At 37.4% G+C, this 144179-nt stretch overlaps 1 protein-coding gene across 4 annotated transcripts; it reads right to left on the bottom strand.

Annotated features, from left to right (window-relative positions):
- Nucleotides 1–36708: 36708 nt before the first annotated feature.
- CALCRL (calcitonin receptor like receptor) lies at nt 36709–121713 on the bottom strand. Of its 4 annotated transcripts, none has more exons than XM_026696936.2 (13): nt 121167–121713; nt 69935–70023; nt 66827–66995; nt 64944–65054; nt 61524–61636; nt 58440–58531; nt 56427–56553; nt 55324–55477; nt 45879–45939; nt 45695–45761; nt 41829–42047; nt 41180–41221; nt 36709–39053 (listed from the first exon to the last, which is right to left on the bottom strand). In XM_026696936.2, exons 2-13 carry the CDS (start codon nt 69983–69985, stop codon nt 38829–38831), a joined length of 1431 nt encoding a protein of 476 aa, XP_026552721.1. In that variant the 5' UTR covers nt 69986–70023; nt 121167–121713; the 3' UTR covers nt 36709–38828. The 4 variants fall into 4 exon arrangements, with proteins under 4 accessions (XP_026552721.1, XP_026552719.1, XP_087775962.1 ...); XM_026696934.2 differs by having other exon boundaries at nt 69902–70023; nt 121167–121476; XM_087919836.1 differs by lacking the exon at nt 121167–121713 and adding an exon at nt 120684–120905 and having other exon boundaries at nt 69902–70023.
- Nucleotides 121714–144179: the final 22466 nt, after the last annotated feature.

Here is a 144179-nt window from a genome sequence, read left to right as displayed (position 1 = left end):
CGCTTCAATCGGCCGGTAGAAGCAGCCTCAGGGCAAGCGCCCACGCACACTCCCCTCACTTTGAGGCAGCTTCTATCAGCCAATGAAAGCTCCCCAAAAGCAGAGTCACCAGCCGCTTCGGGGTGAGGCATGGCTGCCCATGTCCCCTCGCCATGAGGCAGTGTCTTTTGGGTGATGGAAGCTCCCCAAGGGCAGTCACCAGCCACTTCGATCGGCCGGTAGAAGCAGCCTCAGGGCGAGTACCCACGCACACTCCCTTCGCCATGAGGCTATTTCTATCAGCTGATGAAAGCTCCCTGAAGGCAGAGTCACCAGCCACTTCCCAACTGCAAACTCAATGCAACTGCAAGCTCAATGCAATGTACATATGCTGTTGTCAGAATAAATATCAGAGGACCCCAAGATTCCTGCTGCATTTCTGTTTCCTGAGCCAGCCGCTCTTCTTCATCCCCTCAGATAGCCCTATTCCCCCCCACCCCGATTTCCCACTGCAACCATTTGGATCGCAGGAGGGTCACTAAATAAGCTTTTGTCTTCTCCTGTCCCACTCTTTTAAACTTCTCTCTCCAGCCTTGGAAATCCTCTCCTGGGGACTCCATCCCAGCTCCAACCCTGCTTAGTTTCCATCCTAGACAAGCCCCCTCCCAGGTGCACTCTGGGAATCCAAGGCTTGTTTCCTCCCCCCCCGCCATCTCTGACTTGAGCAGAGCAGGCACTGGGGTGGGCAGGGAGGGGGCGGAGTGGAGGGGCTCCTGGGTTTTTTGCCTGAGCTGGGTAAAGATCATCCTGGTGGCCCCAAAGGGTGGTCTTTCAGATTGCTTTAATGATTAACAGGACACTTCCCTGAACCCTCAACTCCCTCCAGTGGGGAGGAGGGCATCTTGCTGGGCCCGGGAGAGATGATGGCTGCATTGCAGGGGAGAAACCCCCCCAAAAAAGTCCCTTGGGGAAATGTAAATGAATGAATAAACTCAAAGGGTCTTTTGACACCCCCACCCCCGGGTAAATTGCACCAACAAAAGAGAGGTGGCGGAAGAGCAGGGACCTTCAGGTTCAGAAACTCGGTTAAGCACAAGCTGCTACTTCTTCCCTCCCTGCCCTCATTTCATGTTGCCTTTGATCACAAAGCAGATCTTAATGATGAACAACCCTTTTGTAACTTACCCCCGCCCCAGGTGGCTTAATGTGTTTGGGTTAATTGATTAATTGAGTTAATGATCTAAAGTGATTTTTATTTTGGTCTAGAGAGAAGATGAGTTTAAAAGGAAAGAGCTACTCAGGAATTCAAGAAAGCAATTGTGGAGGATTTTCGTGGTAAGAATCTGACCGCTTTCTGCAAAGAGAATACGTTGCATCTCCGTATGGTCCAAAAATGGAGGGCTGAGTATGATAACCTCAGTCAACAGGTGCAGAAGGGAAATGCCAAGAAGCACAGGTGTGGATCAGGTCGGCATCTATTATATCCTGAACTTGAAAACACCATCTCTCAATGGATTGCTGACAGGAGAGCAAAGGCTTTGGTTGTAAGCAGGGCTGATATTCAAGCATTTGTCCTTGCAATGGCACCACAGTTTGAAATTACCCAAGGAGAATTCAAAGCCTCTCATCGCTGGCTGGATGGCTTCCTTCAGCGATATGAATTGTCTCTGAGGAGATCCACCTCACTCTTCAAGCTAGAAGATGTTGAAATTGTCAAACGGGCACTTGCTTTTAAATCATTTGTTGATGCCATTGATATAATGTCTCTCACATGATTGCGATGGATGAGACTGCAGTTTTTTGGGGCCAAGAGGCTCAAAGAACAATTGATAAGAGGGGTGCCTTGTCAATATACATTCCATCAACTGGATATGAAAGCGCACGTATTATGTGCATCTTGGCCATTCGCCTGGAAGGGACCAAAGTAGCACCTCTTGTCATTGCCAAGGGCAAAAAAGAAAAAATTGAATGTGTTTCAGGGACTTATGTGCTTGAAACTGAAAAGGCTTGGTGCACATAGGGCGTTATGAGGAAGTGGGTCGAGTTAATACTGCCACTTGTTGTGGGAGGTGGCCAAAGAGGCATGCTGATAGGGGATGCAGCCAGCACTCACCGTGCCAAAGACATGAAGCGCTTCCTTGCACAAAGAAGAGTGGATCAAATAATGATCCCAGCAGGAATGACATCTCCAAACATTAGACACTGCAGTAAACAAACCATTCAAGGACAATCTGCAGGTACAAATCAATGACTATATTGAGAATCGCATGGAGAGAAACCAACGAGGAAACTTTGTGAAGCCTAGCCTGGCAGAGGTTGTGAGTTGGGTGAAGAAGGCATGGGAAACCATCACTGACACCTGTGTTGCCAATGCACTATGAGCAGGATACATGGACAAGACATACTCCTTTAAGTAGACCTCTATTGCTGAACATCAGCGATTGGGACCAATTCTTTTACAGGCAATGGAATCACAAGAGATGCCAGGAGGAATTCAGGCTTTGGAGTGTTATGACGATGTTCCAGAAGAAGATGACAACTGTTTTTGAATAAATTGTTCCTACGTATGTTTGCATAAATTGTTCCTGTGTTTGAATAAATTGTTCCTACGTATGTTTGCATAAATTGTTCCTGTATTTGAATAAATTGTTCCTGTATTTGAATAAATGGCTTGGTTTATTTATTTATATTAAAATGGTGGATTTTAAATAAATTGGGGTGTTGCTTTGTGGTTCCCCTGGGGGTGCTGGCTGGGATTTGGCATGCAGTTGGTAAGTTACAAAAGGGTTGTTTATCATTAAGATTTGCTTTGTGATCAAAGGCAACGTGAAATGAGGGCAGGGAGGGAAGAAGAAGTAGCAGCTTGTGCTTAACCGAGTTTCTGAACCTGAAGGTCCCTGCTCTTCTACCACCTCTCTCTTTTTACCTGGGGGGGGGTGTCCCAAGACCCTTTGAGTTTATTCATTCATTTACGTTTCCCCAAGGGGATTTTTTTTTGGGGGGGGGGGAAGTGTTTCTCCCCTGCAATGCAGCCATCATCTCTCCTGGGCCCAGCAAGATGCCATCCTCCCCACTGGAGGGAGTTGAGGGTTCAGGGAAGTGTCCTGTTAATCATTAAAGCAATCTGAAAGACCACCCTTTGGGGCCACCAGGATGATCTTCACCCAGCTCAGCCAAAAAACCCAGGAGACCTTCAACCTGCCCACTCCCTGCCCCCACCCCCCAGTGCCTGCTCTGCTCAAGTCATAGATGGAGGGCAGAACCAGTCCTTGGATTACCAGAGCACACCTGGGAGGGGGCTTGTCTAGGATGGAAACTAAGCAGGGTTGGAACTGGGATGGAGTCCCCAGAGAGGATTTCCAAGGCTGCAGAGAGAAGTTTAAAAGAGTGGGACAGGAGAAGGCAAAAGCTTCTTTAGCGACCCTCCTGCGATCCAAATGGTTGCAGTGGGAAATTGGGGAGGGGAGGAATAGGGCTATCTGAGGGGACAAAGAAGAGCGTCTGGCTCAGGAAGCAGAAATGCAGCGGGAATCTTGGGGTCATCTGGTATTTATTCTGACAACAGCATATGTACATTGCATTGAGCTTGCAGTTGCATTGAATTTGCAGTTGGGAATCTGATGTATAGCCATACTTTGCCCCGAAGTGGCTGGTGACTCTGCCTTTGGGGAGCTATCATCAGCCAATAGAAATGGCCTTGCGGCTAGGGGAGTGTACGTGGGCGCTTGCCCCGAGGCCGCTTCTACCGGCTGATCGAAGTGGCTGGTGACTGCCCTTGGGGAGCTTCCATCGCCCGAAAGACACTGCCTCATGGTGAGGGGAGTGTGTGTGGGTGCTTCTGTCAGGAGCACCCCACGGGCAGCCACACCTTGCCCGAAGCGGCTGGTGACTCTGCCTTTGGGGAGCTTTCATCGGCCAATAGAAGCGGCTTTGCGGTGAGGGGAGTGTGCGTGGGTGCTCGCCCCGAGGCCACTTCTACTGGCCAATCGAAGTGGATGGTGAGTGTCCTTGGGGAGCTTCCATCACCCCAAAGACACTGCCTCATGGCAAGGAGACGCAGGCAGCCACGCCTTGCCCAGAAGCAGCTGGTGACTCTGCCTTCGGGGAGCTTTCATTGGTCGATAGAAATGGCCTCATAGTGAGGTGAGTGCGCATGGGGCACTCTAGGTGGGGGAGGAAATTAAGTCATCCCAAAAAAGATGGCCTAGCTGTTTTTTCGGGGGTCAAACAAAAATAAGGCCCGGCCTTATTTTGTAAGAAACACAGTATTACTACTCCTAGTAGTTTTGTCTTTAGCTGAGTTTATGAAATATATATAAAAATAAATGAATACATTTATTTTCTGTTTTTTACCAATAAGTTCAGTGTAACTTTAAAAAAAAAAAACTTCTACTTTTTCTATGGCTCTGAGGAGGAATTTCCCTCCTCTGTTTCGTAATAAGTCTAGTGGGTTTTATATCTTGAATAGTGCTTCTTTTCAAGTATACGCATATTCAACCAGGTAATAATTAACACTCATTGCGATTGTGCAGCAAATAGAATTAATTGTATCTATCTAATGTGCACATATTCATAAATGCAATCAAAGAATATAATACCAAAAGTTCAAACATGTTCTGCATGTTGATGAAAATTACTAAACATCCCAATCCATTTCATCTCATTCATATTTTATATTCTCTTTCACACCTATTCTTTCTTTACAGACAGACAGTCTCCACATATATCCGTGTACATATCAAACCTCTATCTACCAGCTACTTTCAGTTTCTTATTTCTCATAGTTTCGTCCTTCTATGTCCACATATAATTATAAAACTACATGCTTTGCAAAATCATGTCTCACAATTAATAATGGCTCAGTCACCAGGATTACAAATAGTTCTGATACATTTTGAAATCATCCTATCTAAAACTTTGGTTCATGTCTCTTTATTCTAGGGTCTGCTATCATTTATTTATTTTTATTTTATTTATTTATTTGATTTGTCAATTGCTTACAAGATAATAGGTATAAGTAAAAACATAGTTATGAATACATGGATACATATAGGAAAAATAAAAAAATAAAAGAAACAATAGGACAGGGATGGTAGGCACGTTGGTGTGCTTATGCACGCCCCCCAGATCTGTTAGGAAAGGGGTGAGGTCAATAGTAGACAGTATAAGGTTAACATTTTTGGAGTTTGGGGAAGAAACCACAGAGTCAGGTAGAGTATTCCAGACATTGACCACTGTGTTGCTGAAGTCGTATTTCCTGCAATCAAGTTTGGTGCAATTAACTTTGAGTTTGTATCTATTGTGTGCTCTTGTGTTGTTATGGTTGAAGCTGAAGTATTCATTGACAGGTAGGACATTGCAATGTATGATTTTTCCTATACTTAGATCAGACCAAAAGCAGAATAGTTCTAGGTTTTCTAGGTCTAGAATTTCAAGTCTGGTGGCATAAGGTATTCTGCAATGGGTAGAGGAGTGGAGAACTCTTCTTGTGAAATATTTCTGGACTTTCTCAACTGTGTTAATATCAGATACATAATGTGGGTCCCAGACTGATGAGCTGTATTCAAGTATTGGTCTAGCAAATGTTTTGTATGCTCTAGTTATTAGTGTAATATTACCAGAGAAAAAGCTACATAAGATTAGGTTAACAATTCTTAATGCTTTTTTGGCTATGTAGTTACAGTGGGCTCTAGCACTTAGACCATTAGAGATGGATATTCCAAGGTCCTTTACAGAATTTGGATCATCAACAAGGTCTTGACTATTCAGCCTGTACTTTATTTTCTGATTTTTTTTTTGCCAATATGTAGGACAGAGCATTTATTTGTTGAGATTTGAAGTTGCCATTTGTTTGATCATTCTGATACATAGTCAAGATCTTTTTGAAGGGTAGCAGTATTGTCTGTGGTGTTGAACAGCTTTACATCATCAGCTAAGAGAATGCAGTTGCTCTTGATATGACCACAGAGGTCATTTATGTAGAATATGAAAAGAGTTGGTCCTAGAACACTGTCTTGGGGGACACCACTGTTGACAGGTACAGAATTTGATAGGACACTCCCAATTGTGACGATTTGTTGTCTGTTTGACAGGAATGCTTCTATTCAGTTATGCAGGTGTACAGAGATACCATAAAATTTTAGTTTTAGGAGTAGTTTGTCGTGTACCACTGAATCAAAGGCTTTACAGAAGTCTATGTAGATTGTGTCTATTGCTTTGCCCTGATCGAGTTGTGTAGTCCATATGTTTATGCAATGTAAGAGTTGCAAATTACATGATAGTTTTTTCCTGAAACCAAATTGTTTATTAGAGAGTAGGTTGTTTGTTTCTAAGTGGAGGATGACGGATTGGTTAATAACTGATTCCTTGACTTTACAGGTGACACAGCATAAAGAGATTGGTCTGTAATTTTCAATTAGGCTGGGGTCTCCCTTTTTGAAGATGGGGATGACCATGGCTTATGACCATAGTTTTGGCAAGGAGATGGTCCTGAAACATTTTTCGAAGATTATGCTTAGAGGTTCTGCTATGGCAGTGGATAGCTTTTTTAAGAAGTAGGCACATATTCCATCTGGTCCAATAGATAGAGATGGTTTTAAATTGCGTAGTGCTTTTTCAACATTGTCTTCTGTAAAATCAATATGTATTAGATCATTGTAGTTGTCTGTGGTTCGACTAGGAAATACAGGGCATAATCCATTGCTGTTTACAAATACTGAGCCAAAAAATGTCTTAAAGAGGTTTGCTTTAATAGTGTCATTGTTGCAGTCTTTACCATTAGCTCCTTTCAGGAGTGGGATGGACTCTGAGTCTTTTAGTTTGTTGTTTACAAAATTGTGGAAAGCGTGGGTGGAATTGGTGCATAGAAGGTTTTCTTCTTGTTTAATGTGATAATTGGTGCATTCAGTCTTTATCTGGTGGCATAAATTTTTGTATCAGCCTTTTGAAGTTGGCTACGTAACCAGATTTGTTTTTTCCACCAAAATGATTTCTTTTTGGATTGAAGCTTCCTTATTGTTATGAGTAATTTGTTTCTTCTGGTTTTGGGAGTTGTTACTGGTACATATAGGGTTTTTTTTGAACAAATTTTAGTAATTTTTTAAAAACAATACACAAACAAAACGTAGAATATAATAACATAAGACATCTTTTCTGCGAAACAAATAAAACATCTTATTTAAAGACAGAATGATTCCAAATTATCACATTTCCATACAAGCACAGATTAATATGTATATTTATCTTATCTGTTCAGTTTCATATCTTTTCCCACCTTCTCTTTATTTTTCCCCTTCCTTCTATTCAATTATATTTCTTTTGCCTTGGATTGTATATATTCATTATATCCATCTGTCTTATTTACAATTTTGTTATTCTCTTCCAGCGTTCTTCTAACGTTTTATTAATTCAAACATAGACAAACAAAACACAAAACATAAATACATAAAACTTCTTTTTGGAAAGCAGCTTACCCCAGGTTACATCTTTTTATACAGACATAAATCAAATTCATGCTCACTTGATATACTATTTCATATCTTATTTAACATTCTATATTTTCTATATATTTTCTCTCTTCATTCACTCTCTTAATTCTATTTTATTTATTTCATCTCAGTTTAAATAATTATACTTGCATCTTTTGTCCGTTCTCTTTCAATTATCTATTTATCTTTTCTTTCTAATACAATATTTCTCCTGTAATCACTGGTTGAAGTATGACAACTTTTTATCTTTCCCCTAAATTTAACACTTAAAATAATACATACTTTCCATACTGATTCTGCTTAGTACATTCTATACTACATTTTAGAATAATAAAACAAAAAAAGAGAGTTAAATTTATAATATAATAAAAACAATATTCCATAGGAAGTTAAACTCTATTGTTAAATCTTAAACATTTTTATACATTCCCTTTAATGCATTATTAACTCATATAATATTTCAGTTTTCTAACTCGATTTCAAATGCTAATATCTACAATACAATCTTATGTACGTTTGCAGAATCATTTTTAAAGTTATATTTTACCCTTTGTCTCTGAAAAAAACCTGTTTTTTAACATCTTGTTTTAAACCTTTATGACTTCTCTTTCCCTTTTCCCTTCTTTTCTTATCAATTCTAGCCTTTTTGCCCCCCATCTCTCAAACTCCACTTTCTTGATCTTCTCTCTCTGTTGTATTTCTCTTCTTTGCTTTCTGACATTGTATCGATTTTTCATCTTATTTTTCCCTTTCTTGGTTGCTTTTTTAGGTTCTAAATTCTCCATTTTATTTTCCCCCTTTCTCTTTTCTTCCTCAACTAAGATTATCTGTCCATTAAAGATGGCTTCTTCTTCTTCATCCCAGTCTTCTCGTTGTTGTATTTCTTGGTATGTAGAAATCGCCATTTCTAAAAAAAGAAAAATAGATCCAGAAGAGCCCTTGCCTTCTTGTTCCTCTTCTTTTAGCTTTTGAAATTCCATTTGTAATTCTTCAACTGATAATGCCATTTTTTTCCTTAAGAACAGCCCAAATGTTTTTAGTCTTTCAAGAAATAGTTCCCAAAAATTCCAAAGTCACAAAGCAATCCAAATCAGAATAAATTGTTTCATTTAGCACTTTCTTCTTTTTATATTTTTTCTTCTTGGGGTAGAATTCAGTTACACCATTCCAAAGTAATTTTTTAGAAGTCCAATTGCCACTTATTTCTGTTCTTATAAACTCCAAGCAGTCTCCTTCAATACAATCTTAAAATAAGTTCTTTACCTCTTCCCTCCCACTTATAGCAAAAAGATTTTAGTTTTTAATTCCAATGTTCAGAAATCTTTTATCCCCTTGGCTTTAAATTTTAGGATTAGTTACCTTCTATGCCCAAGCAGGTTTTTCCAATTTCCATCAGCTATTTCCATGGGGAGGGAGAGTGAGAGAGAAAAAAACTTTCCCTTTAAATCTTCTTCTGCCGCTTTCACAGTCTCCTTGGGAAACAATGTACCTTTCAAACGATTAAATTTCCAGGGTGTTTAAAGGTTGCTTATTGTCCCGGTTCAGCCAAAAAACTTTCACTTTCTCCGACTTCCTCCTGCACAATCTTACAGGGCTGCAGGCTTCTTTGTGGTGGCCATTACTGACCGCCGCTCCACTGCCTTGGGAAAAAGGAGTTTAGCCGGCTGAGGAGGGGGTTTGTGATACACCCAAGCCCCTGCCCGGATCTCCTCTCTCTTCGATTGCCTCTACGGGGAAACCATATCCTCCAGATCCAGCTGGATCGGAGGCACTTCGGCGGCGAGCGCAGCAGGAACTGCACGATCGCAGATTCCTGCTGCCGTTGAAGCCTTGCAAACCAGAAGTCAGTACATATAGTTTGATGACTCTTTTGACTTCAAGTAAAAATACGTTGTAATGGTCTTCTGCAGTATTGCATCCAGTGAATAGAAATTGCCAATCAAAGGATCATCCAAAGGCCTTGTTGAATCTGATAGATCAATAGCCTATATTTTTGTTTTCCACAATGAGAAAGAATATAATTCTCTGATTCAGTGAAGCGGTAGAGTAGAGACAGACTGTGCACATGCTCCATAGGCTGTGAGATAGAAACGAAGAGCTAGGTTTGCAATACACCTCAGCTAATCCAGAAATAAATTAGCCCAGTTTGAGCCCATGTTTGGATGTCTGGCAATGCTTTCAAATTACTGCAGAATCCTCATATAGCATTGCCTTAAGTTGACATGTGAGGGGGATAGGCCTATTAGCTGCTGAGAAGTACAGAAACCTGGAACTCTGGTAATCACAAATAGTCAACATCAACCTGAACATTTCATTGGGTATGACAACTGGAGTATCTAAGGAGGACTTTCCCTTTGGTGAACATTCAAAGACTTGCACAAACCTAGTTCAGCTGCATTGTACTTCCTTTTGATGATTCAGAAAATCAGTGTGGGTAGCAGAGAATTTAATGTACTCATATAATAATAAAGAAAACAAGAGATCACAGCAATTTAAAGCCCCTCATGATAGCAATGTGTCACTAGTACAGACCAATTTTACATCACCATAAAGATGATATTTTAAATTGCTAGGGCAGAGAAGCTGGTGCAGAGAGCTATATGACTAAAGCCTATAAATGCTTAATCAGACGCAGGCCTTCTTGTTCTTCAGTTGCTCTTATTCTTAGTCATTATATTGAGGAATGCAGCAGGAATAATTGTGGAATGTAGCTGACAATTCTGGAAGCTGTAGCCCTAACATCTCAAGAGGAGACCAGCTGGAGAAGACTTTTGTAAAGAAGATCTGGCTGGATTAAGCTCCCAGCCACATCTCCACTTTGCACCCATTCTGCATTTCTTTGTTTCAACTAAATGTGTATTAGGTTTACCCCTATTTGCTGGTGCTTCATCTAGCACCTTGCAGACTGTGGTACTGTTTACTCTGGAGCTTATATTGCATTAACAACATTGCAGTGTTTTATTAACACTTTAAATCCTGCTAATCTCTCTTGTTGAGATGTAGTGATGTACTAGAGTTAGGGGGACTCCATTATCTGCAAAACTGAACTACTACTTTTCCAAAGGAATTTATTTGCTGTTAAAAATATGTAAACAGAAAGGAAGGGATTGTAGGCATCATGCCAGCAGGTGGGATACCACTGCTGTTTGTGAACTGTGATTGTTAAAAATAAATAAAATAATTGGAATGTATTAGTTCATAAAGTTTTTTTAAAAAATATTGCTTTGCATGCGTGCATGAATGTGTAGGTAAATATTTAAGTATTATTAATTTACTGGCCATAGCTAAGAAATAAAAATATACATTTATACATTACAATTTGGGAGTGTGGGGAAAGAGGCAAGGGACAAGTATATGCTTTGCCAATAATATAAGACTGAAAGAGAAACTAGTTAAGGAGTTGTAAGAAACTGTAACACATTTTTATGGAGTGCCCCATGCCGCTAAAATTTAAATGTAAAGAATATATCTACTTAGCCCTGAGAAAATTTCCTAGAATATAGAGCAGAACAGACATTGGAGACCAAAAACAGATGACCTGGCTGTGACAAATCACTGCAGATTTGAATACTTCAGTTTCTGGGTTATTGTAATATTAGGGTTAGGGTTAGATATTAGGGATAAATATTACTGTATTGCAAAGAAGCAACTTGAATTGAGAATTGGAATTAGACCAATATGTTTTGCTGACTGAAATGGAGAAACCAGATGTGCTTTCCCTCGTCCCAATTCAAATCCATTAAAGTAAATCCAGACAAAGTCTGATGTACTTTGAAACACTCAACAGATCATTTCCTGTACCCTGTACAGAATATTTAAGACAACTGTTTATTTACTTTTTGTACAAGCTACTGAAAAACTACTTTTTGAAGCAGCTGCTCCATCCTACTTAATGACTGAGCTGGCCTTTAGTCAGGCTTCAATGTACTGCAGTCAACTTGACACACAATCTTGGAGGAAGCCAAGACAAAGTCAAAACACTCCACCCATGTAGTACAGGGAGTATCCATAATTCCTAAATGATTCTGGAGGTCAGAGAATGTTATCAGAAATTATCTTTTTTTCAAAAGATAATGTGCTACAAGGTTATCGTAATTCATTTTTTAATGGAAAAAATAACCTATAATTCAATAAAGGCCCATTGTCATAAACAATTCTGAGGACCAGGAAAGGGATGTCTGTGGTTCAGCAACATCTTCTAATCATTAAGCAACGAAAACTACCCATCATGGAAACATCCTCATTAGGCTCCACTGATGTCATTGAGATGCATCCTGCTCTTTAGGATATCCACACATTTGTGTTGCAGATGTTAACACAAAGAATTTATACATATCATGATAAACTTATATGATAGACACCCCAAAGAGTCAGGTAACATGGGAATGATGTGGATAGTTAGGGTTTATAGAAATAAGACATACTCCTTTTTGAATAAGACTATAGAAGTGCAATAGCCCTTTATGTCATTTGTGCCAATGGGAATTTAAGCTTTTCCAAGTTGAAACATGTATTAAGGAAGCCTTGCCAGATTTGGGATTAACCATTCCACACATATGGGACTAAATTAGCAAGCAGAGAATTCTCAGCTTTAAATTTAGCTTATGGTACAATCCAACGTGCCAGCCTCAGACAAATCTCCCTTCTCAGCCTTGTTGAGAATTGAAATAAGGATTTTAATTGATCTGTAATTGCTTTGGTACATGCCATACTATTACTTATTTGCCTGTGGTTATATTTTATATGGTATAATAATTTTTTTATCTTATGTCTCTTATGCTTATGTATGACATTTTATAACTGTGCTAATATGCAGTCAACAATTTAAATGTCTAGAATATTTATGCCTTTAGCAGAGGATGCAGATTTAAAGATGTGTAATTTTTCCCCACCTTCTTCTGTAGCTTATTAGAATAATAGTTATAGCCTTGACATATGCCCTACATCAGAGCTGGTATATTATATTTCAAGGAATGTATCTGCAGGATGTTTCTAATTTGAATAATAACAGATCTTGTAGCCTTATCAGTTGTAAAGCAATTATTTCTGTATTTAACATCTTCTGCTAATGTATAACCGTCTTTGACCAACATTCTATATAAGACCTAAATGAGTTAAAGTCTGTTGTTTTGGCTTATCTGGGTGCAAAAAACCAAGCACTGTATGTACCTACAAGCTTTAGAAAATAAGACTGTTGATCTCTCCAGCTATTGATGCTTAACTCGGTGAGTTTTAAAGGAAATTTTTACTTCAGGGTTGAAATGAAAGGTCCTTCACACTCTCTGAGCTTCTTCTTTTCTTGCAGATGTTTCATTACCCAAACTAGGTAACATCAACAGTACTGTTGATGTTACCTACTTTGGGTAATGAAACATGTGCAAGAAAACAACCAAGCTCAGAGACGGCCAAGTACCCCTCATGGATGAGTTTTCCATGACAGTCTCTGTTTCACATCTATAACATGAATACTGCTAGGAATATAAACAGTTGCTTTATTGTTAGGCCAGTAATCTAGTTTATACCTCTTTTCAGTCTAATTCAGTATTAACTGTACTGGCTAGTAACTTCACTACAAGGTTTCAGATAAAAGATTTTCCTAGTCCTCCCAGTTTCCCAATACCAAAACTGAATCTGAGATGTTTGGCAAACAAGTGCCTGTTCTATTCTGCGCAATAATAACAGTACAACTCACAAGGTTGTTGTGAAGTTTTCTGAGAAATACTGTGCACATGGGCCCTGTAGAAGTGCTAAATAAAAATTACCTTACTGATTTGCAGTATTTGCTTTCTCCTATAAAACAGGCCACTGAGATTATATATCAATTTGATTTCATAAAAAGGAAATTAATTTATTAGCATCAAATACATTCCAAATTGCCTTGCTCCACTTTTTTTAAAAAAACTACTAATTCTTCCAAAAAGTAATCATACAACATATATCTTAATGTCTTACTAGCTCATACAATTTTTCAGAATAGTGTGACTCAGAATGAGCAAAGACACATTAGTCAGGCTATGTGCAAATGCCAAAACTACTAACAGCTTCTTGTTTGTTTTTTTCTTTTTAAATAGAGAGAGGAAAACTAGAATCTCAGTTGAAGTTCACAATTTTATTTTTTCTGGCATTGTCAAACACTGTCCTGGGGATATGACAAGTCAAAGAGTGGAGTTTCTTTCAAAATACACTTCAATAACAAAAGGTTAAAGTAGCTCTCTAGCAAGAAAACAAATGTCACAATCATTTAAAAATAAACTGTTTTTAAAAAATGATTTTGTATGTAACTCAGATAAGTATGCACTTAAAATGTATATTTATTGTTATTTAATAAACTCGTTTAAGTAGTTTTCTTTTTTTTTTATTTCAATGTTAGGTCCGATACTACAAGCTAGTATTTTGGGGGCATGGGGAGGGTTTGGCTGTTAAATATGATGAATTTCTTAAAGGACTACAAGCTTATGCAGCTGCCTTACTTCTCTCTGTGTGTTCTCCCTTTCATTTTAGAATAAGCTTTCTGCTGCAGGTATCTCAATTATCTGTCAAAGGAAGGTGCCCTGAAATAACTCTTCCATGCAACATTTAAAATAAAAATAAAAATTGGAAAACTGAAGGAGGGTATACAGACAAACTACAGCAGCAGCCTAGGCCAGCTCATGATACCAAAGTAAGTTCACAAACTATCATTTCTGAAGAATAGGAAAAGAAATTCAAAATAAACTGAAAAACTGAAAAATCTGTAAAACTAAATACATTTTGTAGGAGAAGAAAACTGAAACAAACATAAATCATACGTACACCCATAAATATACAAACCTGAAGATTTTGGCACAATATGTAACACAAGAGAAAAGCTCGGAGGTAAAGTATTTCTTAAGGAAACTGAATAAGATTATTGTGTGAATTGTCTGATTTAGCCCAGGAGAAAATGGCACGCTCACTTGGCGATATCTGAAAGTTTCATTTCTGCTGGACCTCCTAGGTTTTCTGTGAAGTTGACATGGCTGCAGCTGGTGCTCTTTCAGATTTCAGCTAAAGCAGTAATTATAATCTGATTTATTTCAATGTGGTTTTTTCTTCCACTGTAGAAATATGATCTTCATCCACCATGAATGTATTAGCTATTTCAGACAATGATTTGATTCATATTATTCCCATAGTCTCTAATTATTATGTTTCTTTCCAGTTTTATGAGGATGATCTTGCCCTCCAACACATTTAAAAACATTTCTTTTTCTTTTTGTTGCAAATACAAGAATAAGCAGATTTTTTAAATTATCACTGAATCACATTATCCCGTGAACAGCAAATAAATCAAATCTAAGGACTTTGGCTTATACAGATGCTATCAGATTAATCACAAAGGAGTAGGTATTTGATATTTTGACATTTTATTGGCACCAAAACATGAGCACAAACGTTTATTGATCTTGCCATAAAGAAGTATCAGCATTATAATTTTATGGACCAGCCAGAGCAGTTTTGTCTAGTTAATAGTTTTAGGTGCCTCAGAGAATAGAAGACATTTCTGCTCTGTCAAATTTTTCCCACATTTCCCACCAGAACTTTTGCCAGTACCTGGAACAAAAATCATACAATTGTTTCCAACATATTCAAAGAACAATAGTAGCAATAAGGAAAGATGCTACAGATTTGTCTTCCTATGAGGCTTAGAATAAAGTAGCCTGACTACCAGAAAGAACAATGCCTAGGAAATGTAAAGTGTGTACCTAAAGCTTTGAGTAAAACTAACTTAGCAATTTCCTCTCTGCAAGGAAGCTTAGGAGAGGTAATTATACTGGGAAAACTGAACAGAATTTCCAACAGAGAAATTACACAGTTTTATTTCCATGGATCCTTTGCCAGAAGCCAAGTTCAAGGAATTCAATAGTGTGTGTGTGTGTGCGTGTCTGTATCTATCTATCTATCTATCTATCTATCTATCTATCTATCTATCTATCTATCTATCTATCTATCTATCTATCTATCTCTCATCTCTATCTATCTCAGGGTTAAACAGGGGAGCAACCAAGCCACAGAGAGCACTAAGGACTCCACTGTTCAAAATATCTAGAACATTTATTTTGGTGATGTTCTTCAGTTCTATCAGCTTTAAATTTCTAGAAAGCATGCCATTTGCTCTTCAAATTAATTCTGTGTTATCCCTCTTCTGTGTGTTTAAAGCTCAATTGTGACCTTCTGCAAATGGCTGAATTTCAGTGGATAACAGTTCTAACAATTCTATGAACCACAGTGGCACAGTAGTTAGACTGCAGTATTGCAGGCTACTTCTGCTGACTGCCAGCTACCTGGAATTTGGTAGTTCAAATCTCACCAGGCTCAAGGTTGACTCAGCCTTCCATCCTTCCAAAGTGGGTAAAATGAGGACCCAAGTTGTTGGGGGAAACATGCTGACTCTTTAAACTGCTTAGAGAGGGCTGCAAAGCACTGCAAAGTGGCATATAAAACTAAGTGCTATTGCTATTGCTTACCACTATGGTCAATGGTGAGGAGTGCTGGAAATAGCAGTGAAGCTGAAGAACCACAATGTTACTTTAAGTTGTCAAGTATCATAATAGCTTAGAGAGGCCTTCTTGGCAGAATAGAAGTGAGGGAAGAACAATGGCTTCTTTTGGGGGCATTTCTGGCATAACTGTGTGCATATACACAGTGTGCCTTAATGGAGAGTTTAGAAGTTTGCTTCTCATCACTCAGAGGGAAATGCAATTATTTCCATCATGGCTTCCAAAATACCATCAATATATAATAAACATTTTTGAAAGATTGATACAGCTATCCTATGTCTCAGGAAGAAGCACTACCCGGCTGATCTTGACTAACCATGGATAATTAGTTAGTAATTGGACAGACCACTAGGGCTGTAGGAGACAATGGGAAATGGAATAAAGTCTGGAAGAAGGCACTTTTGCCACAAATCTATATGATTGTATCCAGCAGTGGGATCCTACTTGATCCACTACTGGTTTGGTGATCACGCACACAATTTTCCACACACCAGCTGAGGCCTGCAGCACCAATCAGCTGAGAGGATAAAGAAGAGAAAAGTGCAGGGGCAGGTGGGAGGGCTGATCCTGTGCTTTCTCTTCTTTCTCCTCTCAGCTGATCATCAGAGGCTTTTTTTCTTCCTCTCAGCTGATTCTCAGAGGCTTTTTAAACTACGGGTTGGACCAAATGGGGAGTGTTGTGGTTTGGCGGCAGCAGGTGCACATGGCAGTGGAATCAGACAGTGGGGAAGAACGGGGACCAGTCAGGAAGTCTGGAGAGGACTCAGATGAGCATCCTGTGTCTGATGTAGAGATGGGGCCAGGACCATCTGGGAGTGGGGTGCTGCCTTTGGAGCTTTCGGAGTCTGCCAGCAGCAAGGCAGAGGACCCAGGGGAGCCTGTTCCCAGTCCACATGTGTGCAGAGCTGCTAGAAGGCAAGAGCAGCTGAAACAAAAGGGGCAACTCGGGAGTCAGGCCAAGGTGACAATACCTTTGCAGGAAGCAAAGTAGTTTGATCAGTTCAGAGTCATTCTGGAAGCTCTTTGTATTTTGGTTGGCTTTTTTTGTACTTCAGTTGGTTTCTTTTCCAGTTCATTTGATACTTCTGTTTTTGGCAGCACTTCACAGAACTGAAAGGTATATGCTTATTTCGGGGGACTGTTTCAGATTAATTCCAGCTGGGAATGAAAACAATTCCCAGGGTTGCAATAAAATAAGTCTTATTTTTAAAAGACGTGTGTGTGTAATTACAGTTTGGAAGCCTTGGTCAGAACAGGAAGCAATTTTTGCTATTGGTTCGGCTGAACAAGGCCAAACCAGTAGCATACCACCACTGATTGTATCCATATCCAACTAGTCACCAGATATTGAATTTGAATCAAATCAAATTTGGCTGTATATTTTTACTTAGTGCATAACAATGGGGGTCACAAACCAATACAATGTTAAAAAGAAGTGTTAAACGATCAGCTACTACAACCAAACACAGGTTAACACTAAGATACTTGCTGCCGCCTCCCTACAATTTAAGATGCCTTGATGAATGAGAGAACTGGGGCTGGTGTCATGGCGGTACGACATGTGATCTTGGAGCTCCAAGATCGCCATTGATATCTCTGCCGCTGGATGGTCCTTTTGGACCTAAACCATCCCATAGAGATAGTGATAGAGAAGGACACATCCTGCTGATCCCAGGGATGGCAGATCCAGGAGAAGCCCTTTTTTTCCAGCAGCAGAGAGGCAGCCATCAAAGTTGCTGAAGCTGGGACAGCTCCGAGATGGAAGAAAGTTGGAGAGAAAGTGTGTCGGTTTGGTGAGATAATTTTTTATTCATTATTACTTTAGAGAACACCCTAACAGATTAAAAGAAAAGTTAAAATTGAAGACAGAAGAGATTAAAGTGGCGAAACTAAGCTTGTGTCAAACAGTGTTTTTTTAAAAAAACTTTTTATTGCTGGATTTTTTTACAAACGCTTTTGAATTTTAAACTGGATTGGTCTTTTTGTCTTTTTTTCTTTAAATGACTATATAATAATTCTTTTTCATTTAAGACCTTTTTCTTTTTTCAATGCTTTATTGTATTTTTTAATTTCTTTTCTTTTTCTTTTGTTTTGAATATAAGGAGAGAAGTGAAAGTAGAGGAAAATAAGTAACACTGACACCCAGAGGCTTGGAAACATTGTTTTCTTTTTCTTGTTTAATTGTTTGATACCTTTGAGAAAAGCAAGAGCTGGTGTTACGTTTAAAGGACTCTGAGCCTGTTTAGATAGTGGGGTGAGCATGGAGGATTGTTAATAAAGGTGCTTCTCTGGGATACTATCAGTGGCTGGAGTCTGTAGTTGAAAGAAAGCTCAGAGTTGAAAAAAAGAAGATTGCAGTGACCTTGGAAAGAGAATTGTAAACTTTGTTTGGAATTTAACAGAAAAGCTTTGGACATTACACAGTGGCAGTGTTTTCTCTTTGACAGAAAGCTTTTTTTTGCTCTTTTTTGGGGGGTGTTACTTCTCTACTTCTCTACTTTCCCTCTCATTTAGGTATTTCTAGCTGGATTGTGGCCTTTTGGAAGAGAAGCCTGTGCTCTTTCCTTTTCTTTTTTGATATTTTTTTTCTTTCCTTTTGGAAATTTTTATGCACAAACAAATAAATATTTTTCTCTTTTCTCTTTTTTTGTTGGAGATTGTTAATTGTATTTGGTCTATTCTACTCCACTTAATTGGATTAAAGTAAAGAAGAACCTGAAGATAGTTATTTTTTAATTTTTATTAATTTTTTCTTTTTTAAACAACTGGAACCAATTGGATTAAGGTATACAAGAACCAGAAGATTGTTCTTTTTTTATTAATATACCTGCCCTCCATATAAATGGATTAAGGTATAGAAGAATCTGAAGTCTTTGTACTTCTCAGCTATCGCATAGTTTATTAATTTTTTGGAATGAACAGAAAGATAACAGCCACTGGCTCTCCAATACCAACTTCCTCTTCTTCATCATTTGGAGGACAAAAGTCAATACAGACAATGCTGCAGCAGGAAAAGGAAAAGGAAGTGACATTGGAGATGATTATGCAAGGAATCCAAAAAATACAAATAAGAACACAGAATATTGAAAAGGAAACAGAAAATATTGAACAAAAAACAGAAAAAACAGATGAGAAAATTGAGAATATCCACCAAACGATGATGAAATATGAGGACAGATTTCAAAAAACTGAAGAAAAAGATAAACAAAGAGATAAGAAAATTGGAGATATTGAAAGCAGATTGTGTGTGGTTGAATAAGATGAGCAGAATATTAGGATGGGAGATCGACAGATCTAAATTTTATCTCAGATTTCAAAATATAGAAGAAGAAAAGGGAGAAAATTCAGCAGAAATAATGACAGAAATCCTAGCAAAAGCATTGGAGATAACCAAAGAGAAGATGATGGATGGAATAGATGAGGTATTTCAAGTTTTTACAAGATATGCAGTGAGAAACAAGCTACCAAGAGAGGTTCATATAAGATTTACCAAGAAAGCAATTAAGATGCAAATATTACATATGGCAAGAGAGAAAACACTGAAATATAAAGACAAGAAGATTGTGGTCCTGAAACAAGTACCAAGAAGAGTGAGAGAGATGAGAAGAGAATATCAATTCTTGACTAAAATGTTACTTTAAAAAGGTGTTAATTATAGATGGCTGATACCAGAAGGTCTCATGTTTACATGGCAAGGACAAAGACACAGAATAGATTCAACTGAGAAAGCAGAATTATTTTATGCAGAATATTTTAGAGGGAAAGAGGATGAGACAGGAAAAAAAGAGTCATTAATTGAATTTCAAGAGGAATGTTTAGTAGTGACTGAAAAGGAAGAAGGTGCGGTAGGTGATAATGTGGAATCTAAAGAACAAGAACCAAGATCTACTAGAGCAGCAAATTTTTCTTATAAAGTATAAACATGGAAGAGAAAAATTGATTACAATTAATATAAATGGACTTAATTCAGCTATTAAAAGAAGTAAAACATTTCATAAATTAGGGAAATTAAAAATTGATATAATCAGCCTACAAGAAGTACATATTAAAAAACAAAACACGAACAACTATTGGTACAGCCAAAATTAGGGAAAATATTTACTGCGTTGACACGATGTAAGAAAAGAGGAGTGGTTTTATATATTAGAGATACAATTCCAGTGGAACAGATCTATACAGATGATGATGGAAGAATCTTGATGGTGGAAATAATGGACAATAATATGAAAATACTTTTAATAGCAATTTATGCTCCAAATGATAATCAAGAAGAATTTTATAGAAAATTACATATGAAAATAATGGAATTGGACTATGTTAATATTTGTATGATGGGAGATTTCAATTGAATAGTAGATGATAAATTGGACTATAAAACACAGAAAACAATAAAGCAAAGTAGAAAGACTCTTCCAAAATCCTTTTTTAAAATGACAGATGAAATAAACTTAAAAGACGTCTGGAGAGAAAGAAATGCTAAAACTAGACAATACACTTATTATTCAAATAGACACTCATCATAGTCTATAATAGATATGATATGGATGCCAACGGAATTGATTTCTAATATATAGGAAATTGATATAGAAACAAGTACTTGGGCAGACCACAATCCAATGACAAATGGAAAGGAGAAAGAAGAAGATCTAGATAGACCCTAAACAATACTATATTAAAAGAAAAAGACTTTGTAGAGAAAATGGAAAAAGAATTGGGTTTTTTCTTTAAAGAAAACAAAAAAGAGGCTTGATAATAGACTACACAAGGAAAAGAAATATTATGAAAAGACAAGCTTTTAAAACATTAGAGGATGATTACAAGAGACTTGAAAAAGAATTACAGAAACTTCCACACAAAAAGGACATTAAATTAAAAATGGACACAATCAAACACAAAATGGGGCTAATGGAAAAGGAGGAACTAGCACAAAAAATCAGAGGTGCTAAACAGAACTATTTCAAAGATGCAGATAAAACCAGGTAGATGGTTAGCATACAAATTGAAAAAAGAGAGAGAATCAAGAAAAATAATGCAATTAATAGATGTTCAAGGGCAAGTTTTCTATGGAAATAAAGAGAAGAAAAAAATTATACAAGATTATTATGAAAAAATGTATGAACAAGAGAATATAGACAATGAAAGAGTTAAACAATACCTGCAGGAAGCAAATTTACTCCAGATACCCAAAGAGACTGAAATGATGTCAGAAAGCAATATAATGATGATAGAGTTAACTGAAGCACTTAAAAAACAAAACAACAGAAAGGCACCAGGTCTGGATGGACTCCCAGCGGAACTTTATAAGACATTACAAGAATCGTTGAATCTTCCATTGTTAGAAGTTATGAATGAAGTCATGTTGAAAAGAGGATACCCAAATCATGGTCAGAAGCATATATTGCACTTGTCCCATAGGAGGACACCGACCCACAGCAACCTAAGAACTATAGACCTATTTCCCTGCTAAACTCAGACTATAAAATCTTTGCTTCAATATTGGCAGAAAGACTTAAAATATATTTGAATAACTTTATTCATCCTGATCAAAATGGGTTTCTGCCAAAGAGACAAATTAAAGATGAGAATAATTCTGGACATTTTGGGATACTATGAGGCACATCCTAAAAAACAAGCGGCTTTGATATTTTTAGATAGAAAGCCTTTGACAATGTGAATTGGTGATTTATGTTATTACAGCTGGAGCAGGTGGGCTTTGGTAGGAAATTCATTCAAGCCATAGAAGCTATATATCATAAAAAGTAATGATAGATGGGGAATTGACAGATTCTATTGACATAAGGAAAGGGACAAGATGAGGTTGCCCACTGTCACCTCTGTTGTTTGTGTTAACTTTAGAAGTGTTAAACAGAAATATCAGAGAAGAAAAAGATATAAAAGGAATGAAAATTAAAAAGGATGAATTCAAACTGCAAGCATTTGCAGATGATCTGGTTTTTATTTCAGAGGATCCATTAGAAACAGCACTTAAATTGATAGAAAAGATAAAGTAGCTGGTTTGAAAATAAATAAAGATAAAACAAAGATTTTGACAAAGTATATGTTAGTAAGGCAAAAGGAAGAATTGGCGGATGTTTTGAAGATCCAGGTCACAAATAAGGTTAAGTACTTGGGGATACACTTGACAGCAAGATGCAGTACACTTAAAGAGAATAACTATCTTAAACTCAAACAACAGATTGTAACAGATTTGGCAAAATGGGAAAATTTACAATTATCACTAATAGGGAGAATATCAACAATTAAGATGAACATATTATCTATATTTGTTCCAGACAATTCCAATTAGATTAGGGAAAGATTATTTTGAAGATTTAAATAAAATAGTGTTGAAGTATATTTGGCAGGGAAAGAAAGCGAAAATAAAATTAAAATTGTTGCAAGATGCTAGAACAAGAGGAGGATTTGGCCTGCCTAATTGGGAGTTATATTATCAGGCAACAAATTTGATGTGGGTTAAGGAATGGATAACATTAAGAAATACTATATTATTGACATTAGAAGGACATGATTTATTGTTGGGATGGCACACCTTCTTATGGTACAAGGAAACTAAAACACAAGGGTATTTCAGAAGATATTATATACGAGAGGCTTTGTTATTAAACTGGGAGAAGACTAAAAAGCAATATTATTTAAAAATTCCAGTCTGGTTATCAACTATTGAAGCATTTTCATATCCAATAACATATAAAAAGGAACAAACACTTAGATATGGTGAAATATTGAATGGAAAGGGTGAACTTAAATCTATCCAAGAACGAGATGAACAAGATATAAAGATCAATTAGTTTTCATATGTGCAAATAGACTCTAGATATGACGAAGATCTTAAAACAGAAAGTTTTTATGATAAACTGACTGATTTAGATAAAATTTTGATAGGTGATCAAAAGACTATATGGACATTTGTGATGAAAAGGTGATCAAAAGACTATATGGACATTTATTAGAAGTTAAGCTAGAAGAAGAACAAGTTAAAGAAACAATGATTGCTTGGGGGAAAAATTTTGGACATGGGATTGATTTAGAGAAATGGCAAAAACTGTCTCAAAATTATAAAATGACAATGTAAACAGCATATAAAGAAAATTTGTATAAGATGTTTTACAGGTGGTACTTACCCCTGACGAGAATAGCAAGAATGTTTAAGAATAAATCCGAAAAATGTTGGAAATGTCATCAGATAACAGGTTCATATTACTATATGTGGTGGACATGTGCAGAAGCTAAAAGATATTGGACTAAAATCCACACATGATTGGAAAAAATGACAAAGAAACACATAGACTTTAAACCAGAGATATTTTTATTGGGGATCTTACCGAAAATATACAGTAGGGAATTGAAATATTTGATTGTAAATGTATCAACAGTGGCTAGGTTTGTATTTGCTAAGAATTGGAAAAATGAGAAAATACCAACGCAGGAGGAAGTTATCAAGAAAATAATGGAATGTGCTGAAATGAGTAAATTGACATTTGAAATTAGAGATCAAGAAGATAAACAATTTTATAAGATATGGGATTTACTTTATCAACGGTTAGAAAATAAAATACGGTAATGAAATATGTAGAATTTTACAATATAAGGAGAATACAATATAAATATGTATTACCATTGGATGGATTTAGGATGACAATATGCATTTCATGTTATAACATAAATTAAAATTTTGAATATCTTGTGCAAAATGAAGGAATAATAGTTTAGTCAAATAAATGATTAACAATGATAATAATGTATACATATATATTAGATTGATAATATGAGAATCTATACAAACAATTGTAAGTGAGGACTATGGAGAGGATGCACAAAAAATTTGTAACCAACTGACACACTGTATATACATAATTGGAAGATGGTTTTATGTTTTATGTTTTGTTTGTGTATGTTTGTCTAAAAATAAAAAAAAATAAAAAAGATGCCTTGATGAACAAAGCAATCATCAAGTCACTACAAGGAATTCAAGGAGAACCTCTTAAAGAATGTTCTATAACTGTGATGCCACCACCAACAAGACACCCTGTGGATCATTGTCTTTCCCACATCTCAAGGGATTTCTTAGGACAGAACCTTGTAAAAGATCTTAAGAGTTAGCTAGATGGGTATCAGGAACCTACCCTTTTTTTGGAATTTAAATATTAAAACAACACTTTTCACTGGTTCAGAAAATCTGAGCATTATAGATATTAGGTATAGATACGTAACTGTAATTTACACCCTCACAAAGAAGATCATAATGATGGATCTCCAATATACAATTTCAAAAAAGCCAACTATGATCTCATAGATGCCAACCTATCATCTCTTGATTGGCACTTTCTGTTCTCTAACTGTAATACTACAGAAAACCATTATAATGCATTCTTACTTGAACTTGAAAGAGTGATTAAACTATATGTACCATTAGTAACCCCTAAAAAAAAAACCAAATTACCCATAACAATAAGAAAACTCCAATAAAAAAAATCACTATGGCATAAAAACAAAATTAGCTATGTAGCAAACTTTAAAAACCAATACAACACCTTATGCTGACAGATAAAGGCAGAATGCAAATTATTACTGCAAACAGGAGGAAAACCTCCTATGTACAAAATCTACTCACACCTTTTACAATTTTGTAAACACCAAACTTAAAGACTAAAGAACCATCCCACCTCTAAAGGGACCAAATGGGAAAGACTGCAGCGATGAAGCTGTTACGTCCAACCTCTTCAACACATTCTTCAGCTCAGTCTTTGTTAACAGCAACAGCTCTTGCCCCACATTTCCTAGTCGTACCACAACTAACTGCAATGATCTACTACATATTGACTTTACAGAAGATAATGTAGAAAAGGCATTATGTAATCTAAAACCATCCCTATCTATTGGCCCCAATGGATTATGTGCATACTTCTTAAAAAAGCTTTCTTCTGCCATAGCAGAACCCCTAAGCATTATATATGATATATTGTTCAGAACCAGCTCCTTACCAAACCTATGGTCCTTAGCTATGGTCATCCCTATCTTCAAAAAAGGTGACCCCAGCCTGGTTGAAAACTACAAACCAATCTCACTGTGTTGTGTCACGTGCAAAGTCATGTAATCAATCATTAACCAATTCATCACCCTCCACTTAGAGTCAAACAACCTACTCTCCCCAAAACAATTTGGTTTCAGGAAAAAATTATCCTGCAACCTACGAATCCTACATTGCAAAAACATATGGACTACTCTACTTGACCAGGGTAAAGCAATAGATGCAATTTACATAGACTTCTGCAAAGCCTTTGATTCAGTGGTACATGACAAACTACTGTTAAAACTAAACTCTTATGGCATTTCTGGATCTCTTCATAAGTGGATTACTGCATTCCTGTCAAACAGGCAACAAATAGTAAAAATAGGGAGCACTATATCAAACCCTGCTCCAGTTAACAGCGGTGTCCCCAAGGCAGCTTCTAGGACCCACACTCTTTATATTCTATATAAATGACCTTTCAATCACCTTACAAGCGACTGTGTCCTCTTCGCAGATGATATAAAACTATTCAACACCACCGACAATGCTACTGATCTTCAAAGTGACCTTGATTATGTGTCTGAATGGTCAAACAATTGGCAACTCCAAATCTTGACCAACAAATGCTCTGTCCTACACATTGGTAAAAAAAATCAGTACACCAAATACAAACTCGGTGGATATGACCTCACTGATGACCCTCACTCTGTCAAGGACCTAGGAGTACTCATATCTAATGACCTAAGCGCCAGGGCTCACTGTAACAGCATTGCCAAAAAGGCATTAAGAGTTTTTAAATCTAATCTTATGAAGTTTCTCCTCTGGAAATATTGAATTGCTATCTAGGACATACAAAACCTTTGCTGCACCAATACTCAAATACAGCTCATCTGTCTGGAATCCGCACTGTATATCAGACATTAATACAATTGAGCGAGTCAAGAAGTATTTCACGAGAAGAGTATTACACTCCTCTGCTTGCAACAGAATACCTTATATCACCAAACTTGAAATTTGGGGCTTGGACAATCTTAAACTACACCGCCTATGGTTGGACTTAAGCGTAGTACACAAAATTATCTGCTACAATGTCCTACCAGTCAATGACTACTTCAGCTTCAACTCAACAATACAGGAGCACACAACAGATACAAACTCAATGTTAACTGCTCCAAACTTGATTGCAGAAAGTATGACTTCAGCAACAGAGTGATCAATGCCTGGAATGCACTACCTGACTCTGTAGTTACATCTTCAAACCTCCACTCCTTTAACCTCAAACTATCCACCCCATTCCTAAGAGGTCTGTAAGGGGCATGCATAAGCGCACCATCATGCCTCCCGTCCCTGTCCTATTGTCCCCATTTAATCATACCTATTTTCTGTATTCCTACTCATGTTTTATATACGTATTATTTTGTAAGCAATTGACAAATTAAATAAATAAAATAAATAAATAAATTTAGTTTTAATTCAAAGGTTTGGACATCACACCACTTCTAAAATGGTACTCCAAAGTCCACCAGACCACAAACATATCTGTAATTCTTTTTTCTCAGATAATATACCATCAATTTAGTTTCTGTAACTATTCTTAAAAAAAGAAACAAACAAACTGGTAGGACCAAGAACTTCTATACCAGCAGAGTTTCATTCTTGAGAAGAACTGATAGGTAATAAAATAACTTCCATTCAACATCATACATGTAGCTATTTTATATCATGGAAGATTGCGCTAAAACCCTGTCATCTTCAACACACATATTTATACACACATATACATGCTATTTAAGAAGCTCTACTTGGAAGCTCTACTTGGAATTTAAGAAAAAGCAAAGTATTTGTTTAATGTTTCCAGAACATTTCTTTCATGTTTTGAGAATAGATGATTCACAATCCAATTGACATAGCAGCATTCTAGTATAAATCTTATAAAAATAAACCATCTGCTTTTGCTTGGCTACACACACTTGTTTCCAAGCATGAAGTTAAACGTTCAAGTATAAAAATTAAAGGCAAAGCATACAGATGGATCAAGGGCAAGTCTTTCTTCACTTCAAATTTCCACAAGTGTACATTTGCTTCCAGAAGAGATGCTGCTATTAATGTCACTGCTTGCCTTGAATCAATCATGTTTTTCTCTCTTTGGAAATTGGGACTTTCTGAGTTTCTGGATGGGCATGGAGGGTTAAATTCTTTGCAGCCAAAATCATAATTCCAGTTCCGAACCTAGTTTTTAGTACAAAAAAAATCATGCATGTGAGAATCAATCATAAGCTAGCTATTACTGTTTCATTCCTTTGGCTACTTTGTATTCTACTTGCATCTTGGTTTTCTCTGATGTAATTCAGAGAAATTGGCCATTTGGTCAGCCATATCTTCAAGCTTGTTTCTCAGTATGAATTCTGATTGGAAAAACAATGGGCAAAAACATAGGAAATCTTAATTTTTTCTTCATTGTTACAATTCCATTTAGAACAGCAGCTGGACTATCTGACTTGATGTATTTTCAGATCTGGTTTGTATGCACGTTTCATGTCCAAACAACTAACTTCTGAAGTATGACCAAGCAAAATTTCAATTATATCAATATTTCTTTATCAAGAAAACCTTAAATCTGTGTTTTTTCTATTCAATATATTTGTATTTGTTTATTTGTTTTATTTATATCCCACCTTTGTTATTTTTATAAAGAATTCAAAGTGGCAAACATATCCAATACTCCTTCTTCCTCTATTTTCCCCACAACAACTCTAATAAACAATTTGGTTTTAGAAAAAAACTATCCCTGTAATCTGGAATTCTTACACTGCAAAAACATATGGACTACACAACTCAATCAGGGCAAAACAATAGACACAATCTACATAGACTTCTGTAAAGCCTTCGATACAGTGGTACATGATAAGCTACTCTTAAAACTAAAATCTTACGGTATCTCTGGACACCTGCATAACTGGATAGAAGCACTCCTGTCAAACAGACAACAAATGGTCAAAATTGGGAGTGTCCTGTCAAATTCTGTACCTGTCAACAGTGGTGTCCCCCAAGGCAGTGTTCTAGGACCAACTCTCTTCATAGTCTACATAAATGACCTCTGTGATCATATTAAGAGCAACTGCGTTCTCTTCACTGAAGATGTAAAGCTATTCAACACCACAGACAATACTGCTACCCTTCAAAAAGACCTTGACTATGTATCAGAATGGTCAAACAAATGGCAACTTCAAATCTCAACAAATAAATGCTCTATCTTACATATTGGCAAAAAAACACAGAAAATAAAATACAGGCTAAATAGTTAAGACCTTATTGATGATCCAAACTCTGTCAAGAATCTTGGAATACTCAGCTCTAATGATCTAAGTGCTAGAGCCCACTGTAGCTACATAGCCAAAAAGGCGTTAAGAGTTGTTAACCTAATCTTATGTAGCTTTTTCTCTGGTAATATTACACTAATAACTAGAGCATACAAAACATTTGCTAGACCAATACTTGAATACAGCTCATCAGTCTGGAACCCACATTACGTATCTGATATTAACACAGTTGAGAAAGTCCAGAAATATTTCACAAGAAGAGTTCTCCACTCTTCTACTCATTTGCAGAATACCTTATGTCACCAGACTTGAAATTCTAGACCTAGAAAACCTAGAACTACACTGCTTTTGGTCCGATCTAAGTATAGTATATAAAATCATATATTGCAATGTCCTACCTGTCAACGAATATTTCAACTTCCACCATAACAATACAAGAGCGGTTTGAGCTTCTTCAGTGACAGGCCGAAACCTCAACTCTGCGAGGCTGCGATCCGTGCTCACCGCTGGAGCACCCCGAGCCAGCTGGTTTCGGGGCTAGGCCATCCCGTAGAGGTGGTGAAGAGGGGGGAGACTGCCTGCAGGGTTGAGGAGAGCTGCATCTCTCCTCCGCCACTGGCCATTACTCCCTTTCCCGAAGGCAGTTGCAGTGGTGGTCAGAAATGGCCACCACAAAGAAGAACTTGACTGGAAAAGAATGTGCAGGAGGAAGATAAGAAGAGAAAGTTTTGGTTGACTGGGTCAAACAGCAAAAGCAATAAATAAGGTACCCTGGAATTGAAACTATCAAAAAACAATAACATTGCTCCCTAAGAAGATTTTTAAGCTGCGAAGGAGAGAAAAGGGAAAATATTTGGTTTTTTTTTCTCCTTTTCCTATACTGACAGCTAAGAGACTTAAGCAAGAAATTGGAAAAAAATCCACTTTGACCTCAATAGGCATTTAATGCTGAAAATAAAAAAATCAAAGGGATAATAAAGATTTCTGGATAATTAAAAGCTTTTGAAAACAGGAAAGGAGAGAAAAAGAATAAAAGGGCAGGATCTGGAAGGGAGGAGACTGCCTGGAATTAAAAAAGAACTTACAGTAAGATCTCAACAAGACTTCCAAAAGATATATTCTAACTGAAATATCACAACAAAAACCCCAGGAAGAGAAAGTCAAAAAAGAAATAAGAAGATATAACTCGGGACTATTTGGATTACTTGATGATTTCTGGATTCTTGGTTATTGTTTTGAATGACTAAAATCAATCAGGTGGTTGTTTAAAACTGTTTAAAATGGCTCCACTTTTAGAAGAACTGAAAACGGAACTTAAAAAGTACAAAGAAGATGCACAAGAAGGGAGAGGTTCTTTTGGCTTCGTATTTCAGTTTTTAGAAATGGAGATTTGGAATTATGAGAAACAACAAGAAATGCCTGCAGAACAAGAAGACTGCGACGAAGAAGAAGCCATCTTTAATGAACAAGTAATCTTAGATGGGGGAAAAAATGGAAAGGGGGTAAAGAGAATGGAAAGTTTAACATTGGGAAAAACAACTCCAAAAAAAAAATAGAGTGAAAAATAAGTATAAAGTCAGAAAGCAATAGAAGAGGGAAATGCGTAAGAGAGAATTAGAACTAGAGAGACAAGGGGGTAAAAAGGGGAGGGAGAAGAAGAGAGGGAAGAAAGAAAGGAACAGAAGTTATAAAGGACAGAAACAAAATATAGAGAAACAGAGCCTGTTTAGAGATAATGGGTGAAAATTTAATGGAAAAAGGGATTCTGCAAAGGTACATAAGATTGTATGGTTATATTAGAAACAGAAATAATTTTAGAAAATATGAAACAATGTATGATTAAAATGTCTGATAAAATAGCTATTGTAATTCAGTGGAATGCTTGTCAATAAATAAACGTAACAAAAGGTATATTTAGTGATTTATAAAACATATGTGAAGAGAAATAAGGGAAAAATTAATTATGATTATATGTGTTTTTAAGGAAGTATGATATTTAACTGAAAAGAAGTGTTAAAGATGTTAAGATTAATAATTAGTAATGATAGAACTGAACTGAATCTTAAGAAGTGCGTAGATTCGTTCAACGTCGCCCACATCCCCGGTCATGGCAGTCCCGGCTGCGATGGTTCGGCCACGTGAGCCGCGCAAGGAAGAATCCATCATCAAATCTGTAATGAAGGTGACTGTCGGAGGAGCGAGACCGCGTGGTAGACCTAAACAACGCTGGATGGACACGATCAAGGCCGATCTAGAGATCGCGAAGGCAGACCCGACACACGTGGCAGACAGAGAGGTGTGGAAGCAGTACTCAAGGACATTAGGATGACCCGCCCGAGCGAGACAAACGCTGAAGAAAAGAAGAAGAAGAAGATAGAACTGAACTGGAATGGAATGAGGGTTTATAATTACATATATTTACAATTTTTTTTTTAAAGAATATAGTGTGTATTATAAGAATGTACCAAGCAGAATTTGATTGGAAGTTATGTATTATGTATTATATTGAAGGTCATAACCTTAAGGTATATATTGAAGTTTAAATAAGAGTTGAATGGATGTAATTAAAAGATATAAAGGTGTCATACTCCAATTGGTAACTACAGGAGAAAATTTTGTTTAATGAGAAAAGATAATATGAAATTGAAACAGAACAGACAAAAGTAAAAATATAATGATTTGAGTTGAGATGAGATAATCAAAATAACATTGAAAAAATTAAAAGAGGGGAAAAACTGTTTAGAAAATGTAAAATAGTATAAGATATGGAATAGAATACAAAAAGGAGCATGAAATTGAGTTTTGTATCTGTATAAAGAAATTCAACCCGGGATCATGCTTTTTTCCAAAAAGATGTTTTACTTGTATTTTGTATGTGTGAAAACCCAAATAAAACTTTATTTAAAAAAAAAAAACAATACAAGAGCAAACAATAGATACAAACTCAAGGTTAATCGCACCAAACTTGATTGCAGGAATTACGACTTCAGCAACAGACTGGTCAATGTCTGGAATACTCTACCTGACTCTGTGGTTTCTTCCCCAAATCCCAACAACTTTAACCTGAGACTGTCTACTATTGATCTCACCCCTTTCCTAAGAGGTCTGTAGGGAGCATGCATATGTGCACCAACATGCCTACCGTCCCTGTCCTATTGCTTCTTTTATTTTTTTTTTATTTTTCTTATATGTATCCATGTATTCATAACTATGTTTTTACTTATACCTATTATCTTGTCAGCAATTGACAAACCAACCAACCAACCAAATCAATAAATAAATAAACAAACAAACAAACAAATAAATAAATAAAATGAGTTGGGCTGACCAAACTCTCTCTCATATTTTCTCATTGAAGGCTGGAAAGTACGACTGTATTTTTTTCAATGCGACTTGCTCACACAGATAAAAGTTCTCCTTCCTGTATCAAAACTATGTCTATCCATTCTTAAATGTCAGTTTTCTTGTTCATACTCATGTGCTGGTAAGATTTTCATTTTCTAGTTTGTTTCTCTTTTTAAATATTAAGTTCATTGGCTTCACTCTATTTCTTCTGTTTGTGGAAGAAATTAGGATTCAGGGAAAAAATCCAATGGAAGATACTTCTTGCAAACTCATCTGAATTATTAAGGATAGATGGCTGGGTCTTAATTTATGAGACCATCACATTTAAAGTTCTGCACAGATCTGGATGCAGCTCACTTTTTTTAAAAAAAATTCATTTTTAAAACAAACATTTAAATGTAGATATTTGATGTTATCACTTCTCAGAAAGAAAATTAAAGAAGAAAATCCACTGCAAATATCAAGCTCTTGTGAGAATCCACTTACTATTTAGTTTAATATTTGTTTTGCAACAGCCAATTGAATAGCCAATGTAACCAAGGGATACTTTCTATTCATTAATGTTTTCTCATTTCCATAATTTAGAACAGTAGAATTGTACTTTTCTCCTTTTCATCTTGCATTATCATACCGTGGCAAAAAAAACCCACCAAATTACATTCTCATGCCAAAAACGGCACATCACTGTGAACTCTCAAAAAGGATCACTTATCAAGCCCTCAGTTGTATTTTACATTTTAAAAAGTCAATGGTCAAAAATTGATTTCTACAAAGAAACCGAATCATTTTTATCAGATTTGTCCTATTTTTACTTTGAGAAGCTTGAAACACATTAAACTTTTACTCAAAATTCTTTAGGCTCAGGTATCTAATTCAATTACATAAACTAGCTACCTTTATTCACTCTGTTTTCATAGAAATTCAATAGATTGTGTGTGTGCATGTGTGTGTTGGTGTGGTTCAAACTATATCAGTACCAAAAATGAAAAAGTTGAGATACTGAGATTGTTAAATTTTTTACTTGGGAGTGATGTTTCTTTGAAGCTCACACTCTCTTTTCATCCAGATTGCAATTCTATAAAACTCTTATCTTAGGTAATAGATTTTTATTACAACAAAGTAAGACCTCCATCATTGCTCCCACTGGGCTCTGGTTTTAATCAGAATTCAATTCATTCCAACAAAGTGTTGCTGCAGTTAATGTCATGTGAACCTCACTATTATTGTATGTTATGGTTACACAATCTTTATTGGCTTCCTTTGTCCACCAACTTTTTGAATGTAGTTGCTGGAGTACTTTTCAAAACTGCTACTTTGAAATATGGTGTGTGCGTGTGTGTATGTTTGTGTATGTAAAATAATAGGGACTATATTTATTAATTTATTTTGGTTTTTGATCTCACCTTAAAAAAATCTCATTTCCTATTTAGAATATGGCAGCCAGCCTAATATTACAATTGAAAATCTGGTTCTCAACACATAAAAATAAGATTGCCTGCATCTCTACATATACATCTTAGGGGTTTTAAAAATGAATTTATAGAGTTAATACTGAAAAATCCCAAATCCAAATGTGATTGTCTAATATCAACGGGCACATTTTGTCTCATTTTGTACAAGTGTACTGGAAAATCCTTCCTCCATGGTACTGTCTTGAAGCATAAATAATTGGTAGACAAATGAGGGATATTGCCTAAAATTGGGGAGAGGAAATCCCATTCATGAGAAATGTCATCTCCCTACATTTCAGCAATCCCCTCTATTTCTGTCAGTCATTTCTACCACAGCCTACTGTATTCATAAACAGCCTTCAATGTTTAAGAATAGTTTGGCAATGCAGCTGCAATGCAAGGAAGAAGACACATTAAATCATCACCCAATTCCTTTCAACTGCATTTCTTTGGATCCAACCCATACATATTATCCTGGCTCTTCAACTTTTTTCAACATGGAATATTGTTTGAATTGCAACATTCTTAAGATGAAAATGAATCACATTGATAACTGCTGCTGATGATAGTAAAACTGAGAGACCAACAATCACCCAGATATTGAGACTCTAGAAAGAGTACAGAGAAGAGCAACAAAGATGATCAGGGGACTGAATGATATAAAGTACAGTTGCTGGAATTGGGTATGTCTAGTTTAATGAAAAGAAGGACTAGGGGTGACATGATAGCAGTGTTCCACTATCTGAGGACCTGCCACAAAGAAGAGGGAGTCAGCCTATTCTCCAAAGCCCCTGAAGGCAGGACAAGAAGCAATAGATGGAATCCTAGAACTAGAACTAAGAATAAATTTCCTGACAGAATAATTGATTAATGGAATGACTTGCCTCCAGAAATTGTGAATTCTCCAACACTGGGAGTTTTTAAGAAGAGACTGGACAAGCATTTGTCTGAAGTGGTGTAAGGGTTCCTGCCTTAGCAGGAGGTTGCCTAGAAGACCTCCCAAGTTCCCTTCCAACTCTATTATTCTTATTCTAGGAATCCTGAGGAAATAGTGCTTTTTGACATTTCATAAACTGGTCTCATTTTCAAAAAAAAGTTCATCAATTTGAAGTAAAATCATGCAATATTAAGAATTATTTTTAATTAGATACTAAAATTAAAATGAGTGCCTTTCTGCCTCATTCTCTTGCATGTTTTCAATGACAAATTCTTAAAAGAACTTTCAACTGTAGTCTGAAATGCCATTGTTTCAAGAGTTGTCTTTTGTAGTAATATGTATAAAATAATACACCATTCATAGTATTTATTATTTGCATCAAGTGCACAACAACTACTTATGCTGGGTTCAAATAATTAAAGGGTTGGTTTATTCAAATTTTTTCTTTGTCCAGCATCTTTTTGCTGGCACATAAGCTATCTGAGAAAACATTTTCACCATCTTGTTTCCATTCAAATGTAATGTTTTCAGACTTGTGACAGTACAGCAATAAAGTATTAAGGGTGTTCCAAATTATTTTCTCAAAGCAGTGCCTTGCTCATTAATTTAAAATAAATAAAGAGTCTTAGTAAGTGATTTTAAGCTGTGGTAAATCTGTTCTGAATTGTCTTCAGATTTGTGCCAACCAAAATGATGCTACACATTGTAATCTGTAGGAAAGATGATATCCTAGAAGATTACAACTTCTCAGAAGTCATCTTCTCCTACTTCATAGACATGAAGTTAGTGTACCCATGAACAAAAAAAAAAAAAAGAGGAAAAGCTGGAACATGAGCACTTGGCTTTCCATGATGCAACAGTTAAAGCAGATGGAAGAAACATGTATGTGAATCAAAATAACACATTTTGTTGTGCAGGTTGGATCCAGATGTGATTCCAGATGTCGGCACATTGAACTTGCATTGTGAAAATAACATGAGAAGACCAAATCCATTTTTTGAAAATATGATTTCTCTGACCTGCATTCTGTTTTGGAAGTTTTCTTCATTTGTCTTATTTACATTACCTGTTAAGTTCTTCTTGGCCTTGGGCTGAAGGCTAAGTGGATGTTTAACAATCTTTCAGTGGAAGCTGATTGCAGTTGTTGTTGGATTCCATTCTGTTTTGTTTTGTTTCTGAAATCCACTTAGCTTTGGTTTCAAGGATAAAAGCTTAACAATATTTTTTTTTCATTGAGATACTTTCTTAAGAAAATAATTTTTGTAGATTTTTTTAAAAATAATCATAGCCTGGACCCAATCTTGATTGCAGTCATGTTTTTCAAAACAAAGAGATGTGCCTGAAATTTTAAGGATCTTAAATATATCCCATCATCAGCAATTATAATACCCAAATAAATAGTCCACTGCCCATGCAATGAAAAAGTAAAATATAAGTGTTTACCAACTGTCACCTAAATTTGACCATAGGATTATTGATAATAAAGTCATTGTTCCCCCCCTCTCCCCATGTGGTTGGCTTTATATGTCCATTTGAGAACATGCCTCAATAGCCTGATTCATCCATATGGTTAAAGAAGAACTCTTTGATGTCTAGGTTGACAGAGGAAGCTAGCTTGAAATGAAATCAGCGACATTATAGCCTTAAGGTAAAGATTCTCTTGCACATGCGTGAGAGTTGTGTTTAGCTCTAGGAGGTGGTGTTCATCTCCGTTTCTAAGCTGAAGACTGTCCATAGCGCCGAAGACAATGCTGTCCGTAGACGTCACCGTGGTCATGTGGCCAGCATGACTAAATGCCGAAGGCACATAGAGCGCTGTTACATTCCCACCAAAGTGGTCTCTATTTTTCTACTTGTATTGTTATGTGCTTTCAAACTGCTAGGTTGGCAGAAGCTGGGACAAGTAACAGGAGCTCACTCTGTTATGCGGCGCTGGGGATTCAAACCGCTGAATTGCCAACCTTCTTATTGACAAGCTCAGCATCTTAGCCATTGAGCCACCACATGCCTCGAGTATAGCCTTAGTTGGAGGTAAACCCAGATAAAGCAGTTAGTTCTTAATCTCAAATATTAACCAAATAGCTGCTGACTGGTTGCAAAATGACAATTAGTGTGTACCGTATTTTTTGCTCCATAAGATGCACTCTCCCCCGCCGCCCCCAAAAACGTGGATGGAAATGTCTGTGCATCAGTGCTGGTCCTTTGATGAATAGCAGCCGGGCCGTGGCGGTGGGATCCTTTTGCAGTGCTGAACCCTGCCTCTTCCTATCTTTGTCATTGTTCATCTCTTCTGTCTCTTTTCCACAGTGCAGGAGTCAATAGGCAGAGCTGGCACATCAGAGGACATGTATCTGTGGTCCCCTCAGGCTCTGCCTGATTTTTCTTTTGTTTCCTCCTCTAAAGCTAGCTGCATCTTACAGTCAGGTGCATCTTATAATGCAAAAAATACAGTAACTCTGAGAAAAGAGGAGATCCACATGCTTCACAATACTTGGAGGAAGATTCTGCTGAAGATGAAGCTGCATTGGACATTTGACTTATTAATTTCAGGCAACAGAAGAATTTCAGTATGAGGATGCTTGATCAACAGCAGCAACTTGACAATTCTTGTGCTTTCAAATTAAATTACAGTCAAGATATTTTTATGAATTTTGAAAGGTTTATTTCACCTAACTTTGTTGTGATCCTGCATCTTTATTGTGCTATTCAGTATACAAGATTTATGGTTCTTTTTTTTTAAAAGAATGTTTCACAAAGGCACAGCATAAAGTTTTTATCAAACTTCCTTGAAAGACATTTATCTTATTCATACCTTGCACAGTTCTGGATCAGTTAAAAATACAGTTTTATCAGTTTATCAGTTTTATTCATTTGGTAAATCACTTCTGAGTGTATGTAAAGGCAGAAGAATAAAACCCAGTAACCCCAAGCAACACAAAGTTAAACCAGTTCTCCTATGCAAACCAGAAGAGACTTCACTTCAGAAGGCTACAGCTACAATCTTGCAAACAGCTAAGATGGCCTCAAATCCCAATGACTTCCATGTGGCTTTCATGTTTGCGGATAAGAATCGATGTAAAGTGCTAACTGTAGCCTCTTAAGGATTGTCTGCAAGATCCAATAGGATGGCCTCATGGGCCATTTCATCCATTTTCTACAAATGAACAAAGTGAGGCAAGCACACACACACAAACACGCACACACCACACACAAATCAAAGGACTCCCACTGGAAATCTGTCCGCACAATATTTTTTTTTGCTAATTTCACTTTGTCAACTCCTCACGAACTGGCTCCCCAACTACCCAGAGTAGATTTGGAGACTATACAGAGCACTGTAAAAGGGCAAACAGTTTGCCCTTCTTTCCCTTCCCTCCAGTCATCAATGGAAAGAAAGAACTGCACTTTTCTCATTAGCTCTTAAAAAAAAAAGGTCGAGGTCTAGACAATCCTACTTGCGCTTGGCCAACATCTGTATGTTTGAAAGATTACCTATCTTAAGTGTCTGAATTGGGATGCCTGGTATGATTAGATCATCAACATTTGGTCGTTGCTCACCCCAGTAGGAACAACTCATTTCTAGCTAGGATGTTGAGTGAGAATGTCTCTGCATCTGTGAAGGTTATAGAGGGACCAATGTTGTCTATAAGTGTTCAACATTCTCGCTGTGGGGATCATAGAGCCCCTGTGGGAAAGGCTACGTCTGTTACTAGACACCATCTTCTAATAATGATTTCCCATTCAGGAAAGTTTCCCATTCAGGAAAAATAAATAAATTAGGGTATGAGCCTCATCATTCCTCTCTGCTCCCTAAAAGCTGTTGCACTGTCTTGTCTTGTTCTTATTAAAGCATCTGCCTAATTAGAGAAGCCTATTTGCAAATTGGCATACTTAAAAAAAAAAACCAAAACTTGGCGCTTAATTTCTTTACTGAATACAAACCAACCGCCAACACTGCCACAATGAAGCCCAGAGATGCAGAGAAAATCCACCTTGTCATAACAGTTCGTATGCCTACCAGATATTGATGGGATGACTATACTCTTTTCAATTGCTTACAGGAACTGAAGGGAAGAGGCATATTTGAAAATGTTGGCCCTCATATTTCTAGTAAATTTGAATCCACTTTATTTAGAATATTGCAGATTGGTTTGTATCCATCTTTGTCAGACATAGAAGTTGCAGTCAATCCAAAAAATGCTTTGCATTTAGTGATTTTTTTTCCTTTCAAGATTGTTTGTTGGTTGCACTTAAGACAACAGAATGTGATAAATACCGTATGTACAAGTTTTGAAGCAACATAATGGCTGCAAAATGACAGCCCAGTCATGATACAAACTGCTGAAAAAATACAGAACTTTCTTTGATTCCTTTCATACAAAATAAATTGCCCAATTTGTCTACACAGTAGAAGTTGAAGAGGCAAAGTTTATCTATCTCCAGATATATTCATATGCAGAAAACATATATACAAGTACAGATCTAACTAGGGCATGATTGATCCCATTAAAATCTCAACCAGCATCTTTCTGAATGTTTTAAATCAAGAGATTGAAGCTTAACATTCCAGTGTTTGGGTGTCACCAGCTCCAACATACAAGCATTCACATGCGAAGATATGCTAATGCATGTGGACACAATAAACAAATTGAAACTCATTATATTCTTCAAGAACAACCATTCCTCCCAAAAGTCACTGCTGCTCAGGGAGCCATCTATTTGAAATAACATATTGGTGAGAACTGACAGTCTTCTGTAATCACTCATACAGCTTTTCAGGTTTAAAAGCAACATTTTCCATCTCGTTAAAGCTTTTTCCATTTAAATGTTCACTGGGGCAGTCATGGTTAACACTGAAGCTTTGGCCATCAGTGAAGGAGGAAGACACCGTATAAGAAGTTGACCGGAGACCATCGGAGTGGGCAAAACTATGTTCAAACTGGATCATATACTGATTCCAGTGCCTTCGTAGTACGGACTGGACCTATTTTAGAAAAAAAGAAAAAAATAACTAATAGAAGTTAAAGAGGGAAAAAACTGGGACTTATTTTCTTTCTCTTCTACTCTGAATCAACAATTGCATATCATTGGTCAAAATGCAAGTCTATTGAGCTTTTTGCTCCTTTCCAGTGACATACAGGTGAAACTTGAAAAATTAGAATATCTAATTCTAATTAGGGTATTCTAATGGGGTTTTCATGAGCTGTAAGCCATAATCATCTCAATTATGACACATCACGGCTTGAACTATCTTGCTTTGCATGCAATGAATCTATATCTTTTGCATGTTATTCTAATTTTTCGAGTTTCACCTGTAGAAGGAAAAACACTGAGCACTGAGCAACTAAGGTATATAAAGACAAGAAAAGATATTTCAAAAAGTCAAAGTATAAGGGGAAAAACATATACAATAACCACGCTTTTTAGATGGTTCATTTGAGTAATTTAATGCTATACAAATTGTGGTTTTTAAAAATAGCATTAATAACTATTAAATACTGATTTATATTTATATTTCCACTTTCCATTTCTACTGCACTGAGACCTGAATTCTGTGATGCGGGTTACTTTCCTTAAGAACTTTATGCCCCCCAAATATACACCTTTGATTTAGGTGCTTAAAGACACAGAAATGTGTATGCAATGACTGTCTTTTTGAATAAAAGCAAAATGTTACAAAATATTTTCCAAAATAGTAGCTGTTTTAATCTGTTACAAGAACAGCAAAGAATCTTCAGATAGCACAAAAAAGATTAACACATGCATTATAGAAGAAGCTTTTATGGAATATGGACCACTTGATCTAATATAATTATTATATTTATTTAAAGCATAGATTATTTATTAGCCCTGAAATTGTTGGCCTGTGAGGGAAAATCTCTGGTTGTTTGAAAATCCACATCTCTCTCTCTAAGCAACTGTAAGGATAGAGATTACATATGTATGTAATACATTTTCTGTAACACTACTGATCAATTTTAGATGCTCAGCAGCATGTGAGACAGTGTATTTTTTTTGGCTTAATCCTGCAGGATTTTTCAGTTGATAAATCTGATTTATATTTCCATCAAGCTGGTGGAAAAACTGTTTCCTGAATAGAATTCACCTTGGTTAAAAATATGTTGGCTAATACAAATGAAGCCACATAAGGTCTGGATTTGTTTACCCATTTCTTTGGAAGGATGTTCTGTTTTACAATAGTTTCCGTTCAAACAATGTGGTAAGCCACCTGTGCAACAGGAAGTTTGATTTACTAGAGGCCTTGATGAAATGTGAATGGAATTCATCGCTTCTAAGAACAGTTTATAGCAGAAGAGAAAGACTGCAGGTCTGCTCTGTTAAAGATTAAGCGATGTTGAAGGGAACAAACTTGTAGCTCAAAATCATCAGCTCCTGATGAGTGTTTCCCATTCATGATAATTATTTGGGGAACAACAATTTTCTGTCATGAATCATAGTTTTAATCTTTGAAAATTAATTAAAATGTTGTAAGGGTCTTGTAATTTGAAACTATCAAAATATAACTGCAAAATCAGCCACGTTTAGGCTTCATGGATAATTCTGGCTTAAATTTATTTATTTATTTTGTTTTTACTTCAAGAAATTTATTTATTATATTTGGTGCTTATATTTTAGAAAGATGTTGTTTCCCTTTTCAGCTACAGATAAGAAATTATTCTAGGCAGAAAATTCAGTGTGACTTATTGAAAGGTACAGTGCAGGAGTGCCAAACCCGTGGGCCGCGGGCCAGATACACCACACTCACCCCAGCTTCGCAAATGGGAAAAATGTCACAAAACGTCATGTGACGGCAACGTGACATGGTGAGTTTGAAACCTCTGGTATAGTGCATTCTCTTTGAGCATTTTATGTGTGAAAATGACTAAAGCAGCAGTGGGAGGAAAAGATAGTTAATAGATTATGGAAGACAATCTTTTGAAAATTCCATGAAAGACGCAGGATGATTTAAGCTTGATCTGGAACCATCCTAAAAGCTTTTTCTTTACTATTATTAGCTCTAGTTACTTTTAAAACCTCAAACACAGCTAGGTGTCAAACCAGCAATCCAACTCATTCACAAAAGAGATATATATAAATGAATTACTATACCTCTCCATTAAAAAAACAGAAGATTGTTGCCACCAGCAAACCCTGCAGGGTAAAACAAGAAATTATTACTCATCTTACATATGTTTGTATTTGATAAATGAATATTATAACTGAAAGCAGGTATACTCTCTGAAGTCATTCCATGGCTATGCTTTTAGCAGATTTCCTGAACTGCAACTCATGCCACTCCAGAGGAATGTTAATTATCAAGAATATTTCTTGAAAGAGTGACAGGCAGCTGGAAGACAGTGCAGTTTACAGGTTATAAATATCATTTGATTTAATCTTCATTGATCCAACCTAGTTATACCAACTTAAATAGGACTAAAACAAGGGGATTCTAAAACATCTCCCCCCAAAATAATACCTTTCATGCACTAGTTCTCTGGTGGCTGCAGCTTTGATGTCATTTATTCTAATCTGAAAATTGTTCTTCTCTTTCTCATCTGGCTAAGAAAACAGATCTTAGAAGGAGATCTGTCAGAGCAGTTAACTACAAAGTTTAGAAGGAACTCATGCATGATTGTAAAAGACCAGGCTACAAAAAAAAACTTTTATTCCCTTTCATATCTTTAGAAAAACTGATCCCGAAGGGATCATTTTGTACAGGTTGCTATAAACTCCCAAAAAACTTCTGGACCCTTGATACCTGATAGTGCATCAGGATATGCGTCACATAGTTGAAAATCTCTAAAGCCACACGACCTTGGGGCACCCATGGGACCAGTATAAATTCAATGCCGAGTAGGGGCACCAGTATGAGGGTGGCTCTGACTGCCTTCATGTAGAGATTGGATTCCGCCTGATGGGTGACTTTTAACTTTGTGATTAGAACACGGACAATGTTCAAAAGGAAAAAGAGATTCACCTGCAAGGGAAAGAGGAGTCTTCTGTGAATGATTATGATTTTCTTTAACAGATTATATGTTGCACATTCAAATTGAAACTGTGAAAATATCTGAGTTGTGGTGGGAAGACAGTAGTTGAAATGACAGGGATAGAAGGTCCAAATCGTTGTGAAAAAACGTAAAAAATGCAAGTGTTTAAAAAAGCACATTACAATGTATTTGGCATTAACCATACTATATTATTTAAAGACTCTTTTATTTCACAAGAGGATAAAAGATTATTTGCATTGTTTTATTATATTTTTCCAAGATAGCAATTAGTGAATGCTTTGGTCACTTTGTATCAGTAAATAATGAAAATTCAGAAAAGAGCTCTGAAACATATCTAGATAGACCAGACCAGTCCAGACCTGTCAAAAATCAATTTTTCTGATAAGACTGACAGGCTACTTTATTAGATTATTCTTAGCCCTAATACATTTTATATGGTTTATCATGAAAGAATGTTACCTTGAAGTAAGACATAACAAATTAAAAGTTTTCTACATCTTACATAGAATAACTATAGGACAATGGAAATCTTCACACTCAATATTTTCAAGGAAACTGGTCAAACATTTTGGAATTGTTTTGGATCTTGTCATATGTGGTCTATTTCCTCTATTTTTCCTGTCCCTCCTGCTTTTAAATTCTGTATTAATATGATGTTAGTAATTGTCCCGATTCTTTCCTTTTTTTGTATTTAAAGAAGAAAATCAAAGGAAAATATCCACACACACATACAAGTAGTTCTCAACTTACAATGGTTCATTTAGTGACCATTCAAAGTTATAATAGCACTGAAAAAGTGACTTATGATCGTTTTTCTCAGTTACTGCATCCCCATGGTCATGTGATCAAAATTCAGACACTTAGCAATGTATCGTAGTTATGATGGCTCCCCATTGATTTTGCCTATCAAGATGGTCACTATGAAGCATCGGTCATCAGAACTTTATATAAGGGCAGCTATTGAGCACAGTGATGCTGTTGCTTCCCCCAGAGATGATGGCTGGTTCTTCATCTCTTTTTGGTCCCACATCAAAATCTGTACAGTATAAGTTTTATCTTCTATATAAGTGATGCAAGGACCTATTTTGAGAAGCATGCTCTTTCTTGACGTTTTATAACTAGAATTCCCCTCTGTTCCCTCCAAATATGGAATAGTCTTAAGAGACATGAATTTCATCAGAATTTGAGCCTTTTGACTTACTGATGGAGCATGAAACTATTTTAACAACAAACTCCAGGAAAATAGAATAAGAAACCTATATCTTCCAAAGCGATTCCAATTCTCAAAGTTAGACTGAAGGAGGCTCCTATGATGTAATGGAATCTCAATTCTTTTGTCTTAGGAGACAATAGGACAATAGAATTGTCTCTTATTGTCTCTTAGGAGACAATAGAAGACAATTCTGGTGTTTGTATAAATGCCATGAAAAGCTTAATCTCATTTGGGAATATGACTGTGCACACAGTCCAGGCTTCTCTTTTTTCCAGCCTCCACGCATTCAGTAGAGGAGGACAGCTTTATTTGTGTTGACAGTCTGACTGCAGCTTTCTGTGCAAGAATAAAATAAGGAGGCTGGTTTGTTCTGATAACTAACTGCATCAAGCCAATGCAAATACAGTCACTCCCACTTTCAGATTCAGTGGAGGCTGAAGAGAAACTGGGATAGGATTAACTGCATGGTCCCAGTCTCTTTGCCTTTTGTATTTTCTATTGATTTGAGCTCTCTCCTGGAGCCAGGAAGTAGACCATCAAAAGACCATAACAGCAACAGCCAATATCCTCATATGTGATTATCATTCATTTCTGTGAGTATTGGTCACCAAGCTGTGGCCAATTATTTAATCATTCAAACTCCAATTCCTCTGATATTTGCCAGGTTCTACACCAACATCAGTTAATCCAATGTTTTCTTTGGAAATAAAGTTGTCTGTCGGGGAAAAAAATAGAGGAAAACTGTGATTGTAGAAAGCATCCTGGGGAGGAAATGGCAAGGTACAAGTTGGCTAATTTGGTTCCTGATGAATGAGGACTTTATGACTACTCAGTAGTGGAATAGGTACATTTCCCCTAAACCATCCACTTCGTAAGAATCTTCATTACATGAAAATCCCAATGATGCAAACAAAACAGAAACCTTGGTCTATTAGTATACCTGTTTACATTGATTCTTAACCTTCAATCCTGGAACAAATTCCATTAACTATAATGGAACTTACAGTGCATGTGTTACCAGTCATTTGAAAGCAGATCTGTCAATGCTTGACATCCTTTAATGATGTTCATTGCCCTTTTCCATACCCTTTTGCAATACTGTAATATAACTGTTCAGTGGGTGACCAGAATCAGAGGAAGCATTCAAGAATACAGCTGTATCAATTTATATATGCAACCTATGGCTACTCATTTATGATAATTGGTTGGATGCTTTTATACTATGGGAAATCAAAATGACATCCAATATTCAGTATTAAAACCAGTGATTATGCAACAAGTGGTTTTAGTTTCAGCCTCTTTCCTAATGAACACAAGCAACAGCTGAGGCCGGGATCTGATTAGGAAAGTGCTTGTTTCCCAAACATGTGAAAGATAGAAGTCACAAAAAGCACTTGGATGACTGTCCTGATTTCAGGCAAACTTTTTCAGAGGACAAGTAGTTGCTAGAACGGAGGATGAGAACTCCTTGTTCAAGCTTGTGAGAAAATTGTTGATGGGACTTTGGCACAGTTCTTGTGAATGCCACTCCTCAACAAGTTCCAGCCAAGACCTTTGCTATTAGTATCTGCAGTGTCCAGTGCCAAGATCGCTTTTTCCATTTCTCCAAAGTTTTCTTTTTCATCAGAGATCTGGTTTTTGTTTTTGTTTAAATATTTCATTTTTCTATGACTTGGGTGAGTATTTAGAAGGTTATGGTGTTACAATGGCTAAGGCTGGTAGTGCTGCTCCTACTGTTTTCTATTATCATGTTCTCAATCATTCTGCAGTTCCCCCATTCTGCTTCCTGTTTTGAAAAGACTCTTCTCTCAGGCTCCCTTCATGGGGATGAAAATTGGAAAAGCTAGGGAGGCTGCAGGCTACTGGAGAGATAGTCTTACAATGGAAGTTGTAACTGAAGTTGAAGGCATCTTAAAAACAAGACTTTTGTCGTTCCCACCCATCACTTTGTTTTTGTAAGCAAGGCTGGGGGGAAAAAACCTGAATGTCTGTTGAACATGAATATAAATGGTAACCATAGAACTCCTAAGCACCGCAGTGCTGCTATTGCATAAACAAATCAACCTGCCAGGAGGCAAGGGAGACTGGTGGAAACAGCCCTTGCTGGAGCAACTGATCCTGCTCCATGCTAACGTCAATCTGTCCCAGGGGCCCAATAGTACAGACACTCAACTCTTTTGATTCCAACCAGTGAAAAAGACTTCACAGCACTGACATCAAACACTGACACACGCAACTTCACACGAAATCTCTACCCTCAAATGTAAGGTGACCATGTTCAATGTACTTTTTGTTTAGCCTACTTCTATTTAAATAAAAGATTAATCCTTACAGATTGAGGAAACATAAAACCAAGGAAGTTCTTTTTTTAAAAAAGGAGAGATTGTCTTTAAAAGTTCATACCAAAAGAGCAACACAAATAGGACCATGGACGATGTACAGCAGATGAGTCTCTGAACTGATCCAGCAGCTGCAGAATATTAAAACAAAAGCAAAAACAAAAGTTAAAGAAGAATAATTTTGTCCTCTTTCTCCTAAGAGACTTTTTTTTTAATTAAAAATGTTTTCAAGGACAGGAATGACTTACTAGTCATCGAAATATAAGCTTCTGGCTACAGCATGTACGCAGGAAGGTATCAACGGGAAGCCTGTGAAGAGCAAATGATGGGTTTCTTACTGAGACATTTCAACTTAGGGAGTGCAGAAGCAAGAGTGGTATAGTCTGCCATTCTCACAAGGACACTAGGAAATATCACCCTTCTCTCCCAGTAGATGGAAGACCAGGCACTTAAGAGAGAGGGGAGCTTCAAATGACTGGCAGCAGAAGGCAGCGTGATGGAAGAATCTTCCAATCTGCAACGGAAGAACCCTCAGATCCTCAGTCTTGTACCTTCTTCCTCTATCTCAGGGATGTCAAATTTGCATCATCACAGTGTTGCCAGGTGACATATCACAACTCCCCTCCCCCCCTTCGCTAAACTTGGTGTGGCCATTTCCAGTGTGTGATGCATCCAGCCTGCAGGCCATGAGTTTCACAGCCTTGGTCTATCTCCGATTGCCTAGGCCCCAGTTCTCCTTCCCTTATGGGACTAATTGCTTTTGACTAAAAACACTCATGTAAAAATATAATTAAATGAATATATAATCTAGTACTCCATCTGTTGTCACTCAACCACCCTTTGCAAATATATTAACCATTATGTATCTTCAGCATTGACAAGGCTGGCTTTGTTTTAGGCATCCTATCATGCAGTTTCCTTCATTCTGGATATCTAGCTATTTGGCATACCCATGGAGAGCAACAGTCAGTGTAACCAAATTTGAGCAACAAGTAAAGTTTTCAGCAGGAAAATTTTAAAAAGCGGGTAGGTTTTTATACTTTATATCAAAAACAAGTCAAGAAAAAAAGTAGGGAATGAGGGAGGTTCTCTTAATCTTTTAAGGAAAGCAAGGTCCCCAGGATGACATTAGCATATTGCTGTTCTGCTTCCCCAGAATGTTCCCTCCCTCCCAATCCCAGGGATCACACCAAAGCACCTTAATCACATATACTGCATTCATTTAGAGCAGGGGTGTCAAACTTGATTTCATTGAGGGCTGCATCAGGATTGTGTTTGACCTCGGGGGCCCCAGAGTGGGAGGGGCCAGTGTGGGCATGGCCAGCTCGATGTCACTCGTGTCAGGGACACCTGTAGTGGCCCAAGTGCCCTGCCAGAAAAACTGGACTTCCAAGTTCTGTTTTCAACTGCGATGGCCTTCTGCAACCCTCTGCCAGCAAAAATGGAGCTCAGAAGGGCCAGTCCTTCACTGTTTCCAGGTTTGTGGGCCAGATCTAAGCATCCCGCAGCCCCCAGGCCTTTGACAGCCCTGATTTAGAGATTCAGATGCAAACCTTAATGGAATAGTATATACTTTGGAAGCAGAAGATCTTAAGCTCAGCCTTTAATCTCTGAGGTTAAAAGATTCAGGGATTGGGAAATTTTTAACCAACACTCATACATGGCTGCAGATTCTTATGTTCCTTTTCCATTGTTACCATACAAGCATTAGAGCCAACTCAAAGGTAGATGAAATTACTGGCACTGGGACAAAGGTGGCAAACTATCATTCTTGGAAATGCTTCTTTTGTACCACATTGTCCGCCATGGTACCAAAACAGGGTCATTACTGTGGTGTCCATTTCAACAGATGCTTAAAGTGATCTAGAAATAGAACCAACTAGCAGTATGAGGTATATATGTCTATGGAGATTCTCAGTCATCCAGGTCATGGTTGTCCCAAAGGTGCTTTTTCAAGAGGCAACTGGACTTTCTGATTTTTCTTTGAAGACGTTTTGCTTCTCATCCAGAGCCGAAGAGATGAGATGCTTGGATGAGAAGCGAAACATCTACAAAGAAAAACCAGAAAGTCCAGTTGCCTCTTGAAAAAGCACCTTTGGGACAATACAGGCTGTATTTTATCAAAACATATATTACAATAAATCTGCTAATCTTTAAGGAGTTATACACAGTAATTTTTGTGGGTTTTGTTTTTCTGAATTTTGGGCATTTCCTTATCAGTTATTTCTACAGTAGCATCTTCTGGCTACTGTCCTGTACAAATATAATAGAAATGAAGGGAAGATAAGACTACTTTTATACACTTTCAAAGTAAGATCAACGTTGTATAGTATACAGTTCGATTTTAAACTGTGAATTGGCCACCTGGGTGGTAGACAATGATAAAAATGAAACAAGTACATGTGCAAAAATTAAAATACATAGCAGTCAGGAAAGCCAATAATCATCCAAGTAGCCAGGAGACAGGTCCTGTCACATACTTAGGGTCTCAGGCCTGAGCACAGAGCCTGGTTTTTAGGAAAGCCCAGAAAGATCAGGGCCATCCTAATCTCCAGGGGAAGAATATGCCAAAAGCTAAATGCAATGGCAGAAAATGCTCATTTTCTGAATCCTGTGAGCCTGTGTTTCTTAGCTGACAGGACCCATTGCATGCCATCCTGCTGGGAGAGATGGGACATATAGAAAAGTATGGTCCTTTAAGTAACCTGGCCCAAGGTTTTAAAGGTAATAACACTTAGCAGCACACTGGCAGCTCACAAAGTAATGTGTAAAATGCATGAAACAATCTGTGTTATTAACTGCATTACACACCAACTGAAACTTCTGAATGTTCTTCAAGGGCAGCCCTATGTAGAGTTCATTGCAGTAGTCCTGATGGGAAGCCATGGTGACATGACAAACCCATGAGTAGGCCTCCTCTTCAAGCAGGAACTGTGAGTTTGGCAGGATCTCCAGATTGTGCACCAGGTCTGAGGCAATGCCACCTCATTCAGAACCAAATATGAAAAATTCCCAGCACTATGAGATCCAAACACCCAAAGCTGCTCAGTTTTGCTTGAGTTGAGCCAAAGTCTATTCTACCCCATCCAGGCCTCCACAGCCTCTGAGTAATTGGACAGGATGTCCATGACGTCACTCAAAAGGCCTGGAAGAGATATATGCTGAATATCATCAGCATACTGGTGATATAATCCCCAACCTTTGCATGACCTATTGAAAGTTTAACATTAGATGCTAAAAAGGAAAGAAGAGAGAACTGAGCCCTGCAATACTCCACATTGTAGAGAGTGTGTAGTAGATCTCCCTCCCCTTTCAATAACTATTGGAACCAGCTCTGGAGGAAGGAGATGTTGCACAATACAAAACCATCTCAGTACCTCCCCCAGGTCTAAATCCCAACCAAAAGAGATCCAGATAATCTATTTTTTCTGAGAGTCCTCTGAAGCTGCAGTGCGATTATATTTTCTAGAAGCTTCTCTAAAAGGGGAAGATTGGAGAATGGATGAAAATGATATAGTTGGGTCAAGTGATGGCCACTTGAGGAGGCACAATCTTTTTCAAAGCTGATGGGACTATCCCCTCACTCAAGGAGCAATTAACACCTCCCCAACTCCTATCACAACTCGTCCCCCAAGTGCCTTAACCAACTGTATCATGGGTATGCACAGATCTATCACAATATCATCATCATCTTTTTTTGCTGTTATCCAAGCATGGTTATCCAGGGCTCTTTATATATGGACAATTTCCATTTTTGTTTAAAAAAAAACAATTTAACATCAGGTCAGCATTGTAATAATTTGACTTTGTTCCATGAGCCCGATTAGAAATCATTTGCTTGGCTTTTGTTAAGAAAACTAAAGGGCTATTTCTGTTTAGGAATGAAAGGCTGTTTGTTAATGCTCCTGAAACTAATGCTCTTGCAACTAATTCTAACATTTAACAAAACTCTGTTGACTAAATAAGCTTGTTTTAGTTACTTTGCCATTAAGATATAATTTTGGCCAGATGTTAAAGCCCATTTCACCTTTAATCCATTCATAAGCACACAAACTCTCCAAGTTTTCAGAGGGAGGCCATTAATTTCATGCAGCCAGGCAAACATTCTAAGTGCTTTGTTGGAACCCAGCCCATGAAAGTTGACCACAAACATCTTTTCCCTTGTTTTCAAGCCAATTTTGTTAGAAGAGAAAGCACAAGTGGCTTGCGACCAAGTTTTGCTACTCAACTAATGTGGCAAGGGAATTTTGAGTATTGCATCAGTAAAACATCTCAACTTTTGATGCAATACTGCCAGTAGAGAAATTCCCATAGAAGAAGTAGTCATACATATATATACATATACATATACATATACATATATACATATACATATACATATATATATATATATATATATATATATATATATATATATATATATATATATATATATATATATATATATATATATATATATATATATGTGTGTGTGTCTGTATGTCTGTCTTTGGTTATTCGGGTTTTCTCACATAAGTATCTAGGCTTGGAATCAGAACACAGCCAAGCCCCCACCCAATCAAATCACACCCCCACTAGCAGTTAAAAGGAAGAAGCAGCTGCAAGCTCACATTACTCTGAGAAGCACAGAGCCGAAGTCAAGCCTGAAGATGATGAATGAGACTTCATCGAAACGTTGCCTAGATACTTCCAATTTTACGCGGGAGAAAACCCGAATAACCAAAGACCCACATACAAATACCCGCAAGAACCTCAGAATACACACACACACTTCAGGCTGGATGTCAGCCAGTTTGCTCTGACTCAGGTCAGCCAAAATTACAGTCAGGCGGATTCAAAACCATTCTTGGCGCCTGCTCCTCCTCATTTTAGCATTATTTATATTCATATTTTAATTATGCTCCATATCTGTTAGTTGTCCTTTTGGATGCAATCAACTCAACCAGTAAATAATTAAAATGTCCACAAGAATATTTTGGAGTACACAGTTTTAAATTCAGATTTCTGATATTTTCCAACTCTGTCTGGCTTCATCAATCTAGTCTCATGGAGAAAGTAGATTCCAGGATGTGTGTACAGGAGCTTATTACCTGACTGTTCAAGTCTCTTGGCTAACCTTTTTATCCCTCTTTTTTCCTCTAATATTACATTTATTTCCATCTGTCAGTCCCCCATCTTTCCTCCCCCGCTTTCCTTTTCTCTTTTTTGAAATTTCTTCTTGTACAGCTTCTTCTTCTGCTGCTTACTCTTGGGAGCTTTTTCCTCTTTTATTTACGATCTCTGTCATCAATGTCTTAGTTTTGGTTCCTTTTGTGTCTTTTGGCAATGTCTCTGAATCTTCATGTCCATCTTGGCTGTTTTCCTCTTCCTTTAGCTCCTCCTCTCTAGAATTCCTTTGTTCTGCTATAAATTACATTACTTTTTCTGCCAGTGTGTCCAATAGACCCCTTCTTTCTTTTATCATTTCTTTCATAGTTTGCAGTTCCAACTTAAATTCTTTGCTTGCTTCTTCCATTTTTTAATCAATTGTGTTATTCTTTATTTTATTAAAGTTAATTGTAATCCTTGCCAAGAGACTCCATTTATATCTCTTTTCCTTATTGGTCCTTCTCTTTCCTTTGCACAGTCAACCCCCAACAGCCCCAAGATATTGCCTTCCTTTGTCCTCTTGCTGCAATCTCCAATTTTTTCTTTTAAGCTTCCAGGGTTCTTGTTATGTTAAAGTCTTTTATTTCATGTCTTTTCTCATTCACACATTTAACAGACCAGTAATTTTCCAAAAAGCTATCCAGAAAAAAATGGCTTGTACTATTAGGTGGTGCTCCATATCACTTCCACTTTTCAAAGTTCTTTTTTTCCCCTTTTTTCTAATTAAATTAATGCTAATTTTCAAGCATTTCAACCATTGGCTTTTTTAAAACATATAATCAATTCCAAGCAAGTTAAGCATTTTATCCAATGCATAATTAATGCCAGGTTCTGTATATTATTCCCAATTCTGTCCTTAATTTCGTTACAGCTCTTTTGTAGTCCAGATTTTTACTTACCTTATATTGTCCTCTTGTTTTCTATTTGCCACTGTTGTACTCTCAAGTGAGGAATCTTTCTTTCTGCTTTTCAGGGTTATTAAAACAAAAGGTTCAGCTTCTCTTGCCGCTCACCACTTCACCTCTCCAGCACACACTTAGGTCCCAGTAGCTTCCTGTCTTCAGGGCAGCCATTAAAACTGCCACTTCTCCCTGTCTTCCAGGGGAGTATACCAAGCCAGGGAAGGGAGATGCGGCTCCCCTCAACCCAGCTGGCAGTCTCCCCCTTTTCTCCCACTGATCCGAGGTGTGTCTGATGGTTCAGTCCCGAAGAGATCCCCCCAACAGGGTAAGCATGGATTGAAGCCGTGCACGATCACGGTTTCCGTCCATCCTTGATGGAAGTGCCACCGGAAATGCCAGGAAAACTTAGTAAAGGGAAAACAGGCTAAAACTAAGAGAAATGACAAGGCCGAGAGATTTAGAGATAAGGGTTAGATATAGCATAAAAGGGGGACACCACATGGGAATGTATCTTTGTATTTTTTATTAGAAATGTAGACTGGGGAGATTTGAAGTTTATAACTTACTGGGAATTACCTTAAGATTATTAGACAATTATAGATGAGAAAAATGAAGATGGAATGAGTGATATTAAGAGGGTTCTATTGTTATTAATCATATATATATAAAGTTTTCGTGGGTACTTACATGTATGGCATTCAGCTTTGTTCGGATATTTTCCCACGTCATTGTAGTTGTGCTTTTAAAGTTGTAGCGACGTTTTAGCAGAATCTCATCTGCCATCATCAGGCTTCTGTATAGTGTTCATCTGTGAGTCAGGCTTTTATAGTGGTTTCAGATTTAAATTTGGGGCAGCCTATTGCTGTGCCAGAATGGTTTTTTCTTCACCCTGATTGGTTGGGAGTCTTGGTCTGTGTTTATTGGTCTTGGAGTTTGCTGTGTTCTGCTTGATTGGTGTTTCTAATATCTCCTGTCTGTTTTTTGGCTCTTTTTGTCTCTTGATTGGCTGGCAACATTGTGTTACTTTATTGGAGGCCTTTAGTGCAGCTTGGCTCCGGGTAAATGGACGGCTATCAAACCTAGCTTCCTAACTAATGATAGCCGTCCATTTACCCATTTAATTTTGGAAACAAAGAAAAAATATGATAAGATTATATGAATATCTCTGGAATAGATATAAGACATATTGTGGATGTGGGGATATACCTTGTGGATCCTAAATGTATTAATCTTACTTTACTTTTACTCATTTTTTCTTTCATTGACTGTCTAATTATATATTGGTCTTGAGAAAGTTATAGATGTTAACAACACATAAGGTAGCATAAAATAGGTGATATGCTGAAAATGGAAACAATAGAGGATAAAGAATTGAAAATATATGTGAGGATGAAATGATTTTGATACTGAATTAATGAATTGAAATATGAAAGGGAAATTTATCTAAAGATTAGTCAAATGGATAATAATTTGAAGTGATATTAATTAAGAAAGTTGAAAGTGTAACTATGACTATGTATAAATATTGTAATCTGGAATCACGTTGCTCACATGAAGAGATGTGTAAAACATAAAAATAAAAAAATTGGGGAAAAAAAGTCTCTTGGCTAACCTTGTTATACAACAGCATCATGAGACTAGGATTGCAAAGTGGTGAAAACAGCAGGTATGGTTTCTTGGAGGCAGCCACCATTGCTTTCAAATGCTGTCAAAGTCTCATTTGAATTAGAGCAGCAACCGACAGAAATGTGTTGTATGGAATTCTCCACTGCAAATAGTTACTGAAGAATATTCTGGGAGATGATGTCCACACAAATTAGGATACCTAATTTGGGGGAAGGCTAATTTTCTGCTTAGGTATATTTATTTTATTTTATCATAAAAGGTAAAATACAAACAGCAAAACAAACAAGAGAAGGCTGATTTTCTAAAGAAATTTCACCTGATGGCTGATCTTACAGATATGTTTTCTATAAATGATCAAGAAATTTTAAGAACTGGTTTGGAATTATATAAATCTGCATTTGGATATTTTTGCAATAGCAGAAATAACTATAAGTTTAACACACAAACAATCGAACACACATATTCATGGTTGATTTATTGAACCACAGTTACCACTAATTAATGAAATGAGTTGATACCCATAGAGAATTAGAATCAACCTTAGCAATAAATATGTTTTAATATAGAACAATTTATTTTTATAACACTGGCATTTAAAGCTATAAATCCACCTTGATTTAAGCCTTGATTCATCTAATTAAAGTGACATTAAAATGTCTCTGTACATGGGTCTCCATAAATTAAAGCTCTCAGTTAGATCCACATTTAATGGATTGTTAATCTTAAAATAAGCATGTGTTATGAAAGAATAAAAATTGATCCCAGAGGCTACATAACATCCAACACCCTTGATTTAAACAGTAGGCTCAAATCTAAATTACTCATTATAAAAGAATAAAAGCTTATGGTGATAATAATCCTGCACAAGGTAGGCCTGTATTTATTACCATAATTTTGCCCATAACAAAGATGGTTATTAGGAGGTTCCAATATCAGGAAAAAAAACCCAGTCTTCTCCAAACCCCAGAAATTATTTCTAGTCTTTCTCTCCCTGACAGGAGACCAGGAGAGAATAGACTATGAAGTACTGAAGCTTATTCTATTCCCTCAAAATACCACAAGTGCAGAGATCACCTCTTACATGAACCTAAATAATTCCTTTCCTATTATTTGCATATTATTTTGGCTAAACCTAGAAACCATTCCTAAATGCCTATAATATTTGCTGATTAATCCTCACATCTGCTTTTCTAAAGATGCATTTTCAGTTGGAAAGAGGCTTTACATGATTGTGAGAGACGGCATAGGCTAGAATTCATCACAAGTTCAGAGCCTATGATGCAAAACTGAACTTGAAATAGCATCTTTAGTCAGCCAAAGTGATGGACCACAGATGCATTAGCAACAAATAAACAATCGTAAACACAATTGTGGGCTTTGGGGCAGGAGGTGCACTTAGATGATGCAAGACATTTAGGGTGAGAAAGGGTTCCTCCCCTTTGGAATTTAATTAGAGAATAAAGCAAATCAACGCCTATTGACCCATTAAAGGGGGGAAAAGCTTAGGTTATTCAAGAGGTGTGGCTTCTTTTTACTCTGGGAACAAAAGAGGTCAAAGGAACTCCTGGAAAAATAAATGGTGGGCTTATCCCCCAGTGTAGGAATGGGTAATATATTTTTTTTCAACAAATAATGTTGCCTGTATAAACACTCCTAAGATGGGAAACAATGAATAATCATGACCTTATGCCCTTTCCTAATACAAGACTACATTTCTAAATCAAAGAAGTCATTTCCTGCCCAACACATTCCCCATTTAGCTAAGATAAGATTTGTGAGTCAGTAATACACACTTAAAAGCCACAAATGATATATTTCTAGTGTGGGGCGTGGTAATGTAAAATGATATTTAGAATCTCTTGGTTGCATAAAGAAAGTGACAGAGGTTACAAATTGCTGCTGGGTTTTCTTTGGATAAATTAAAATTCCCCTTGAATTAAAATTACAGTATGAGTGGGTCCAGAAAGTGATATTAACATACTTAGGAAGGGGGAGGGGAAGAAGAAAAATAGCTTACCCCATCCAAGGAGGTAATACCAAAGTAAATGCTGCTTTTCTGCAAATACAGCCACCACAATCAGAGTGTGCAAGTAAATGCCTTCACAGAGCATCCAGAAGTAATTGCAAACGGTTAAGTAAAAGTGAAGGAATTGTGCCACTTTGCATCCAACCTATGGGAGAAAAGACCAATATAATTATATATATTTTTGTAATATGCAGGGGATAAAACCAACTCAATTTGTATTGGACCAGCAACAATGGAAGCACAAAGAGAAAACAAATTTCTAAGACTGCTCCATTCAAACCACTATAACAAGATACTTATTTCCTTATGTTGAGAGTCTACAGGTGCCACTAGGCAGCCACTTCCATCCAGAAATTAATAAGGTATGGATGTTCATGGATACAGTTAGCAGCAATTTCTACCACTCTCATCAATGGGATTAAGGATATTTTGGTGGTTAAAGGCACCTGGCTATAAAACGGAAGAGTGTGAGTACTAGTCCTGCCTAGGGTAGCTGGGTAACTTTTAGCCACTCTCGGTCTTTCTGTCTCTCAGCCAGAAAAAAAAAAAAAACAAGGGCAAACCATTTATGAAAAATATTGCCGAAAAAAATAACATGGACATATCCAGTTGAAAGGACCCCAAAGAGAGAGAAAGAAAGACAGAAGGCTACTGTATAGATTAATATCAAGATATTTTTTTCTTCTGTTCAATTGTGCCTGATTCTTGGAGATTGCCTGGATGGGTCCCTGCAGTTTCCTTGGCAAGCTTTTTCAGAGGAGGTTTGCCATTGCCTCCTTTCTAGGACTATGAGAAAGTGACTGCCCAAGGTTGCCCAGTTGGTCTGTTTCTAATGTGGGACCAGAACTCATGACCTTCTGGTTTCTATATATTACCCATGAATATATAATACAGAATAATCAGGATTATATTCGGGGACCATATGAGATTTCCTATAAATACTGCTCCTCTTTCATATTATTTCACTGATTATTATAATTGCTTAATTAACAAGCTATGCATATTTACATAGAATGACATTCCCCTGAGTTTAGTAGATTATGTTGCCAGGTATTTTATGAAGCAGCAAAAACATTAATGTGGCAGTCACTTACTGGGTAATCTGCAGCCACTGCTTGGCTGTTGGCAGCTCCTGACAGAATAATAATTGTTACAATAGAGTTGCAAACAAAAGAGAAAAAGAGATTCTTATGCAATGTGATCCTTTGGCAACTGAGGCTCCTGAAAGAAAATGAGCAAGAGAAAGTTAGGTTAGAGAGGCAGAAAATGTGTGGCTATTTTTTTCCTTTGCACACAACAGTTTCTTGTTAGCAGTTTAATTGCTAACTGGAAAGTTGTTTTGTAGTTCAAGAACATTTGACCCTCTAAACCAGCCAGAAAGAGCCCACAGTCACCCAACTGACTCTCTGAACTGAATTCATTAACTTACCCTCATTGCTCCAAGTCTTGTGTGATAAAATATTCTACAAATGTTCACTCTACATTGTGAGTTAAAAATTGGCCATAGTAACCTAATTATTCCAGGAAGCCATTAATTTGGGAAAGTTGTCCACATTAGAAAACTACAGTGATCAGTATCAAGACAAAAGAAAATATTACGCTATATTCTGAAATTTGTTTAGTATCCTGGTTTATTTTGAACCTGATCACCATTGATTTCTGGTTTGAACAGAACAAAAGCAGAGATTCTTCACCCACAAAGAAGGAATGATTTAACGAGATGCATGTTAACAGATAACTACATATTTTTCTGAATATGATCAATGTACATTAAAGAAACAATTGCAAGTATATAAACAGCATTCATTTAAAAACAAAATTAAGGCAGAAGATGTATTCTAGATGTAAGCCAAAGTTCCTAAAATTTTACTTGGATGAGATAGAAGAGCTTTACACTGAAGTTTTTCAAGTTTTGGAATAGCAATAAATTGTTTATATAATATAGAGCAGTGGTCGCCAACCAGCGGGCCGGGGACCACTGGTAGTCCATGAGAAAATTTTGGTGGTCCACAGAGAAATGTCACCCCAAAGCACCTCCCAAAGCAATTGCCCACATGGTCTGTGGGAACACAAGGCTTGCAGCACTTGCATTGCAAACAAGACGAGGTAGTGAGGGGAGGGGGGGAAAGGCAGAGGGGGAACTTGCTCCACTTGTCCCACGCACCAGGCCTGGCCACCGGGTTGCTTCTTTCTGCTTCTTTCTTCTGCTTTTGGCTGCATGCAAGGAAAACAGCAAAAGTCGTTCTTTCTCTCCCCCAAACTCTGCCAGAAATGAGTCTTTTGGACCCTGCAAGGCATCCTGCTCCAAGAAGCTGTGCCGGTGTGACAAGTCTCACCAAGACTCATTTCTGACAGAGTTTGGGGGAGAGAAAGAAAGACTTCTGCTGCTTCTGCTGCTTTCCTTGCATGAAGCCTCTCCCCCTGAGAATGGAACTGAAGATGGTATTCTGCAATCCCAAATAAAGAATGATTGATAGATAAGAAATTGGGGTGGGGAATTTTCCTGCAGACTTTTTTTGGGATTTTCCCAGGGTCTCTGGGATTTAAAATTATGAGTTTGGTGGTCCCTGAGGTCCAAAAGTTTGGTGACCCCTGATATAGAGAACAAAACAGAGGTCAGAGTGATTTGTGACACAGTGTATATTTCTTGTAGGTTAATTATTCCTTCTCCTGATTTCTGAAATCTTGAAGGACATTTACCACAGCAGTTTAAATCAATTGCCACTAACAGTCAGTCATGCATATGGGCTGTATACAAATTCATATTTGGGCGTACAACTTGCCAGAAAAATTGTATTATATAAGCTATATTGTACTTGCAGGTTTGGTCTCTATATACCTATCCCAGTTAACAGTGGCTTCATATGTTTCTCCTTTTTCAAAATTGCTATAAAATCAGGTACAGACTTTGAAGTCATATGATCCCAACAGTTTTCTGTGAGGTAACTTCAAAAATTTAATGTTAGGACAATATGAACACAATTTAACAACTCTTGCTGTAAATTAGTACTCAGAATGCCAGAGATAACATATTAATTACATACAGGTAACGACTACTGGATATGCTATAGGAGTAAATGCAATTTAGAAATGAAAATTATACTTACTTAAAATAGAAGAATATGCCAAGGGAAATGAGAAGTGAAACAATTGAAAGGCTATGGCCAATTATAGAGATATAGTACAGATTCAGAGCTGTCTATAATAAAATGCAGAAAGAAGAATGAGCACTTAAGTATAGTTTACTAAATATTAGCCCAAACATTATTGCAAAATAATTGCTCGAGAACAAGAATATCAAATCTAATACCTGAGAAACATTTCAGCATATCTCATTAATGGCAAGGTAGGCTAGGGTTGGTGACAACAATTTCTGAAATTCTAGTTAGAGGCTAGTTTGATTATCTTCCAAAATCTATCTCCTTTTTCTTTAAGGATGATCAAGTTGGCAGGACAAGGGTGACCATTTCCACTGGTGGTCTCTCATTCTGAAGTCCCTCTGCTAAGAATTTCTGGGGAGTTTTAAATAGGAACTTTTGTTTCTTCTGATTTTCTGATCACTGGGGCTTTTAAAAAACTGTTTAAAAAATGACTTCCTTTTGCCACTCTTTTAAAGAAAATGTGATTCTGTTCTTTATTTTAAGTATTTTATTGTAGGAACTGAGAATCTGAAAACAAAATCTGAGCTTGGAGCCATCCTGCTCAAAATGTTCTACCAAGTTGGCTGTGAACTGACAGAAAAAAATCCAAATGCGCCAAGCATTTTGTTCTATCCTAAAAACGAAGCATGTGTTTTATGTCAAGCTTAGAACTTCTCTTTATTTTATTGTATAATATTTTGAGAGATTTTGTCCTGATAGGTACCATGAATTATCAGAAAGAATGTTATCAAGGGATAAATTATATCAGATCTTAACTCTTTAAAATATTAATGAGAGCTGATTTTTTTAACAATTATCCTGCCTTGCTTATTTGTAGTGCAGTCTCTCTGAAAACAAAGAGCACTTCTATGCTCGTAAACTTCAAGCATTATTTTGTTAAACACAACAGCGATACTAACATGATCTCCTATGCTGTAGCTTAACAATATTTTACTTATTTTTCTATACATTTTACTTGACTGCACTAATTTCTTCTATGTCATCCCTATTTCTTTTTACAAGTGAGCATACGTTCTGAGTATATACTAAGTATATACATACATATTGAGTTCATTTTCTACAAGTGAGCATACTTCCAAACTGTTTTTATGAAAGCCATGTGTATTGTAGTATGGTTGTAAACAGCATAAGAAGGGAAATCTATACACTACAGATGACATGGCAAATACGAATTTTCCACCGTGTTTTCAGGAGGAGGGGAAATAAACAAATACTAGCACAAATGCAATTAAGGCAATCAGATATGCAGGGAAAACAGAACATATTTCTGAAACAAAGAGATAGACAGCAAACTTGACTTCTCTTGTCTCTATCAAATATTTCTGTTTCATTGTAGCTGTCCCATCAAGGTTAGGAGTTTAATGTTCCACAGCCAAAAGGACTGGTAATCTTTTTGTGCCAGGAATTATAGGGAGTTCATAGGAAGGGCACAATTAAATTTAGGCAAACATGGTTTTTTTGGATAGGGGAGATTCTAACTCTAAAGAAATGTGCTAACACACCATTACTGTTATTGCTCCACATATTTTACTCTCACAACTCCTCCTCTGGGGTAAGCTATGCTGAGAAGGACTGTGGTTGATTTTGATGAAAGCAAGGATTTTGCCACACCTGGTCTGTCACCTTCACCAATATATCACACAAGCTAATGTATACCACACAATAGAAGAGGGGTATGTGTGTGTGAGAGAAAGGCAGTGGGGGGGCGGTCAGAGAGAGAAAGAGAGAGTGAGAGAGAGGAATGGAGTGGATGGAAGAGAGGATTTAAAGATAGACCAGTGTCTCTAGGAGTTAAAACCTTGTTTCATAGTAATAATAGTATTGAAGCAATAGTAATAGTATAGTTATAGTAGAAATAGTAAAATATAACATATTAAGAACAGGTAAGTATATATTATTAAATTGTAGTAGTAGACTATAGTATGTAGAATAGTGCATAGTATAAATTGAAACGGAAATAGGGTGTAGTTCAAGACAATAGACATAAAAAGAAATCACTAATACATGTTTGCAGGTTTCACTTTTGTATCTTGGATATTTTTTTCAAAATAAAACTTCTCCTCAGCTCTTACTGGGAATAACTGTATAAGTTCCAGTGCTTTTCAAATCTTTTGACCTTGACTCAATCAAGTTGAGTATAATTTAAAAAGCACCCATGACAGATCCAAAGCCACCGAGCTAGCAGTCAAATCTGGTCATTGCAGCTCTGAATAATCCACACATAGAGAGAAGAGGCAGATAAATTAGCCTTGCTTGCTCTTGAAATGATTCCAGGTTGGGTGTCACTTCTGGAAGTCCATAGGATTAGCTGCCCAGATTCTCATGCATCGAAAAAACAGAGCAGAACTTGAATAGAGGATCAGATTTCAAACCAGGCTGCATGACTGGTGAACCTCTGCATCGGTCTGCTGTCTGCCTTTGATTCTGCTGTACTTGAAAACACTACAGGATTAATTGGCCAGAATAAAAATATAGCCATAGGATGGGTAGCAAAGTGCCTGGGGGGTGGGACGGTGTCACACAGGATGTGTATTGCTTGTCCTAAATGGAAACAGTATTTTTCCACTGTTGCTGCTGCTACTGTTGCTCCATTTTTTGCTCTTATAGAACAGGTTCTCAGGTTTCTTGCACATTATTAGCCCTTCCCAAACAAAGCTATTTCCCCGCCCCCCACCTCTGGAATGAAGTTTCTAGGGTCAAGTCAAGGACTGTATCAATCGGTCTTATACAATTTGTAAACCAACTGCACGGTAATTCAATAGCTTCCTCTTCTTTCCCTTAATTTCCTATTTTTTCCTTCTCTTCTTTGTATTTTATTTAATAAAATAACACCTTAATAAACATTAAGAGAAATAGGCCCTGCTTAATTCAATGCGCCCTCTTCCAGGGTAACTTATTCTAGGATGGCAATGTGAATTAATTAACCTTACTGAAATATAATGCAGTGGCAAGCAAGAAGAAATTAACACAGTGGACATTTCACAATTGTTAGGCTTTTAAAATCCTTTATTCTCCCAAGAATGCAATTACCTGCAATTTATAATATATTTGATGAGTGCAAAGGCTATAGTTTGTCCAAATTCTGTTACTCTCAGGGTGCACAAACCAGTGTCCACTTTCTTCACAGATCTTATGAACTTTTTCTTTTGGAGAAAAATTAAGGAGAAAAAAGTGGAATTATAATTTCTGTGTGCCAAAAGAGTTAACATTTCAATAAATGCAACAGGAAAAAGCATTGAAATGCACATATACAGTACATATGCTCACATCACCATTATTCCCTTTTGGTGTAAGCAACATTATGCAGAGCATAGAAAATGAATAATAAATAGTAAGGCAATTACATCTGAAGAACAAAGTAAGAAAAAGAAAAGATTGCTTAAACTAATTTAAATAACTGTATTTATTCCATACTTTCCTATGCTTGCAAACCATCCTTGCTTCCATCTTGCTTGAGACAATGCTTCAGACATTACATTACCATTTGTTCTTTAGAGTTTAATCTCATAAATTCCAACAAACCACAACCATTTCCATTCTTCCACCTCAAATATGGCATGTGATAATTGGATCTGCATTTTTTTTTATATATGACCTTCAATGTATTTTTTTTTACTGATTGGTCACTCACTTTTGTATTCAATCCATGTTTATTTACCATACATATTTCTTAAGAGCCTCATTCACATTCCCATTGCATTCAATTTACTTTTATATTTCTCTTCACTGAATTATTACTTCCATAATAATTACATAAATATTATTTCCATATAGCAATTCCTTTATATACTGCCAATTTATGTCTTGCAAGAAATATATATTACATATTTTGTCAATTTTCAGCTGTTTCAACAATCCCCTAAACAGCAAAAATCTAATCTAGCCCACCAATTGGCAGAAAGCCTTACTAAATTCTTCTGTTTTTTTCTTGTTATCACTTTCTGTACCCCCTTTCAATCAAAATTCTACCAAACACATTCTCAGGAATGCTTAACAAATTAACCCTTCTTCAGTAATTTATCTTACACTTGCTGGCTAAACCATAACTTGATGACTAGGATTTTCCAGGTAGTGATGTCAAATTGATTAGACATCACTTCCTGGGTCCCCCCCCCTTTAAAAAAAACACACTTGTAAGACTGATAGCTCTTCAGTTTTCAGACATTCACTCTACACTCCACTGAGTCAGCAGTTCAGAGATCACACCAACCCTGGGGTGAGCCCCAGCACTTGAATTCATTCAATGTAACCAGATGTTTTCTCAACACTTCCTTGCCTATTTTGATCTGCATTCCTCTTCCTTCCATTAAATCCATAAATTACTATTTTTAACTTTGTAGCAATAAAATATGCATTTAAACAGGTTTAAATGTACATAATTACTGTAAATGACGGATTATAATCAATGCAACTTCTTAACTGAAATAGAAGCTCTCCTTAATAAGCTTCCTCAATTGCTTGAAATACCCTGCTTAAATGCCTGACTTCGTGCTCTAGCTCTGAACTTAGATGAAGAGAGACAACAAGCAACTAGTTGCAAATCTATCTATGGATACTTGTTCTGCACATGCAAATTCCAAACTATTTCAAGAGATTTGGAACAGTTTGATTTTTCTAATTATTTGAAACATCTTTGATCAAATGTCCATCTGGAACATAAATCTGATACTTCAAAATATAAAGAAGACCCATAATGTTGTTCTTGCATATACAACATATGACCTACCGTGTTTCTCCAACAATACGGCCTCCACCAATAGGAAGGCCCAGCATGATTTCTAGGCATGAGGTGAAATTAAGCCCCACCCCCAAAATTTAGGCCTATTTAAACCATGCGTTTCCCCCACCATTTCTCACATTGTTCATTAGAACTACACGAGGTGAAGAGAAATGGGGGGGGGGAGGGAATGGGGGGGAGAAAACTTGCCTTTAGGAGTGCCATGCAGGTAGCCTAGGCTAGAATACCCTGATCTACTACCGATAAAACATTGGCTGATAGAAGCTCCCCGAAGGCAGAATCACCAGCTGCTTCTATCGGCTGGTAGAAGCGACCTTGGGCCGAGTGCCCATGCGCATTCCCTTCACTACGAGGCCATTTCTATCGGCCAATGGAAGCTCCCCAAAGGCAGAGTCACCAGCTGCTTCTATCGGCTGGTAGAAGCGGTCTCGGGGCAAGCGCTTGTGCGCACTCCCCTCGCCATGAGGCCATTTCTATCGGCCGATGGATGCTCCCCAAAGTCAGAGTCCAGCCGCTTCTATTGGCCGGTAGAAGTGGCTGGTGACTCTGTCTTTGGGGAGCTTCCATCAGCTGATAGAAACGGCCTTGTGGTGAGGGGAGTATGCATTAGTTATCTTTGAATCTACCAGCAGGGCAGGAGAGAAAGCACATGTGTATCTATGTCTGGATAAAAATTCTGAGATTTAGCCCAAATGTGTTCTTGTTTTGCTTTCCTGCCTATTCTCTGATCAGTCTCTCCAGGGCAGCTTTTGGCCTAAAATCGCCCAGGTCTCCCTCAGCTAAAGGAGAGGGGAGGTCTCCAAAGACTGTCCCTAACCTCCGCCATTTGAGAGGACTGAACTCATTGCTTCTCAAAGTTAGACCTGCAAGTTTTTCAAAAGTTCTTCTGAATGCCTCGGACATCCGATGAAATCCAGAAATGTCTCGTGATTGAACTCAATCAAAAAAAAAATAGAACCTGCACCTCGTCACCAAGTTCCTGATTTTACAGCTCCTCTCTCATCCCGAATTATGCCGAAATAGGGGATTCCGAGGCTGGTGTTGGTTAATTGGTTAATGACGGGCGCTCTTTCAGGCATTCAGAGAGAGAGAGAGAGAGAGAGAGAGAGAGAGGGAAAAGGAGGCATCGCTGAAGTTCTCAGACTCCCCCAAACTGTTAGCAGCACCACCCGTGAGCTGTGGCAGGACTGCCTCGGATCATGTGCAGAGTGCCTTCGTCATTCAACTCCCCCCAAGACTCAAGGTTCATACCAAAATTAGGCCTTTCCAACCAGCCCCTGCAAATATTCAGTCCTCACCAGAGCAATAGAAAGGACAGTTTAGCTTCTCCCCGGCCCTTCTTTGCTCCAGCTTCCCCCCGCCCTTCTGTGCCGTGGCGGTGACCCTTTCACACTCACCTGGCCTTATTTTATGAGAAACACGGTATCACACTGGGCACAGTCTAGTAGCCAAGCATGAAAACAATCCTGGAGTCTGATTAAATTCCTATCTGTGCTTCCTGCCTGGAACTATTCTCTCCAGAGCTTGACAGACATTTAATGGGCCACATTATAATTTGTGCGGGCCTGACATGTGACATATGATACCAAATGCATTTGAAGTAATAAGATGTCATAATGTTGAATTTACATAATTCTACCCAAATTCTCAGCGCTCCGAAAATATTTTTACTGGCTTTCTCTAATAGACATACAGTACGTCTTAATCCTTACCTGAAGGGTCAAAGTCCTGAAAGTAGTCTGGACAGTTTTGTTCTACAGTTTGTCCTGCTGCAGTAGTATCCCAGCATAACCAACCATCCCATGTTCTGTTGCAATGTGGACCTACAAAGTGAAGAGGCATCATTTGAAGCATTTCAGCCTAATTTACCAGGGTTGGGTACATTTTTTTCTGTACACACACACAAAATCCTCTCCTTGTAAAGAAGCAAACATTTGGATCCAATCCAAACTCCTTATGATTGACACATGCAGTATTTGCTTCCAAAGAGGCTTCCATATCAGCCTTGGTTGTATAACCCCTTTCTACCAAGAGAAAAAATACCACCCATTGCTCTTGCTTTGTGCTCTTACTTACAACTTGTTGGATGTTTACATCTTTCTAAGTTTGCCATTTTGACTTCTAAAACCATCATCTAAATCTTGACTATTAAAAATGCTGCACTTGAGCAGAAAAAAACAAAAAAGTTTTAACAATGTTGTTCACGATCATGCTTTCTTACCCTGTAACTGTTACTCTACAATTTTGCAAGAACCTTGCCTGGAAACACAACTGTTTTCCAATAAATTTCCCCAAACAAAATAAACCAACTGAAGCAGGGGAAGGGAAGCAAATCCATCTCACCCTCCCAACTTCTGAACACTTTCTTTGCATGCTGAAATCAGTGTTTCAGCTTCTGCACTTGTGCAGGTTTCTTAGTTGCAGGTATCACTAGGACACCTATCACTTTTATTGGAAACTCACATTCAAGGCTAATCCTGAGAGGGGGAAGGGAAGCTTCTAAATATTTTTGTCTGAAACAAACATTTGTCTGAAATAAATGTTTTATCAGAATTTTTCCATTTTTAAAAATTCTTTGCAGAAGAAATTCTTTACAGTGTTTTTCTTTTGTTTCTCCAGTGTCTTGGGATTTATACTGATGAACTTTATTCTGGGGAGGTGATAGAAAGAGTTGTTGCTGCCCATTGTTGCTGTGGTCGCTTGCACACTTCTCCATCTGCTTAAGGCCTCCTTCTCTGCTTGCTTGAAATGGGTTTGTTTAGGATGCTTCTCTTGGAATTTAGGAAGTATAAGAAGGAAAGTTACAAACTGTTGGAGCGATTATTCTGTTACGCTTGCCTTCATGTCTTGCCCATTTTGCAAAAAATAAACCCTTAATGTAAATATTTTGATTTGCTAAAAAGTCCTCCTCCCCATTTTAAAAAGCCCTTTCTTTTGCTAAACCAATGAGAATGGTTTTCAAGGTTTGTTTGTACATTAATAATTTTACTTCTGCAGTGTAAATAAAGCTGCTGTTTATTACAACGCTGAATAAGATTTTCATTCATAACAGATAAGTTACAATTATGTACCACTGCCCATCACTGCCCATCAAATTAATGTATGCCTTTAACTACTGTATCTCAGCAGCAAAATATTTTTCAACAAATATCTCTATTCATTAATTTATCTGTATTGTATTGACTCCTTTACACAACCCAAAGCCAGTTACATGCAAAAGATAAACCAACAAACGAAATAGTTGTTGCACTATCACATTCAAAATAAATAAACTCACGATTCAGTTAAATTAAACAGCGCTAAATAAGAATACCCTAGAATGCCTTACTGAAAAATTTATTGGAACATATAAGACTTCCCAGTGCTTTCTTGTAAAGAACTTTAAAAGATCAAATCTGCTCCTTTAGACAGGAAGAAAACCAGAATCGAAAGCTCTTATACTTTCAAGTATTAAGTTATTTCCAAGAGAAATACAATAAGCACAGTATTAGTAGGTAAAAACCATTTTTAAATTATATTTGCATGAATTAACAGACAGAATGCTTTATTTAGGGAAAATAACAAGATCAAAATAAGTTGATATATATTGTTTTACCTTCATATTCTTCAGTAGTTTGCATAATTTTCTGATAACATTCAAACTGTGCTGTCATGATTTTATTATTCGTTACACCTAGTATTGCTTGATGGTTTGTATGGTTCTTAATTCCCATTTCACTGGACCAGTTTCCTTCTTTTTCATCTGGAACTGCTGTGACAGAAGCCTGGACAGATAATGAGAAAAACTAGATTGTCACAGTTACCAAAATAATTGCAAACATTATACAGAGTATTAATTGAATTGGATGGATTGAATTGGATGAAACCATTTTGAAGTATGTAAAGGTGCACACCAAGTAATTGGGCAGAAGAGCATTAAAGAGGTTCACAATTTTTAATACACATTATTTTGTGAATCTATTAATGTGATGCTACCTGATAAAAAATTCCTCTGAAGAATGTCTTGAAAGGTGTAGTCTCTGTCTCTGTCTCTCTGTCTCTGTCTCTTGCTGTCTCTCTGTCTCTCTCTCTCTCCCTCCCTCCTTCCCTCATGTATAACTGTCTAAAATGTGTTGAGTTTCGGACACCTCAGCCTAATTTTGTAAATTATTCAAATCAGCTATGTTAGCATTAAATGAGGCTTCCAAAGGATTGTGAGAATGGAGCCTGTTTTCACAGGGCTGCAAAAGCCTCTTTCTCCAAACTGCAATTTTGAGAAGGCAAAATTCCACGATCCTTCTGAAGGATCATGAAAAGGGAGGCTGCTTACAGATTGTCATGAAGTGGTCTCAGTAAGAAGGCCACACCTCACATAGTCTAGATCCCTAACACTCTTTACCCAGAACTCTGTCCACTTATTGTAGCATATTTAATAATTGCAACCTTTTGTAATAAAGTAACAATTTGTTTTTTTCACTTCTGAGTTCTACTTGACCTGTAAATCATCCTGCAGACACCACTGCTGCTTTAAGGTCCCCTCTGCACCAATATTCTTTTATTGTTATTTTGCCATTTAGAGTGATTTTCTGTTACCCCTGCAAAAGCCTTACAAGTTTCAGAAAGGAGGTTATGATACCTTTTTCATAAACTATAAAACTCCAGTTCTTGTCTTGGCTAACATTCTGACTAGAAAAGTGTTCCAATGAACAATAAATATCTTGAGTTTGACTATCTTCTAGCAAGGAATGTTGACATCACTTTGTATTTTGCAAATTTAACATAAATCATATTATTTATCAATAAAATTTTAGTAAAAAATATTGTGATTTGTATTATTTATATGTGTCTGCTTATCTTAGCTTTGACACATGGAGTTGCAGTTTCCAACTAAGAATCCTAAATTCCTTTCAGTTGAGACAATTGAAAGGAAAAACTGCTGTTATTTCCTGCAAAGGTTTTCTATTGCATTTGTTTCCATCTTTTCTTCTGCCAAACAAACTGCTATTGGTTGTAAGAAAAGACCCAGGGAGTTCAAATGCCACAGATTGTCCAGCACACGTGGTCATATAATTGTGATTTACAATAATCTCTGCTGGCTTCTGAAAAGCCAAGTCAACAGGGAAACTGGCCAAAGTCAAAATTTATGATTATGTGAGGTCCTCACTTAATGATCCACAGGATTCTTGCTTAACAATGGTAACTGGGGATTGCTGGAAATGCTATTGCTAAATAGTTTGGTCACATGACCAACTTTATAACAACATTGCTTAAAGATGGAAATTCTAGTCTCAATTGCCATTATTAAGTGAGAACTACCTGTACTGAAAAAAAATCAGAAATCAAAAGCCATAGTATAATTTATTTGTTTTTAGCTTAGCATGAAATGTCAAAGCAGCCATTGTGGTTTGTAACCCATAATTAATGGCACAGTATGTCATGGAAACCCAGTCAACTGGGTATTATTTAATAAAACATGGTTAAAACATAAAATAGCATGATGTCTATGGAATGGGGCTGTTGGAATGTAAGACAAGCAAGTGGAAATATACATGTCATCATCATAATGTGTGTCAAATGTCATGTAATATAATTGGGATCTTGGAATGATAACATTATTTCATATTTGCTCTCAGGAACAACTCTAAGAGCAATGTTTGTTAGTGTTACAGATGTTGTTGATCTACAGTATAATATATCTCATTAAATTAGAATTCTAAGATATGCTAAACTACAACTCTCAAAATTCTCATCCAGAACTCTTCGAGTGATATCCCACCTGGAAGGCACCAGGTTGAGAAAGGCTGATAACAAGTAGATATCCAAAATTGACTTCTTTCAAGCAGAAACCTTCCTCAAGAAGCCAAAACTGAGACTATCCACACAAAGGATATGTGCTATATACAACATAATTTGTGCTGTGATTGATATTCTGATCATAAGGCTGGATGCCATGGAGGCACAGTGGTTAGAACGCGGTATTACAGGCTAGCTCACTGCCAGGAGAGTGATCCCACCAGGCTCAAGGTTGACTCAGACTTCCATCCTTCTGAGGTCATTAAAATAAGGACCCAGATTGTTGGGGCTAATATGCTGACTCTGTAAACCATTTAGAGAGGGCTGTGAGAACTGCGAAGCAGTATATAAGTTTAAGTGCTATTGCTATTGCTACCTTGGATCTTTCCAGTTACTCCTGCTAGGTTTGTAGCTAAGGAGGTTGATCAAAGGATCCATTATATTGAACAACTTGGAGTACCCTGCAAAAATAATGTATGTACCGGAGCGTTGCTACTTTGTATTTTACACATATGTATTTTATTACTGTATTTTTCTTGCATCTATTTTATCCTGGAATTATCCCATATTTTATTTTTGTTTTATATTTGATATCATAATACTAGCAATAGCACCTAGACTTATATATCGCTTCACAGTGCTTTACAGTTTTCTCTAAGTGGTTTACAGAATCAGCATATTGCCCCCAACAATCTGAATCTTCATTTTACCAACCTCAGAAAAATGGAAGGCCGAGTCAACCTTTAGCCGGTGAGGATAAAATAGAATCAAACTCCTGCATTCAAACCACTGCACCACCACTAATCAATCAATAAACTATCCATCCAGCTAACTAGGTAACAGCAAGCAAAATTTAAGAGCAATTCCCTTTCATGTATACATACTATTATATAAATACCTGCAGATGTGCATGTAGAGGGAACAGACTCACCAATGTCAGAACTAAGAGAGGCAACAGCTGTACAGTCCAACTGGTTTCCATCACTAAATGTAGCTTTACAATTCAGCAAAAAATTGTAGCTGAAAAAAACAAAACAAAATATAAACATCTTAAAATGTTATGGTTACGATTCTAAACTCATTCACTGGGGAAATATCCCACTGAACATAGTCTGGTTTACCCCTCAGTAGCCATATATAACTTACGGTATGACTCAACTTTCAGTGGGAGAGCTGAAGTTTGCACTTAACTTTCCCACTTCAGCCAGTGAAACTTAAAGCATCCAATGCTGGCCAAGTTGTATTCTGAGTATTTATTAAACAGAATTAAAATAATAGTAGCAAACTGCAGTAGATACTTTTTTTTTGTCTTAACCCTGAGGGAAAACAAATAAACTGAAAAAGACTGGCCAATTTGTCTGTGTTGTTTCCTTTTGTTTGGGAAGCTTGGGGAAAAAAATGAAATAAGAATGATAGGTCAGTAAAGGGGAGGTCTCAATGCTCCTCTAATATGGCCTCTAAAAATATAATGTCAGAATATTCCAATATGGTAACTCAGCCATATTTAACATATCTGGTTTTGATCTTCATTTCTCACACTCCTGCACTGTTGACTATGGGAATTTGCAGGAGTTTGTATCCACATTAAATTTACTTCAGTTCCATAGCCAGTAAAAAAGATGAAGGCACACATAGAAAGGGTGAAAAGAAAAGTCAGAAGATAACAATTTTTGAAACTGGAAGTGTTTCTTATTTTTTCCTTTATTTATGATAAAAAATATGTAAGAAGAAAGCAGTTCAGGAAATTCTATCAATAGATGTCTAGTTCCCTTTAAATTTCTCTTAAAGCCTAGGAAACAAGGATAACCCAACCTAATATAACAACTTGATTCATATTTTGTTAGCTAATATTTTGTTCTGCTTTCAACTATCTATCATAGAGGCAACTATAATACACACAGGTCTTTTATAGGTGAAGAAATTTGCACTTAGGAATTGTTCTTTAGAGAAATAAACACTGTTCACATTTATTAATCTTATAGTTCAAAAACATTTAACACAATAAATACATATAATTAGCAATGAATAATGGAAAAACAATCTCTATCAATTAAGTGATAGTGACAATAGTCTACATTTAATTGGATAACAAATGGTTATTCTCTCCCACAAAAATATTGATGTCCTCATTCATTCTTCTACTTTTAATATATTGCCTACAGTATTTCTTCTCATTCAAGTCTCCCATGTTTGTCTTTACAGTCTATATAATGCATCTTCATAAAATCATTTAAACCCCTCTTCCTTTCCTGTTTATTCTTCCCAGAGGTGGTATTCGGCAGGTTCTGATCAGTTCTGGAGAACCAGTAACGGAAATTTTGAGTAGTTCAGAGAACCAGCAAAAACCACCTCTGACTGGAGATTTTACAGTATCCTTCTCCTGCCATGCCCACCAAGCCATGCCCACAGAACTGGTAGTAAAAAATTTTGAATCCTACCAGTGATTCTTCCCCAGTATTCTACAGTACTACCATTTCAACCATTCATAACAAATATGATCTCCAGCAATGTTGATTTTCCCCATTCATTTGAACAGAATTCTCTCCTCTACTACCTGTGGCTTTGATGTTTTCTAATGTCTGACCTGAAATGGCTTGACCTGATTCAACGCATTATACATTCTATATTGTATGATTAAAATTTTAAATGAGTATGAAATTGCATGAGAGTACCTTTGCCTTGTTTATTTCAGGTACTGGAAAAACCAATGTATTTATTTTTATATTAAACAGATTTACATAGATGCCTGTGTACCAAACAAACTTGGGGTGGCACAGATAAAAGATAAAAATAAAACAAATTATAACAGTGATGATAGAGCTGTTCTCCTGTGTTCCATTTATTTGTATCCCAGAACTATTTGACTAATCCTTGAAAGGATACCAGTCAGGATAGAATGCTTAGTAAGATTCATCAAGGCACTTCCTTCCTTCCTTTGATCACATAAAATAGGAAGAAATATTACCAATAACAATATGGTGCTTGTATTAGCACAATACTCATATTTTTATATGCCACATTGGTAACTAGTAATACAAAAATATCCCTGCACTGTGGAAAGCTAAATACCTACATATATTTAGACTCATGTAGCATTTTCTCATGTATTCCATTAATCTTCAGTTTTCTTTTCACCAACGGTCATGACCTGCATAAGATGTATGTCAATAAACAAACAGTTGACTCCCTGGATACTCTTTCTGGCATTTTTTTCCTCAAACAGACAAGGTAATTCATAACAGAATAGAGATGGAGTAATTTTGGTATGGTTTGGTAAACATCCTATGCATGATTACTTAATCTTAATAAAATTTACTACCCAATAAATGTGAAACAATAATAATTTTATTGTCTGTCTAATATCCTTAACCAACTATCACAAAATTCTGACCTTTTAATAAATGAATTTATATTACTCTAAAACTAATTACACACCTATAATATAATCATGACAAGAAGCTTGACCGATGCGTAGGGGCAAATGTTAATTGTTAAATACTTTGGTATTTATTTGATACAAATTGGGTTTGTTTTTTGTTCAAAGTTAGCAAATTGCTATGGCTATTCAAAGCTTTAGAAAACACTCCATAATCTCCATTTCATTCCATTTAAACATACTTTGAAATCTTATAAATATTCAGTAAGGTTTTCTTTTACTTTGCTGATCTTTGTTGACTTCTCAGAAATCTTGGCAGCTCACAACAATAAAACCAATAAATAAAACAATCATAGTAAAAACGGAGAAACAACAAAACAAAAAACCCTGCACTTTAATTATCCTCTTTGAGATGCCCACCACAGGTTCAGCTGCTCTCCTTTTAAAATATCTGCCTACACAGTCCTATCCCAGCATTATTCCCAATCCCGTTGAGATTTCTCCACTTCGCTGAAGAACCTGCTATGCTTTGTTGGCTGACTATCTGAAAATACATTCTTAAATTTGCTCACTGTGGTTAAAATGCAAATAGCAGAACTCATGCAAATAGCAGAAAAAACCCCTCACTTTCTCTTCAGTTGTGACTCTGAAACAATGTGGAATATAATAGTATGATGCCCTGCTACCAACTGATGATAATGTAAGGTATCACCTATCCCATGGAAATATCTTGCATCTGTAATATAATTTAGGTGGAGGTATGCAAAAGCCTTCTTGACAACTGCTCTATAGGTTCCATGTCACTTCTGACTGGGGAGGAGGAATATTTAGGAGAGGTTAGGTAGATGAGAAGAACATCCAGGAATAATAATTTTAGTTGTACTTCAGTAAGCACCACAATAAAATCCTTATTTTGCAAGGTGCACCAAGTCTCAGTAGGTTTCTGGGTGCTATTCAAGCTTCTGGTTACTACCTTCATGGCACAAACCTGAATTGCTTGCATGACTGCATATTTCTGATTGTTTCAGCCTGACTCAGATCCAATGGGATGAGCATGAGCATGAGCTTTTGTTAAGTATGTTATCTGGCAGGATTCACTCTATGCCTTCTTTGTCATGGCATCTGTCCTTTGGAACAGCATACTGCCTGAGATGGTGATGGTCCTATCTTTTGTTTGTTTTTTGTTTGTTTTAACCCTATGTTAGCCACCCAGAATTGAAATTTGTGAGTTGGTAGCCATAAAAGTCTACTAAATAAATATCTCAAATGTTTCAACTACAAGGAAAAGAGAAGTTTTCTTTTTTTAAAAAAAGTGCTCAGCCAACAACTGCCTAGACTTTGTAGCCAGTAAATAAATCTGCTATTTATTTGCATAGTATAAAGTTCTGAGTGTTAGTGTGTGTGTGTACGTATGTGCATTTTACACATACAACCAATCTTTCACAAAGTAATACTATACTGACATCATTTACTAGTATGCTAAATGGATTCTGTGCCATCGATTCCTACAGTGGGACTTAGTTCAATGTGATAATGCATTGAAGTTAAAGTTGCCTCCAGTTGATGAGAATACTTCCAAAATACTAGGGGATGAGGAAATGCAATAAAAGTAGGAAAGCACTGTAGAAATAGTATTACAAGAAGGGCAATGGCGAAACAGTTGGCTCAGGCTGAGATGATGGACAGCACAGTACAGCAATTCTTTATTCTCTGGTTGGCTATCAAAGGATCAAAAACATATGCTTTTGATTCTGAGTATATTGCTATGTCCAAAGAGGAATTCTTTTTAACTAAGATTTCTCTGAATAAGGCATAACTGTGGTTAGCTTGAAATTAGTAATAGCAGCCTCTTATTAAAACTTATAATGCGAGTGAATCATACAATTTCAATTTGCAATTTGACGAGTCAATAGAATTCAAATTTGTGATTCAAAGTCTTTAAACCTGCAGTTTGTACAATAAAACCAAAGATTCTGCCTACTAACAGTATATGCATGCATATTCAAAAGAAGATCTGTCTTTGCATCTTTTTGAAGTTATTTAATGACTCCTTGTGATGTAGAATCACCTTTGGATTAGGTCAATATCCAGTCTCCATAATGGTAGTACGGTAATATTCTGTAGTAGTCAACCAAGAATTTCCAACTTTTGGAGAGCAGATAGCAATGCTTGGTCTTTGGATAGTAGGCCAAGAACTAAATTCCAAAAGTAGAAAGGGCCAGACCAAAATCGTGTGTGTGTGTGTGTGTGTGTGTGTGTGTGTGTGTGTGTGTCTTTGAGTCATTTTTGACTTCTGGTGACTGCCTGGACCAGTCTCTGAGTTTTCTGGCAAGATTTTGGAATTGGTTTGCTATTATCTGCTTCTTAGATCTGAAAGACAGTGACTAGCCTAAGGGCACCCATCTGGCTTCAAGCCTAAGGCAGAACTAGAATTCTGAGTCTCCCAGTTTCTAGCCATGTTTCTCAAATATTACATCAAACTGGCTGCCTCGTTATATTTACTTAACTATATTGAAATAATTATTTCTAACCATTTTCATTTCAATATAATGAATGTTTATTTAAAACATTTGTCTACTGTCATTTTTGTTTTTCTGCTGCATTGAAAAGTACAATTTGGTTGCAATTTTGAAGGACTCTATTTAATTCTGGGCTCTCAGATTCTGCAACTTTGTGCTGAAATGTAAGACATCCAATAAATACTCTTAGTTTCTGAAATACTGTAGGACATGCCCTTAAGTAAAAAAGGTTTGCACAATATTTGATTAAAAAATATTGTTCTGGTGTACATATCCAAGCATACAATGGTACATAGTAAAAATCACTGCACACTGTCTTCTTTTCTAAAGAGTTCTTGGTTTTTTCTACTTGTACTCACTGAGTAGATTTTATTTTTTTAAATAAATAAATAGGGCCATCTTAGCTTAAACATGGGTTTTCTTTTTTTTTCTTTGTCTTAGTTCACACATAAGAAATTAGTTAACATGTATTTCAAATTAGAACCAGAACTTCACAGAAAGAAAACTATCCTGTTACACATTACAGCTCTTAAACCGTAAATTCGTGTAAGATGTTGTGTTCCATTTAAAAAAGAAGGCAAACCCATTTTAGTTGTGCTAACCTTTTCAGTGAACTATTATCAACTCATGGCTATGTTTTTTCCTGTTTTAAAAACATGTCCTCAATAGACAGTTAAAATAACTTTCTTTCCTGCATAACCTGGTGCCAATTTTTTTTTCCCCAACCTATTTAAAACAAAGACTGGTTAAAAAAGAAATGCAATGTCATGTCTGAGTGATTTCAAACAGTACAAAAACACATTTCCCAAATATTCACTTTTCCTAATAGCAACACATGTGCATTACTAGACATAATTACTGTGGGAATGAAAAAAAAGTCAATTTGCAAACAAAGTTACTGTCATTGGATCATCTCATTAAAAGAGCTCAGAAGTTTAAAGGATAGTAGTTAAAACTGCCTACCGGTATAACTAACACATTAATTCTGCTGAATAAAATACCCTCCAGTTTTGCTGATGAAGAAAGTAGATAGTTTAAACATAGCTTCTTTTTCAGAAACACAATTAAAATTTATATGTAAACATCATGGGGAATTTTATACTTTGGCATGTTTTATGGCAGTGGTCTTACAGTTCCACTTCTTTTTTTAAAAAAATATAGTTATAAGTTTTGAGCCATGCAATAAATCTTGGTCTAAAATTGCAAACTATAGAGAACAGGTGACCTGCTCTGCTTGGACCTTGTTTGCATGAATCTATTAAACTTCGAGATACAGAAAATCCAAGACAAAATAAAAGTGCTTTCCTTTAAAAGGGATTAATTGTGATATTCACTGGCTTCAGAATGGTAGGTGCAATTGGGCAAACAATTTGCCCCTTTTTAGCATATACTGCATGCACCCCAAGGAGTGAAGCTTTAATTGCTGCAATGTGTCCACCATTTTGAAGACAGTGGCTTTCATTGTGGATGCCACTGACTTGGGTACAACTAATTCAGGTCACATATCTTTTTAATAATATGACAGTTTAACTTAATCGAAAACAAAACCATTACACAGACAATCATGGAGAATAGAACTCAGGAGGTCACAAACAATACAAAGGTAGAAAAGTGATCTATGTTCCTAGAGAAACTTGTAATTTAATGTACCAATTTTAAATCTGATTCAATTCAATTTCTGGAGAAGTCAACAAACATTTTTTGCAAACAACAAGATAGACACGACACTTTATCAAATTATAAGAGGTTAATGTGTCTATCCATCAGAAGCTGAGTCACTGTAGTACAGATTTCAAAGCAGAGGGTCATGCATTCAAGATGGAAATCAATCACTGACCTCAGAATTTTAATGAAATTTTACAATTACCTTTCCCATTAAGTTAGATTTCTTGTTTAATAAAATAATTTTAATGCAAAAAAAAAAAACCAGTAAAATCTGGTACAACCAAAATAATATTGTAACACAACTGTAAAAATCAAGTGTGAGAGCAAAATGATAAATGTGATTAGGAATCCAGAAGAAATTGAGCTAAAGCATTGATGCTTTTATCTTTGGCTAGCAAGATTATCAACTTGGTTTGTCATACAAGCCTAAGTGGGGAGAAATGATTAAATATTATCATGTTGTATTTATCTTAATTGTACTCAAAACACAATTACTGGCTTGTAATAATGAAATTAATGCTGTGTCCTCATAAATTACCCACATGGGTTGGAGTCATTAATATAAAATAGCAACCCTGCTCCACATCAGACTCTCTCTCCATATCTGGGAGAAGGCGCATTGGATAATGCAACCTTTAATCAGCTTTCTGCAAAAGGTCATTGTTGGTAAGAATATCTTCATCTTTTGTTTACAAATGGCATGGTAGCTTCAAGGGCTTGTCTATATAGCTGAGGTGAGTTGATTTCCCATGGCTATTTGCCAATCATTTGAAGTCTACTGGCAATGTCTTCTTGAGATTGTTGCATTCATCAATGATTTACTAACTGGCAAGCCCAAGGCTGCATCTGCAGAACAAGTTCCCTAATCTGGTGTGATTGATGCTGAATTGCATAAACCTTTGTGGCTAATTTGAAAATGACCAGCGTACCTAGGCTTTTGATGGACTGGCACTCTTCCACCTGCTGTTGCTGTTTGGTGATAAGATCTAACATTGTGCAGTTTTTAAGTTGTTTATGATTTAAAATGCATGTTGTCAGAGATGTTAGCATAAATTATGCTATTCTAATCCATATTGAATGGAAACCTGTGCACACAGCCATAATATGAAAAGAATGGGTTTTTTTAACCCATTTGTTATTGCAGTTACAACTGTTTAAACATATGGAGAGTCTTTCTTTAACTACTGCCTAGTTTAACAAACATTTGTAGTTACAACAGTGATGCATAAGTAACTTTGAGGACATTTACAACCTCTGCAGGTGTGTAAGCAAAGGAAAATTGAAGTAACATTGTCAGCATAGTTTGTGATTGTGATTGTTTTGCTTAAGAACCAGGTTGCTGGTCCAAATTGTGACAATTAAACAATGACTACCTGTAGGTGTCTTATCTTTCTACCAGAGTCAGAAGTTAGAGATGAAAAATGAATTCCAGCAAAAAATAAATAATTATCGCAAAGTGCTTATGCAGACTTATAAATTTTCCTATTTCCATTACCCTTCAAAATGGTACCATCAATAGCCTTAATTCTAATACTCTGATAACTTACCAGACCGCTATAAAGTTATTGAAAACATAGATCTCTATTTTAATTATTTGTATTTATTTATGAATTAAAATTATCCTCCCCCCCAACTTCTTCAACCTGCAAGGTTAACTTTTAACCTTAAGTTGCCTATTTAATAGCACAATAAATAAGTCAAAAGTTATCAATATATAATCGCTTCACACAACCCTCTTTCATTTGAGGGACAATTCGAATATATCTCCTTTAGCCAACAATGAAAAAAACAATGGGGCAATGAACAGATGTAGGAACTTGTAGCAAAAACTTGCGTGCATGCACAGATGAGTTTTCTTCACAAGTAAGACTGCCAGTTTCATTTGTTCTTTGAAAAGTGGACAAAAGATTGTAATGAATTTGGGTCAAGCTCACATACTTAAGGTGTGGTTTGGGAAAGATTGAAGCATCTAAAACTTGGCACCTAAAGTCCAATTAGCATTCCCCAAATGTATAAACAGACTACCTCCTCCCATATCCTTTCAAAGTTACTCCACCCTGTCATTCTACCTGACTGTGCAAAGTAATAATATTGAAGTAAGCTAAAAATGAACCATTAGAACAGAATGGGAAATCTTTGAAATTTAGCAAAGGCATTTGTGAGAGGAAATTAAACTAAAAATAAAAAGCATTGTGCATTAAAAAACATATGGTTATGAGCAAGCAGTTCAAAACAGTGTGTAGCTATGCTATAATCCAAGAATTATGAGGGAGTCCATTTGTTACCTGCTTCCTCCCACCCATTCCCACTACACACACTAGAAATTTTATTTTTGACACAAAGGAGACGAACTTAGACTAAACAGTACAATAAGATGAAAAGAACTGTGGACATAGCACTTAGAATCTTTTTTCTTAGAGAAGATGTATTGTACTTTTACAACAATAAACCTTATGTACATGTAGCAGCCAATACTATTTATAAATATTACATTATTTATTACCACAAGATGCAATAATTCTACCAAGTTGCAATGAATTCTTCCTTAAATGATGTAATTCTAAGAGCTGCTGGTTGGTTAAATTTCAGAATTCACAAAAACATCCCAGTAAGGATGATCTGACTGGACAAAATCATTTGCTGAAAGTGAACAAAATGAATGAAATGAAGATTACATTGGAAAATACCAAGTGCCTTCTACACAAAATCGAAATGTAACAGAGTTCTTACCTTTGAGTTTGACTCAAGTCTCTTGAGTTATAGAGGAGACAAAATGTAAAACAGATGAACAATTAAGATCTTAAGTCTCATTGAATAGCAGTGCAGAGAACGTGTTTCACTATTTTAAAATTTGAAATATTTAATAAGAAAAAATATGTAATATATTTCTAAGCTGCATTTACAGGAATGTACTGTCAATACTGACCACTTGTTCAGAAAGTGTTCAAAGTTATGATGGCACTGAACAAGATCTATAACCAGTCCAAAAAGTTGCAGCCATTGCAGTATCCCAAAAGTCACATGATCACTATTTGTTCCTTCAGCATATCAGACGCATTTACAAACATCGCAGCATCCCATGATCAGCATATGCTACCCTCCCCACCAACTTCTAACAAATAAACAAACATGGAGAAGCTGGCAGGAGATTGTATGGTTGCCCTTAACAACTACAACCAGAACTGATGAACTGACATTGCAATTTGGGCATGATCATATTAAGATATTTCACTTTGCAACTCTGTTGCTTAATGATGAAGTTGCCAGTCCCAATTTCAGTCAGTAAGTGGGGACTACCTATATTGAAAGAAATATTTGATCAATCAGTTATGAACCATCATGGTCAAAATACTGAACGCAAAACCGATACGTACATATTTATGCAAAAGGTGATAAGCAACCAAGCTCTCTACTGTAATGTTTTAGAAATATTGCTAAGAGCTTACAGCTATTTCATGCTGGGCTTTAAAAGTTGCTGCACATGTGGGGCTGGATCATGTGCAATGACTGGGTACAATCTGATAATAAGAGACATAATAATAATTCAGATGACAAAGTTTGAATTACAAAAAGTGTAATCTTTCCAAAGCTATTCATGGTAATTTAAGTTGCAGCTAGCTGTTTTGACTTGTACCTAACTTATGTGGTGAATGAATTCCTCAAAGAGAATCTTATTAAGCTGTCCCATTAACAAGAGAGATAGTACTACATTAAAGTGAATTCAAAATAAAGCTCTGCAGTATCTAAGGAACTATGAGGTTATAAGTTAGACAGCTCCTTATTAGTATTTTATTCTCTGGACATAAGTTTTATACCTGTTTCCAAATCTACACTCATAACTTATTGTTTAAGAATCTCTCTTGTTTCCTTATATTTACTAATGGTAAAAACTCTGACAAAAGACCACATTCAATCATAATACTTTCTTCCAGTCTGACTCATATTTGTCAAGGACTGTTATGAGTGTCAAGCCTACTGGGCAAAAGTTTAGCTTCACCACCATTAAAAATCAAACTTAATTTTCCACTTTAGGCAGATCTACCTCTCTTCAGAAGTGTGCATGAAGTACCTATCAGCAGTGCTGCTTCCAAAAAATGTTGAATAAACTGACTCCAGCAAAGTACAGTTGGAATAAAGGTGTGCGTGCAATGAAATTCACAGATGAACGGTGAATAATCGGCTGCAAAGAATTTGATAGCAACCAAATTACAAGAATTAATATTTTTATTCCATTCTGTACAAGTCAGACTATTGTATAGCTATACTAATTCCAAATCTGGGCAGCAACATATAAACATCCAGAAAAATGTTAAGACAGCTAAGTCTTGAGAGGAAAAGAAATTAAGGGGAAAAAAATTGTGCTTACATATCTGAAAACTATCCTTCAGAACATGGGAGAGTTGAGAGCAGAACTAAAACAAATGCATGGAAAATGAGGGAAATAACTTTGGCTACTCATTAGGAAGAAATCACTAAGATCAAGAGTTCAAGAATGGGACCACCAACCAACCACACTGTTTAGTCCTTAACGAAGTGCATTTACGCGGATGGAAGTATGCAGTGGGGCACTCCAAGGCATTTCTCTTAGGCCCAGTAGTCTTCAATATCTTCATCAAAGATTTAGATGAGGGGATAGATAAGGAACTCATCTAATCTGCAGACAACACCAAGTAGGCAGGTATAGCCAACTTTCCAGAAGATAGGCTGAAGATACAGAAGGATCTTGACATACTTGAACACTGGGCCCAACAAAATTTAATGGTGAAAAAAGTAAGGCTCTACATTTAGGCAAGAAAAACCAAATGTATAGGTATAGTATATGTGGTACCTGGCTCAACAGCAGTAATTGCAAGAGGGATCTTGGAATCCTAATAGACAATCATTTAAACATGAGTGAGTAGTGTGCTGCAGCTTCCAAAAAAGCCAACACAGTCCAGGATTCATTATCAGAGAGATGGAATCAAGGTCACATGAAGTGTTAATATCATTTTATAATTCTTTGGTAAGACCACATTTGGAATACTTCATCCAGTTTTGGTCACCAAAATATACAAAAGGTGTTGAGACTCTAGAAAGAGTGCAGAGAAGAACAACAAAGATTATTAGGGGACTAGAGGCTAAAACGTATGAAGAACAGTTGCAGGAATTGGGTACATCTAGTTTAATGAAAAAGATTAGAGGTGACATGATAACAGTGTTTCAATATCTAAGGGGCTGCCACAAAAAAGAGGAGGTCAACCTATTCTTCAAAACACCTGGAGGCAGGACAAGAAGCAATGGATCGAAACTAACCAAGGAAAAGAACAACCTAGAACTAAGGAGAAAATTCCTGACAGATAAAGACAATGACTGCTGTATAGTGCAATGTTGGTGTGGTGTCGGGGGGGTTCCGGTTCAGTGTGTGAAGGGTGAAGGATGTGTGTTTGTGTTTATTTTCATGGTCATGATCATGACGTGCACTGAAGATGGTGTTTGATTTCGTTGTACGAGGTGCAATGACAATAAAAGTAAAACTAAACTAACTAAACTAAACTGAATGAATTGTCTCTAGAAGTTGTGGGCGTCCCAACACTGGAGATTTTTTAGAAGAGATTGAACAACCAGTTGTCTGAAATGTTATAAGGTCTCCTGCTTGAGTAGGGGTTGAACTAGAAGATCTCTAAGGTTCCTGCCAACACTGTTATTCTGATCAGACTTAAGATGATTGAAGGCAGGCAATCATATCTGGGATCTGGATCTGGATCTGGATCTGAATCAAATCCAGTTTCAGATCTGGAAACCCATGTCTGGAAGCAGTTAAGCAAATGTTTTTGGTAGACTTGCTCTGGAGATTTACAGAAATGAAACAGTTAAGGGAAGTTTATTGTACACTGTTACACAATTGTAATTATAGACTGTAGATCCTACATAAAAAAAGATTGGGCTAGATAATTTCTATTACAATTCTCTTCTTGGTTCAAAATATGGCAGTTGTGAAGTGATTAAAATTCTATATTGTTTTATGAAGTTATGTGAGCACAAGGTGGAATGTCGTTTCTAAATGATTCACACTAGGGAATTTTAACAGTTCACCATGTAGAGAGGCAATTTTCTTAAGGAAATCTTCCCAAAACGTTTTGAGGCATTGCAGATGAATGTTTGTGTGTGTGTGTGTGTGTGTGTGTGAGAGAGAGAGAGAGAGAGAGAGAGTATTGCAAACAGGCATATATCACACAAGCTCCATATTATAACATAAGTGACCTTGTTGGATATTTGAACCTAAGCAATTAGTCCTAGTTAGTTTGGATGACACTATACTAAAATGTGGGCTAAATTGTGAATTAAAAAGTAGTAACAATTCCCTTGCATTGACTCACTAAGAGAGAGAAAAATGACAATAGAGAATATAGATCTGCAATTGTGAAGATCACATTTGCTAAATCAATGTTTTTTTAAAAACACAACAACTGGCAAATGCTCATAAAGGTAGTTCTTGACTTATGACCACAACTGAGCCCAAAACTTTTGTTGCTAACTGAAACATTTGTTAAGTGAATTTTACGACCTTTCATGCCGCAATAGTTAAGTGAATCACTGCAGTTATTAAGTTGGTAACATGGTTGTTAGGTGACTTCCCCATTGACTTTGCTTGTCAGAAGGTCGCAAAAGGGGATCACATGACCCCGGGACACTGCAACCGGCATAAATATGAGCCAGTTGCCAAGTGCCTTAATTTTGATCATATGATCATGGGGATGTTGCTATGGTGTGAAAAATGGTCATATGTCGCATTTTCTTGGTGACATAACAGAACGGTCACTAAATGAACTGCTGTAAGTCAAGGGCTACCTGTACTCATCCAGCAAAAGAGAGGCAGATGTGGACATTGCAGTTAGCCAGTTTGCACTTAGATTTCATCTGGCTGGAGACTCTCAGACCTGACTTGGCTAGATAAAAATATTTGACAGCAGACAAGAATGAAATCTTAAACAGAAGAGCTGATTAGCCTATTACAGTACAAAGAAGTCAAAGCTTTTATACAGATCTGTGTTCCAGAATTTAAATGCTAGGGTTTCCACTTTGACTGTAACTAATATTTGGCTGCTCTTTTGTTGGCCTTGGGGGACAGCAGATAATAAGTCTCTGTGGCCTCTACTCCATGCCTCACTGGTTTCACAGCTGCTAAGGAAACAATACTGTATAGATGTGCTACAATACAATACTCATATACATCTCATAGGCCACAAAGTAGCAGTAACATTTCAATACTGGAACATTTTTATCCAAAAACATTGGTTCTAATTGTGTACAAATATAGCTTCACCAGGGGATGTGGTAGCTCAGTGGCTAAGACGCTGAGATTGTCAATCAGAAAGGTCAGCAGTTCAGCTGTTCAATTCCCTAGCACTGTATAATAGAGTGACCTCCCGTTACTTGTCCCAGCTTCTGCCAATCTAGCAGTTTGAAAGCATGTAAAAATGCAAGTAGAAAAATAGGGACCACTTTGGTGGGAAGGTAACAGTGTTCCATGCGCCTTTGGAGTTTAGACATGCTGCCACATGACCACGGAGATATCTTCGGACAGTGCTGGCTCTTTGGCTTTGTAACGGAGATGAGCACCACCCCCTAGAGCCGGAAATGACTAGCATGTGTGTGCGAGGGGAACCTTTACCTTTACCTATAGCTTCACCAGGACCACAGTGGTCGGGAAAGCAAGAATTACAAAATCTTTAATGCAAATCATCACGTTCATGCTATATCATTCACATAATACACCAGATCAAAGGAGACATTTCTGTACAAAAACTTTATTAGGTTCCCAGCAAAAGAGAACATGTTCCTTTTTGTGACAATATCTTTGATTTTTTACAAAGGCTACCACATTTGGGTAACAAAAATCCATAACACTGATGGTAGCAAAGAGTTGTTTTTTTGTACATCTCTGCTGCTATAGGATTATTGTACTGAGTGTTGCAACCCAGATCCAATACATTATTTATATACTTAAGTAACTTCTTAAATGAGAAGTCTTACAATGGAAATACTTGCAATACTCATTAAAAGTAACCCTTAAGTTTAAAAACATAAAAATATTATCTGTGCATAGGCAACATACCCCCACCCAACAGAAATGTGTATGAAGGAAGAACAGGGTGTTGTCCTCTCAAGGCATTGCCATACATACAGCAAAACAAAAAAACTGAAACACCCAAAAATGTTATTATAAATTTTTTATCTGAAGACCAACAATAGTGCTGAAGTAATGTAATTGGGAGAGATATCAAAACTTAAAAAGATATCTGGCATAGAATTGGCACACTAAACCTGTGGTTTCCAGCAGCTGTAAAGTATTAAAACAATTGTTAGGGCAGAGGAACACAATCAAATGCACTGAGCATTGTTGAATTTACATAGTATCATCCTGTAACATTATGCTATAAAGATCATGTACAGTTATGGATGTGTCAAAACAGAAGCTATTTCTCAGTCTGCAGTGCCTTTTCCAGAATTCACATGGCCCTTAATTCCCACTAATTTGCGCTCTGATTCAGGTGACTCTGAGGGCACAGATAAATCCCCAAGTGGCCTCAACGGCTCTCAGAGAGAGCACTAAAAACCAGATGACTGCAAAGAGATACAATTCTTCCATTCCCTTCCCCATCATCCTGCCAGAACCTGTTCTTCCACACCCCACCCTCACCATTCAGTCACAATTGCTGAAGCTTCTTGGATGGGAAGTGAAACATATTCTTTTTCCTTAAGGAAAAAAAACAGTCCAATTGTCTTTTGAAAAAGCACCTTTCAGTCAAACAACCATGTTTGGAAGGAACACCAACATGGATGGAGGTAATTGGTGGTAAGCCTTTCCTACTAATGTATTGATTTTGGTAGATGCCCAAACATACTACAATGTAATACTGGAGCTGCCTGTCATGAGAATGAAATGTTCAGTTAATGAAATGTGACAACGGACCAAAAAGTGACCCAGAAATTAATTTAAACATTATAGGACTGTAGGTTTATACACCTAAGATATCAACAAGAAGTGTCTGAAATGACATTTTTTAACACTGCCACAAAGCCATATTGTAAATATTCCCTGCTACATAGATACACTCATTTATTAAACCCATTTTCATTTAACTCTACCCATGTCATGAGATCTAACCAAAGCGGCCTACTCCAGGCCCCTTCTACGAAACACTGACATCTAGTAGAACCTAGGAGTTTGCCTTCTTGGTTGCAGTGCTTGCTGTCTGGAGCAACATACTCCCAATTTTTGGATTGCCCTAACCCTGTTCGTTTTCCAAAAGGCCTAGGTATCGGGTCAAGTTGCGGGATGAGCACATCTGTATTGGTTGGAAACTGAATTACTGTTGGTTGGCCTTGGTTATGTCACATTTTCCTTTGGTTTGTTTTTACCTTGTTGGTTTATGTTTTTGATTTGACATCACAATTTTAAAGTTGGCTAGCATATAAATAAACCAATTAAGTAAACACATATGCAAATTAATATCCTCACAGACAGCCAAAAATGTTTCATTTAGCAATAAACTGACATGGATTGAGGAATTAGATTGACCTGTGAGTGCCTATGCTATATATATGGGTGTGTGTGTGTGAGAGAGTTAGTTTTCTAACATTGGGAAGCAAGTTAGATTAATTATTTCATTTTACACCTCCTCCCCCCTTGTGATTTAAATTACATCCCTCCTAAAATGTAATTATAGGGCTGGGTTTTAATGAGAAAAAATAGAATTAGGTTCTTGCTCAGACTTTTGATTTGGTTTATGCAAGCCATTTCTCTAGATTTAATTCACAGGACTATTATCAGGAGGAGATAATCCTATTTAATATTCCATCAGTTTATGACAATCAGAAACAATACTTTCTTGGGAAGAAGGTGAAGCCTCCTCGCTGACAGACCATAGATCGCATCTCTCTGTGGCTATGGTCTGTGCTCTTTCATTGGAGAGCCCCAATCGTTACGATTAGGGGCTGAAGCTGCCTTGGAGGGGTGGCGGAGTAAGGGAAAGCCACAAGCCAGAGTGAGGGGAGCCGCATCTCCCCTCCTGGGCTTGGTCTTTCCCACCCCCCGAAGATGACTGTAGCAGTGGTTTAAAATGGCCACCCTGAAGAGGAGGACTCAGCTGGATTAAGACTTGTGCAGGAGGGAAGAAAGAGGTGGATAACATCTGAACCGAGACAATTGGGCGATGCAACTAAACAAAAGTACCCGGGGATTAGGGTAATATGGAATTTTTAAGAAAAGAAAAGTGAGCAGCAAAATTACAAAGGGACAGGAAAAAAAATAAGAAAATATTTCTGACAGCTAAGCGGGGCTTCGAACCAGGAAAGGAAGAAGCCAGAACTAAAGATTTAACTAAATTGGACTAAAATATTTTGGCAATAAACAGGCATAAAATAAAGCTGGACTTAAGATTGTCAAAAAATAATAATAATAAAGTTTACAAATTGGAGACTGGACTGTGTTGGAATACTGAGGTTCGAAAAACCCTAAATAAAAAAATAGGGGAAAAAGGTGAAGACTTTGTATAATGGAGAGTGCCACATTTTGACAAAAACTTGAGCTCAAACAAGGGAAAAACAATGTTCAGAAACAACAATGTTTCTGAATGAACTTGTGTGGATAAAATATTAAAGAATATTGAAACAAAGTAAGAAACTTATAAAGTGAAAGCAGAACTAGAATAAAGAAAAAAGCAAGGAAAGACTGACTGTGGGATTGATTGATGTTTTTGGTATAGAAGAAAGAAGAAAGAAGGAAAGTAAAAGTGGTTTTTTTGTGGACTTTAACGATCATAAAATACAAGAGTGTGTAATGATGATATCTCTTTGGGAATTAAAAATGGAACTTAAATATATGAGAGAATTACTACAGGAAAGAGGTGAATCACTTTGTTCTGTGTTAGAAAAAATGGAAATGGCGATTGAAGAACAAGATGAAAGAGGTTCAGAGGAGGAGGAGTCGGCTCAAGGAGAAGACATCTTAAATAGACAAGTAACACAAAGAACGCTATAAAGAAGTGGGGAAAGAAGGAAGGCTAAAAAGTTGAGACTTAAGAAGGCAATCAAAAGGGGGAATACCTGTGAAGTTGGGAAAGACAGAAAGACCCAGCAGAAAAGGGGAAAGGAAGATATTAAGAAAGAGAGGAACTATAAACTGGAATGAGAAAAGATATGGGGAAAAGAGGGGGAGGAGAAGCAGTAAGAAACAGGTGCATAAAATAAAGAAATACAGAAATAGTGAAATGTTGAAATTGTTTTTTCAGAGATAATGGTTGATGAATTAAAAAGGGGATTCTGCAGGGTGACAAGGGGTAATTAGAATATTTCTGCAATTAAAAATATTTTGAAAATAGGGTAATATAGATATTGATAACTCTTATTAAAAATTAAGGGGGAGAAATATGCTGCGGAATCAAATGAAACGATGTAATGATTATTATTGTAACTTCTTAAAAATAATGGTTTATTGGGAATCAAGATGAGGGAATAAAGGTATATTTTAACCATTGAGGGGTCACACTCAAAGCAGTAAAAGGGGGGAAACCTAAACTTGTTTTTTTTCTTTAGTGTTAAAATTTGTATTAATTTAGAATTTATAAAAAGAATGTGTAATGGAAAGGGAATATGACAGACTAAAGAACCAACTAAATTAATAAGTCATATAGACTATTGAAAGCAAGGAGAGACATTGGCAACCTATTATTATTATTATTATTATTATTATTATTATTATTATTATTATTATTATTATTATTATGCAAACACATATTGTTTATCTTTATTTTTAAAATAAATATTAAAGGATTATATTTGAAATAATTGAAATGAAACAAAAAGATGTTTTGATTGAGATTAATGAAAGACGCCAGAATTAATGTGTTTGTTTCTCTCCTTACTGAAAATTTGGAATGGAAAAGGTAATAATAGAATTAAGTATGCATTTTTGAATGTATAATTGATGTCATATTTGTATGTAAAGGTGATGACCCAGAAATACGTTGTCCACTAAAAAGAGATTTTTGTTTTTATGTGAAAAACTGAATAAAATTTGTTAAAAAAAAAACACTTTCTTCTGGCTGATGCTATATGAGGGCATGGAATTGACAAAGACCATAGGAATAATTATTTTGCTCGAGTTGAAGAAAAAAACCCCCATTGTCCTAACATCCAGAACAGATCTTTACAGCCTACCCTCCTTTTACTCCTCTAACTGAGAAATAGAACTGTTCTGGAAATTTTTAAATGGGAGAAGTACAAGAAATTACATTTCTGTTTCAAGTCAAATACATTTATTACAATCAAAGAGCAGAAACCAGAACAAGTTAAGAACACTTGAGGAATATCCAGTTAAAATTCTAGAATAAAATAATAAATAATATTTTATCTGTTATCTTTTACTTTATTCTAGAGTTTTTAACTGGATATTTCTTGAGTATTCTTAACTTGTTCTAGTCTCTGGTTTTTGTAATAATCTTACTTGACTTGAGTTGATATTTCTGTTGCCTAAGAAAGACAACTGAGAAAAGCTAATGAGTTTCCTTGTTAAAAGGTGAAGCAGTAAAAGGGAGAGATGATTGAAGAAGAAAGACAATTGCACAAGATTTTGTTGAATAGTATTTACTTTTGGATTAAAAATGATGGTAAAAGCACTCACATTCTTCAACAATACATTTTACTGCAGAAAGTGAGGCTATGTAGTCACACTAAAAGCTATTACTGCCTCCCTCCATGACAACAATATATAAGGATTAACTGTGATACAGTATTGAATTCTGAAGGAAGAGTTCAAGTCTCCCTTCTGCCTATTAGTTTTATTTGGCAACTGCTACAATCGTAGCAGTTTCTTTTTCTGCTAATGCTACTTACATTTTTCTGCTAATGCTACTTACATCAGTAAGACTATTGTTAGATTCAGAGCCTCTCCAATGGGCAGGAGGAAAATGGTTTGCTACTGGGTGAAAAACGTGGGTGAGCTTTTCATCCTATTATAATCAATTTGCTGAATTGCAAATCTAAGTGGTTAAATTTGAGTTAAAAATATGCATCTTTGAGTGACTTCATTATTTATTTATTTGACTTGATTTTTATCCTGTCTTTATTATTTTTTTAAGTAACTCAAGTCAGTGGACATATATAATATTTCTTCTTCCAATTTTCCCTACAACAACCCTTTGAGGTAAGTAGTCAAAGGTGGGACTAGAACTCATAGTCTCCTGTTCTCTTTCACATCTTTTCTACTATGTATAAGCCTCTTGTGATATGAACCAATTAAAATCTGAAAAGATAATTCATGAATGGGATGGCTGAAATGAAGACAGGTGAGTTAATTTCTAGTATGAAAACATTAGAAATATTTAGAACCAAGTTAGGCTTTATTAAGTACTTGAGAATCACAAACCTCTTGAATTTAATTAAAGTTGAGTGTTGGCAAGAACATTATGCTATATAGCAATAGCACTTAGGCTTATATACCACTTCATAGTGCTTTACAGCCCTCTCTAAGCAGTTTACAGAGTCATCATATTACCCCCAACAATTTTGGGTCCTGTAACAATGATGTCAATGGAACATTTTTGCAGTTACTGTTGTTCGGAGTTGGTAGATTGTAATAGCCATAAATCTTGTAAATAGATAAATAAAGTAACAAATCAATCTTCTCAAATGAAAATTGAGCAAGATCAAGATTAGGTTCTGCCATTTGGGAAATGAAGTCATAACCTTAAGTAATGAATCTTTCTTAGCCTTCTTCCCACCCCAATTCTCTCAAAGGCAAACAACTATGTTCATTGTACATAATCTTGCTAAACTAGCTACTTAAATATTTTGCAGAAAATCATCAGATTTACAGCGTTGAAAAAAATCACATTAATACCAGAACAACAATCAAGCAATAAACAATACCCCAATCAAGGAACTACAAATTTGGAAAACAATTATACAGTAAATAACAGCCTAGTCAAGGATCTACCAAGAAGAAAACAACCCTCCCACTAAAACTGACAGGGCAAGCTGTTGTATATAAACAGAAAGCAACTCCTACTCCCTCTAGATTTGATGATGTTACCTAGTTGGATGATGAAACATATTCAAACAAACAACCAAGCTCAGAGAGCACCAAGGATCCACAGTGTTGACAAAAATGAGTCAACACTGCTATTAGCTCACCTATCAACAGAAAGGGGGCATATCTCCTCTACCTTAAGCAGCAAATGCCCTAGAACAATCCTCAGGAGGATGGCAACAAGTTTGGGTGAAGTCCTGACTAGGTCATCTGAATTATTAGTATAATTTTATCTGGAGATTCACCATCACCTGTTTAAAGGAAAGAGATGATACCAGGCACACGTTCCCTTCCATCTGTCAAACAGAAGACACTATTGTGTAAAGAAATCTGGGATTGTGGTATTGGAGAAAGTAAGTTCAAACATTCTTCCTTGTGCTGGCTGAGAATTTGGGGAATTGTAAACCCAACATTCTACATCTCATTACATAAGGAAAGCCTCACCTAGTCCCTATTTCAAGGACTACAAACATTGAAATGTTCTATGAATTTCCCCATTTTATTATTTTTCACTCATTCATTCATATCCTATATCAAAGATTCTCAACTTGTGGTTCGCGGATCCTGGAGCACCACAATGTCATCACAGAGGGTCCATGAAGGCTTGAAGAAATGTTATGATTTAAATCTGGAGTTAAAGTCTTGGGGGTCCATGGCCCTGGCCCTGGCCCCAAAGGTATTTAAAGGGGATATGTGGTGAAGAAAATGTTGAGAACCATAGTCCTATATTTACTCTAGGAATTTAAGGATGCAGAATAAATAGAATTCTCATTCTCATTTTAGTTTCACAATAACTTAGTGTATGTGATGACCCGGGGCATGGCACAAAGGCAACACAGTCAGATAATCAATAAGAGTCCTTTTATTTTCTCCAACTTTGCCCCCAATGTCCAGGTTACATTCTTGCTGGAGAAAAACTCTCCCAGGAACAGCCTTTGACTAGAGAAAATTAAGTCCCAAACAGGGTAAACACAAACTGTAACTTAAAGTCCAAACAAGCCAAACTGAAGTAATTAGTGTAGCAAGGCAGGAGCAAGAATTTCAGACTTGAAAGCAAGGCAAAACTCACAGTTGGGAAGATACCAGGAACACAGATAAGCCACAGCAACACAAGATAAAGTCACGTTTGCTCCCAACAGCCTGCCACACACAGCTTGCCTTTTTTATAAACTGTGTTCCCTGCTGCAGCTCATGAAAAGAATCAGGGCCCTTTCCTCCCCCATAAGCCAGGCAACCCACATTTCTCTCTTCTCCATTCCTTCCTGCATGCCCTAGGTTGAAGAGAGGGTGGGCCTGGGTCTTCCTCTGAATTCCCTCTCCCTTGCTCTACCTCTCCTCTGTCCAGCTGGACTCTGCCCTTCCCCAGTTTCCTCCACAGCCAACAGTGCTACACTCCCACTCCCTGTCATCTGTTCACCTTCTTCCTTGGATTCAGACTCCGACAGGGGCATGACAGTGTTGTAGGTTAGGCTGAAAGGTAGTATTGGGCTTGTAGTCTTTTATCTTAGTGGACTTTCTCATCAAATGTTGTACTCCAGTGGCACATTGCAATGCAACTGAATTAAATAAGCAGCTCCACATGAACTGGGAAAGCGTATTATAACTTTCCCTCTTTGTGTAGTTTATTTAAAAATAGTAATGTTTGGCAAATTCCTCTCTATCATATTCTGACACAAAAAGTAGGCTTGAATATTAGAAAGCTTTTACCAAATTTTGCAGTAACCTTTAAAAAAACCACACGTAAATTCACAATTTGTGATAAAATGGTTTTGAATTATAAAATGGAATTTGATATTTCTTATTCCATCAGAATGTGAAACTGGAAAAAAATGGTTTTATGAATGAATACCTACAAAACAAAGTCCGGAAATGGACTGTTCTCTCTGTTTGGATTCTCATTAAAGAAATAATATGGATGAAGATACAGGAAATTAGCACAGAACTTTCCAGGACCAATGAATGGAAATCACTGCATAAGCAAAAGCTGTTTATGCCATTTCTGGCCATTTTTTTTACAAGGCTTTCCTGAATGGATGCTAATTCCTACAAGGTGAATTCTGTTCACTGCTACAGCTTGAAATATGGTGGTTATATGCTTTGATGGAACATAGCATGTTGGTATAAAATAAATTTATGCTGGATTTTTCTGTTCCTAGACAAAGATAGATCTTCCAAAAGTAATATTTAGAAGAAAATTGTCCTGCTAAGTTTAGTAGATTTGATTTAGGTGAATCTTAGTTTTCCCTCCTGTTTCACTTGATTTACTTGTCCAAATCTCACTTCCAACCCTCTGTTCAGCTCTTCTAAAATAAATAATCTAGAACATGTATTCAGGCATAAGAATGTTTTATGAGTTGACATTCAGCACTTCTCATATTAACAAGATAGGAAGAAATTAATATGCCTAGTTATTTAAATGAGTAGTTTCATATGGATTTTTAAAACTGACATTTGATAATAAATCATCAGTATGGTCCACGTATTAAACTAGTTTCTAAAATCAGAGTTGTCAGGCTTAAAGCTGAACCATTCAGTTTCAGGCAGTCTTCAATTAAACCATTTGTTTACCAAACATTTGAAGTTGTAATGACACTTTAAAAAATGACTTATGACTAGCACTGATGGTCATTGCTGCATCCTCATAGTCACGTGATCATGACTTTGGGTGCTTGCCAACTGTTATGTATTTATGATGGTTGCAACATCCTGTGCTCATGTGATTGCCTTTTGTGACTTCCCAGCTGACTTTTGGCAAGCAAAGTCAAGGAAACTGGCAGGGAAAGTTGCAAGTCAACTTTTTGATGTCTTTCTTATTGATCACACTGCTGAAGGATGAATTTTCCAGTCGTTATTGTAGTTGTAAGTCAAGGATTACTTGTATATCAATCCTATTTTCTGATATTCTCACTCAGATCAGGCTTGTATAATTTTCAGACAAGAATTAAACAGGATGACTAGATCCAAGTAGGAAGAGGCCTTCTGTACAATTAATAAAAATCAACCCAGAGTTCTCACTCAAGGCCTGAGTGACCAGACTCAAATTATTTTGCTTTGGGTACATTATGAGAATATTTAGCTTTCTGGAGAAAGTTCTAAAGCTTGGAAAAGTCGGAGAAAAGGCAAGAGGATGACTAACATCAAGGAAAATGAAATGGTAATTAGTGCATCATAAGAAGATCTGAGAGATCAGGTTAGGGACAGATCCTCTTGGAGAAAATATATGTATATGGTTGCTAAGGCTGATATAAACTTGATGATGCATAATCAACAGATTATGGGAAAGAGATGGAACAGATACAGAAAATCCTTTGCCTTGACCAACTGTTTTAAGCACAGTACTCTGGTCTCTTTTGAATGTGGATTTCACATTGAACAAATTAAACAAGAAAAATTGCTTATGTGTCCAAACACACTTGGCTTAAAATAAAGTCCCCTCTCCTCTCCTCTCCTCTCCTCTCCTCTCCTCTCCTCTTCTCTTCTCTTCTATTTAATTCCATGAGGAAAGACAGGAAATATATGCGATGTGTTTATGTTATAAACATTATAAAAGTTTTAAAAGAAAAAGACCCAATATAATAACAACCGTAACCAAGTTTATTTATTATTTGTTTGTTTTTTTCTGCATATCAAGAGCAAGTCATGGCCATTTTTCTTTTCTGTTTTAGGATCCAAACTGGATTGGTCATCAGGACCAGACATTTAGTCTTCCAAACTTTTGGATACATGTTCGAGCCCATCCTCTGGGAACTTTTCTCTACGTGAGTATGTGCTTTGGGCTATTCTATGTGTAATATTTATATGGTGCCTGACTGTGTGGCCTTTTATTTTGGGGTGTTGATTGGGGTGTTGACAGTCGCCTATTTTCTGTTCTAATTTGAATGACTGCTAAAGAGGTGGGATAATTGGGAAAAAACTGAAGGCATTGGTCCTGACATAATTATTTGCATTAAATTTTTCCCCTAAATTTTTGTTGTGTAAGGAATATTGTAAAGAGACAGCAATGTCTGGACAGTAGATATTAAAAAGAGCTAATCACCTTTAGGCTAAATTAAAAACCTAAAGACCATCTAAAGGAAAATCTAAAAACCAGAAATATCAACAGCAGGTAGTCCTTGACTTACAACAGTTCATTTAGTGATCATTCAAAGTTATAACAGCACTAAAAAAGTGACTTATGACTGTTTTTCACAGTTACAACCATTGCAGCATCCCCATGGTCACATGATCAAATTTCGGACACTTGGCAACTGGTTCATATTTTTGACGGTTGCAGTGTCCTGGGTTATTGTGATCACCATTTGTGACCTTCTGACAAGAAAAGTCAATGGGGAGGTCAGATTCACTTAACAACCATGTGTTACTAACTTAATAATTGCAGTGATTCACTTAACACATGTGGCAAGAAAGGTCATAAAATGGGGTAAAATTCACTTAACAAATGTCTCACTTAGAAATGGAAATGTTGAGCTCAATTGTGGTTGTAAATTGAGGACTATCTGTAATGGAAGAACAAGTTTTCAAAGTTTCTCACATAAAAAAAAATATCAATTTATATCTTCCATGTACTTTAAACTTTTGAAAAAGTAGAAACATAGAAACTGTATTTGGTAATGTAAAGTTCATATTTATCTTTGAGAAAGCTACACTAGTTCAATTTCTCAACAACAAATATGCCAAGATTGAATTAATAATAAATTGTTTAAATCAAATAATGGAAAACTTGCCTCAGGCTTACTTCCAACTTCTTTTTTACACAGAAAGTAGAATTTGTAAATTTAATTTTAGTTTATGCTTATTTATTCATATTATATGCAAACTACATTTTGCCTTTCCCTTCCAAGACTGTTTAATGGAGCTTATGATAAAAAAAATCATGAAATATATTGTTTTAAAAAAATAAGCATAAAGGCTAATTCTATCTTGATTTTCACATGAATTTGAAAACAGCTTGCTATGTTTCTCAAATTGGGTTGCTATGAATCCAAAATTATGCTATAAGAATTTGTTTTTCTTAGGAATGAATACTATCTATGGTCTGCTCAACAACCTGGTTAACACAATTAGAAGCCATAAAAAAAAAGCTTATCAGACCAAGGAAGAAAAATGAAAGGTAAATAAGGAAGCCTCACGCCTGATCTTTTAGAACCGAGGTGGGTAACTTATGACCTTTCTAACCCTTAGCATAATTTTAAAAGCCCTGAGCAATGTACTTATTGTGATTTTTTGTGACAAGTTATCTCTCCCTGGGAAAAAAGAGAAGACCATGTTTGAAAGAGAAAATAAGAATGTCGGAGAAGGAGAATACTGGTACCAATAGAAGACAATAGAGCCAAGGACCCCACAAAAGAATACTGATTCTTCAGTTCAGTTTTTGCTCTGGCTTAAACACTGCTATCTTCACCTCCCTCTAAGATCAACCTGGAAGAAATCTAATATGAAAGCAGTTGCTGTTTTAATACAACAATACAGTATTGGGTTCAACTCTACAACTTGCCTTGTTAGGAGATAAGATTGTAGTATACTGGGAAAAGTGAAGTAACCAAACATAAGATTTGGGGTTGGGGAGGAAGGAAGTAACCAAAAGTAAGGATACATTTTTGGGGGAAGACCTCAATTAAAAATCATGGAACAAATTCAAAACAGTCCAAGTGACATAGGAACAAATAGGATGTTGTTGTAAGCTCTCTCTTCCATTATCTTTCCTCCTAACGCTACAAAAAGAGATGGGATGGCAATCCATGTTGAATACTTCATCAATGGATTGGGTGGGGTGGTGGGGGAACAAAGGATAGTTTTCTTTTGAAATCAAATTTCCTAGAGCAAATAATGAAAGCAAACAGTTAAGTACACTTTTGACAGGCTGAGGTATTGGCCTATCAACCTCTCATAGAAGCAGAGACCACAACAGTGATGGATTCACTTCAGTGCTTGACATAATAGCAAAAACAGACTTCTCTATCTAAAAAGACTAACCAGTAAACAAAGCAACATAATTTCTGCATCAATCAACCCAAAAGCTCAACAGCATAGCTAACCGTAGATATGCATATTGAACATGTCCTGCATATTGTACACATTTGCATTTGATCACTTGCCTGAAAAAGAGAGATAGAAAATAAAAAACAATAGAATAAAATGTTTAGTTAGATGCAGGTTATATCAGAGAATGTTATTCCAAACTTGGTGAACTAGCTAATCATAGATTAGCTAATTATAGATTCCAAACATCTGCCCAACTACATGTGAATTAGTTAAGCCTTTCCCTCAGTTATGCACTCTTTTTTCCTCCAGAATTATATATTAACAATTGCCACTTTAAACAGAGTAGCTATGGGATATACCCTTCAAAGTAAATATGTTTAAAACAACCACAATTTCGATTAATCACAGCATGCTGAGTTTGGAAAACAAAAATATATGTGGTTAAATCAAATACAATTTTTGGTGTACCAAAGGAGAAGAGTGAAACAGTATCTTTCTGAATGTCTAGCCTGATTATTCTACCAGGTTGCTGAAGCTGCAATGATTGTAAAATATACACACTACTGTCAGTTCTCTAGCAACATTATATCTATAAGAAGATGCACATTTTGGAGACCAGAGAACTCTTAACAGGTTTATTTGTGCAGTCTTTATTATAAAATATTGGTTCTTCCTTAAACAAATTTATCCTAAAGCATTGGTTCTCTCTAAACAAATGACAACTGTACACTTAATTGTCCTTCTCTGTGTTTGTTGATGTGGACTTCACTGTATGGAAAAGATTAGTCATCTTATCAAATGGGTCTGAGAAAGGAAAGGGAAACTGGCTGCTCTGTTGATGGGGGAAAGCCCAGGAGTGAAGAAAATGCAAAGATGTTTCCTTGCAAATGTGCAGATTATGTGGAAAATAAAACTGGAGGTCAGGGTGATGCAGGCTGGAAAGAAGCAAAAGACAGGCATTCAAAATGATTCAGTGAACGTGTTCCGTTCAGGTAAATTAGCTGCTATGTTAAGAAGCTGTTCCAACTTCCTATTGGTGATTGGGATGGGAATCTCATTAGAATGGCCTTTCTTTAAGATTTTTTTTTTTTTTTGCACAATAAAAATCAGCAAGCTATAAATAATCCAAGACAAAGAGTAAGAGTACAGCTTCTGCCTTTTTCCAGGACATTTTTGTAGTGGTTTCCATATCTGCTCTAAAGAAAGGAAATATGGAAAAATATAATAAAATTAAGAGTAACACAAAACCTATTTCCATTTCTCTGCTTAGGGACACAGAAGGTAAGGAGCAGCTAGGTTTTTGTAAGAGCTGAGGCTGTTTTCCAGACCACAGAAACTGTTTTTTAAGTTTTGGTAGTTCTCAAGGCCATCAAGGGAGATGCCCAGTTTCTATTAATTCAGAAAGGCTGAAGGAAATAACCTGGAATATAATATATATATCTATATTATTTTTTTATTTTATTAAATTTATAGGTACCTCTAATAATAATATTTTATTATTCTGTAATATTTTTATTTATTTAATTTATAGGTACATAACATGCCTCATTTCTTTGCAATGGACTGGGCACTCAATGTGGATGTGATGTGAGGCATTGCGGCTGCATCTTTTGTCTGCGGTGAGGTTTCTAATCTAGCCATTTTATGCTGCCAAAACTAGCTGAGGGAGTTAAATCTGTCATCAGAGTTAAATATCTAGAGTTCTGTAAACTGCTAAACCCTGGTACAAAGCCCAACAGTATTCGCCATATAAACGACATTTTATTAATGTCTTTTATCAATACTGAACATATAAGAAACTAGAAAATTCTACAAATGGTTAACAAACAATTTGACTTGTCAAGGAAATCTGTGAGATCTGTGAGACTATTGCATGGGCTACTGATTAATTGGGAAAATGTTCAATTGTGATGGGCAAGAATAACAAGCAGTAGTATCTAAGATAAAAATATAGGTTTTAGCTACTCATGTTTCCTCCTAAATGTAGCCTAGATTGCTGTTTACTTACCATGTGTTAATCATAATTCAATGGAGTCCTAACACACATTTTTTTTAGTAGTCTAGGAATGACGGGAGCTGCTGTCCAACAACATTTGGAATGCAAAATCTTGCCCACTTCTAAGTGTAACAAAAGCATGAGCACATATTATGATAGGCATTCCCCGGATTATTTCTTGCCTTTTCAAGCAACAAAAATAGACAAGATTGATTATTTTAAGATCTTTTTTAGACTATGTCCACTCTTGTACTTTCTCCCATATCACATACACATATACACATGTGTGCGCACACACAGAGAGAAGCGGGGGGAGAGAGTTTTGCAGCTGACAACATGGTTTGCCAAAATGCCATGGACTATAGAAACAAGCAACAATTATACAATACTGCAGCCTGGGATTTCCCCTCCCATAGGTTCTCAGCCAGCATAATTTATTGTTAAGAATTCTGGGAACAGAAGTTTACACATCTGGATGGCACCAGGATTGGGAAAAGTTGTAATATTGTATGTCCTCGACATTTACAATTCCCAAACTATAATTTATGACCTCATATATGCAGCCACTTGTGAGGGTTTATGAATAATACCAGAACATATGAAATTTCTGAAGTACTGAAGCATATTTTTTACTAAGATAATAAACTATGATCTGGATTAGGAATACATTATGCTGTGTGATGTTTTGAAACAGATCAGTGATCTAGCTAGTTCAATAAAGTAGATAAGCTGTTAAAGTAGCTCTTCAAGGTTTTAGATAGTGAACTTTTCTGCTCCAAACTGGATATGTTGGGAATAGAATATAACCACTATGTTCCTTCCTGATTACATCCATTTGCATCAATTGGAAGGCAGGAGTGGATCAAATCAACATCTCATTTCAGTTGCCTGTAGACAGACATTAGAATGTAGGATCTATTCTAGTTGTTCCAAAGATGCCTTTTCAAGAGGCAACTGGACTTTCTGGATTTTTTTCTTTGAATAGGTTTTGCTTCTCATCTTAGAAGCTTACAAGCTTCTTAGATGAGAAGCAAAATGTCTTCAAAGAAAAAAAAAACCAAAAGTCCAGTTGCCTCTTGATAAAGCACCTTTGGGATAACCATGACCCGGATGACTGGTAATCTCCATAGATCTATTCTAGTGTTTTTCCCAACTTGCTAGTTGTCTATGATTATTCTACATATCATAAGGGGATGTTTCACTGTGTTGAAACCCACTCCCAATACCATGATTTTTTTTTGTTAAAATTAAAAGAATAAGAAATAAGAATACAAAGGTTTTTATGCCACTGTTATTCTTGTAACAACCATCAAACAATTGAAAACAAAGCATGTTGCAGCCAAAATGATTTGAAAAAGAACTCCATCTACTGACTCAATGACTTCCAGGAAAAAAAAGCCTTTAAATAAAATATTCTATGCTCAAAACATTGAGTGCCACACTCAAACACCAGTTTGATTTTAAGATAACAAGATTTCATTTAGCCAAAAAACCCTATAGGTAGTCCTCAACTTACAACCACAACTGAGGCCAAAATTTATGTTGCTAAGTGAAAAATTTGTTCAGTGAGTTTTGCCCCATTTTATGACTTGTCTTGCCACATTTGGTAAGTGAATCACTGCAGTTGTTAAATTCGTAACACGGTTGTTAAAGTGAATCTGGTTTCCCCATTGACTTTGCTTGTCACAAGGTCACAAAAGGGGATCACATGACCCCGGGATGCTACAAGCAATGGTGGGCTGTAACTTTTTTAACAACCAGTTCTCTGGCTGGGTAGGCATGGCCAGTTGGTCATGTGACTGAGTGGGTGATGTCACTCATTACACCCAGCTCTGTCTCCCAGCCACTCACCTCAAAGGAAGAGATGGATTCAGCTGGTTGGGGCAAATCCCACCACAGGCTGGCTCTGCTCCCACCCATTTTTCGGCCTGTTTTGGGCCATTTTCAGGCCTTTTTGAGGCATTTTCAGGCTGTTTTTTGGACCAGAAAACCAGCCTGAAAATGCCCCCCAAATAAGCTGGCATTTGGCCATCTTCAGGCCATTTTGGGGCCATTTTAGGGTTGGTTTTAGATTAAAAAACCAGCCTAAAAATGGCCTCAAAATAGCCCAAACACCATCCTGAAAATGCCCCCAAAATAAGCTGTTTTGGGGCTGTTTTCAGGCCATTTTTCAGGCGGTTTTCAAGCCGTTTTAGCCCAGAAAATGGCCCTGAAAACAGCCCAAATAACAGCCTGAAAATGGCCCAGAAAATGCCCCAAAACACCCTGAAAAAGGCCCCAAAACAGGCTGGAAAATGGGTGGGGATGGGGCCAGCCAGTGGTGGAATTTGCCGGTTCGCCAAACTGTGCCTAATGTTAACTACTGGTTCGCTAGAACCGGTGAGAAACAGTAGCAGCCGACCTCTGGCTACAACCAACATAAATGTGAGTCAGTTGTCAACCATCTGAATGTAAATATATGGGGCTGCTGCAATGGTTATGAGTCACTTTTTTCAGTGCCATTGTAACTCTGAATGGTCACTAAGCAAACTGTTGTAAGTCGAGAACTACCTGCAGTCATTTTTGAAATTGCTTATCCATTACTTTTTAGCTATTAGGAACTATTGGATTAACAAGTTTTACAGCATCTGTTGAATTTCCTTCAATCCTTAGTGAAAGATGTTTTAAACATAAGTGTAAGAACTTTTTCGATTAAGCAGCAAAATATGATTTTGGAAAGTTACAAATAGATAAAGAGTCCAGATGCATATGAAGTAAGATTTTGGAATTAATTATAAGAGTTTTCCCGGTGGGACAATGTTTTTCTTCTAATTCTTTTTTTTTTAATGATAGGTTGGGACATTGAAGGCTGAATACTAGAAGGAACTAGCAGGAACTAAAGATTACAATTAAAAAAGAATACTTAAATTTGACTTACGAATGCAGAATGGAGAAAAATATTTTAACATTGGACGTATTGAAGGATGTTTTTGAACAAGGAACCCAAAAGGTAATTTTAAGAGTGTCTGTCTCTATAGACAGACTGTGTTTAAAATATATCATGGACAATTTTTTTTCCAGACGAGACTGAGACAGATTTGAAAGTGGATTTAAAAATGACAGGTTATATGAATGATAGAGAAAAGTGTGCTGCTCAGAACATTTAAAAAAAGAAAGCAGCTGATGTCTTGATAATTTAAAGACGTATGCAAATGCCAAGAGAGTGACCTGGATAATTTTCCAATATTGGATTTACAAAAAAGGCTTGTCAAGTTTGGTAGAATTTTGTGACATAGAAAAACAATGACAAGAAATTAAGTTGTAGGACATTATTCGAAGGGACTAAAAATTAATATTGTTAAAAGGAAAAAAAGGAATATAAAGTTCATATATTTCTTCAAGGTTAACATAAATATGTTGTCATCTAAATTGACATTTGCTAATATCAAGACTGAAATGATGAGGTGTTAAAGATCTGTTTATAGATAAGAGATGCAATATGGGAAGAATATTGTTGTATTTCAGGGGGTGATAAATTACTAAAAATGCTTATACTTATGAAGAAGTGAAAACAATTTATTTATATATATTTTTCTTTTTTCTTTACTGTATTATTTTTCCCTCTTTTCTATTTTATTCCATCTTTCTTTTCTATTTTATTCTATTTTTCTTTCATGCATCTTCTATTTTTTCATTCTATTTTTTTTAGTTTGTATTTTCTTTATTGTGATTGTTTTTTTTAAAAAAACATATTATGTATAAAGATAAGAATGCCCAAATGTCTACCATAATCTTGTAGCATTTGAGCTATTTATAACAAATACATAAGTGTATAATGATGACTTAAAACACTCTAGCAGACCTGCAATGGTTCAAAAATCAGCCACTGCCAGCATTTTGGCTGACATACAGACACACAAATGTACACACACATCCTACATATCCATTGATACCTTAATTAATTCTGATTATTAATCTGAGCATAATGTAACGCAGAGTCATGTGATAGTGAGATCAGTGGCATAAAAAGGTAATTAATGAATAAATAAGTATAAAAGTAAATAAATAAATGCATAAAAATGGAATGGAATAGAATGGAATGGAATATTGGGAAATAAGTGCACCCAATAACATTTTTTTTGAGTAGCCTCTGAATCTAAGATTTTTAGGGCTTTAGCTTTCTCCTCTTTTTCATCCCAATCGCTGCCTTTAAGTTACCAAGGAAAGATCTCCAAGGGGCAATGAATCATACCAGTATCTTGAATTACAGGATGTGATACCTTCTTAACTGGAAGGCCTGTAATAGTTCCCCAAATCCAAAAGAAGCAGTATATGCTATACAATCATTGACCAGCACTGAAGCCATTTAAAATTTAGTAGCACAGTGTGTAACTTTAAATATTAGAGTGAATAGAAAACACACTTGGCTACAGCTTTGTGAAGCAGCCACAGTTAGGAACCTAGCAACAATGACTAGCCTTTTCTAAGAAGCAGAGACTAAAATAATATATGTATAAAAAATTAAAATAACTATATATTGATCCTTTAACTCTTTCTTTGCCTTTTTTCTTTCTCTGCTTGACATTTTGAAGAGAATCACTTTCCTTGCTTCCTCTGTTCCTTATAGGGATTTCTGAAGCTCAAATAGAATTTCAGATAAGGGATTCGATTGACTAAAGAGGATTTCATAAATTTTCAACATCATATGAGCTGTCCCCTACACACTGTTCTTCTGTATCTGATAGTTGTCTTCTTCAACACTCTTTCCTTCACAGTCTACTCCACATAGGCTTTCACAACCCTGAATGGCAGTGCCAATACTAGCCTTCTCAACTTCAGCAAAGACCCAATGCTGCATGTGGTTCTGAGGCATATTTCGTTTGAAAATCAGGTTGTTTCTTTCCACATTGTCTGTTCTCTTGTTGACACAGCTTAATCAGCTGCTCTTATCTTCAACACATTATCTGAGAAACTTCCCTAGTTCCTTGGGTTATTTTCCCATGCCCATGCCCAATGTTGGTTAAAATATGTTTTTGAGTTGGGAGAAGTTTCACATCAAGGACTTTAATTGAAAAAGAAGGCTCAAGTGGAGAGCTTCAAACTGATGAAATGCCAAAATCAGTTTAAAACATCAGCTATGCTTTCACAAGGGTCAGGTATCTTCCCCACTCCGTTCTGACCTCTCCATCCACCCATAGCAGAAGCTTGCCAAACACTGAGAATGCCGCTATGCTGCTACCCATATAGTTGTTTTGAGATGTAGTTTTCCATGTGTTGCAACAGGACTCCAAGAAATGAATTTGTCAGCAAATTCATGTCCATATCTATGTCACTGAAGAAAACTGTTCTACAGGTATGATCAAGTTCTATCTTTCCAGAAAACATGAAAACAGGTTAAGTATATTTTTTCATTTTTGTTTTGTATTGTGTACAGATGTTTATTTGCATATAACCAAAGGAAAATATTGCAATAAAAGCAAAATGGTGTATCTCCTTATGGTGTATTTTATTTCACTTTCCCTGTGTTTATGAATCTGTACACACATTTATAATAATATTCATTGGAGAATGAAAAGGCACTGCAAAGTGAGCGGCATATGCAATATATTTGATAAGTAATAAAAGGAAACTGAATTTTCTAAAGCACTTAATAGAATAACAGTGTTGGAAGAGCTTTGTTTTATAAGATATGGCAGTATATGTTATCTCACAGAAAAAGAGTAGGATATCAAATTTAAAAAAAACCACAGACTTCAGAAGGGAAAAAAAAACATTAAGAATTTTTATAAATTCTTTCCCCACCTCTACTTTACCAAGCTTGTTCTAAAATTGATAGCTGCCAATGGTACATCAAAAGACAAGGACCCATCATTCTTCCCTTTGACTTTGGGCCGAGGGAAGTAAGTATGACTTTTAAAAGGCATATGACTCATATAAACTTGTAGATTTCTGTAACAGTTAAGTCAAATTGACAGTATTATACCAGAATACATCAAAGGATTTGTGAAGACTGTAAAATTCACATAATTGGAGAAGTTAGAAAAAAATGGTATAATCTTTACAGAAGCGTTTGTATAATAGTATGCGACAATGAACTGGGGAGACAGAACAATGAGACCCAACAAAAGAAATAGCTTAGCCTGTAATAGGATTATCGAGTCTTCCTAGTTTTGGGGCTACGAAGGAGACATGATTTAATAAACCATACCTGTCTCAGATTTTTTGTCTTTATTTTTTTATGTAGCAATAGCACTTAGACTTGTATATTACTCTACACTGCTTTACAGCCCTCTCCAAGAAGTTTACAAAGCCAGCATATTGCCTCCAACAATCTGGATCCTCATTTTACCAACCTCAGAAGGATGAAGGGCTGAATCAACTGGAGAGGGTCAGGATCAAACTCCTGGAGTGAGCAGTGAGTTAGCCCTACAGTACTGCATTCTAACCACTGTGCCACCATGGTACCACAGTATTGGGCAAGAAAGAAAAAGAATATTTAAAGCAACAGTACATTGTGATTGAAGTCTTATCTTAAGAGCATGGCATGTTCCAAATCCAACAATGATTGTTTCTAACGTTTCATAAAATTAGACAAATTGGATTCACACAGTGTAAACCATAATTGTGTTAATAAAGTGAGCCTAGGAAGCCCCTTCATACATCCTACTAATCATAGATAGATAGAATTATTTATTAGCCAAGTGTGATTGGACACACAAGGAATTTGTCTTGGGACAAATGCTCTCAGTATACATAAAAGAAAAGATACATACATCAAGAGTCAAAAATCATGTTACAACACTTAATGATAGCCATAGGGTACAATAAGCAATCAAATCATACTAGGAAACAATCAATATAAATCATAAGGATACATGTGACAAAGTTACCGCCATACAGTCACAAGTGAGAGGGGATGGGTGATAAGGAGTGATGAGAAGATTAACCGTAATAGTAGTGCAGAGTTTGTAAATAGTTGAACAGTGTTGAGGGAATTATTTGTTTAGCAGAGTGATGGCTTTAGAGGAAAAATTGTTATTGTGTCTAGTTCTGGTGTGCCATGCTCTATAGCATCATTTTGAGGGACAGAGTTGAAACAGTTTATGTCTGGGATGTGAGGGGTCTGTAAATATTTTCACAGCCCTCTTTTTGACCTGTGCAGTATACAGGTCCTCGATGAAAGGGAGGTTGGTAGTATTTTTTTTTCTGCAGTCCTAATTATCCTCCAAAGTCTGTGTCTGTCCTGTTGGGTTGCAGAACCAAACGAGACAGTTGTAGAGGTGTAGCTGATATTCTCAATAATTCCTCTATAGAACTGTTATCAGCAGCTCCTTGGACAGTTTGAGCTTTCTGAGTTGGCACAGAAAGAACATTCTTTGTTGTGCTTTTTTGATGATGTTTTTGATGTTAGGTGTCCATTTTAGGTCATGTGACATAATAGAACCTAGAAATTTGAAGGTCTCTAGTGTTGATACTGTGTTGTCTAGTATGTAAGAGGTGGTAGCATGGGAGGGTTTCTTCTAAAGTCTACCACCACTTCTACGGTTTTGAGTGTGTTCAGTTCCAGTACACCACTAGGCAAGTTGTGCAATCTCCTGTCTGCATGCAGATTCGTTGTTGTCTTGAATGAGACCAATCACAGTTGTGTCATCTGCAAACTTCAGTATTTTAACAGATGGATAATTTGAGATGCAGTTATTGGTATATAGGGAGAAGAGAAGTGGAGAAAGCACACAGCCTTGGGAGGCCCTGTGCTAATTGTACAGGTATCAGATGTGATTCTGCCTACCTTCACCTGCTGCTTCCTGTCTGTTAGGAAGCTTATGATCCACTTACAAGTGTGTTCAGGTACTGCTAATTGGTTTGGTTTAGTTAGAAGAATGCCTGGAATGATGGTATTGAATGCTGAATTGAAGTCTACAAAGAGGACCTTTGCGTAGGTATTTGGAGATTCAAGGTATTGTAGGATGTAATGCAGAGCCATATTAGCAGCAGCATCGATCTATTTGCTCGATATGCAAACTGCATGGGATCTAACAGCGGATTCGTGATGGTTTTCAGGTGGGACAGCACTAGCCTTTCAAAGGTTTTTGTTAAGTTCGGAAGGTCAGGCTCATAGAGACGAGAGACTCCGGTTCAGTAACAACAGCTCTTTATTTTTTGGCTAAATCAGGCTAAAAGCAATAGCAGCCGCGGTGGCTCTTTTATAGAGCTCGCTGTGGCTTGGCGGCCAATGACATCGCTTTAAGTCTCCCGCGCTTGGTTTTAACCAATCGCGGCAGACTCTTAGCGAGCCAATCATAACCGCCCAGGCTGTCCAATCAGGTAGCGGTTAAAATGGACCAATGGGAATGCAGGGTTTCAAGCCTGCTAATATGGAACACCCCTCCCCTCTTGGTACCGTCAAAGGGGCGGGGTGACGTAGTCGTGTAGGTAGGTGGGTCTCCGCACCTGCCTACATGACTTGCGTGCTTCATTTAGTCTCTGGTCGTTGGCCAGTTTGGACAGGCTTCGCGTCGCTCTCAAACATCCCAATGGAACCGCTTAAAAGGGTGAGCCGGGCCTATAGCTGCAACTCCCACCTGGTTTGCCCAGGTTGGTCGAGTCGTTCATTCCACTGTTCCCGCCTGGATTTTCTGTGCTGGTCGAGCTTGTCCGGCTACTCCTTTCAGGTGAAGCACCCATCTGCAACGGTTCTGTGTTTTCAGGTGAGTATGGTTGGTTTATTGTTTGGCTTCCGCCTGTGGGGTGTTCTGCTTGCATTGAGGTTTTTTTTTTTTTCAATGCTTGAGGTTCCCCCGCCCCTCTGATTTCTTGATTAAAGTCTGTGCTGGCTAGCCTTGACCATAGCTGGTCGATGTGGTGCTTCCAGCTTCGCCCATTGGTTGTTTCTAGGCGGTATGACCGGGGTCCGGTTATTTGGGTGATCCGTGCGGGTACCCAGAGAGGGTCCCTGGTTAAACTTTTCGCAAAGACGGTGTCGCCGATGTTGAAAGCACAAAGTCGGCTAGTGGAGCCTGGGGGTTTCTCTGGATTATATGTGGGATGCAATCAGTCTATTGGCAAGTGGAGTCTTCTGCCCATAAGTAGTTCTGCTGGGCATTTGTTAGTGGTTGTGTTAGGCATGATATGTTGTATCAGCAGCATTTTACTAATTTTTTCCTGGGTATTGCCATCTTCAATTTTTTGTATGGTTTTTTTTTTTGGTAAACTGAACCATTCGTTCTGCCCACCCATTCACCGCCGGGTGTGCGGGTGATGTTAATGCATGTCTGATGCCTCGGGCAGCCAGGTATTGTTTGAATGCCAGTGCCGTGAACTGTGGCCCATTGTCGGACACTATCACATCTGGCAAACTGTGTGTGGCAAAGAGCTTGTTAAGTTTTGTTATGACGGCTTCAGTAGTTGTTTTTTTCATAGTGCAAACTTCCAGCCAATTTGAGTAGGCATCGACGGTAATCAGAAATGTGTGTCCGTGAGTGGGGCTGGCAAAATCAAGATGGATTTGTGACCAGGGGCCTCTGGGTGTTTCCCATTCCAGGGGTGGTGCTGTGGGGGCGGGGGGATCGCGTTTGTTGGCAACTGTTGCATGCGGCTACCCATGTTTCGATCTGCCTGTCAATCCCTGGCCACCAAGCGTAACTTCTTGCCAGGGCTTTCATCCGGATGATGCCCGGGTGCCCTTCATGCAGCATATCCAGTACTGTGTTTTGCAATGTCTCTGGTATCACCACCCGATCTCCCCAAACTATGCACCCTTTCTGAGAAAAGAGTTCAATTTGCCGGTTCCTGAAGGCTTTAAAACATTTGTCTTTGTCATTTTCCGGCCAACCCCGTTCTACCCAGCTCAAGACTCGCGCCAGCTGCCTGTCTTTTTTTGTTTCATGGGCAATGTCTGGCATGGTGAGGAGTGGGCTGGGTAGGGTTTCTATTTGGAGGACTTGTGTGGTGGGTGCTGGGTTGTATTGCACGTCTGGAAGGGGCGAGCGGTTTAAGGCATTGGCATGCAAAATGTCTTTACTGGGGTGGTGTGTGAGCTGGTAATTATAGGCGGCCAAGAACTCAGACCACCTCGTCATGCGAGGTGACAGGATGTTTGGGGTGGCTTTGTTGCCCGCCAATATGCCTAGCAGAGGTTTATGATCAGTAATGATTGAAAAGGTCCTACATAGACATATTCGTGGAACCTTTTCACTCTGGAGATGATCGCTAGGGCTTCCTTGTCCAGCTGGCTGTAGTTTCTTTCCGGCTTGGACAGAGTTCTTGAAAAGAAGGCAATGGGTGCCTCTTTTCCATCCGGTAAGGTATGACCGAGGATTGCCCCCACTCCAAAAGGTGATGCATCGCATGTAATTGTTAGTGGTAAAGTTTCACTATACTGGATGAGGACTGCGTCGGAAGATAAGAAGTTTTTTATCTGTTGAAAGGTGTTTTCCTCCCGTTTTCCCCAAATCCAGGAGGCAGTTTTGTCCAACAGTCTATGCAATAGTTCCACCAAGGTTGCCTTTTGGGATAGGAAAACATTATAAAAGTTAATGAGTCCTAAAAACGCCTGAAGCTCCGCTTTGTTTTGGGGGTTGGGGGCTTCTTTGATAGCTTTGAGTTTTTTCTCGGTGGGGTGAATTCTGTGTTTGTCTAGGAGGTACCCCCAAAACTCGACCCTCTCAGTGCATAGTTGGCATTTCCCTTTTTTTACTTTCAGGCCAGAGTCTTTAAATTTTTGGAGTACTGCCCTTAGGTGTTTTTCTAGTTGTTTTTTATTAGCCGCTGACACTAATACGTCATCAAAGTACGGCACTACTCCCTTAATGCCTTGCAGCATCCTTTCCATGAGGCTTTGGAAGACCCCGGGTGCTACGCTGACGCCGAATTGGAGGCAGTTGCATTTAAATGCCTCCCGGTGCATTACAATCGTTTGTGCCTTGGCGGTTTCTGCATCGACACAAGCTGATAGGCTTGTGCCAGGTTGAGCTTTGCAAAGATCCAGCCTCCCCCCAGTGAGTGCAGGAGGTGTTGGACTACTGGCATGGGGTAGGCACTTTGCTGCAGGGCATGGTTGAGGGTGGCCTTATGGTCCCCACAGATTCTTATGGAGCCATCTGGTTTGATAGGGGTGACTATAGGTGTTGCCCAATACCCTTTGGGCAATGAGCTTATTTAGTTGCTCGTCTATTTTAGGCTTGAGTGCAAATGGCACTCAAACGTGGTTTGAGGCAGATAGGGCCGACATCTGGGCTAAGATTGAAGAAGATTGGGGACCCCTTGTACTTGCCTAAGGTGTTGTCGAAGACATCTTGGAAGTCCCATGCAAGTGTTGCTTCCCAATCTTCCTCGTTTGTGTGGTGGATACCAGCCATTTCTATTCCTAAAGGCTCAAACCATTGTAGCCCGAGCAAGCTGGTGTGGTCTTTGTCCATGATGGTGAGTGGCAGTATGTTGGTGCGGCCTTTGAACATGATTTTAAAGTGCCCGATGCCAGTTGTGGGTATGCGGTTCCCCTGGTAGTCTCTGAGGATCAGCTTTTGGTCGTTTAGCTCGTGTCGGCGTATGCTGGGTATTAGGCGCTTGATGATGTGCCAGGAGACCATGGAGAGGTAGGATCCAGAATCCACCTCCATGGAGCATGGTTGGTCTTTGATGTTTACCATTACACATACCTTTCGGGCATCTATGGTTGAAGAATGACAGATGACAACCGTTTGATGGGTCTCTTCTTTCCGCGGCGCCTCGTTGAATCATTTGGTCTGGCCGTCTCAGCTCCATTGGCTGTCAGTCTGGCGATCTCGATGCCTGGGGGGGGGGGGATGACGTCTCGTCATCTAGGGCTGCCGCCTTGACGCCGGGGGCTGTGGTTACATTTATTTTGGCATACTTTTGCGATGTGCCCCCGCTTCTCGCAATGCTGACAAATGGCATCAAGAAAACGGCATTCAGAATGGGGGTGATCGCCTCTGCATCCGGCGCACTGGAATCCCGACTTACGACCCTGCCGGTCTCATCGATCACGTTCCGACTGGAGCCGGTGGATCTCTTCCTCCTCATAGTCGCTGTCAGAGGGGGATTCGATGTTGCCGTGGTGAGTGGTGGTGGTGTGTTTCTCCGATGTTGAAGCCGCCTCGCTGACAGGATGGCGGTCGGTTCCGTTTGATCACTGCATCTGAGCTGCTGATTTGCGGTTGGCTTCTGCTGCAGTTGCTTCGGCTATGGTGTTGGCGAGGGAGATACTGCCCTTTGCCATCAACTTGCTTTGTAGTGTGGGGTCTATTAGGCCGAGGATGACCCGGTCTCGCATGGCCTCTTCTAGGTCAGTGAATCCACACAACCCTCCTAGGTCCCTTAGATCAGCCACGAATTCGCTGATGCTCTCGCCCTCACACTGTCTCTTCGATAAAAGTTGTGCCAGCGAATGAGGGTGGGCACGGCCGTAACGTAGTGGTTTCGGAGGATGGATGCGAGGTCGTCCCAGTCCATTGCCTTGACGTCTGCGGGTTTCGCCAAAGCCTTGGCCGTTTTAAACACGGCGGGCCCGCAGTGTGTTAGGAATATGGCCCGTTTCCGGTTGCCATTGGCGTATTTCAGGTTGCTGCATTCCAAAAACATCTGGAACCGGTCAATGTAGGACTCCCAGTCCTCAGTGGCTGGATTAAAGGGTGCGGGTGGCATGGCGTTGCTGGCCATCTTGATGGTTGTTTCGCGCTGTTTGCCACGTGCTGAATTGTCTCGTTGTCTTCTCTATCCCATCCTTGTCGCCAGTGTTAAGTTCAGAAGGTCGGGCTCATAGAGACAAGAGACTCCAGTTCAGTAACAACAGCTCTTTATTTTTCGGCTAGATCAGGCTAAAAGCAATAGCAGCCGCCGCGGCTCTTTTATAGAGCTCGCTGTGGCTTGGCGGCCAATGACATCGCTTTAAGTCTCCCGTGCTTGGTTTTAACTAATCGCAGCAGACTCTTAGCAAGCCAATCATAACCTCCCAGGCTGTCCAATCAGGTAGCGGTTGAAATAGACCAATGGGAATGCAGGGTTTCAAGCCTGCTAATATGGAACAGTTTTCATAACTACAGATGTTAGAGCAACTGATCTGTAGTCATTCAGTTCCCTGACGGAAGGCTTCTTTGACACTGGGATGATAGTAGAGCATTTGGAGCAAGAAGGAACATAGCACATCTCTAGTGATCTATTAAAGATACAAGTGAACATGGGAGCCAGTCATATTTATTAATCATATTTATTAATTTATTTATTAGTTAATCATATTTATTAATCACAGTAGCTGAGTTTATACTACAGGTTGAAGCCTAAACCAATTCTACCATGGGACAATCTTTGGATCTAATCTATGACATCCTGAGCTGAAGAAAGATGCTCATCTTTTGCACATTTCTTGTCCTACCAAACAGAAATGTGTATGTGTGGATGAGGCTATTTTTGGATTGCATAATTACTTAATATTTTTCTTTAGCAGCATTTAAACAACAGTATATCAGCAATATTAATAACCATACAGTTGTTAGTGATTTTGAAATATACCTGAACACTAACAGAAAATAGTTTAAAATGTTTTTAAATGCCTGCCAGAATGACTAATTCTGTACCTTTGGTGCAGAGGAAATGGAACAAAATAAAAGAGGAACAGGATGGACGTACAGAGGAAAGAAAGGAAACAGGAATGTTTTATGTAGCCCAAGGTTACAACTTCTGGATGTTCCACTGATTAATTATATTCATTGCATCCTTCCAGTTCAGGGACTGGTTGGTTAGAAATTCTAATAATAATATAATATCAGCATGCCATAAATTGCCAAGCCATTTCACAACTTCTAGGCTACAGCAGCACTTGGTTGTATTCAAAATTTAGTCACATATTATATATATTATTTTTTAAAAAAAATGTCTTGAAAGTTTTACAAAAACATACAAACTAATGCAAACTAATAAAAAGCAGAAAAGAGAGAAAAGAAAACAAAGAAAAAAGACAAACTTGCATAAAAAAAGAAAGAAATAGCAAGGAGAAGTATCCAATTTCTTTTGCAGCAAATATAAGTAGAATTCAGTTATTCTATGATTACAGCTCAGTTTTTCTATTATCCAGTTTTTTTCCTAATCACCAAAGCCACAAATCAAAAGATATAATGCATGGGTTTTGTCTGATTGCTTGGCAGATTTTATTCCTAGGAAATGAAGAAATGTGAATTATATTTTCAGAATTCACGCATAGTAAGGGATAGCCTATGCCTGAATTTGTTTCCTACAAATTAAAGATTTTCCCAAATAAATGTGTATTCGCCTTAATGGACCAAACTCCCCAATTTATTTGGACTAGATATGATAACTTCAATTTGTAATGATTACATCCATACAAGTTGTATGTATGTATGTTTATAAGAATATGCTTACCTTCATCCCCCAATAAACAGTAGGATTTATCATCCCTTTCACTTTAGGCACAATTCAGCTATTGTTTCTATACAGTGAATCTCCTTTGCCACTTCTCATAACAACAATTAAAATTCTAGACAGAAAACCTCCTTCTATTGCTTAACTTTATAGATTAGTTCATCACTGAGCCCCTAAGATAGTTTCAACACACATGCAAATAGAAACATAGACTCGCACCCATTTATTGAAAGCAACAGCAATAGCACTTAGACTTATATACCGCTTCACAGTGCTTTTACAGCCCTCTCTAAGAGGTTTACAGCATCAGCCTATTGCCCCCAACAATCTGGGTCCTCATTTTACCCACTTCAGAAGGATGGGAGGCTGAGTCAACCTTGAGCCTGGTGAGATTTGAACTGCCAAATTGCTGGCAGCCGGCAGTCAGCAGAAGTTGCCTGTAGTACAGCACTCTAACCACTGCACCACCCAAGTGGAAAAGCAAATAGATATGCCCTTTAAAAAAACTTGATTACTTCAGGTACACATTTTACCATATCTGATGGTCCTGTACAGTAAGCGTGCTAAATCATAATGGATAGATATAATAATAACAATACAGAAAATTTTTAAAATGCAAATACCAATGGAACCTGAAGTCTTGCTTCTAAGTATTGTGGAGAGAAAACCAGTTTGGGACATTATTTCTTTACATAATGACTGCCGCAAGGACTATTTATGTTAAGTATTGAAAAGAAAAAGGAACACTGAGTTTAAATAGACTTTAAAATTGACTGAACTGGCAGTAATGGCAAAATTAACCTCATTGATTAGAGGCAATGGATTAGATACGTTTATAAGAGTTTGGATGCTGATTGTGGACTTTCTGAGTGTTAAATACAGTAACGGATGGTTAACAGAGGTTTTTGAAGATTAGTTTTGGGGTTACCTGTTTTCGTCTTATTTTTGAGATTACCTGCTGACTGCTTTTTTAAAACAGTGATAGTGGGTCAATTTTGACGATACATAGATTTCCACATCAATAACACTTTTCTACACATAATGGTATTTTTATTAAATATTTTTATAATTACTTGCAGAGCTATTACGTAAGGAAAAGAAAATGTACCAGGTATTTCCAATATATTTTTCAACCAGAGTGGACATTTTATATTTAGTATCAGTATTAACAATTAGATTTATCATTTGTTCATTTTTGTACACATTTTTTTTGTTTTTATTGGTAGTGTTTGTTGTTTGTTTTTTCTCCCCCGATTTTTTTATTTTAACTTTGGAAATAAATAAACTATATATTTTTTAAAAAACTTACATTGTACATCATACGACTTCCTGCAAACCCTTTTATAATATTCATAATGCACAACTATTTATTGGCAAGGCCTTTGCTTCCTACTGACAATTGATATTATTATGACTATCTGAACACTCCTCTGTAGCTGATGCATGTCAGCAATATCATTTTTATAAAGGGGCATTTTATTGCAGCATTGTTTTATAAGGTAAACAAACATTTAAATCACCCTTACTTCATTGCTCAGTCTATCTCCAATCCAGTCTGCATGCACTGAAGATAACTAGTCCATGTACCCAATTTGGATGCCAACCAATTTAAGTAGATGAATACAAACTGTAATTGTGCCTAATTTGTTTTAATTTAAGATGTAGCCGATATAACTGCTGTCTACGCAAACTACCCCAGAAACCACAAAGTTGATAAAGCCAAAAGGGAACAGAGAAAGAGGGAAAAGCTGGTGATGAAAATGTTTCTAAAAGAGAAGGTTATATAGTAGGTGTATTTTTTTCAATAAATTTTGTCTTCAAAACCATTTAAGTTGCTAAAATGCAGTCCCCAGAGTGACACCTGCTGGAGTTTATGGATAAAAAAGAATATATGTGAATTTTCATTCCTAGGATCTCAAAGTAAGCAAGAAACTGTTAGCTCAGCAATATTCTCTACTCATTAGAGAAGTTTTATCTTTAGTTATCTTTAGTTAACTGAATATAGATTCCAATAGTTGAATTGAAATCAAAGAGATGGAAATCCCAAACATTTTCTCATATTAACTTCAATGAATTTTCAGGGGATACAATATAAGAAAAACATCATTTTTCTCATTTATTTATACTCATTTATCGTTCTATGAAAAATAGATGGAAATAAACGCTTAAATATGAAGAGAAATTTAGTTTGCTGTTGAGAACAAATTGATGTGTGCACGTGTACATGCATGCTTGTGTAACATACTATATGTCTATAAGAGGTACCCAAGGAAGGATCCCTGTAACATTTTGTTACAGACAGCAGAGGAATTTAGCAGGCATAATTTGTATACTTCATCTTAACCAAATAATGAGGACTTTATCTGTCTCTGTCCTTCTCTATTGTCTAGCTCCTTATTATACAACAGATTAAACATAGTGTTAACTATTTGTTTAACTTCTTCCTCTTCCAAAGCTTCAATAAACAAATGATTTAATTCAATATACTATTAATAATAATCTGATGGTTCCAAAGAAAACGATTCCAGTAACTAATGTGCAGATCAAAAATTGCTTTATTTTCAAAACTCGCAATGCTAGTAGTAGCAGTAGCCTAAGCAGTAGTGTTCCTATTAGATGTATTCTGATCTTTTTATTCACAGTGTTTGCAAGTATTTAATCTTTAAAATGAAATTTGTTGGGTTCTTAATTTTACAAAATCATGATAATTTCATTTTTATTCTTAAAATGTAATAGTTTGAGCTGGATCTGTGAGTTTTATATTACAGAGAAAAATATTTATCTTTAGATGTAAGTATGTATATATCATAGTATATTTAAATGAAAGTAATAAGTTGATGTAGTAAATGCAGTATCCTGTGGAATCTTTTGCACCCTATATGCCCACATAAAAATCATATAATTAAACTGCCATTTTTTAAAGAGAAACATACAGAAACAACACCCCAAGCTTTTCTGATTTCCATTTCATCACATCCAAACAAGAAAAATGAATTACTGAATGCATAAAAGACAGGCATGTATATCTGAATCCTTATTCAAAGAGACAAAATATCATAAAATGTATGCTTCAGCCTCCATAGTCAAAAAAAGAGTAGTTTGTAGTCAGAAATGTATATTACAAAGTAGCAGCAGCAATCTATGGGTAGAGATCATTTCCAATTGTAAATCATTTTATTTAAAAAGCAAATCATTTCTGTAGTTTCCAGTGCATGTCTCATACCAGGAAGAAAAAAATATTATTTGTAAAATCAATTATATGAAGGAAGAACCTTCAGCAGTTCAGAATCAATGGTGGGGGGGAACCACCCACATATACTGCTGTGCCATGAAGGAGGGTTCCCACCCCCCACAAATTAGGATAAGATATGGAGGAATCCAGATCTTTCCCCTCCAATGTATGTAATGTATACAACTGCATATTACAGTGGTTCCACATCTAAAATGGACTTCAATAAATGGTTGAGAACCAAGTGAGAATATCAAAAATAAGAGTGGTATGGTACCATCTTTTTGTTGTTGTGCCATATCCTTCATCGGACATTGGCAATCATATTGGTGATCCTATTTTTATCAACAGCTGCACAAAAAGAAATGCTGCTGAGTTTTGTCCAAACCAGTCCCTTAGATTTTGAAGCCATGATGTTCTTCTTCTGCCTGGACCTCATTTTCCTTCAATCTTTCCTTGGAGGATTAAGTGAACTATGCTGCATTTTTCTGGATTTTGCATCACATGTCCAAAATATTGTAACTTTCGCTTTTTTATGATTTTGATAATTTCCCTGGGCTTTCCCAGGTGGATTATCACCTCATTTCTGATTTTGTCAACCCAACTTATATGTAACAGTCACTTGTAAATCCACATGCTTCTAGTCTCTTCAAGTGGCTTTCTGTCAGAGACCAACTCTCCACTCCGTAGAGCAGGATAGAAAAGATGTAGCATCTGACAAGCCTGATGCTACCATGCCTGAGACCAATTCAACTTCTATCAGAACTTCACTACTAATTCTAAGTCTTATCCATCCATGGTACAATATTGATTAAATTTACCAGCTAGGTGCAAAGACTGCAACTAGACAATACATGTCAAAAAATCTAGAGACTTGCACTATGATATAAATGTCAACCATTGTTTAATTTATAAGTCAAGTGCTGTCAGCTCCAAACTGTTGTTTGTTTTAAGTCTTTAAACGTTATCTTCTAACAGTCCTATTTTTTCCAGGTTGAAAATTTAACTAATTAAATTAAGACCATACATTTATAAAGTGCACATTATAAATTTATGTTATTAAATGCAAAAGGCTTATAAGTTTTCATAGAATGATATTTTTGAGATGATCGGATAGGTTCAGATATCTCGATGGTCAAGCGTTGTTTATAACAGACAAGGTAATTCCCCCACTTACCTTTCTCCCCCATTTCATGCCCATATTTATGGCTATGTCTAGATGAATAGGGATGATTTGCATTTAAGATGTCAGTAAATTATATTGTGCATATTGCATACAAAACTGACAATTGCTGAAATCCACAAGGAACGGTGAATAACAATAATTATGCATCAACTATGACATAAATTTAAGAGCTACAGAACAACCACCAAAAAAATTCTCCAATCCTTCTCTATTCAAAAGAAAGTAGTAATTTTCCCCAAATGGTTGAGGAATTGAAAGAAACAGCTACAAATTAAGTATTTTATTTCCTTCCAAAGAATAGTTTTAAAATTCTAGATTAGATTTAACAAGTCTCTTCCAATTCAGGCCAAAAAGTCCATTCACATGTTCCAGTTCTATTAAATAAGATCAGCAATAGATCTGCTAGTTTATTTTTATAGAATTATCAAAGAAACTTATTTTTTTTAGCCTATCTTCTAAAGTGCTCTTACTGAAAATTCTTCCGAATGAAACAAACTGACTAAACTGAGCAGTTTCAAAATAATCTTGTTGAGTTTTCTTATTCTGGTAGATGGAACTTTTTGTTTTTTAATCATCTGCTGAAGATGTCCTCCACTCATCTCGGATGCTTTTGCACAAGTGACTACAGTTCTCATTTGAACTCTTTTTTACTTTCTGTTCTTTATCTTTCCTACTTGCTGTCTTTTTCATGAGTTGCTAAGAAGCATCTTTGAGACCTTCCTGTGACATGCAAGAATTGCTCTTATGAAAGGCTGTTCATTGTGGGAAACAGGATGTTGTGTAAGATGGGCTTTTGATGTGATCCAACATCAAAAAGTTTGTCTTCTTCTGTTAAAGAAGGATGGGATGGGATGGCATGGAATTAAAAACAGAATACGTCCCCTAGCCCTTCAAATGCCTGGGCAGAATTTCAGAGAAAGACATCTATTTTTTCTGCAATACCTTCTTACAAACTATTACAATTGTTCAGTTTTTACTAGAACTATATATCCACATCATCAAGAAATGTAAGTAAAAGGTGACATGATTTAAGTCTAGTTAATTACCTCATCTTGTCAGCCTTTCTCATTTAATGCTCATTTTGAGGTAAAATAACATTGATTTCCCTCTCAAGAGTACTGTCATTATGCGAGAATATACCCCAAACTCTCAAAGGACCTAAAAGGTGCTTGCTTGAAAATTAATCTTGTGTCAAACAATTCTTGTTTTCCCAGATAAACTTACGTTTACTGAAAAGGTGCAAATCTTAAACCATTTTTAACCTGATGCCCCCCATTCCAACTGGGAATACAAGTACCACAATATTCAGAATTCTACACCTGGCATATCTGGAAAGGACCACAATTAAATCTTAATTCATATTTGTTTAATTTCACTGCTGTATATAGTCAGTTTTGTCTTAAGAGTCTTTATATCCTATATTCAAAAGCCAGTCTCTTTAAAGCACAAAATTCTGTTTTTCAGACACCACTTATATGTCTAGGATTCCTTGATATACTGTATCTTCCATTGATTTCCAGATTTCCAAAATAAAGCAGAGCTGTGCTCCAATCACTTAAACATGTTTTCAAAAGGACAAAATAGGAGGTAAGTGTTTTCTTGGGTCACATCCCACAACCACAGAAATCAAGAGCTACATTCAGATTTATTGCAATGTTGGCATTTTCTTTCAGCAACCACTATTCATATCTTGGCATGTTCACTGTGGACAGTTCATCACTTTTGCACTTTCTTTTTTGTACACTGAAAATCAAACACCAGAAAGCTGAATGTCATGGTGCTAGGAATGGGGAAGGAATAGATAGATAGATAGATAGATAGATAGATAGATAGATAGATAGATAGATAGATAGATAGATAGATAAGAAAAGGTTCTGGGTCAATCTATTATGTCATATCCATTCATATTTTCATAACTGCCAAGTTTTAAAACAAAAAATACAAGAAAAAAAGCAACACCATTTATCAACCTCCAGGTCAGAGAAGAAGAAATATCATCACCTTCCACCACCTTCATCATATTAAGCATACTTAATAAAAAGCAGATTCAGTGTGAAATTTGCAGCAGATTTAAAGAATTTAGGATTAAACTACATAACTTAAAAACTTAATGGTTTATACACATCTAAACCACCAAGTGGCCTCAACCATCAGAGAACCAATGACCAGATGACCACTAAGGAATATAAATCGTTCCATTCCACACCATTCAACCAGAAGTGAAGAAGTTTCTTGAATGAGAAACAAAAAAGTTTTCAAGAAGAAAAGAAAACCAGAAGTCCAATTGCCTTTTGAAAAGCATCTTTGGGATGACCATGACCTGGATGATTGAAAATCACCATAGATATACATCTAGAATTGCTGTCTTCACCATATTTCTCTGAAATCAATGGACAGTTTTACTTCAAAGCATTACGAATGCATTATCTGGCAAAACCAAACCAATCCACAGGTTCTTGTTTAAAACATCCAGTATTGCCTCATTCTGTGCAAGAATAAGATACAACAGCCATAGGATGGTATTATCTTCACTGAGACTACCCAAAAGTTTGCAAGCTTTTACATTTCCCACAGCTCATCCTCGGGGAAGGTATTAAGAACAGTCAGGGATAAGCAACATGCCTCAAGGCTAAAACTTAGGTCTGATACTTTAATTTGTTAATTGAGAAGCCAGAGAATTAATTAAGTCCTGCTTTTTGAGGAATAGCTTTAAAAAATGGGAACAATTTTTGTGTCATTCTGAGTGGACCAAATAAAGCCACTGACTATACCCAATGTTAGATTTTTGTGGTTCATCATGAGCTCCTAATTGACTCTCACTATACATCCTATGCTGGTTAACTCCCAGAAATAAACCTCCCTGCAACAACTATAGTTAAAGAGGTGTTGCTCACACGAGTATACAATCACGCCGTTTTGAGGAAGGAGCGACCCCCAAACACCAAGGCATTGACTTCTGATTGTCCGACTTCAGATGAAGCTGTTAGCGTTAGTTTTACATTTGGTTCTCTCTGTGACTCACACACACACCACACACTCAACCACACAAACCAAAACTTCCCCTCTCCCTTTGGGACCGGAGGGACGAAGAGACCAGCCGCGCTGCTGAAACTCTCACGCCGAAATGAACCCACTGAAAGGCCGGAGGGGGAGGAAGTCGCTACAAAGAGACCGCACAGCTTGCTGGTTCTCGCTCCCTTCTCCCGTCCGCTTATCTCGGGATTATTATTTTTGTTGTTGTTTTGTGGTCTTGATTTTTTTTTTTTTAGAAAGAGATGCTTACAGAACTTGGTCCAAGATTCGATGCAGAAGACCGTTTCTCTCTCACACACACACGCTTCCAAATTCGCTAGGTTTCCAGATGCCCGGAGTAAAACTCGATTCGCTCCTTTCTCACGATTTCTCCAGCAGCCGAAGAAGCACAGGCACGCGCGGGTCAAAGAAACGCAACCCACGGCTTAGTTTAGTTTTGACTCGGGTTTCTAACCCGCACCGGAGAGCGCCCGTTTGCATTTGGCAGGGCAATTCATTTATTGAGCAGCGCTGGGAAAAGGGGCGCTCCCCCGCCTCCCTCCCCCCCCCGCCCCTTCCACCTCTTTTTTTCCGAAGCCAATGAATTGGATGGTCCGAGAAATTTCCTCCCCCGCCTTTTATGAATCTTATTCCCCCGCAAGCAACCGGAGAAGGGTTGCATTTCTCTCTTTCCGCCTCCCTTATAATGTTTCACACCATCTCTCTCCCCCAGTCCCTCTTTTATTTTACTCACCGAAAGCTGTGCTTTCCTTCCCGGGCTTAATATCAGGAATCAAATGAGTTTGGCTTTTTCCCGGTTTGGGAAGGAAAAGTTCCCACCACAACCAACCCTCCCCTCAAAAATGAGGATTTTTTTTTAAAATAAAAGAGATGTTTAAAAAAGGGGGATTTAAAAAAAAACCGAGAGAGGAGTTGAAACGGTTAAAAAAGAACAGCCGCGGTTCGGCTAGTTGCTGCTACAGGTCTAGGTTACAATCCAATCAGCGGAGGGCTTCGAGGGAATCCGAAGCGAACGACGGCCGGCACTGCCGCCAGGAGCGCTCAGAAGCCTTGTGAGGTTGTAACTTATCGGCAGCCAAAGGGGAAACATCCCCGCTTCCTGTTACATCAGGAGGAGACCCCGCCCGTGTCGAATATTACATTTCTTTCTTTCTCACATAACGCGCGCGCTCGGGCCGGGCGAGTTTTCGCTCCCCTTTCCAAAGGCAACAAAAAACAAAAAACCACGCGCTTTTTTCTGCCTGCACTTGGAGCCTGCCTGCTTTCCTCCTTTTTTGTTCACCTTGGAGCTAGGCATCAAAGGCCCTGTCAGTAGAGGTCGATGGGAGTCCAAGTGGCAAGCAGCTGATTGGTTGCAGGGCGCTTGGGACGACCCCCCTCCCCAAAAGCTTGAAGGTCGAGGCTTTCCCCTTGGTAAAGGGGAAGTGGATAGAAGCGCCTCAGGGTAAAGGGGAAGTGGGTAGAAGCGCCTTAGGGAAGTTACAAGTTTCCCTGGAGGGGTGGAAAGCGTGGTGTTGGATCTTGAGCCTATCTGTCCCCTTGATGGCTTGAATTGTTAAGGTAAAGGGTTACATCAGAGCTTGGTTGGTTTGGACTATCTAAAGTTACAACAGCTTGTTCGAAGTTTACTTAGTCGAAACTAACCAAGCTTGAAAAAGTAAATCTCTGGCCCCAATGATCGACCCAAATTTGACTCCAAAACTATCCCCATCTCTATTTCTACAGTGTTGGAGATTCCAATTATAGAAGTAAAATTTTGAAAACTACAACTTATCACTTTGTTTGCTTGTGTGTATATACTGAGAGCTTATGCACCAGAGACAAATTCCTTGGGCATCCAATCACAGCTGGCCAATAAAGAATTTAATTAGGGCAATTGCTGGATTCCTGATAATTCTATATTCTGCCCCAAACTTTCCTGTAGAGGAAGAAAGAGAAACTACGGGAACCCCGAAACTCAACTGCCTAAGTTCTGTGTTGTATGTTGACTTGATGCCTGTAAGATGGAACTTGCAATTCATAAATCCCATCAATAAATACAAAAGTAAAAACACACCTGGTTGACCTAAGTAAAGGTCCTTTTGCTTCTTCAGCCTTAACAATCCTACTTCACAGGATTGTTGTGAGTAAATATGAGATGGTAGAGATGGGGGACATAAAAGAAATAAGAGGAAGGTTGGAAAGATTTCCTTGCCTATTCCTCCAAATGTAACTTGATAAATGAGGAAAAATAGATATAGGCAGGTTTCTTGTAACTCAGCTGCAGTATAGGTAGTCCTCAACTTACAACAGTTTGTTTAGTGACCATTCAAAGTTATAACGGCAATTAAAAAGAGTGACGACCGTTTTTCACACTTATGACTGGTGCTGTATCCCCATGGTCAAAATTTGGATGCTTTGGCAACTGACTCATATTCATGATGGTTGCAGTGTCCCAGGATATTGTGATCAGCTTTTGCAACCTCCTGACAAGCAAAGTCAATGGGGAAGCCAGATTCACTTAACAACCATGTTACTAACTTAATAACTGCAGTGATTCTCTTAACAACTGTGGGAAGAAAGGCCATACTTGTCTCACTTAAAATAACCTAAATTTTGGCCTCAATTGTGGTTGTACGTCAAGGACTATCCCCCTGGCCCAACATCCGGTTTAACCACACTTGCCTATGATCGTGTGAGACTGCCTTCCCTCCTCATTATAGCTAGCTAATCCACTGATATCTCTGGTTCTTCAGATGAGGCTTGACCTTCAACAGTTCTCCACTGGGATATTACCAACTGAGGAACTGGGAGGAAGAGTAAATGAGATAACAAGGATTCACCCCACCACCCCTATAGCAGTTGAAAAATAGAATTTGGGTGTCATCTTGTCATCTTGACAAGTGGATATGAGAGGTGTCAGATCCGCCTACTCACCTGAACAGCTTCCTTAGTTACAGCTAAAAGTGTTAAGTCAGTTGAATTCATGCAGTAAAACAGGATTGTTTTATAATGTCATATAACTGACGATAAGAAGTAAAGAAAGAAAGGAAGGGAATATTTAAACCTTTGACCCCAGGACTGAGTTTGCATACATTGCAATGAATATATTAGAATGGACTATTTCTTCTGTGCAGAAGGTTTTTATAATTACCTCTTTTATAACTGATCTTTCAAATCTCACATTTTTTCATAACTTCAACTGAAATCAGAATCTGGGTTTTGGATCATTCTTTCATCCTTCAAAGTGATCGTGTAGTGGGAACATATATTACCAAATTTGAATGGAAATGAATTTCAGGTATTTTATTGTTCAGTACTAATAAGTTCTTGCATGACATAGGTGGTGGAGCTAATATATATATGTACAAAGTATATATACATTAACAAGCCTACTAAACATTACACGTTTCATTACCTGCCAGAATAAAAATCTACAATTAAATCTCCCTCCCTCCCTCCCCCCCCCAGGAAAAAAATCTTGCTTGAGAAAACTGCAGAGACTAGCCCAGGCTGTTTCCAGGAGTCAATACTGACTGAAGGCACCATCTCCCCAAACAGCAAAATGACACGTATCTTCACAAAGTGGAGTGTGTGGACAGAGAAAAACATATAATTAGGACTATACTTTTTCTTTTAAAGACAGCATTCTTAAAACTGGAACTTCCATGAAAGAGAAATAAGCTTTATTAGGTAACAATAAGGTGGTCCTGTCCTTAAATCACAATTGGGGCCAGAATCTCAGTTGTTGACCAAAACGAGATAAGTGAGATACCATATGATTGATTCACTCAATGACTACAATCTTGACACTTCCAGTTGTGGTTGTTAAGAAATCTCACAGGAAGGAAAGAAAAGGAAGGAAGGAAGGAAAGGAAGGAAGGGAGGAAGGAAGGAAGGAAGGAAGGAAGGAAGGAAGGAAGGAAGGAAGGAAGGAAGGAAGGAAGGAAGGAAGGAAGGAAGGTTGGTTATTGACCCTCTATGTATTGTTGAGTTATAATATTCATTTATCTGCTGGCTGACTCTTATCTTTTATTGACATATCAACGACATCAGGTTACTTACTTCAGAATTATATGTTTTTGATTATTTTTTTAAATGAAATAAACTGGCTTAAATATAAGCTATGCCGGGTAGAATTTCTTGAAGATATAATCCCAGAACATCTGAAAGACAGAAATTGGTGACTCACTTGAATTTTGCAGGTGTTTTTTAATTACACAATCTGTGGTTTTGTGTTTTACAAAATTAAGGAGTTGGACAGACAAGAAAAAAAATGTGAATATGTGTCAATATTTGTCCTCTGTGGTAGAGATGGGAGGTTTTACAATATGACAAATAAATAAAATAAATGAAAAAAACCTGTTCTCCAACTCTCTTTCATCTAATTTTCTTTCCTAAGAAGGGCCGCACCTAAAGTTGATCTGAAATTTGATTTTGATCTTTGGCAATCCTGATGCTCAGACACCAAGCTAAGTAGTTACTTGACCTCAAGATATTTGAAACCCTATCTATATCACAAGATGAAATAAGAGGAGGAAAAACACTGGCAATTTAGTTTTTTTCCATATTAAAATATAGCAAACATTACTTAACCCTCAATTTCTTTTATTTTATGGATTACACTATATTATATTTGGTTTCTAGTTTCCAGATGGTTATCTAGAGTCCACAATTTATATATGCCTACATAAACTCTACTATAGTGCAGAGAGCCAAGAGCTGTGAATGTTGCACAGAGAGCAATTTCATAATCAGCTCAACACACCCACACAGCCCCCAAAACTGGAATATAGTAGCTTGAATTACGGTAAAATGATCACTGTAGTTTACAGTTCACAAGACTTGATATGCTATGTAATGCTGCCATCTAATGTCTAAACATTGGCCTGTCTGCAACATTAATTTATCAGTATTTCTGTTGCCATGGCAGGGTGTTTATTCTGAGCAATATTGGTTGGATATCAATATATAGAAGTAGAGCTTAACTAGAAAGACATAAAGCAACCCATTCCCTGGAGAATGTGAGGGCTAAAATAGGAAAGGGATATGAGTTGGCTGTTAGAAATCTTTCTTGCCATACTGTGGATATCCAAAATGGGGTTGAGAATGTGTTTGTATGAATGTAGGGCTGTGCAAAGCTTTGAGGAGGTGTATGGGGATTCTCAGTCATCCAGGCCATGGTTGTCCCAAAAGTGCTTTTTCAAAAGGCAACTGGACTTAGTATTCCTTGAAGATGTTTTGTTTCTCATCCAAAAATCTTCTTCAATTGTGAAGTTCTGAAGCTTTTGGGATGAGAAATGAAACGTCTTCAAAGAAAAACAAAGTCCAGTTGCCTTTTGAAAAAGCACATTTGAAGAGGTGTTTCACTTCATTAAAGATTGAAATAAAGGAACTCAATAATAGTACAACAGCTGCCCACATTTCTAAACATAAGTGGGAAATGCTTTTAGTTTACTTTGTGAGCCTATGTACCTCCTATGCAATTATGAGTTATGAGCGTGTACTCAGCACATCTAACAACTTATCAAAGGACCAGTCTGAACATTATCCTGATTTTTTTTTTACAAGCAAGTGAGATACTTACACCACATAACTGTTTCCAAATTCTGAAGAGCATTAACTCTAGCATGCTTCAGTGTTCTCCCACAGCAATTTTGAAGGGCCAATGCAATAAGTTGACTGTGCCCCTGTGGACAAAGAGCTGTTGAAACAACAGTTCATGCCCTCTATAAGGACTCAAGGGTCTACTTCTGTAACTCCTTACATAGTAAAATACTAGGGAAATTTTGATCTTTTAAAGTTACATCTAAATCTGTACATTTATAAATCAGTATGATTCAGTCTCCTTGAATGTAGTTAGTAAAATATTATATTACCTGAAAAATTAGGCAGATGATTGATTGTTCACCAATGAGCCCACCCAGTGTAATATTTTATCTTGTTTTGTTTTTTATTTTTAATGTGTTTCTGTTTGCAATTCTGGTATTCTGATCATAATAAAAACATTCCTTCCTGTGCATTTGTGTTTGTAGTATTTATGGTTTTTTTCAGGTAAATTTTGGTGATTTCCCATTCGTGCTCTTTTGAATCCACATTTAGTGGATAGCTCTCTATCTATTTTCAATGATATTTTAGGCTGTCCTCCCCCCATTTGTTTCCTCATTGGAATTGTCAGGGTTCCAGCAGTTACTCCAATTAAATCATGAGCCTTGAGCCACACTTTATTTATTTGTTGATTTGATTTGATTTGTCAATCACTTACAAAATAATAGGTATAAGTATAAACATGAGTAAGAATACAGAAAATAGGTACAATTAAATGGGGACAATAGGACAGGAACGGTAAGCACAATGGTGCACTTATGCACACCCCTTGCATTTATGCAGGCCCCTTAACTTAACACCTTAACCTTAACACTCCCAAAACTAAAGAGGATTTATTTGAAGGTAACATTCTACATCCGGCACTAACCTGGGCATAGGCAACTCTGAGATACGCAATTCATTGTCACCCTTGATCCTGCTTTCCCCCCCACCCCTCTGGGTGTATCATCCAATGAAAAAATGTCCATAGCCAAGAGTCATCAATCATGCTCTCCAATTAGATTTTTTTTAAGGCATTTAATCACTCTTTGAAGAAAATATGAATGGAATGTACTTTCGATTTCACACTGTTGCCTGCTCTTTGAAACTCCCCTCCCCTTTCTTTCTGTTGACAATTATAAAATGTGTTGTGATTGGAAGGATCGGTCCTGTTAGGAGTTTTGAATCTGATGACTGTTAGATCGTGGATTGACGTCAGAACCAGGAAACGTTAATCTGAAGGGCAAGCCAGTTAATTAGCACGTTGCCTTAATGGGTATAAAAGGACACAGCTGAGCTGGTGCCTTTCGCCAGAAACAAAATGACTATTTTGAATGAGGACGTTTCTGCAAAGAGATCTCTGTTTGTTTGAATTTTGAAGGGGAGTCCTAACAGTTTCTGCCAGCCGTTATCTTGTTATTTTCCTTCAGTTTGATTTGATTGTGAAACGGCTGCTTTGTGTTTGTTCGTTTGAATTTCCAAGAGGAGACATAACAAAAATGTATATACAAAAAGTGTTATGAGTTGACAGGAATGTTATATACTTTAAAAGTTTCTAGCCTTCTACACTACTGAAGTGTTTTATCCTGCCTAGTGCTTTTCTAAGATTCTTGGAATCGACTCTGATTTGATGATGTGCCATCAAGTCATTTCCTAACAACCACATAGATTTTCTGCATGGTGAGACATATCCCTAACCTGTTTTTTTAAGTCTCCCAACAATGCACTCATTACCAATGTAACTGAGTCCATTCCACCCTGCTGCTGGTCTTCCTCTTTCCTTACACCTTTCCCAGCATTAAAGCCTTTTCCAGAGAATTAGATCTTCACATAACGTGTCCAAAATAGGACACATTCCTACTTTGGGAACTTTACAGGTAGTCCTCAACTTACAACAGTTGACTTAGTGACCATTTGAAGCTACAACAGAATTGAAAAAAGTGACTTATGACCATTTTTCACACTTACAACCATTGCAGCATCCCCCTGGTCATGTGATCAAAATTCAGATGTTTGGAAACAGACTCCTATTTATGACCATTGCAGTGTCCCTGGGTCATGCGGTTACCTTTTGCGAGTTTCTGACAAGCAAAGTCCATGGAGAAGCCCAATTCACTTAATAACTGTCTTCCTATCCCAGAGGTTCTTTTTTCAGGAGGCAACAGGACTTTCTTGTTTTTTTTTCTTTTGAAGACATTTTGCTTGTCATCCAACAAGCTTCTTCATCTCTGACAGGATAGGGAAGGTAAGAAGCTTCTTGGATGAAGAAAAAGACAAAACAACATAATATTATAATGTTGTATTATTTATGACAAAACAAGAAAGTCCAGTTGCCTCCTTAAAAAGCACCTTTGGAAAAACCATGCACTGGATGACTGAGAATCTCTACAGACTTTTAATTGTGTTCCTAGTTTAACAACTGCAGAGATTCATTTAACAACTGTTGCCAGAAAGGTTGTAAAATGGGGCAAAATTAACCTAACACCTGTTTCACTTAGCAACAGAAATTTTGGGCTCAGTTGTGGTGGTAAGTCAAGAATTACCTGTATGTGTCCCCAGAAGATGGGAATTAAAGCATGGGAATTTGTGCCTAGAGTTAGAAGTCTGGGTTGATTTGTTTGATGATCCATTGGTTTGTTTTCTTGGCAGTCCACCATATCCTGATACTAAAGGCAGAAGATTGTAGAGATGTCTCATAATAATCTAATAATAAATTAAATAGTATCCTCTGGAGTCCTCCGCAACACCAATGTTCAAAGGCGTCAGTACTGTTCTTATGATATGATTCTTAGAAGTAAGCAAATAATCAAGCACTTTGACATATATAGACACAAAGAAAGTGACTATGATCAATGGAAACTATCGTGCTTGATATATAATTAATAGTGCTATTGCTTTATGCTCCAATATAAACAAGATTTATTATAGGCTTTCGACTTTTGTAATGAATTGGCTGCCTAAGGAGACTTATTTTGAGTGTCATAAAAAAGCAACAAATTGTTAGCTATTTAATGTATTATTATTACAGCATTTTTCATACTGGGCGGGAGATGAGACATCTCTACAATCTTCTGTCTTTAGTATCAGAATAACCCGATCAGCCAAAATTTGCTAAAGTAATGGTAAATTAATTTTTTTTTATCACAAACGTGTTTTATAATCAAAAGGACAAATCAAGATTGTCCCCTCTCTTCTCCTTTAACTTTATTGGAGTTAGAATCATTGCCATGATACAACAAAGCATTTCAGAATTGAATTGGCAAATCAAGCACATGTATTAAAATTATATGCTGATAACATGTATTTATTTATTTAAGAAAATGTATATGGCTGCCCAACTCATTCTCAGTGACTCTGAGCAGCTGAGAAGAATAAAATCCCAAGACAAAAACAATACAAAAAGCAACAACCCCCACCCCCTTAGTGACTATGATCAAACAAGCCTCTCGAGGTGCTCCATATCATTGTGGGGTCCCCAGGCCCATTGGCAGAACCATGTCTTCAGACCTTGCAAAAGAGTGTGAATGCTAAGGCCGATATTATCTCTGTGGGGATGATGTTCCACAGGTAGGGAGCCATCACAGAGAAGGCCCTTCTTGGTCCCGCCAGGTGGACCAAGGTGAGGGGGATTCCCTCAGGTAGGTTGGGTAGATCTGGTTGGGAAAAGATGGTTCTTCAAATAATCTGGTCACAATCCACATACGGTGTTGAAGGTGAGAACCAACACCTTGAATTGGACCTAAAAGCAAATCGGCAGTAGATGCAGCTCTTGCAGGAGAGGTATCACATGTAGAAATCTAGACTTCCACAAAACCATGGGGGCTGCTACATTTTGAACCAATGTTATCCATCAAAAAGATTTTTTAGATTAAGTAATGAAACATATACAGCAATATAGTTTAGTATCAGGATACTAGATTAACGAAATTAAGACATAAATACATGGAATACATGGAATTTTCTTTTTATCAGAAGAAAAGCAATATTTGCAACAAATAACAGGGTGTACATAAATAATACCTTTTATCACAGTCCTTGACCAGCTTTAACAGTAAAAATAGAGATAGTTTAACACAACAATTTGTTATCAGGAAAGGCGGGGAGAACCAAACAATAGGACAATAAAACAACATATCTAATTAAAAGTTTTGTGCAGTTGTATAACTTGGTGAAGATATTTGGCCACTTGATATGTAAGTTAGCATCCCTTGATATGGGGTTAGCATCCCTTAAAAATAATAAACATAAAATTGATCAGTGTGGCCTTTGTATTTGGAAATGACTGTGACATCAAAGCACATCTTGGACACTATGTAAGGACATGAGCCACTTGCCCTCTCCCTGCCCCTTATATTTGTGTGAATTAGGGATGGACGTGCGTGGGACATTTACTCATGTTACATCCTTGGGCCAGTCCTTTTTAATCTGATCATGGTCTTGGTACAGCTTTTCTTCCTGTTCCTGGAGGTCATTCCTTTCCCTTCTACCAGCATTGTGGGCATAGTACATTAGATGAGCTTGTTACAAAGGGTAGAGTATATGTTAATATAGCCTGACTGCGTGTTTTGTTCTCATTGTTGATTTAGGGGCATTTTTATTGTTGCAACTCAGAATAACTTTTTTGCAAGTTGGATGGACATATGACTCCTTAAATCAGGGGTGTCAAACTCGATTTCATTGAAGGATACATCAGGGTTGTGTTTGACCTCGGGGGCTGGGGTGGCCATGGCAGGGTGGGTGTGGCCAGCTGGACATCACTTGTGTCAGGGGCACCTGTAATGGCCTGAACGCTCTGCCAACGTAAAAGGGCTCCCGATCTCTGTTTTTGATAGGGACGACCTCCTGCAACCTCCTGCCAGTGAAAACAGAGCTTGGGAGGAGCAGCCCGCCGAAACTCCATTATCATTGGCAGAGGGTTGCAGGAGGCCGTCCCAGCCAAAAACAGAGATTGGGAGCCTGTTTTCACTGGCAGAAGTACCACAGGCCGGCCCTTCACTGTTTCCAGAGTGGTCCTGTGGGCCAGATTTAAGCACCCTGTGGGCTGGATATGGCCCACAGGCCTTTAGTTTGATACCCCTGCCTCAACTGGATAAATAATCCTGAGGTTTACATAACTAGTGATCAGTTTTTTTAAAACAAAATCACAAAGAGAAGAGTGTCTAATTCAGTTATAATTAGGGCTGTTTAGATGTTCAAAGGAGCACTTGAATGAAGCATCCCTTAAAATGTCCATTGCAAAGTGATGTGTCCCCTTGCTTTTCAAAGTGAAGGGGGTTTTCTGCTTCTGTTCACCTTTCTTTTGAGCCTGTTATGACAACAGGCTGGTCTATGTTTTCACCCTTGCCTGCATTGAAGCCTTTTGAACCCATGCCTGCAGGCAAGGCAACACAGAACATCTTGTGAAGATAGACCTGTTTTCCCCAGGCCTAGTGATCATTGTACATTTTAGAAATGGGTAGGTGGGTGGATGTTGCAATTCCTTTCTTTGAAAATGTTGTGAATAATAAACTCAACACAGGAGGAGTATAATGTTCGATGCTTCTTCTTTTTAATGGGATAACATCTACTCCAATGAAAGGGGAAAGAGGCTATAATCCTGTACAAAGGATTGTCTGCATGAGCCAGTCTCAGTTACTCCATGGAGATCCAATCATCAGATCTATAGTCCTATAAAAGGAGTAAAAAAATGCTCAGTGGGAACAGCTACATGAAGCAGCAGACCTGAGTCAGTGAGAACAGCTACATGAAGCAGCAGACCTGAGTCAGTGCTATTGTCATTGCATAAACCAAGGAACATAAAGTTAGGTCCCTATGATAAAACTGCCAAACAGACACAACATTTGTGGGAAATTAACTTGAGAGCTTCCCATCAGCTACTGATTCAGGGAGTTGATGAAAAGTTGAGCAGATTTCTTTTTGAGTCATGACTGGCATTTGCAAATGTCCATTTAAACCACAGATAAAGATTCTTAGTGGTTAAATACGTCTGCTGCTTAACTCTAGCTGCTGAGGCCAAATAACACAAGAAGATACATTGGTGCCATTCAGTGGTGGGATTCAAAAAAATTTGCTACCACTTCTGTGGGCATGGCTTGGTGGGCTTAGCTTGGTGGGCATGGCAGGGGAAGGATACTGTAAAATCTCCATTCCCTCCCCACCCCACTAATCTGCTTTCCAGCTCGGTTCTCCAGTGCAGTGCAACAAAAGAAGACCCAGCCGATCAGCTGGGACTCAGGAGGCAGAGAATAGATGGGGGTGGGGCCAGTCAGAGGTGGTATTTGCCGGTTCTCCAAACTACTCAAAATTTCTGCTATCGGTTCTCCAGAACTGGTCAGAACCTGCTGAATACCACCTCTGCCATTGGCAACATCCAGAATCAGAACAACCAATTATAAGGAAATTGTCTTTCCCTACCAAAGTAAGGAAGACTTGGGATTTTCAGATAGGGAATAACTCTCCTTTGTAGTCATCTATGAAAAAAGTTACTGAGCCACAGATGAGAAAGAAAAATTCTCATAAGATATTTTCATTTCCTGTACCTGAACTTTCCTTCTCTACATTCTTTCACTCTGTTCCCAAAAGAAAGAAAAAAAATGAGCATACTGGAATACCAAAAGCTTGCCCACAAGTGAACCTGTGAAAGTTCTAACATTGTGGTACATCTAAGCAAAGTATTAAGCCATGCTAACCTTACAATTACATATATGCACCCTCCCTTCATCTCCATCTTCTTTCATTTCATACATTATTAAAGAAAGACCCTGCGGCTAGCAGTATCCATGTAATCTGTAATGATAGCAATAGCACATAGACTTACATATCACTTCATAGTGTTTTACAGCCCTCTCTAAGCAGTTTACCGAGTCAGCCTATTGCCACCAACAATCTGGGTCCTCATTTTACCCACCTCAGAAGGTTGGAAGGCTGAGTCAACCTTGAGCCTGGTGAGATTCGAACTGCTGGACTCAGCAGTGAGTTAGCTTGAAATACTGCATTCTAAGCACTGCCCCACCACGGCTCTTAATGATACCAAAATGGAAATGGGTACCCAGTGATAAAGCCACAGGATTGCCATGATTATGACCTTGCATCAGGACCATGTTTTTGACCCCCACATGCCAAGAACATTCCAGGTATTGTTAAATTACAATTTCCAGCAGCCCTAGCTCATATGGCTAGCTAGGGGTGCAATGAGGGTTATGGTGAATTTCTGTGGGTTGATTATGCCATCATGCATGCCCTCCCAGCTGTCTATAAAGTTTGATGTATGAGAAGTACGATGTCAAGGCATTCTAAATCTCTCATTTCCTCCATTCTGAAATTTAGAAGCTAAGAATAAGGCTGGCAAAGTCTTGTGTTTTTTTTAAGGCAATTTCTGATCACTATTTGAATTGTTCTCTGTTTCTGGGCCCACCACACAGTGGTTTGTATGATTTTTATGACACTTCTGTGACCTTTCATATCTCTGCCAATCACATGATGTTGGTAGAAAATGAGTGTAATATACTGCAAAGCCTCAGGTCTTCCTTTTACATAAAAAATTAGTTTTTGTTGGGGGTGGGGGTGGTTTCTGCTTTGTCTGTGGATTAACTTTGGTCATTGGAATAATATTTATAATGCAGCTCTCTGATTATGTCATAGACTATGATTAGACATAGACATAGATTATGTCACCAGAGGCTCTTGCTCTATCTCCTTTCCTTGGGAGTTAGATCTACTTCATCCAAGATAAATAAAACTAAAGGGTAGTTTAGAAACCATAAAAAAGAAGAAACCATAAAAATATGAGTTCAAATATTAAATTTTAAATAATCAATACTGATCATGAAAAAGCCGCGCTGTTTAGGGACAGCAACTTAAAAGAAAAAAAAAAACACAAAAGCCCCCCACAAAAGTATTTCAAGTAGAGCACAAGATTTTGTTGTTGGTTTGAGCTCCGAGCTGGAGTCCTTTAAAGAGCGGTGCTCTCCCAGACAAGCCCAATCCAAACGGTCCTGAAGTTGTTTTCTCAAATGGGGACAAAAATTGCAACCAAATGGCTAAGCTCGGAGCTCAAACCAACAACATAACTACCAACCCAAGCTACTAATATTCAAAGACATTTCAGACCACAAGATGGTGCTGGTCTGTTGGGGGAAAAAAATGAGTCTGTGCAGCCTGCAGGACGATAAATTGGTTCCAAATTGTATTTCAATCTATAAGAAGTTGATAAAGAGAAAGTAGCTTTTTTCTTAGATATAAACTTAAATGGAGAGGGGGGGGGGGAAAGGAGGGAAAAAAACCTGACTTTACAAAGAATTCTCTTAGATTGTTCATAGAAGTAGAAATTGCTACCACATGCTGAACAGAAATGAAACACAGTACAGGTCTCATCTTATCCCCCACCCCCCCCATTCACATGGAGAACAGACAACACTTGAAAGAAATGTTACTTTTGTTTCCATTCTTACCTAGAAATTTTTTCAATCAGAGGTTAAAGGAGAATGCATTTAGCTCTCTAATTCTTCCCACTGTGGCATACAACTATTGCTCTATTCCTTTCTTTCTTTCTTTCTTTCTTTTAAAAAGATTCAAAAGCTCGAAATTCCAGCAATGAGGGAGGAGGTGAAGTATATTGCTTTGTATTTAAGTTACAGCGCACATTTCTCTCTTCTGAATATTGATTGAAAGTCAGATGTCAGGGAACGTGGATTGGGGGTTGTCAGCCTACACAATTGTTGACAGAATGAGTTGCAAAAATGTGGTGGGGGGGGGGGCAGAGCTGATTTATTTACTAAGACTCTGGAGAGGCAGGAAATAATTCCTTTTGAGAAAATGACTATGAGTAAAGAATACATAGGGGGACCGTGGGGAAGAAGAAATATAATAAAAGGCATATGAAGCTGCTTCCCAGAAGGGAGGAAGAAAAAGTTGTAGGCCAAGGCAGCAGTGGGCTAAGAGCAATTTAGTAATGATGAAAAAGAAGGCGGTGAAAAGAGAAGGTTAATTTGAGGTAACAAGAAAGTACTGTACTTTACTTGTACGAGAAAGTAAGATACTTCATACTTTTTAATGGTCAGCCTGGGAACATTCCAATCCTAGAGGATTGTGGAGTTTTCTAACATATCAAGGCCATAAATATAGATGGGATTATGCTACCTGTTATGGGCCAGGCAGTTTACATAAAAATGGCTAAAGCTAGAAAGAAAGGAAAATGGATAAGGGGAAAGGGAGTCATAGAACCACTGCAGTGTGGCTGGGACGCAGGCAATGTATGCATTTAATAAAAATTATATTTATCAATAATTTATTCAGCTATTTAAATAAACTCTGAGGTATATGTCTAACAAACTAATAGGAAAAAATCACTATCATATCAAAACTCTGCCTTAGTAAGAAACACTTGGCAACCTGGAGATAAATAAAATAAAATTGCTGCCAGGAAGGTACAAATTAAATTCTGTGTCTATGTTTTTGTAACTTCTTAAAAATTTCTTGGCTGTTTATAATTCTTGCATTGATTCATGGATCATTCAGCAGAACAAACAAAGTTACAGTCAAAGACTTTACAACCAGCAAGCAAAGTATGTCCTAAATTCATGCCAAACATTATAAAGGCAAAAGAGCAATTGTACACCAAGCTTAGCAACAATCCCACCAAATCAAACCAGATTCTTGGCATTTTGAAGTAAACGATGACTGCTCAATATTAACAGAACACAAGAATATGTTCAAAGCACATATATATGCCAAAACTTGTCCATCCATGCCGGGCATTTTCAAATGCAACAGGAAGATCTACATCAACAAGGGTAAAAGCAAATACAAATATGCTTCTTGAAGCTCAACAACACACAGACTCAACATAGCACACTTTCACATCTCTGATGGTGTATGCACAAAATGCATATACCCATCAAAGCTCAACAATTTAATCAAAGCAACATTCCACTTCTTTGTATTATCTGACTGCAAAAGTAAGTAGAGCATATTTTGCATTCGTACAACTCATTGACATGAATTCTAACTTCCCCAAAGAGAGGTTAATTTTTTAAAATGTAATTTTCCAGGCAGTCTGGCTAGTATGCAGCTGTTTGCAGTTTCCTTCTTTTATTTAGCCATCTGTTTCACTGCTGCTTTTCCCTCACCATTTCCCTCCAACAACATCCCAACCACTCTAACCTAATGATTGATTCTTTCATGAGCCAAATTTGGAAGAGTGGGGGCAGTAGGAAAGCAGCTCGGTACACTAGCCACAGAACAACAAGCCATCTGCAACCTTTGGAAAGTAGAAATATTTGCAACAGATAAAGTAATGTGTTTTGTTTTGAACCTAGAAAATCCAAACAATTGTTACATGGTTGAAATATCTTCTGATTGAAGTATTTTCCACCTCCTTAAAAAAGTGATGAAGTGTCTTCCCCCATATCAGCTGAGAATGCCAATACAAACAGAAAATCTGTGTTTTGTTAACTGAATCAGAATAGAGCTGAAAGGGACCTTGGAGGTCCTCTAGTCCAACTCCTTCGTCTCCCAGGAAGCTTATATAGCATTTTTTTTCTGCTTTGAGTTTTTCATTTGGTCTTAATAGTTATGTTTCCTAGGTTTGCTGAAAGGAAAAGCCATTGAAATGGACCATTTTGACAGCATGTTGTGGTTCTAGAGAAGCTGGAATTTAATTGAACATGTTCTGAAAATCATGCACAATGATAGCGGGTAGGCTAGCCCTATTCACCAGAACAGGAACTCTCTAGAACAGGAGATTTTATATGTGTCTAATGGTTACTCTGATGGACTTGATAGAAGTCAGTGGATAAGTTATTTCTGCAAAAGGGATTTTTCTGATTTTCCTTGAGGACAGTTGATAGTAAGGTGTCATACCATGTTAGTGTGAAAGCCTGCAGTATTTATGATCTGTGAACTGCTCAAATTACCTAGCTCTGTGATGGTGAACCTATGGCATGCATGCTGGAAGTGGCATAAAAAGCCATTTCTGCCAGCACTCGAGACCGGAAGAGCCCCACTGCACATGTGCGCATGCCCCTTTGCCAGCCAGCTGTTTGTTGGATATCTGCCATGCATGCGTGGGGGAAGACACGTGCAGGGGAGATGCACGTGCATGTGCAGGGGGAAGGGCAGAGGTGCATGGCATGGGGGATCATGTGTGCATGCACAGAGGTATGTGGTGCGCATGTAGGGGTCGCATGTGCAGGGGGCATGGTTCTTGCATGCATTGCATCATGGGTGCAGGCATGCGAGTACACACACCTTCAGCACGTGACGTGGAAAAGGTTAGCCATCAATGAACTAGCTAGTCAAAACAGCTCTTACGGTTTCTCATCTGAATTTAAATTCAGCTCAGTTTACATGTCCGGATAAAGATCATATTTAGGCTTTCTCATGGCCTGTTTGTAGCCCAAAACCTCAAGAGACTATCCGCTGTTTGATGAATTAACAATAACACCATATTTATAGAAAGATCAAGAGCTACCCACCAAGTTAGACAGGTGAACTTTGTGAGAGAAAACTAGCCAATAATTGAAAGAGTCTAGAAACACATATCTAACTTTCTTCTTGGTGGGAAACATGTATTACCACTTCCCAGTATGTGCTTGTCCCATAAGGTGGTTTCTGTGAACAAATTCATCATTATGTCACTTTTATATGTGCATCACAGTTATAAAAGAGCAAAGCTTCTGTTATGACAATCTGAGGCTGCTTTTGTCCTTCTGATTAAAACATCAGTTCCTGCAGGCAACACTGCATGTTTATTATACTGTCGCTTGACCTACCTCTCCCAGAGTTTCCTGCCACTTCAAGCAAAATTGAATAAATTCAACAGCACTTAGACCTATATACAACTTCACAGTGCTTTACAGCTCTCTCTAAGCGGTTTATAGAATCAGCATATTTCCCCCAACAATCTGGGTCCTCATTTTACCAGCCTTGGACAGATGAAAGGCTGAGTCAACCTTGAGCCGGTCAGGATCGAACTGCCAAACTGCTGACAGCCTTTGATTAGCAAAAGTAGCCTGCAGTACTGCATTCACTGTGCCACCTCGGCTCTCTATATGGTCCATTCAGCATTATTAGGTTTGTTGTAAGAGCACAGGATTCAAATGTAGATATAAATGTTATAAAACACACTTCTCTGGATTGAGGCCTCCTCTAACCAATAGCCTACCACTTCTCAAGTCCTAGTTTCAAAAGATGCACTGGAGTTAGCTCAGAAATTTACTACTGATCTAGAGGTAGTTGATGTACATAGCTCATCAGTGAGAAGCCTCTGATCCAGGATCCTGGATACAAGATCATGCTTTCTATCCAGGACCTGACTTTACCTGGAATTATTCCATTATACTAACAGAACCTTGTTCTGGGTTTAAGCTTTTGTATAAGCCTGGAAAAGATATCTTCCCCAGTGGATCCTCAAGTTCAACTTTTATAGCAATAAAAGGAACATCATTTTGCAAAGCTCTTTATTGAAACTTCCAAGTTAGTTTCATCTCCAAAATGGAGTTGTTAAACCCCTTTATATTATCTGATATACTTTTTGTGTTATTATTCTGTTATTCACAAGTCTTGCAGTAAGCTACTGAAGATTTGCTTTGCTGTTTCCTGTTGACTTTTCTTTTTCATATCTAATTTTTTATCTAGTTCTTATTTCTTATTCCCATCCTTTAGCATCTTCTTGGCTTAATCATATTGTATCTTTGTCCCAGACCATCTAGCTTTTCTCTCCTTCCAATTGTTTTAAACCTCTTTTGCAATTGTTTAATGATGCAGTCCAAAATCACCTACTTCTTGCAAGACTTGGTTATAGAATACACTTAAATATTATTAAATGCCTTAATAATGTAAACAGAAAATCTCAATGAAACCTGCTCTCTTATCTTCTCATAATTTAATAGTTTGCATTATCTCAGAGAGACAGAGATGTGTTCACCTGATGCTTTTGACATCAGTTGTCATCAGTTATAGCCAGTATGGCCAGAGGCAAAAGATATGGGAATGTAGTCTAAAAACATATCTTGGTTTTTATCTATAACTGCTAAGATTGGAAGCTGTTTTTTTTATAATCCGATTTCTTTGCAGTTTTTTCACACACATTTGTGCATATGTGTCCAATACTCTTTCTTCCTTTCTGCTATGTATTCAAAATCAGCAATGATTATGTGTGTGTAGCATGTGTATATGTGTGTTATGGATGTGTATGGATATGGATATATATTTCATTTTAATGTGTGCCAATGTACTTACAGTAAAAAAATGACAATAAAAAATATCTTTTCCTATCTTCCTTATTTCCTTCCCAACCCATTCCTCCCCACACCCTATTTTGTGTTCACTTCCCAGGCAAGTACTTACCAGGTCTGATCCTGTTTAGCTTTCTAAAACCTACTGAAATAAATACCAAACTAAACTGCCCAATAATTTACTTACCATCACTATCTTGCACCTGATTTCAATGTAAACAGCCAATCTGCAGTATTACTGAATTTTGCTAGGCATCTGCTGCATGTTATTCTCTCTTCCTTGACAATCTGGATTCTGGTCTTAGCTGGGCAAAACAGTGTCCCTGGTGAGAGCAGCTTGTATTTCTTTCTCTGCGAGCAGCCTTGTCCCCTCCTCCTCATTTGTGAAGCGCGCCAAGTTTAAAGGTGCTGCGAGAGGCTGCTTGCAGAGTGAGGAATATTGGGTGACTTTACTCCGCACCAAGTGGGCTGCACTCTCTCTCACACACACACACACCTCTACTCTTAGCGTGGAGAAAAGTCGGTGGGAGCAGCAGTTGAGGTGGTCAGTCACCTTTCCTGGGGCTCACTCTCACTGTGGTGGGGGATGCAGTGGCAGCGAGGCGGCAATGGCAATGGCAGCAAGGAAGGCAATGGTGATTCCGGTGGCATCGGGGCTTCTGGGACCAGCTCCCCTCCTGACACCTGTGCACACATGGTGCATCGGGGCTGTTACTATGTCTACCTCACAAGTGGGAATTAGAAAAGCACTTAGGGTTTAGCTTTATTCTGCAGAGAACATAAATTAGAATAAATTATCAGAAAACCAAGATCTTAGTTTTTGCCTGACATTATCAAAAAAAATGTAGAAGTGCTAAATAGTTGGGGCTTCAATCAAACAGATGTGCACTTACGATATAAATACCTTGGAATGCAATATCATACCTCCTTAATTTTAGCGTACTCATTTTTTATTGATCAAATTTTGCACAGTGTGCCCCTACAGTTATTCAAAAAATTTACTATTCAAAAGGACCCCATTATGTTCCTGCAGTCTGCAAGGACTGTCAAACCAGGTAGTTCCATAGCATGTTTACCATTCATTCCAATTTTAAAATTTTGTAGGAATTTTATTTTAGCCAGGTTGCTTTCAATTCTTTTTTGGACATTTCAAAGGTATTCCTACACATTTTTGATTATATCTACATGGCAATGGTTCAATAGACACTCTAGGTCATATGCTACTATATTGTTCCCTATATAAGGACTCTAGACAGACCCTTATAAACCCTGTCTTGAAGAAGTGTCCAGGTAGGGAATGTAATTTCTCTTTAATGCTAGCATTCTCACACAAGGATTCAAAAATAACCTCTCAATTGCCCAGTTCTGTGCTACCATTTGTATGATACACCATACCATTATTTAGAATTGAATTTGTAATAATATTTTATTGGAATTTGTTTTAGTAAACATGTCCTAAACTGTCTTTATACACCATTATACCCAGGGGTGGGATTCAAATTTTTTAACAACCGGTTCTGTGGGCTTGGCTTAGGTGGTGGGCGTGGCTTGGTGGTCACGTGACTGGGTGGACATAGCTTGGTGGTCATGTTATTGGCTGGGTGTGGCCAACTCAATATCACTCACATCGAGGCACGCATCTCCTCACCTGGCCTCTCATGACTGTGGGGATGCTGCAACAGTTGTAAGTGTGAAAAATGGTCATAAATTACTTATTCCAGTGCCATTGTAACTTTGAATGGTCACTCCACACAAGCAAAGTACCAGCAAAGGAAGGGAAAAAAAAAACTCCATTCCTGAGACAGGAAGTCTAGTCCTGACAAGAATGTAATAAGGGTTAACGGAGAGGGTTTCTGTAAGCAACACCAGAACGTTTCCTTCCAGCCTTCCTTACAGGATTAGGCCAGTAATTTCTTCTAACAACTGGTTATCTGAACTGCTTAGAATGTTAACAACTGGTTCAGGCAAATAGGTGCGAACTGGTAGAATCCCACCCCTGATTATACCTATTGTTTTTTATCTAGTACACAAATACTTATATACAGAAGGATTTTTTGTTTCAATATTTTGTTTGTATCTGGCCTTAGGGCTGTAATAAATTTGATTTGAATTCAATGGTCCAAATAAACCCATTCAACTAATATTCTATGGACCTATGAAACTTTCATCCACCATTAGATTCAATTTAATTGTGTCCTTATAGAGTGTGGACACTCCTATTTATTTCTTCCATTGGTTTGTTGATAGGATCGTGTGAATTATGCCTTAAGCTGAAAACATGTAGGTATTTCTGATGAAAGCTGAGGAAAAAAAATCAAATGAGCAAGCAATCACTTTGTATTCTGAATGAGTTCTTGTGCTCCTCAGAAGGCAAAATAGCTGTGAAAATAGCCTTTCGGGATTGCCAAATCAATTCATTTAGAATATATTACTTCCATTAGATTGTGACAATCTTCAACATGAAAACATGAAAGCAAGAGGGACTGATTTTATACTGTATATAATACAGTACATAATATTGAATGTCTTGATACTTAAGCTTGTACTTAAGTTTAGATTGGAAATTTCATTAGCTAGATCAGTGCATAAATGGCTTCCTTAAATTCTCTATCCCATTTGTAAGTAACAGATGTGAGAAGCCATATCAGCAAATTTATCCCAGGGAAAGAGAAATGTGCAGCTTGGGTGTCCTCTTGAACTCACAGCTACCACTTGAAGAGTGAGGGTCACTCATGCCTTAGTCACTTCCCAATTGGATTATTATAACATGTTGTACATGATGCTGTCCTTGAAGACCACCTGGAAGCTGCAACAGGTACAGACTGCAGCAATATTGGTATATGTGGGCATATCTCATTGTACCTATATGACGCTTCTGCAAGTTGCACCAGCTCCCAATAGGCTTCTGAATGCAAATCAGTGTGCTGATCAATACCTACAGAATCTTCCATGATTGGATTATTTGTGGGACCCCTTGTTCTGAAGGGTATTTGTCTATCCCACACTCTCCAATAATGAGGACATAATCTGGCATCCTTCAATGAAAAAGGTATCCTTTTAAGTCCCTGGAGATATGTCTAACATACAATAACACCAGTGCTGCAGGTCTTTAGAAAGAGTTTAAGATGTGACTCATTCTTCAAGCCTATAAATCATGTTTAACTCTAATCTTCTAAAATATATTATAAATTGTTACAACTCTAGGTATTACTAATACTTCATCTCTAAGGGACCTTATTTCCCTCAGGGGCTTGAGTTTACAGGCATTGTCAATGTGCCCTCTTCAACACCTCAGCTTTCTCCAATATTGGTATATTTCTGTCTTTGTTTTAAAAACACTATAGATGTAGAAATTATTTGGAAGAATAAATTTTCTCCAACAAAATTGTTTTTCTATTTATTACCATCTCTATAGTATGTATTCTTGGGTGTACTTATAATATGTTTTAGCTAAATATTCCTCATTAAAAATAGATATATTCTATATGAAGCATGAGCCATTAATCTGTTGGATGCAAACTATACTGGACCCTTGGGAAGGCAAAAAAAAATGGCCCTACCGGAAGTACCACCTTGCCCACCATGGCCACACCCACCCAGATTTTTGAATCCCACCCCTGGGTTAGGGGGATCAAAGTAATAAACTTGGGTTAGGAAAATTAGTTCAGAATTCCCCAAGATCTGAATATATACAGTAATTAATCCAAGATTTAGGTTTATTAGCAAAAGAATATAAGGAATAAAAGGTTATAGAGAAATGCTTTGGTATATGTGCTGAGACAGACCATATTTAATGAGACACAGGAATTCTATTTAGGATGCAACAGCTGTCTCACAATTTAAAAATCAGGCAGAAACAAAGGAAGAATTCCAGGAGCATAGCTAGCAAACTCTGTTGGAGAATTGTAAGTAGGCTGTATATTTACAGGACTTCGCTATGAAATTGGCTGCTTTAAATTAGCTTGGGGAGGAGGGGAAAAACAAAACATAACCAGTGGTGGTTTTTTAAAAATTCTATCCACCCTAAAATCAAGGCAGTAAAAGAAAAACATAAAGGCAAACTTCTCACAAAGATAGTATCATAAGAATAATTAAACAATAAGAACATACAACCGAAGTAGAGCAATTGATTTATATAGCATTTATGATACTGAAGTTATACTAATAATTTTTCATTGCCTTGAATATTTAAAATTGATTCCCAAAATGGAAGCTTTTCTTTGCTACAGGAAATATTGTCTTGTAGCTTAAGCATTTTCACTGGCTTCCAGTCTGCCTCTGAGGAGAACAAAACAATTACCACTGTCTTGTGAGTTTTGAAGGGGGGAGGTTCAAGTCAAAAGGATTTATGAAATGCATTCATGCAGAGATATATTGAAGGATTTAACAATTATGGTGATGAATTACCTTGAGTCCAAGGTCCCAACTTCTACTTTGACTGTGTTCACTTGTCAGAAGATATCCTTTATTGCTGCTAATCAAGGAGCAACACTAAAGTAAGTCAAGAGTTCTTTACTGTTTGTTTTGGGATTAGGATAGATATCCTTGGCAGATGGCATGTGCACTTTAATGTTTAAAGTCCTAAGCAATTTTAGTGAGCCACAAGCAGAGGTGGTATTCAGCAGGTTCTGACCAGTTCTGGAGAACTGGTAGCAGAAATTTTGAATAGTTCAGAAAACTGGAAAATACCACCTGTGACTGGAGATTTTACAGTATCCTTCCCCTGCTATACACACCAAACCACATCCACAGAATTGGTAGTAAAAAAGTTTGAATCCCACCACTGGCCACAAGAAAGAAATAGTCTATTTAATTGTATATATTTTAGACAAATCACAGATCATAAATTTATGACAGGGGTGAGTTGTAGGGAAACAATCAGTCAGTTCAGTCTTATTCCTTTAAAATATTGTCAAATGCCAGCAGGGTAGGGAATTTTTTTCTCA

The sequence above is a fragment of the Pseudonaja textilis genome, chromosome 1, assembly GCF_049901715.1.
Source record: "Pseudonaja textilis isolate UNSWEBS1 chromosome 1, rPseTex1.2, whole genome shotgun sequence".
NCBI lineage: Eukaryota > Metazoa > Chordata > Lepidosauria > Squamata > Elapidae > Pseudonaja > Pseudonaja textilis.
Note: the sequence above shows the minus strand (reverse complement) of the source record. Positions and strands in the feature narration are given on the sequence as shown.

Excerpts from the sequence above, each read along its gene's own strand:
- CALCRL (XM_026696934.2), bottom strand. The coding sequence starts at position 69,985 with ATGGAAACCAGTTGGACTGTACAGCTGTTGCCTCTCTTAGTTCTGACA. Across the intron at positions 66,996-69,901 it reads CTCTACATGCACATCTGCAG|GCTTCTGTCACAGCAGTTCC; the intron begins GTATTTATATAA and ends TTATCTGTCCAG. Across the intron at positions 42,048-45,694 it reads CTATTTGTGTTGCTCTTTTG|GTGAATCTCTTTTTCCTTTT; the intron begins GTATGAACTTTT and ends TTTCCCTTGCAG.